The 144,179-nt window shown below is 33.3% G+C and overlaps 4 protein-coding genes and 1 long non-coding RNA gene across 5 annotated transcripts in view; 4 read left to right on the forward strand and 1 right to left on the reverse strand.

Annotated features, from left to right (window-relative positions):
* Window positions 1-1,107, forward strand: part of LOC149897455 (uncharacterized) — a 1,620-nt gene extending 513 nt beyond the window's left edge. Inside the window, exons 2-3 of the long non-coding RNA XR_016458181.1 lie at window positions 89-150; window positions 229-1,107. This is a non-coding gene — a long non-coding RNA (uncharacterized LOC149897455). The remainder of the gene's footprint in view (window positions 1-88; window positions 151-228) is intronic.
* Window positions 1,108-40,316: 39,209 nt separating this feature from the next.
* LOC149897456 (orexin/Hypocretin receptor type 1-like) lies at window positions 40,317-110,039 on the forward strand. Its single transcript, XM_090116452.1, has 7 exons — window positions 40,317-41,068; window positions 71,654-71,801; window positions 77,453-77,600; window positions 85,136-85,251; window positions 94,337-94,493; window positions 98,115-98,227; window positions 109,342-110,039. The coding sequence occupies exons 1-7, from the start codon at window positions 40,388-40,390 to the stop codon at window positions 109,668-109,670; spliced, it is 1,692 nt and encodes a 563-aa protein (XP_089972578.1). The 5' UTR covers window positions 40,317-40,387; the 3' UTR covers window positions 109,671-110,039.
* On the reverse strand, window positions 52,183-53,710 carry LOC149897457 (uncharacterized). Its single transcript, XM_090116434.1, has one exon. It carries the CDS (start codon window positions 53,315-53,317, stop codon window positions 52,484-52,486), a length of 834 nt encoding a protein of 277 aa, XP_089972560.1. The 5' UTR covers window positions 53,318-53,710; the 3' UTR covers window positions 52,183-52,483.
* On the forward strand, window positions 79,706-80,711 carry LOC149897458 (uncharacterized). The gene has a single exon (XM_090116346.1). The coding sequence runs from the start codon at window positions 79,728-79,730 to the stop codon at window positions 80,709-80,711; it is 984 nt and encodes a 327-aa protein (XP_089972472.1). The 5' UTR covers window positions 79,706-79,727.
* LOC149897459 (uncharacterized) lies at window positions 88,556-89,308 on the forward strand. Its single transcript, XM_090116477.1, has one exon. The coding sequence runs from the start codon at window positions 88,556-88,558 to the stop codon at window positions 89,306-89,308; it is 753 nt and encodes a 250-aa protein (XP_089972603.1).
* Window positions 110,040-144,179: the final 34,140 nt, after the last annotated feature.

Raw genomic sequence — 144,179 nt, forward strand, 5'->3', positions numbered from 1 at the left:
TATAGACGATGTTTGATATGTACCCCTGTTTTAAGTACATAACGAATGTGTAAGATTTTTTCATTTATAGCATAGATAATCTTTTCAGAAATCCGGAATCCAGAAGGAAAATAAACCCACTGATTGTTCACAATGTGAACCCACTCCTTCGTAAGTACCTTTATTCAGTCAAAAATGTATGTTATCAACGCTCTAAGTACTGGTTTTATCGCATGATTCCATTTTTAGCAAAAAGCAACAAAGTGCAAAGAAATAAAAAATCATGGTGAACTTAGTGGAAGTATGGTGGATGTAATATGGAACAGGAGCTCATTGGAGTAGTATTATATTTAAAAAAATACGAAAAAATTTCAAGAATTACATTTCTTAGTAGGTGGTAGATAAGTATGTTGTATAAAGAATTTGATGTTGATATTTATTTCATTTATACTTACTATACCTGTGCGGGAAATTGCTTAGTACTAAAACGGATTTATATTCATATTTACATAGTAATGTGAGTTTTCATTTCGAAAAATTTTGTGTAAGTATATTAAATTGAGTTCCTGGGTGATCTGGAAACACAATTGGGCCCGGAAGATGGCGCTGCAGTCACTCCTCCTAATCACATGAACCGATTTGGATGAATATTTGTGTGCACATTTCATTGTTGTGGGATGATTGGTTGATTCGTTTTCACATTAGCTAATACATATTATTATGTATTTTTGTTGTAAACTTAATTTAATGTTTATAATACATTATTATTGGTATAAATAAGCCAGTGTTCGTCTCACATTGCTGCACCTGCCTACCTACCCTACAAGGGCCTAACTTTGTTCTGGCTATTTTATTTTGATTATTTGTAATGAATAATTACAATTATAATAGAGTGCAAAAAATAAATACATGCGTCAATATATTTTGTGTTTTTTTTTAAACAATTTTTTTATTTAAAAAAATATCATTCCGACCGCGGCTTTGCCCGCGTGGAATTAGGTTATATCGTGAATCCTGTTTTTTCCCACAGAAGTGTTCAGTTCGGATAAAAAGTATCCTATGTGTAAATCCAGGCAATTAGCTATATTTTATCAAAATTGGTAATGTAGTCTTGACGTGATTAAGTAACAACTAACAAAACAATATACAAATTAACATCCAAAGTTTCGCATCAGTTTTACTGTATTCCACTCTTGACTTTGACTGAGAAGAATTAGGGTTTATAACTTCTTTCAGAAAAAGTACCTTTCATTTCTGGGCATGATGTAATATCTACGTCAGCATCAAATTCTATCTAAATCAATTCAGTAGTCCGCGTTATTGAGTACCATTTCATTTTTTCAGAGTAACAATATTTTTTTGTTATTTTAAAGATTATTTATAACCTGTATTATTTTGTAATAAAGTAAACATTACGAAATGATAATAATTATTAATAATGTCTAAGTAGTTGTTAAAAAGAAGATTATTTGTTTATAAGCAAGAAAATAAAACCAATAAATCAACAATTAAATAAATGTATAACAATATTATAACTGTATGACGACTCCATACATGTTTGTCCCGAGTCGGCCAGCGGCAGCGCGGCGAGTTTGCAAGAATGACATCGCGCACACCCGCGTTCGCGATAGCGAGCTATTAGACTCCGCCCGCCAAGCAGTGGATTTTTTTTTGTGTATCGTCTTAAAACATTTTCCTTACATGTGGGCTGATTTTTTTCATATGAAACTTTGATCCACAGCAAGACATTCTTTTATAATTAGTATTTCCTGCCTAGAGAATTTAACGGCCTTCCTGTCAAATATTTTATCAATAGCATACTTTTCCTTCCGATTCTTAACTTTTTCATGGCGTTTTTTAATAGCATTTAGGTACTGGATTTACTGGATTGCCGTCCTTATTTTTAGACTTTTTTCGTTTTTCTCTGTTGCATTGTTTTTAATACGTCTCGTATCTCTTGTTAACTGTTTGTAATTGTTACTTCAATTTTATATAATCTGTAAATAACTGCGATATGTTTCTCTTAACTTGCTTGCTGCTCAGCTAGCGTGAGAAGCATTTTAAGGGCGTTAATAACGGCAGAATATCCTGTAACAATATCTTCAAGGTTACATTTAATTATATATGATTTATTTACATAAAACAACTCAAAATTACTTTAGGAAACCGATTATTAAGAAAAAAACATATTACAAATATAAAATTTCAAACAAAAGTTAAAGAATACATGCTTACTCAACTCTGTTACCATGAGCTAAGTAACAGAATGATGATAACAGAGTTGTAAATTTTACATTCTAAAAGACATAAATCATAGAATAATGCATTTAGTTATTTTTTTATTTCAAATTGAGCATAATTACCCCTTAAACAACAAATTGAACGTAAAATAATAGAAAAAAACTGTTTTACTTACGTTAATAGGGAGGTAGGTAACAATGTTGATGCGGAATAAAAACACGCGGCACGTTCAACGCCATGCGGTCGACTGAAATTCAATGTACCCCTCCCCGCGACCTAACGAACGACCACAATGGCTGCAGAAACCTTGCTCAAGCTAATAGAAAGTCGAAAACAGCGCCACCTCTATTTTGAGTAATTATTTATTTAGTAACATAGTAGAGCACACGATTCTAAACACTACGTGGGACAAAGTTAAAAAAAAATTTATAAAATAAATTTTAGCACTGATCGGTATTAAAATCTACTCTTAGAAATATTTACAATATTCTGTTTATAGTAATATTTTAATTGATGTGGGTTGGTATATTGGAAATTGTAGTTATTTTATATTTTCTGTAACGAAGTGCTACTTGGGACAGGTCAAATTTGTATGGAAAACCCTTCTGTTACCAGAAAAAACCACAATGTTACTTTAAAAAATAAAATAAAAAATGAAAAAATAGGCCTTTATTTTATTAATATATTATTAGTAATGCGATTAAGTTTGTATTTGCTGTAAGTTTTGAGTGACAGTTAACTTTTTAATGGTATAGAAGTAAAAAAGTTTAGAGGGACAAGTTTACCTGCGCAAAATTTGACAATGACCCATATAGTTTGGTACCTTGTTCATTTTTAACTGAAGTCACGGTATCAGGATAATTAATTATAACATAGTAGATGCTTCTTAAGTTTTTGAAGTGAAACTTCTTTATCGGGGTTGGAAAAAAATTAAGTGTAACATTTTTTCGTTACGCGTGACATTTTTCCGTTACGCGCCATCTTTGATTCGACGTATTTCTGTAAAGTTGCATACAGTAAATTATTTTTTGAAAAAATAAGGTCTTAAAGAAGTTTCACTTCTTACGTGTGTACACTAGTGTATACGCACACATTTTTTTATAATGGTAGGTGGTACAGGCCGATTAAGAAGAGCTGGAACGTCAACACATTTACACATTGCACATGTGTAGTGTCTGTGAAGACGCGCGCGGCGTGACGTCATACTACATACGCATCATGAAAAGTCTTTCCGTCTCTCTCGTACGCAGACTAGCTTATGAGGGTGAAGAGGACAATTATTGTTTTTATTTTGCAATTGTTTATAAATACAGGGTGATGTAATTTAAACAAAGACGTTAGGTATATCTACTACTAATATTCGACGAGATACTTCGCGGCACGCGGATAAGAATATTTTTTTACTTAACCTAGGTTAAATTATGTAATCATTTTAATAAGTTTTGTAAACAAAATGTAAACGCCGTAAGTTAAAATTTTCATAAATAGCTGAATAATACAGCTTTAATTGTAATGTAGCCTTATCTCTTACGTGGTAGGGTTTCGCTTGTATTGTTTCTTGGGAGTGAGCGCACGTGGTATTTGTATTGTTTTTATCGTTATTTTGAATATGACATCAAATTTAATTATTATTTGTTACTTGAATGATTTATCAATAATATATTACAATTGATTATGAGAATAAATAATTAAGTTCATCGATTGAGTTACTTTTAAATTGTAATTTTACATATAAATTATGAGAGCTTTAATAATTATATTTATCTACAATGCACTCATTTTACAATTCAAATCTACAATAATTAAACTAGAGTCGCATTTATTTTTGAACATACTGTATAGTAAAATTGCATATGTGTGAGTACTGTGAAGATGCCAGCTTTCCTTAATCGGCCAGTAACACACGGAATTAAATGTTTTTGTTTTATTTTGAAGACATATTTTACAATTATTGTATCTCATTGTTTTTATATAAATTTTCCTCTACTAAGCTACTTATTAAAAAATAAACACTAGTTAAAAAATCCCGCCAATAATTTTCACTCCATATAATGTACGATATTGTAAACATTCCTCACTCGATTTCAACATACTAATATTACCTCAAGACACGTAAAATAAATGGAATACCTGTAAAATATACGAAATTCCTGTAACTTTGATGTGACTCGCGTACCAGATTTACATACGCAAATTAAAGCGGTACTTGATATGGTAAATTTGCGCCATGTTTTCTACATTGAGTTAATTCTATTGACAGCTGTTTGATGGGATTTTCGGGGAATGTAATCATGGTGGTGAAGATGGTTTATTTATATGGTAATTTTTTATTGAGACTGCCTTGGTATAGGGGCTGACGTGAGCGTAAAATTAAGCTACTAGGTTCGATTCCCGGTTTTTAGTCTGTATTAGAACTTTCAAAACCATGAACTTGTAGGATATTTTTCAACCTTATCTAGGTTGAAAAATATCCTTCAGTTAATTCGGTCCATAAAATACCATTTTACAACTATCTCCATTCCTTTCAACTGAAAAGATGCTTTAAGATAAGTACTGAGACTTTTCTAGGAATAGAAATGAAGAGTTTGTAAATCTGTTCCGTTGAACCCGCTTATCTGCTATTTCAAATTGAAAAAGTTCGAAAAAGATTGAATACCAACGTACTAGGATAGAATAGGTACATGAAAAATGCTCCAAAAGTGGAAAAATAAATCTTTTGTGAATAGTTATCTAGATAAACCTATGTTATAAATGAAATTTGAAAGAAGAAAGAAAGAATGCTTTTATTATTGTTCCACACAATAAAAACAACTATCTACCGAAATTTATTTATGGAAACAGGGGCCGTATTATGGCCCTCTTATTCCCAGTCAGTTTACGCCGTGAATCAAACTGACTGGCAAATTCATATAATACCATAATTAACCATGGATGGTTATTGCGATCATAATATGAATTTGCCAGTCAGTTTAATTCACGGCGTACCTAATCTGTCTGGAAATAAGAGGTCATAATACGGCCACAGCACTCAAAGTGAATGACTGTATTCTGAATTATTTTATTACCTCTGAATAGTTAAAAATTGAAAAGCCCGTCATCTTCATCCATTAAATTAGAATAAACAGACAGACTACTTATTTTATTAGTGTGGTTTTAACGTTTCGACATTTACAGTCACAATAAAACACAATTGTTATTATGAATCATAAAGTCGTTGCAAATTTGGTTTATTCAGTTCAAATTATTTGTATTACGTATGTACGTCCGTTATGTATATTTTAATTTCAGTTGAATATTATTGTACACTAGCTATCCGCCTGTGGCCTCGCCCGCGTTTTCAAAGAAAAACCCGCATAGTTCCCGTTCCCGTGGGATTTCCCGGATAAAACCTAGCCTATGTTACTCAGTGAAGATGCAGCTTTGTAATGGTCAAAGAATTTTTGAAATCGGTCCAGTAGTTAATGCATGAAAACCATACATACATACATAATTACAAACTTTTCCTCTTTATAATATTAGTATAGACTTACACACACGTACACGACACTAATTCGAAAAAGAGTTTGGCAAAAAACCATTTCAACACATAAAACTTTCACATTAAAAATACAAATCGATTTATTAATACAGAAGTTAACAAACAGACAAAAACTTAATATTTTCCGTTCACGCAACTACCAGGGTAGCATAAAATAGAGCTGTTAAAAATAGAAAGTGACATTGTAAGCAAACATTCCGCAGCCATTTAATTTGCACTTCCGCCACTACAATGTACCTTGTTAGGGTGCTTTTCCACCAGAGATGTGCGAGGATTCGTAGTTGGATGTGTATGTAAAGAACCAATCATATCGCCAATTTACCTCGCCTCGCTCAGCACAGATCTGGTGGAAACTCAGCGGTGCTAGGTTTTTGCTCAAACAAAACACGTGAGAGAAGTGTGCGAGGAATGTGCGCGAGGAATGCGTGCGAGGTATATTAATTATTTGTTCTATAATTATTTTGACAAGATATAAATTTATAAAGAATATAAAAAATTCGATCTCGAGGCGGGACTTGAACCCGCATCCTTTCACGCCAATCCGGGGCGGACGCTTGACCAACTCAGCAACCCGTGATCCCGCCAGAGTGATCGAATTTTGTATATTCTTTATAAATTTATATTTATTTACATTTGAATGCCATAAAACCAATAATATCAAATTCAATAATAATATTTCAAAGCATTCTCTCACTGCACATTTTCTTCGTTCATCTTGTACCCCCACACGTGTTCACAGCACAGCTCGCCCTCGCTTGACCCATTTCCTCGCACATTAGTGGTGGAAATGCACCCTTAACCTACGGTAACAATATGGAAATAGCACTCAATTGAATGCTATTTTTGATCATTGCAGTGAGTCGCGCGTCAATACATTATTGTGGTAATTTAAGATCACTGTCAGTTATTGTGTTCGAATAGGTTATCTACCATTGAGATTTGCAGTGTTGATATTTAAATTGTTCTTTAATTTCGTGTTAATGCAATTGTTATGTCAATAATAAATAATAAATAAATAAATATTTCAGGACAATTTTCACACACGGCACAATCTGATCCCATACTAAGCTTTCGCTTGTGTTATGGAAACCAGATGGCTGATAAACATACATATATAATTTTTAAATAAATACTTATACAGGGTGTCCCACTAACGGTATACTAAGCGTGAAGGGACTTGTTGTTTGCATACACTGATCACGTAAAAAAATACTTAAAGAAAAAAATTACGTCAAAATTTTTTTGCTAAATTTTTCCTGAAAATCCATGTTTTCTTCACTATCTTCGCGCAGCCGGCATATACCGCTTCGCTAATGTGAAAATTTTATCAATGAAAACATAATCTTATAAGAAAGCTCACGTGCGGGTGGCAAAGTTGAGCGGGTTGCTTGTTAGGGGTCGACACATAGAGCCTTAAGAATTCATCTTGTATTTGAAAAAAAATGCTTCTGGAATTTTAAAAGTAGGTATTTTTTACGTACTCAGCGTGTGCAAAACTATAACCTCCTTTGAGCTTAGTATACCAACGGTGGGACACCCTGTATAGATAAGTAGCACCCAGACACAGAGCAAACATCTATGTTCATCACACAAATATTTGCCCCGGGTGGGAATCGAACCCACTACCTCTGGCTTGGAAGGCAGGGCTACTACCAACCAAGCCAACCGGTCAGTCAATAATGTTTTTATTAGCTTCATCAGTATATTTTTATTTTTATTTAGATTCTAAATTCTTTAAACAAACAGATTAAATTCAAACTTTGTAGACTTGTCAAGGATCGGTGACAATACAATAATTTCAAAAGTAGGCCACTTTCAAGTTTTGTATACTATATGTATAAAATATTATTTATATGTATACGCTCTGATATAACACGCTTTCAATATACAGTGTCCACTTACATATAATAATAATGTCTGTTTCTCTGCGAATTCATATTTTTTTTTATTCTGTCAAGAATAAGCAACTTGTTCAATCAGTTATCATCAATAGAGACCTAATAGGTATTCACAATTTTCATAAAATCAATATTCATTATTAATAGACTTACAGGCCCATGTTGAAAAAATTATGGGTCATTTGACCCACCACCTGACCTATCTAGAATGATATAAGAACATAAAATAATAAGATTCAGCACTATGACGTCACTCGTAAGCTGTCCACCTGAGTGCAGATGAGAATTCGAAAGTTCAGGTAGAGATTTTCTCCCCTTGTCTCTATGATTTTTGTACGGCGTTGCGGAATAATGGCTTAAAAGCAGTATAGAAATAGTATGACACAGATGCCGTACAAAAATGGTGGTCCACAAAGACGGAATTTGTTTTTATTTTTCGACAGTTGCCGGGGTAAATTTGGTCATTTGATTTTGTACGGCATCTGTGTCATACTATTTCTATACTACTTTTAATCAATTATTCCGCAACGCCGTACAAAAATCATGGAGAAGCTTACTATTAATTTCTATTTTGTAAGTCTAATCCCGCCGCTTTTTTTGACTGCCTCTGGTACAGTGGTTGATGCATGAGCGTAGAACCGAGGGGTCCTGGGTTCGATTCCCGGTGGAGACGAAGAAAAAAATGTCTCGGTCGGCAGCACACAGAAGGCTGATCACCTACAGACTCGTCCCTAAAGAAAATCGATCAGTGAAACAGATGTATGGGTAATGCATCTGCCCCTTATCCCACTTCGGGCCTCAGGACTTCACTTAAGTCTAATACAACAATACCCGGATAACATTCATGTATTGTATTATCGTTTAGGGACAACTTTTCCTTAATAAACACAAATACCACAATAATATACTTTTGCCTGCAATTTATTCCAATGAACGTCGTAATCTCTGATCTAGGCGGTGCGAATGTCGGAAATAAAATGAATGATTACGTTATGCAGGAGTTAATTTTGTTGGGGTGTGCTATTTTCGTACAACATATTTTGTATTATATTGAGAAAGGAAATAGTTATTAGTACTAATAACTATGTTTAAGTTATAGGCATTTAATTGGCCTGGCGGGTAATTAATCCTTTTTAAAATGCTTTTATTAGCTTCGCCTATATATTTGTATGCAACCAATTTCTTTGGACTCCACACTTTAAACCGACAGATTTAATTCAAACTTGAATTTTAGTCTATACTTCCGTGTTCAGTTAATATTAGGTGTTAAAGATAGCCATAATCTATTCTCTCATCTATTTATTTATGTCTAATTTATTTTTCTGCCCTCAAGAGGCATTGGCAGAATATCAGCGTCAGGGTTTTTAACTCTTACATTATGCTGAGCCAAGGCCTGTCCGTAGAACACTGTGCACATTAATAAACTCTTTTACTCTGTGTGTGTGTTTTTTTTATTTTTATTGTATTGTTTAATTATTGCTTTTTATTGTATGTTTGTGTTCTATGAATAAACGTATCATCTATCAATCTATCTATCTACAATAATTTTTGTCTCAATACAAATACAAATTATATTCATAAAATACCTGTGGTTTTCCTGAGATTGATATGTCCAAAAATAAAACCGAGATATACCTATTCAATCTTGATCTTAACCAGGTGTTTCATTTGACCTTCACCCCTGATAAATATAAACATAAACTGACATATTAATTATATTTAGTATATTTACTAGCTGACTCTATACTAATATTATAAAGCTGAAGATATTGTTTGTTTGAACGCGCTAATCTCAAGAACTACTGGTCCGATTTGAAAAGTTTTTTCAGTGTTAGATAGGCGATAGCCCATTTATCGAGGAAAGCTATAGGCTGTATAATATAATTAGTAATGACGCTTAGATTAACAGGAGCAGAGCCACGCGGGTGTAACCGCAAAGCGCAGCTAGTATATTATATGTTTCACTCCAGATTTTAAATTAAATTATTTAAAAACAATAATTGAATTTAAAATTTCATTGCAATCTCTTTAGCATTGAATTGTAATAGACATACAGATAGACAGACTTTAATTTATAATGTTAGTATGGACTTATATGCAAATAACCTACCCTTTTATAAAAGTTATTGTAAATATAATCTACCGAAGACTTTGTTTGTTATTTTGTTTGTTTGTTTGAACGCGCTAATCTCGGGAACTACCGGTCCGATTTGAAAAATTATTTCGGTGTTTGATAGCTCATTTATCGAGGAAGGCTATAGGCTATATATCATCTCGCTAAGACCAACAGGAGCGGAACACTGCGGGTAAAACCGCGGAGCACAGCTAGTATTATAATAATACAATCATCCATACTAATATTATAAATGCGAAAGTAACTCTGTCTGTCTGTCTGTTACTCAATCACGCCTTAACTACTGAACCAATTTGCATGAAATTTGGTATGGAGATATTTTGATACCCGAGAAAGGACATAGGCTACCTTTTATTGCGAAATATGTACCACGGGTGAAGCCGGGGTGGACCTCTAGTAGGTATTATATAAATGAATCAAAGCATCCAGACACTCGTATGTTTAAAACATATAAAGCATATGAAAGATAATAATATGTCTCCTAAGGGTACTTTCGTGAATACACAGAATTTTACTCACATTTAAACTGGTTGTTGCCCGTGACCTTGTTTATCCTTACAAATTACGGCTTGACATTATAAATGCAAAAGTAACTGTCTCTCGTTTACGCTTTCGATCACGAAGCGCAATTTTAATGCCAATAATAATAGTTTAAAAAAACTAAAAAACACGCTTTTTATAGAAAACCGAACTAAAAAATAGAAAATTTTTATCAAATTAGTGTATTGTCATCGGTCCTCAATAAATCTACAAAGTTTGAACGAAATCTGGCCGTTTAAAGTGGGTCAAAATCGCGCCCAAAGAAGTCGGTTACAAACATACAAACATACAGGTGAAGCTAATATAAAGCGTGTAAAAAGAGCGTGTGTGCCGCGCACACGTATCAGAAGTGAAACTTCCTTAGCAAAAAGATATCAAAATCGTCACCGTACTCCATGACGTGATGGTATTACCGTGACGAGATCTTGAAATTTTACTTTAAACGCGCCTAAAGGCGCACTTCAATAAAACAAAAATAGAGAAAATTACATAGCGAGGCAGGATTTGAATTTAAGATTAAAGTTATAAGATTTCAAAATAGGTTAAGAAATACGCATTACCTTCATACAGGAGGCGCCAATACAGCCGTAATGAAAATATCAAAGTTTATTATCTCATTTCATTATGGTCATGCTGTGCAAATGAAATTTTCATTCAAGAATTTCTTTCATATCTACATTATTGCATTAACCTAGATCGAAGTTTCTCTACTAATAATATAAAGCTTAGAGTTTGTTTGTTTGTTTGTACTAATCTCAAGAACCACGGGTCTGATTTGAAAACTTATTTAACTGTTAGTTAATCGAAGAAGGCTATATGTGGCTGTAGGGTACAATTAATTTCACAGTTAGATAGTACATTTTTCGAGGAAGGCTGTATAATATCATCACGCTAAGACCAATAGGAGCAGAGCAATGCGGGTAAAACCGCGCGGCACAATTCGTATTTATTAAATTATTATTATACATATAATTCTAATGAAAAAAATATATTTCGGCTTTAAATAATTAAAATGTTATTTTTATTTATTAACCTTGGTTTGCAAAGTAAAATAATTGTTTTGTTATCGGCCTTGATTTGCATGCAGATTTCTAGTAAATTGTTCGTTTAAAAATAAAAAGTTATGCGTGTGAAAATCAAATGAAAAATTTGTGGAAAATTGGAAATGGAATGCATTGTAGGTATTTAAAACTTTACTAATAGGCATTATCATAGGTATGTTATTCAAATTAAATAAAAAACCTGAGACGTAACTTTTCATTTAATATTTTTGTGGATGAATAGTAATGTCAATATAATAATATTATATTATAAAGTTGTCACTATTTCCTATCTGAACATGCTTAGCCGTCGAATATGCCGCTATCCTTTGAATCGTGGCGCATTCGTACGACCGCGACCCAACTATACTCTCTGACTTTCTGTGATGTTATCAACTGTCTACATCAATGAGATAGTTGTGTAGAATCGCAGTACATTCTTATTACCTACATTTAATCTAATATCGAACCCCATCTAATTTCTAAAAAACAATATTATTCAAAAACTTACATTCACAAAATTATTTCCACCAGTGACTCGAAAAACTATCTGTTCATAAGATACATAATTCCCTTCCCAAAGAGCCTTTTACAAATTACTCAGTCAGACTAATCGTGTGAAAATGAGTGAAGACCCTTGTTAAAAATGTTAACAAATGAACGAACAAAATGAATGAACAATTAGGTCAAAGGGTACAAGGTCGAAACAATAAGAAATACTTAGTAAAATGCATTGTTCGGAAGTTGTGGTTTTCATTATGGCTTGAGTGAACTCATGAATGTAAAAGTTATTTCTTGGTGATATTTTTTCAGAATGTTCGTTATCGATTACAAGATTCCTATTTGGTGGGCTTTGGTTTGAGTACGTCAATACGTTTCAACCAGAAAAGATACAAACTATATTCTTTGACATAAAAGGAAAACATAAAATGTTAATCGTTTATTTTTTCTTATTTTTACTATATAAAAATAAGTCGGGTTTTCCTTCCTGACGCTATAACTCCAGAATGCACGAACCGATTTCCACGGTTTTGCATTAGAACTTGGAAAGGTCTCGGGCTCCGTGAGGTTTATAGCAAAGAAAAGGTGTCTCTGGTGGCGAAACGGAGTTCGCCCGGTTTGCTAGTCGTTTATATCTCTATAATATAAAAATGAATCCCAAAATGTGTTGGTAAGCGCATAACTTGAGAACGGCTGAACCGATTTCGATAATTCTTTTTTTATTATATTCCTTGAAGTACGAGGATGGTTCTTATGTAGAGAAAACGTAAATATGTACCACGGGCGAAACCGGGGCGGACCGCTAGTTATATTATAAAATAATGCGTCAGTCCGCCTCTCACCTATTATTCGACCAAGCCAACTAGACGCTCGGGTGGAATGCGGCCTCCCCGCCCGCTTACCGCCTCAGGTACCGCGTTCGCCTTAGTACGGTTCGCAGCATCGACGCATCTACGTTTCGCATCGCTAGTTATTTCTGTACTTTTTATTGTTAAATCGTTAAATCTTGTTGTTGACTGTTAAGTTTTTTGTTGTTATTTGTTTAAGTTTTTACCCTTTCCTTTCATTCATAGACAGCCCTCGAAATGGGGAAAATTAAGACTATTCATAGCGGAGAGCGAACAGTGATATTATTAATATTTTTATTTTTGCTATCTGTACCCGAGACATGGGCGGGTGACGTCACAGTTGAAAAGGGTCTAGTTGGCTTGGTCACGTAGTACCTTTAAACACGAAAATTATTTCATAAACCAAGTTGTTCATTGTTTTGCATGCGACGTGAAAGAAGGACAATCAAACATACTTTCGCATGTATTTTATTTCAGTGCCTGTATAATATCATATTATAGTAAGTATTCTGTTACGAACCTGAAATTAACAGGATTTTATGCAAAAGAATAGAATGCCGTAAAGGCGCGAATATGCTAATTATTCACCAAGCTAATTTGGTCCCTATAGCATCTATTAGCGATACATATCTAAACTAAAACAGCATGACAGTCAATCTGCAGTTTAAAATTCAAGCGATGGGTCACGGCAAGCACACTACATTAGCATGTATCGATGTTCAAGTCATGGTTAATGTGGAAAACGTGCAAACTGTATCTATTTATAAAGTTTTGAATATAGGTTATTCAGGTTAGGTTGCCTAGCAAAGATACTATCTTAAAAAGTGAAATTTCATGTCCCCAAGTGGGGTAAGGGGCAGGTGCATACAGTGATGTCCCATGTCCCGTAATGGGTTAAGGGGCAAATGCACTATGCATACATCTGTTAAGGGGCAAATGAATTATGTCATATGATTGTGAGCATATATTGTTGTATTTGGATACAAAAATTACTGCAATAACTAGGTACCAGATTTTGCAAACTTTATCAGGATAAAAGAGCTAATTTATACAAGATAATGCGAAGCTTTTGCAAATTAAATTTCGCTTTATTCCAAACAAAACTTTTCGAAAACATAATATTTGGAACTATGCCAAAGATTTTTCAACTAACAAGTAATTTTTACACGGAAAAAATGCTATATAATATTGGGAAAGTAAAATATACCTAAATTTTTGAATATTAATTAATCCTAAGTGTCTCTTTGAAGGCACAAATCTTAGTAAATTGCTTTGACCTTTAAATTGAAATTTTTGCAAACGTATGACAGGGTAAGCGTCTTGAATTAAGACCTTAATTTACAGTGGAAATTGAGACAGATTTCCTTCATAAAAAGTAATAAAAATGCTCGCTTGAGATAAATTAAATTAGCAAGAATAAAATATTGTATGTTACATACAAACATATAAAGGTCAAATTTAAGAAAATCATAATTTGTTTTATATTTTATAGTAGCTTTCCGCCCGCGGCTTCGCCCGCTTTGTCTATAACCTAATAAATTATATACTAAAACCTTCCTCTTAAATCACTCTATTAACTGAAAAAAAACATCAAAATCGATAGCGTAGTTTTAAAGATTTAAACATACATAGGGACAGAGAAAGCGACTTTGTTTTATACTATGTAGTGATTGTACTAGCTGTGCACCCCGGCTTCGTACTCTGTTGATTGGTCGTACTAACCCAGAAAACTTCGTGGGCTCATGCACAACACTTTGCAGATCAGCACATGATCAAAATATGTATGTTCGATCATAGTTTCCGATTCAATACAGTTCATACAGACAAGCAATTTTTTTTGTATGTTAGTAGATAGATTGAAGCAAAATATCCCTCTGTCATAGGCCTAAGTTACCAATATGAAAAATTGCTCGACGGATAGACGGGGTCAATGGCTTTTGTTAAACCCGCTACAAGACTTTACAAACAATAGAGGTAACAGAAAATAGCTTGGTGACATGGAATATTTTAAAGCTATTGAATATCTACTCGTGTTCCGACTTACAATATAAGGTATATGTTATAATTCCTACCCAAATATTTTTACCAATTCCTTCTTGGTAAAAATATTTGGGTAATTAAAAAAAATATTAAAATATTAAAAAAAACAAAGAAAAAGGTGTGATTAACATTACAGCAATTTTCGATCTTCAAAATCTGAAGTAAGTTGTGGCCAATTAAACACATTCTTTGGGCTGTGAGTAATGGACTGAAGTGAAGAAAAGAAAAGCGATGAAATTAGTTTTCCTTCATTTCTTTTTCAAAATTAATAGTATCTATAAAATAAATTTCGATTTTTGCTTGATGTTATTTAACTCCAAAACTGCACAGATCTTTAAAATTTTCTTTACATTTGAAAGCTAGTTTGTCGAGCAATATTATAGGGTAAATATTTTCATTTTTATCCCGGGTCAATCCAGCCAGAATACTGTTATTATAGATTTCACGTATATTATTATGTGTCAAGTCACGTAGACAGAAACTTTCGCCAATCAATAGAACCGAGCTTGATTTCCCTTTAATCATTACGAAAACATGGGACTATGGGTATGGGATAACGAGATAGGACGTGCTTCATGGTAAAGAAATGGAGCCTAGAATTCACTAAAAAGACTTTTGAAGTGAAACTTCTTTATCGGGGTTGGAAAAAAATTTAGTGTAACATTTTTTTGTTACGCGTGACATTTTTCCGTTACGCGCCATCTTTTTCTTATCCCTACCACGCCTGATTCGACGTATTTCTGTAAAGTTGCATATAAGTTTAGTAAATTATTTTTTGAAAAATAAGGTCATAAAGAATTTTCACTTCTTACGTGTGTACACTAGTACACGCACACATTTTTTTTGTTACGCGTGACATTTTTCCGTTACGCGCCATCTTGTTTTTATCCCTACCACGTGTGATTGACGTATTTCTGTAAAGTTGCATATAAAAAATTATTTTTTGAAAAATAAGGTCATAAGGAAGTTTCACTTCTTACGTGTGTACACTACTACACGCACACATTTTTTTTTTAAATGACGCTGGTTTATTTCAAACTAAGTTTGGTGTCAATCACCCTCATAAGAGGCCTGTGTCCCAGCAGTGGGAACGTATAGGGGCTGATGATGATGATGATGATGAGAAAGGTGGTTGACTCGTATTTTAGCATTAATTTGATGAAGGAAAGGGCTGTCAACGACAAGTTTTCATGAACCTAACTGAAAAAAAATCGCAAATGCTGAGAAGATAAATAGATTGATGAGATTTTGAAGAAATTGTTATGAAAAGACAATACCATTAACACTTCAATCCGTTTATCTTTATTTAATAGTCCTTAAAAAGGGTCTTGATTGACGAACCGTCTATAGAACGATTATTAAAATGCTGGCGAATTTTAAATTGTTATAAAATTATTTTGCTGCTTTGTTGGAACAAAGTTCCTTGTCGCGCGTTGTGAAAGACGGAAAGAATTCTTACGAAAAGTTGTCACGACACTTTTTGCTAGAGGCCGTGCGGCGTCTCCGAAAGGCGTTCTCCGTCTTTCTCTAACTTAACACTTCGTTCCATCCGGATGTCCCTTCTTGAATCGCTCAAGTTTTTTACATAGATAAGTTGATACTATTAAATATTAATATTACGAGCTCGTCAATCGCTTTAGCATCAGTATGAAAGACGGTCAAATAATCAAATATTTTTTCTGGCCCACAATAATATATTAGGATAAGTATATGGATTTTTTTTATATGTATGCCTATAAGATAACATTGAACACACAAAAAATACGAAGTTTTTATTTATTAAAGTATATACCTACCAAACTCTTATTGAATTGAATTAGTTAAAGCATTGAAAACAAACATTCGTATTATTATTTGTTTAAATCTACAACTCATATTTTCTTAAAATAGCATTCCTCGGTATTATAAAATTTCATCTGCGCTGACTAAATCAACTGTTGCTTCACAAAAATGCATCTTATCTCTTAGAATTAAGGTTCAAAGTCAAATGATAGAAGTGTGCCTTATCACTAACGTAGTAAATCGCTTATCAACTAATTCAAGTCCGTTTCATAGGTTCAGACACGTTCTAGGTTTTAGAATTATTTCTGTTTCAATAATTATGCAGAAGGTCAAGATTGTTTTATTATTATGAGTCTGTGAATTTCCTTGTCCCTTTGTGAATTGTGATATGGGGCACAACTGCACAATGCACATGTATGCATACAGTACTCCAAAAGTAATAACTAATAATGCGCATAGAAATCTTCGTCACTGTCACAGTTGACAGATATATACTACGTACATCGGCAACTGTCACATTCCCGGAGCGTCCGAAGACGATATGTATATAGAGTGGTTAAATGCATTTTCTTCGTGCATAATTTAGTCAAATTATGTGTTTTGTGCTAAAAGAGATTAATATTGATTTTTAAGTAACGATTTTGTTTCGATAATTCCTTGTAAGTAAATAGCGAGGATAACCCTACGCTTGAGAATATATCTTTGTTGGATTGATTTACTTGGAAAAATTTATAGTACTTTTTAAAGTGTATTTCTGAAGCTGGTGTAATAATGGAAGAAAAGAAGGTTAAAATAACACAATATTTATAATGTAAAAAATATGGTTATCAAACACAGATTTACATATTTTAAATCATAGAAATATAATCATGAAAATCTCAGTTCAAAAGTATTTACAGTACTGATTATTCCACAATATTATTACAATTACAAAAAAATAAACAATAAAAATCAGGGATTATCTTCATTTCTGACTTTGTAGATACATCGGAACTCTCATTATGCTCTTCTTCATTTTAAGTTTCACTACTGCTATAACCTGTGTAAATAATCAATTCATCGATTAATTCATCAATTTCAAAACAAAACCAAGAAGGGTATGTAATAGCAGCTCTATATAATTCCACACAGAGAGAACACGTGCAGTCACCACCAATATTTAAAGACGACTGACGGATTTTTTGAGTTTTTTTGACTGACAGGCTACCGTCACCTACCGCCTGAATTGTTTTTGATTGTGTATGACCGTAAATAGACTTCTATTTCTTTTGAACAAGGTGTAAAATGCAAGTGCATTGTTTAGGGCTCTTACGATTCAATCATTCGGGTGTTTTCGAAAATACGACAATTCGCGAAGATCTGCATGCGCATTATTAATTTTGGAGCACTGTACATCTGTTTCACTGATCGATTTTCTTTAGGGACAAGTAGGTCATTATCCTTCTGTGTCCTGCTCAAACTATTTTTTTCCGTCTCCACCGGGAATCGAACCCAGGACCCACTCACGCGTTAACCATTGTATCAATGAGGTGGTTATTGTTATTATAAGTACGTAGTGCAAAATAAAATAAGTTTTATAATCTATTAGGTTTCCCGCGTGGTTCGCCCACATATTAAAAATAAATTTCCAAGGGAATAAGATGTTTCACCGAAATAAAAAGCCTATATGTCACACTCTAGCCTTCTAGCTATGTACAAACAGAAAAATAATATCATAGAATAACTATAATCATTAATCATCATTGTTGAGGGCTAAGAAAGACAAACTAACAAACACTTTGCATCTATATATAATACTAGCGGTCCGCCCCGGCTTCGCCCGTGGTACATATTTACGCTTTCTCTACATAAAAACCATCCTCGTACTTCAAGGAATATAATAAAAAAAGAATTATCTAAATCGGTTCAGCCGTTCTCGAGTTATGCGCTTACCAACACATTTTGCGATTCATTTTTATATATAATTAAAAATAAATTTCCAAGGGAATAAGATGTTTCACCGAAATAAAAAGCCTATATGTCACACTCTAGCCTTCTAGCTATGTACAAACAGAAAAATAATATCATAGAATAACTATAATCATTAATCATCATTGTTGAGGGCTAAGAAAGACAAACTAACAAACACTTTGCATCTATATATAATACTAGCGGTCCGCCCCGGCTTCGCCCGTGGTACATATTTACGCTTTCTCTACATAAAAACCATCCTCGTACTTCAAGGAATATAATAAAAAAAGAATTATCTAAATCGGTTCAGCCGTTCTCGAGTTATGCGCTTACCAACACATTTTGCGATTCATTTTTATATATAAGATTAGGTAATGAATTATGTAATAAAGGGTAGTTTCACAATTTCTCGATATTTTCTGTTAACTTTATCTGCAAATAAAAATGACAAATAACGTATTGAAATACAAGTAAAAAGTGTCAAATAGGCTGTCATGGACATTTTTTATGAAACCGGCCCTTGGAATCATTAATTAACGACAAACAGGCTCTCGTCCCGGATCCACCCAGAATGCCTTCTTTTTTGTAAGTTTACAATTTTTTTTTAATTTAATGTCTTATTCCAAGTGAAGAGAGTGTACCTATATAATATTATGTTCTACTATACTATAATATGTACCTATTTATATATTCGTTACTAGCGACCCGCCCGCGGCTTCGCCCGCTTTGTTAAAACCATGATATTATTATACTAAAACCTTTCTCGAGAATCACTCTATCTGTTAAAAACCGCATCAAAATCCGTTGCGTAGTTCTAAAGATTTAAGTATACATAGGACATAGGGACAGAGAAAGTGACTTAGTTTTATACTATACTAGCGACCCGCCCCGGCTTCGCACGGGTGCAATGCTGATACTAAATACACTACAGAAAAATTGTGAACGTTGTATAGGTATAAAAATATAGCGGCCCGCTCCGGCCTCCGGCATCGCACGGGTATAAAATACAAAGCCGGGCGGCCGCAAACGCTACGTCCTGCAATTTTTAAATCTGTAATATCTTCGAAAATATTCACTTAAATCATACGGTGTAAAGGGCCATATAGATCTATATTAAATGAAAAATGTATCCATGGTATTTAATTGGTTAAGGATTAATGCTGTATTGGTTAAAATCGCTTCGAAAATTAGCCATTATTTGTCGTAAAAAGTAAATGACAAAAAAAAGTTATTGTGGGTTATCCATAAGAGATAGACATATACCATCGCGGACTTTTCTGTAGACCTTTTCAATGTGTATAATACTTAGTACATTATTTTGATAAAACTCGTAGGGTTCAGCCTGCGTTTGCAATGTAAGCGGAATAAATGTAATTTTTTACGACATCACATTAGAAACCTCAAAAATAACAGTACTTCTCCACTACTTAATGGATCTTATTATACATATAAACCTTCCTCTTGAATCACTCTATCTATTAAAAAAAAACCGCATCAAAATCCGTTGCGTAGTTTCAAAGATTTAAGCGTACAAAGGGACATAGGGACATAGGGACAGGGAAAGCGACTTTGTTTTATACTATGTAGTGATAGTGATAATAGTTTAGAATATCACAAACAAAATCATTTAAAATCTAACCGAAGACGATACAGAGCTGTCTATTACCCATTTATTGACCCAATAACCATCTCTTATAAACACGTTCCAATCTGTCCAATGCACTGCCGGAAGATAGCAATTCTCACTTAAATCCATCACTTTTAAACCAATTTTACTCATATACCATGGAAATAGAGTCCAATTTGCAATTTGCCTGCCAATTGGAGGTCATTCTGACTCTTCCTGAATCAATCTTGCTGGAAAATCTGTTTAGGTTTATTTTGAAATTATGTCAACTTGGATTGGATAAGTTTTATACGTTTTATGAGCAACGAGGGTTTTTATTGAAGTTTTATTGGCTTCATGTTACATGACATGTTAATTAAACGTAGTTTCATTTGAGTAACATTAGCTATTTGATGTAAAATACCTTCGCTAGAAGTTATAGCTCCGACATTTATTCTTCTTCTAATTAATGCTTTCGAATAAAATATGAAACTGTCAGCCTCATTAATTCAGTGACAACTAAAATTGCAGGATCTAGATTCGAGTTTTGGACAAAGGTTTCTTAAATGGTCGGTCGTTCTTGGCAATTATTTTATCTTGAAGCGACAAAGCGTAGAACAATAAGGGACGTCATTAGAAATAATTCTGCTATTATAACCGTACGATGAGCAGTGTTGGCTCAGTGGTGAGGACCTCGGATTTCAAATCGGTAAATCGTGGGTTCGAGACCAGGCGAGCGTACAGGAAATAAATTGATTTTTCACACTACTACTGCTCGAACGGTGAAGGAAAACATCGTGGGGAAACCGACGTGCCGAAGTCTATTAAAGTGATTGATAATGACTTAGCACATTTAACATATTATTAGCTTTAAGATTACTATCTGTGGACTCTATTCAATAATTGACCTAAATTATTATTTTGGCTTTTACATGGTAAAAAATTGTAAAATATGTTGCATGTGTATATGCTTCAGATAAATATAGGATCACATTTATTATAATGAACTAGCTTTCCACCCGCAGCTTCGCCCGCGCAGTCAAAGAAAAACCCGCATAGTTTCCCCCTTTCCCGTGGGATTTCCGGGATAAAACCTATCCTATTTCCCGGGATAAAAAGTAGCCTATGTCCTTTCTCGGATGTCAAAATATCTCTATACCAAATTTCATGCAAATTGGTTCAGTAGTTAAGGCGTGATTGAGTAACAGACAGACAGACAGAGTTACTTTCGCATTTATAATATTAGTATGGATGTATGGTGCTATGTTTATTTCTCTTTCACGCAAATCAGCAGATTGGCTTGGTATGAAATTTGGCACAGAGGTCAGAGAGAGATTGCCTGAAATAGCATTTGGGCTACTTATTACTCGGGTACTGAGTGAGTGACGACACGGGTTCTAGCTAGCTATCCATATGGGAAGCAATAGGTTATTTTTTAATCTTTACCAACATTATAAATCTAGAAAGTTTGTATGTCTGCTTGACCGCAATAATCTCTCCACCACGAACCACGAGTATATTAAGAAAAATTATTTCACAGTTACATAGTCCAATTATCGAGGAAGACTATCTCGCTAAGACCAATAGGAGTGTAACAATGCGGGTAAACCACGGGGCACGGCTAGTGACTACATACTATAAGACGTCCTCAATAAATCCAGACTAGTTACACAGAAAAGCGTTGTTCTCAACAATTCTAATCACGTACTCTTCATCAAAGATTAAAAATTATACCAGTTTTATCTCTGGCTCATGTAAAAACCCTTTATCTTTTGTTTCTGCCAGAGATTAATGGTCAGACATCCAGTTATGAAAAAGTACCGCTACTATATAGAATTTAAACACCAGAATAAATTAACTGTCGTTGAGATTGAAGTGTTTATGGTTTTCATTCAATCATGCTTTGTTATCGATGTTGATTACGTTGATGTAACGCGTTGACAATGTGTTTTTGTTTTGCTTAAAAATTAAATCAATAGACCTTTTTTTGCTAAATCTATAGATAACAATGAATCCCTATTTTTTTAAGTGAAAGGATCATATGAAAGAAACAGTTAAGAAATTTGCGCTAAAAATAAAAAAATGAGAGAACTAAACTAAACTTAACCACCATAATCTTAATACTATCTATTATAAAGGCGAAAGTTTGTAAGGATTTATGGATGTTTGGATGTATGGATGTATGGATGTTTGTTACTCTTTCACGTAAAAACTACTGAACCGATTACAATGAAATTTAGCACACATATAGAGGGTAACTTGGATTAACACATAGGATAGGTTTTATCCCGGAAATCCCACGGGAACGGGAACTATGCGGGTTTTCCTTTGAAAACGCGGGCGAAGCCGCGGGCGGAAATCTAGTAATAAATAATACTTTACGGGTATCTTTCGATCTTGCCAAAGAAGTTTCACTTCTGAGACGCGGCACACACGCTTTTTTATTGACGTTGATTTATTTATTTCGTTTCTGTTTGATTAAAATCGATGCAAATTTACACAAACTTTGGTTTACATAGACTATTTGCACTTCAAAATAACCTATATTTGGAAACTAAATTCCACGTTGCTAATTACAAGCTTCATGCTAAAAGGCCGGATGTGTGTTGATGTTTGAACTGCGTGTGTCATTAGTTGCATATCTATCATAGGTTGATTTTATGGTATGGACCAAGTATGGACACAAAATAGAGCACTGAAGTCAAACTTTACTGTATTTGGGTTTAGTCTATATCTTTCTATGACTATGTTAAACTAATGTCTATTTTGTGGAGGAGTGCCTTTGTCTATCTATGTGTATGTCGAAACTGATGTCTATATTTTCCCTTTACGTTTGAACTTTATTATACTCCAGTCAATTTTCTCAAAATAGACGTAAATTTTTATTGTACTTCGGTACCATTGCGTTGATAAAAACAAAATAAATTGAATAAATGAATTAAACTGGCATGTGTTATTCTAGCAAATATAAAAATAACGATGTCATTTAAATTCATACGACTTAATATCATCCAATAATTATTATAGAAATCATCAATTTCAGTATTGCTATTTTATTATACTTACCTAATTATCTCATCATTTTAATGCTATGCTAATAAATAATTAAATAGGTTTACTCGCTTTCACCCACAATTATTTTAACCAGTAAAAAGCTACTTTATTCCTAAGAATGTTTAAGTAGATAATTTGTTAAGTTTTATACAACTCGGGCCGCGGGCACAAAACTATAGTACCTAAAGATAAATGCGAAACCGTGTCAGATTAATTTCTTTTACATCGCAGTGTTTTTTTATGTTATTAATTTAAGTGTTTGCTTCTTTTGTTGTTACTATTTCTTGTTGTGGTGTTTTCTTATCTAACTTGTACGGTTTTATGTTTTATGTCTATGTATGTGTGTGTGTGTTGTGCTGTCTCTGATAAATAAATGTTGAAGTGAAACTTCTTTATCGGGGTTGGAAAAAAATTTTGTATAACAATTTTCCGTTATGCGTGATCTTGTTTTTATCCCTTACACGCGTGATTAACGTATTTCTGTAAAGTTGCAAATAGTAAATTATTTTTTGAAAAAATAAGGTCATAAAGAAGTTTCACTTCTTACGTGTGTACACTAGTACACGCACACATTTTTTTCTTTCTTTCTTTCTTTCTTTCAATGGAGTGGTTTTATGGTATGATATTTGTGTATGAATAGAAGATTGGCACATGCCACTTTTATTGTATAAAACATCACAATTCCATGGCAATATTGGCTACCTGGGCAAAGCCACGGTATATGGCTAGTGTTCAATAAAGTCTAAAATTACAACACGCCCATTAATGAAAATAAAGGGAAATTACTTTTAATATCAGGCTCGCGGATTAGGCCGATAGTGTCAACATTTGGTACTGTTATCATAATATCAAATGATTATGAAATCCAATTTCCGTAGGTGTAAAAAATGTTATTTGTATGAAGATTGCTATTTATAATCATAATCATACTAATGAAGATTACTTGGTTAATTTAATTTTATCAATTATATACATACATATGTATTGGGTTGTCCAGAGACAAAAAATAGCCTGCGTAGTTATCAAATGGCATAAAAATATTTTTTAAATAGAAGTTTTGTAATATTTCGTTTTATTTATAGTATTGGTAAAAAGTGTAGACCGGACAGCGGATCAGTAGGCAGTTTCTAAAAGTCCCATAAAAAATATTTTCTATTTAATATTCTATTATAAAAAATAATATTGAGAACGCAGGAATATTCACCAAAGCATTTAAAAATATATCGCTCTATGCATTTAATACAGTAATTGTTGAGTTAGACTGCTATAAAATAAATCAGTGAAACATATGTAAAATGCATTTGCACTAATACCCTTGGGAATTTATAATATTTTAAAGTGAAACTTTTATTACATCGTCTCAAACTGTTTGGTCTGTGTAGCGCATGTCGCGTGTATCGCGGCTGCCGAGTAGGTATACCTACTCGGCAGCCGACCGCGCGACATGCGCTACACAAAGCAGTGTTTGGAACCGTTCGAACAGTTTCACTTTTACCGTGGTTTCATAAAACCACACAACATTTTTTTTTACATATTTTACAAGTTCAATATCCATAAAACCTACGCAAAATATCGTTTTTAGATTGAGATCTATCAATGAATGTGACTTTGAATGCGTTTTAAGTGTAATAATGTGGTTAAAATATTGGTTGTATTTATTTATTTATTTATTTATTTATTTATTTATAATACTTCATTGTACAAACATGAATGGACAAAGCAGAAAAAAAAAGAACAAAATTACAAAGGCATCATTTGTACAAAAGGCGGCCTTATTGCTGAACAGCAATCTCTACCAGGCAACCTGGTAGGAAAGGAAATGTAAGAAGGTCGTGGGATAGCGCAAAATAAATGACTATAATTACAGTACATAGTATAAAACAAAGTCGCTTTCTCTGTCCCTATGTCCCTATGTATGCTTAAATCTTTAAAACTACGCAACGGATTTTGATGCGGTATTTTTAATAGATAGAGTGATTCAAGAGGAAGGTTTTAGTATATAATTTATTATGTTTCAGACAAAGCGGGCGAAGCCGCGGGCGGAAAGCTAGTACATAATATATTTAACAAACGAATCACTACAAGGTATAAAACAGTAACCGTATCTGTCTGTCCATCGCGTTTCTATGTATGTTTAGATCTTTAAAACTACGTAACGGATATACGATATAGACCGATTCTCGAGAAAGGTATACAAGGAATACAATTTGTAAATATAATTTATTGTATTTTGTATTTACCTCTTCAAGGAATATTTAAAATTTAATTTCGAGCAAAGAAGAGGGCAGAAAGCTACTTACAGATAATTCAAAATAATTTTCATTATATTATTTCCTGGTAATTTCACACATATAATATGTTCAGTGTTCACAAAGCTCAAATAGACCTACTTTTTCAGAAATCTAATCTAGCATTCGACACGCAATGGGCGGAGTCGGGGTATATAGTGCGTATTCGAGGGCGGCAGAAGTTCGAGCGATTCTATGATTAACTAGCGGTCCGCCCCGGCTTCGCCCGTGGTACATATTTATACGTTTTCTCTACATAAAAACCATCCTCGTACTTCAAGGAATATAATAAAAAAAGAATTATCGAAATCGGTTCAGCCGTTCTCGAGTTATGCGCTTACCAACACATTTTGCGATTCATTTTTATATATAAGAAGATTAATAATAGCCTAAAAAAAGAGTCACGTGCCGAGCTCAAGGGTCAGAAGTGAAACTACTTTGGCAAGATTCAAAGATACCTAGATCGTCGCCTTACTCAATGACGTGACGGTATTGCCATGACGCGACCTTGAAATTTTACTCTCAACGCGCCTTAAGAAGTTTCACTTCAATAATAACCGAATGTTAAGGTAATAGTAATATGTTCTGTAATAAAGAACGAATAATTTACGTTTGAAAGAGAGAAACATTTTGTGAGTTTGTTCCTAGTAATCTCAGTGCCAACTTTGTAAATTCTTGCAACGATAGGGTGAATAACTATTTAGTAAAAGCCCTTATATTTTTGCCGGGAAGAATAATGTTTCATACAAATACATTTATAGTTTGTTATTTATCTGAAAAGCGGAACGCGTTGTAGTTAATTACCATTTTCAATTTCAAGCTAAAACAGTGCACCACTAAACGCTTTATAAAATACTAGCGGTCCGCCCCGGCTTCGCCCGTGGTACATATTTCGCAATAAAAGGTAGCCTATGTTCTTTCTCAGGGTCTAAAGATTATCAGTGCCCAATTTCATCAAAATCGGTCCAGTAGTTTATGCGTGAAAACCATACATACATACATACATACAAACCTTTCCTCTTTATAATATTAGTATAGAAGTATAGATGTTACTGACAAACTGTACAATCTGGTATTATTCACAATACCTAGGCAATGAATGAAATGCTTAAAAATTTATGTTTGAAATAATAAATTATTCATTATATTTTGCTCAGTAAGGTATTTTATAACACAATTTTGGTGATGGTACAACAGCTAGGTATGTTACGACGATTCAAAAATGCTTCTAGAAGACGTTTAATTGAATAATTAATTAAAGTTGGAGTTTGAGTGTATAATGTATATTGCCTAGACATTCTTCATAATGTCTGAATAATAAATTACAGATTACCCGTAACACATAGAAATTTGCCAGCTTATGAATAAATTAGAGAGTACGTTAATTCCCGCTTATGTTATCTATTAATGTTTTGTTGCTTACAACAGAATTATGTTAATTAGAGATATTATTATAATCCGACTAATATTATAATCCAAGTTCATAAGGACGTCTAAAATCTGAACAAATTGAATATCCTAACTATCTGTGTATTTTCTTCACGCCTCAACCGCTGAACCGATTTGGATAAAATTTCATACAGAGATATTTCCTTATAATTTCTATTCATCTTAGGAACTATTTAACAGAAGCTTGGTATTTATTTTAGGCATGAAAAGAAATTGTACCTCAGAGCTCAACATTTCATTTCAAAACGTATTCTAATTGCCCGTATTTGACAGTTTACGTGACATTTTAATATTATCGTGTAATACTTTATTGGGCGGATAAGTTTTATCCAAGCTTTCGCCTACACCCACCTTAAAAGCCTTCTTCCACCTCAAAACCGGCAATACGTTCCCTAATGTTGTGAACTGTCATGGGCGGCGACTATCACCTACCATCAAGTGGGTCGCCTGCTCCATTGCCGGGGTTGCAAAAAAAAAAAAAGCATTGAAAAATCGGCCCTTAATTATATAAAATCGCTAACAGTCAAATCGCACAATAAAATAAACAAAGAGTTAGCTGACCAACCCCTGACCTTTGCTAATTACATGGAATGCTAATCTAGGGGAGTAATTAAGCTTTTAGAATTAATTTGGCCCACCAGTGTTGACTATTTGTCATACTCTGTGAATATTTTAGTGTTGTGATTTTATATGGCATTTGAATTGAATATATTAATATATTATAATATATAAATTAATATTATAAAGCTGAAGAGTTTGTTTGTTTGAACGCGCTAATCTCAGGAACTACTGGTCCGATTTGAAAAATTCTTTCAGTGTTAGATAGCCCATTTATCGAGGAAGGTTTTATGCTATATACATATAATCACGCTAAGATCAACAGGAGCGAAGCAATGCGGATTAAACCCCGGGGCACCGTTAGTTAAATATGAAATAAATCTTGTTACCGTTTCATGCGTTTTTAACGGTATTCAATTTCTATAAGTATATTAATTATTTGAATTCACACTTGGAAATTATGTCGTTGCCGGTTCATCTCCATAGATACTGCTTTCCGAATCGGTGGTAAATGTTAAATCGGTTATGACGATTCAAAAGTGCTTCTAGAAGAAGTCTAATAATTGAATAAATGAATGTTTGAATTTAAATTTATTTGAAGACCAAACAAGCTAAATGTGTAAGATTATAGTGAAGATTTATGCAACCTTCGCTATGTATTTAGGTAACGTATGCACGGTCACGGATGTGTTAGTTTAAAGTTATAGTTTTCCAATATACAGCAGTGTTTAAAGGTATAAAGGAAGAATAAATTTAGTATCAATCAATCAATCATCAGCCTTTCGATGTCCACTGCTGGACGTAGGCCTCTCCTAATGCACGCCACTGAGCCCGGTCGTTGGCTCTTTGTCGCCAGTTATGGCCAGCAACCTTTCGGACGTATAAAAAAAAATATAGTAAAAAAAATATAAAAATATAGTAAATATATAAATTTAGTATAGGAATAAACTTTTCTATCATCATAGAGACAAATCTTGTTGAAACAATATGGCTTATAATTTTCTTTGTAAAAAAAACTTAACTAACTTATCTTACTTCTTCATTAATATCATTAAAAGCTGTGTTAAAAGTAACTTTATCATGCTATACATATATGTATATGTTTGATACTCTAACATGCAATTAAAACAAGTCTGTTTTTAAATCTAGTTCAATCTCTTTACTAATTTTTAAATTAAAAGATGGATCTGGATAATACATAGGTTTTTTTTATCCGCTTACCAATCGAATCAATATGATGACTATATACTATGTACCTACATTAGTAAAAGATTGACAGTTTATTTAACTAAATCCTAATTACTACATTATAATTACCCAAATCCCCACTTGTTTAATGGGATACATTCACTTCAACAAACAGACATAATCCCTCAATCAAGTGTACAGTAGCTATATTAATCTTGTACATCAATACTAATTGCTTGTATGCCGATTAATCTAACGTAGGACGTATATGCAACTCTGGAGTAAAGCGCGTCACACACAAATGACCCGAAATTTTGTGGGTCGTTTGTAACAGGATGGCGGTTCTACAGGGGTCTTAGTACGCAATGACAAAAATAAAAATGATGATCAGAACGCTGATACCGGATACCTTAAGATACTGTAATATAAAATATAACAGTATCTTAAGATAAAATATTATAGTATCTTCACCGTGTGTCACGCGCTTAATGCTGTTATGTGCAACTAGCTGTGCACTGCGGTTTTACCCGCATTTTTCCGCTCCTGTTGGTATTAACGTGCTGATTTATAGCCTAAAGCCTTTCTCGACAAATGGGCTAGGTATCTAAAACCGAAATAATTTTTCAAATCAGACAAGTAGTTCCTGAGATTAGCGCGTTCAAGCAAACAAACAAACTCTTCAGCTTTATAATCTTATATCTTAATCTTAATCTTAATACTATTATAAAGGCGAAAGTTTGTAAGGATGTATGGATGTATGGATGTATGGATGTTTGTTACTCTTTCACGTAAAAACTACTGAACCGATTACAATGAAATTTAGCACACATATAGAGGGTAACTTGGACTAACACATAGGATAGTTTTTATCCCGGAAATCCCACGGGAACGGGAACTATGCGGGTTTTCCTTTGCAAACGCGGGCGAAGCCGCGGGCGGAAATCTAGTATTAGTATAGATTAGAAATAAGTATAGCTATTAAATCTCCCTATATCCCTCCCTAGTTTGTCTGGCTGAATCGCTATTTCATTTATAAAGCATTAATTTCATTTTTTTTTTTTTTTTTTAAATTAATCCATACCTATATATTAATGATATTTTAAATTACTCGAATATATAGGCTCCTCTTTAATAAACACCGGGTATCGAACCCAGCACCCCATGTTATTCCTACCCCCCATATCTAAACGAACAGATTTAACATGACAATAATTCCATCAGAAACTTCTTAAGTTAATCACGATCAAGTCTAAAACTCGTTTGATTAACTTTCAATTAATTAAAGTTTACGCTTAAGGGTTTTGCCGAGAATCTCAATATAGAACAGACTGTATGTTAAAGTTAATTATATTGATTACGGGATTCTTTGTATATATCTTCGATACTTATCTATGCTAATAAGCTGAAGAGTTTGTTTATGTGTTTGAACGCGCTAATCTCAGGAACTACGGGTCTGATTTGAAAAATGTTTTCAGTGTTAGATAGCCTTGATCGAGGAAGGCTATATCATTACGCTAAGACCAAAGGGAGCGGAGCCACGCGGGTGAAACCGTGGAGCGCAGCTGCCAGCTAGTCTATAAGATAAATATATGTTAAAAATTATATATTAAGATATATATTGTAATAATTGATATTATATTCACCACCTCTATGTAAAAATTGGGGCTACCTACCCTAAAAACATTTTTTTGCTATAAAATAAAAATAACTGTACATTATATTAGTACGTACTATCTACACAATATAATATGCCTAATGTACGTATACCTATGTGTTTTTTTGCTTCAATAGAGCGCTTATTTACTTCGTTTCTATAATATGAAGATAAATCATATAACAACCGCCAGCTTAAACTTGAGACTGAATTATTTCAAAAGTATGCTTTCAAATAATTTTCCTAAAATTCTTGTTTGATGTTGTTGAGTTTTTGAAGAATTCCTTTCACTCATGGTTTGTTGGAATCTCGTATTAATTTCATAGTACCTAATGTCCTAATTTAACAAAATGAAAATACCCTTCACAAAGTTTTAAAAGAGAGTTCATGAAGATTTTTAGAAAGTTTTTTTCTGCACTTAGTATAATAATTATTATAAATATTTAAAAAATTGTTTCGATATGCTTTTATTGATGTTCTTATTTACGCAGAAACGGCTGTACCAATGTCTTCCATACACACCACATACTAGGTACACATACACTCTTTAATTATATTGATACCATAAAGTGTTACGTACATTGATACTTTTTTTTAATAAAATATCTCATTTAAGCAACGCTAAAAAATTATAAAAGCATACGTTTTAGGAGAAAGAAAGTTTTTATTTTTCTTCAAATATTTTGAACAACACACACGGACTTATTTGTTGTCTTATTTGACCTGAATAATATAAGATAATATTATGAATTAAGTACTACTACCTTCGTTCAGTAAGAAATTTTAAACATTGTTAGGAAACATAAAAAGTGTTGAATTTGATTATTTTTTGTAGTTGTATGGCATTGAAATGTCATAAACCTAATTAAAAATATCCACCGTTACACACATTTTTGCTAGAACTATTTCATTAAGCTACCCAAGTTTCACTCACGTACTTGCATCTAATAAACGAAAGCTAATAACTTCGCTGAACCGACCTCCATTATGCTGCTAATAATGCCACGTCATTATAATTCATACTTAGGTTATGTGGCTTTTATGAACTTGAATACAATGGTCTAACATGGATGGTAGAAGGTAGGGCTTAAAATTAGCTGTTATGTCATACCTAGTAGGTAGTATTTGTATACGTAGTATATTATTATTAGTCTGTGGTAGTATCTATTTTTTTATAAATGTACTAGCGGTCCGCCCCGGCTTCGCCCGTGGTACATATGAAAAATAGATGTTGGCCGATTCTCAGACTTATCCGATATGCACAGAAAATTTCATGAGAATCGGTCCACCCGTTTCGGAGGAGTATGCAGACTAACATTGTGACACGAGAATTTTATATATAAGAAGATATATGTGCCCGCAATTTTGTTTGCATATATAGATTCAAATTGAAATTTGTGAAAGACTAATAAAGCTATGGGTATAACAAAAAAGTTCATCAAAATCCGTCCAGCAGTTATTGCGTGCAAGTTAGAAAGAATGACTGCAGCTAGCTGGCAGACTGACAAGCATTTTAGCTTGTGTAACATGTTTGAAGATCCATGGTTATATTTTATTTAGCTGTTATTATTAAAAGTATAGAATTGAAGTCTTTCACAGAACAACAATTTAGGCTTATGTAAGTTTAGGATATTATTCAAATACATACGTTGAATTAGGTATTTTTAATGTTAGAAAGCTGATCTGAATAAAAAGAACTTCTACAAATAAAACTAAACAAACATAAAATACATTGAAGTGACTCTCCCATACTGACTGATCTAAATGTAACATTATTTATGTTAGCAAAATGCAGACATTCTACACCCTATACCTCCGTTACGGCTACGCCGAAATCAATAAAACAAATCGTTTTATAGCACGCCATTCTCTTATATTTTGGCAGAGGCACATTTTGGTCACGCTATAAAAACGTTACTGGACGGAGTTTTATTTCAAACCCAATCTTAATAGCTTAGAAAGTATTATGTACACATAATGATGGGAAGACAAATATAATATCGTAGCATAATATTATACAACAAAATCGTTCGTGTATGTCTGTCTATTCAAAACTATTGCACCGATTTTCATTCGATTGTCGTAGGTTTATAAGTAAAATTTTGTTTATCTCCAACGTGAACAATCGATTTTTTTCTACTCTTTTAACGGAAACTCCGCTCTTATTCGAATAAAAATATTGTTCTTTAAAAAACTGACAAATATTTACGAATTGACTATCACGATAACCAGCCTTTATAACATTCGTTAATCCAACTGTTCTCTAAATATTAACAATTAACATTTTTTTCTTCTTTACCTTGGACAGTCTGGAAAAGATCGCTAGAAAGCGATAAGGCCGCCTTGTTGATCCATTTTGTATGATTGTAAATAATTTTATTGATGTGGTATATTAAATTGATAAATAAATAAATAAAATATTACCTACCATTTATTCTAATACTAAATACATTGCTCTTTATTTAAATACAAAGCTTTACGAACTATCCTATTCTATCATTTTGCTACCATAATGTTCAGCATTTACATCTATCAACATAATCTTAGATCGATATTATTTACATCCAATATCGACCATAATTTCACATTTATAGTACACTGCGTGTTACATATGAAGATTATTACATTTTCACTATATGTAAGAAGCAATGTATTGCATCATACATAAATCTTTCATCCTTGATTACTTTGTAATCGAGTGCATGCGTTTGATCAAACATCGGTTAAGGGATTTGACAGGTGATAAATGTATTCCTCTTTGTACTATAGGTATTTGAGATTTAATGTATCTTGTATTTTAGGGTTACCAATAAATAAGGAATGTGGCTGTCTTGTGCGTTAAACTAACAATATTAGATATTAAGGCTAATATTATACATGCAAAACTGGGTTTGTTTGTAAACATAATAATATGATTACTGTGTCGGGAGATAGTAAGGAGGCTAAAGATTGCTACAACTACTAAAGCCAGATTAAGAAACTTCTTAGCAATTCTAACCATAATTAAAATTATATTTCAAACAGACAGATAAATCTATTTACCACGTTTCATTTACCACGTTTCATTTACCACGTTTCATTTACCACGTTTCATTTACACGCCTACTGCCCGGTCGTGACCTTACAGTAAATAACTTGAGCCCTGCTACGTGATCAGGACACACCAATACTAAGATATTTTCAGGATTTGGAATGGCGTCTTGGTTTCTCGATTGTTTAAAAAAAAATGTTATTGGTGTTTTAAGTATTTGACTATTTATCTCTATATAAAGAACTATCTGCGTCCCGCGTTTTCACCCGCGTTGCTCCGCTCCTGTTGATCTTAGCATGATGACATATAGCCTACTAGAGGTCCGCCCCGGCTTCGCCCGTGGTACATATTTCGTTTTAAGTCTAATTGAATACTTACTTCCCTGGTACATGAACTATTCTCGATTAAAATTACCATTAAAAAATGATAATTTTTTTTTCCTTATAATTTCTTCATGTATGTACGTATATGTATTTTCGCATCAGACTGAAACTGAACATACATTATAAACACAATATTCTCTTTGTATTTTAATAGTTGGCAAGAGGAAACTGCTAACATGGCCGCCTCTACATAAAACAAATTTTCATTCGTCCATTGAACAAAGCAAAAATATCACATTACTTCCTTCAGCGTTTCATCAGAACATTCACAAATATATTAAAAGAATGCTTTTAGTCCAAAATAAACATCCCGCGTTTAGTTTTTGTAACAGCAGCTGAAAACCGCCATCCGGTGTATATTACAATAGATGACTTAATTGTTCCTATTTATAAATTCCCAGCTTCTCTTCTAATGTAAGATGAAATATAAAGAATTAAAAAAAAGAGCGTGTGTGCCGAGATCACGTGTCAGAAGGGAAACTTCTTTGGCGAACTTCAGTGATATCAAAATCGTCGCCTTACGTGACGTGACGGTATTGCCATGTCGCGACTTTTAAATTTTACTCCCAACGCGCCTAAAGAAGTTGCGTAGTAGGTACTTACGCAAAGACGGGGCGAGTCGCTAGTATTCGATATAAGAAAAAAAAACATTTGAAGATATTTTTCCGTAGTGATTTACCTACCATATCAATAGTCAATACAACGATACCATAAATCTATTTTACAATATTTTACGTCGATTTTATTCCTTTGATGTAAATTTAAGCGCTTTCATTTAAAATACGCAATCGAAAAGTAATTAAGTTTGGTTTCGGAATTTACCTTCGCTTAATTAGTTTCCGTATCCAAAATTGCCAGTATTTTGCCTAAGGAGAGATAATGAAGAAAAAATATAATTGAGCTAACAAATAAAATTCTTTGCTGAGTTTTTTGAAGTGAAACTTCTTTAGGTGCGTTGAAAGTAAAATTCATCGGAATAAGGCGACGATATTGGTATCTGTGAATCTGGCCATAGAAGTTTCACTTCTGACACGTGTGCTCGGCACACGTGTCAGAAACACACACGCTTTCTTTATACAGGGTGTAATCGTTAAGTGTGCACAGGCGATTTTTCCGTAAGTATTACAGATAACAAAAGACTTTAAACTGATATCGAAAGTACTTAACCTAATGAGTAAAATGGCGGTAATAAATTTTTAAAAATAAATCGAGAAATATCAAAAAAATTATCTATTAATATCTTCTTTCTTTCTTTCTTTCAAAAATATGAATATCCCATATATACATTTATTAAGAAAGATTTTAGCTTTCTTTTTCTTTTATGGTTTTCTGCTTTAATTACTTCGCTTTGAAGTGGCATTTTTTCCACGCTTTATCCGGACATTTTCACGCATTTTCCGGATATTTTCCGGGGATTTTCCGAGCATTTCCCTGGCATTTTCCGGGGATTTTCCACGCATTTCCCAGACATTTTCCGGACATTTCTCAGGCATTTTCAGGGGATTTCCAGGAATTTTCCGGATATTTTCCGGATAATTTCACGCATTTTCCGGACATTTGCCACGCATGTCCCAACATTTTCCGGACATTTCTCAGGCATTTTTCGGGGATTTTCCAGGCATTTTCCACGCTTCTCCCAGATATTTTTGCGCATTTTCCGGACATTTTCACGCATTTTCCAGGGATTTTCCAGACATTTTCCACTTTCTTCCGGACATGTGGAAACATCAACACAAACCGTGGAAAATCCCTGGAAAATGCCTGGAAAATATCCGGAAAATGCGTGAAAATGTCCGGAAAATATCCGGAATATGCGTGGAAAATTCCGGAAAAACCGTGGAGAATTCCGGAAAAACCGTGGAAAATGCCACTTCAAATTTGCGAAGTAATTAAAGCGGAAAACCAAAAAAGAAAAAGAAAGCTTTCTTTTTTTATCTTTCATATTAAATGTATATGGGATATTCATATTTCATACTTAATGTATGGGAGGGTTTAAAGATAATTTTTTTGATATTTCTCGATTTATTTTTAAAAATTTATTACGGCCATTTTACTCATTAGGTTAAGAGTCCTAATACAAAATTGCGCTGGACGAAAGCTAGTATTTTTACGTTTTAACGCGATCATCGTGTAGTCGAGTAGCAAAGGCTGAAAGCGCTCAAAGTGGAAACATTATAGGACCTTATTATCTCGTTATCGTCTACTCCACCAATTCTAATCTAATATCGTGGGCTTCCCGCCTACTACGCGCGGGAAAAACGTACTTTAGTAATTTTGTGTCTGACGGAGCAGCGCAACACGTCCTACTCCCTAAAGCGCGGAGCGCGGTCTGCCGTAACAGCGTTTGCGCTCCCGTATATAATCGAAAATTCTAGAGAACTTTAAAATATTCCATTACATTCATAAATCATATAATATGTATTTTTTTGATTGCAAATTTTTAAGCATAAATCTATCATTTAATGTGTATTTTTTATTTATTTTTTACTCTGTTGTATGTTTTAGAAATTCGACGCCAAATACACATAAAATTTCATCAAAGTAAGGCTATTTTAACTTAGATTTTCTTTGAATTTTTGAATAAAAGTACTTAAATTGCCTCGAGCATATTTTAGGATGTCTCAGTGTCTTTACTGTTGTATATTTTATATGAAAACTTCTTCTTTTAAATTCCGTGTAAACTACAAAGACACGAACGTCCCGCATGGAAAAAATTGAAACACCTCTTAGGTTATTGGCTATTAAACAAACTGGACAATGAATATCAATAAATTGTCTGGAACATATTTTAGATATTGAATGAATCTTTAATTTAAGATAATAAAACACATTGTTACTTATTTAGTTTTGTTAAACGAGCGCCTAAAGAATTAGAGCGAGCGCCCACGAGCAACTTAGTTGCCCGGCAACTATTTTGTCTCTGTCGCTGTCTCCTCGCAAAGTTTTGAACGATGCGCTCACGAAAGCGACAGCAACGCAACTTTTTCTTTAAAATTTTCTTCATTTATCAACATGGTTTTAGAAGAGACGGTTGTGGTCTGTGCTCTTGTCCCGCATAGTTCCCATTCCCGTGAGATTTCCGGGATAAAACCTATCCTATGTGTTAATCCAAGTTACTCTCTATATGTGTGCTAAATTTCATTGTAATCGGTTCAGTAGTTTATGCGTGAAAACTGAAAACCATACATACCTACAAACCTTTCCTCTTTATAATATTAGTATAGATATGTAATCGTAATTGTAAAAAGTAAATTAGTTTTTATTTAATACTTTTTAGTGTATTTTTCAACACGAATCAAACGAGCCCAAACTCGATAAAGTTGAGTCAATATATTACTAAGTTCCTATGACCACCTTCCGACTCCATCATCAAATCAGCTCTATGTCATAATAATGTTTCATCGCTATCCAATTTACATGCGTATACAAAATTTCAGCTCAATCGGTTACCTGGAAATGAATCAAAGTTACTTGCTACATTTCAATTAAGTCATCGAGACCAGACAAAAATGCTCATAAAATAAAAACTACTGGGCTTATCCGAATAAAATTTATGGGACCAATTCCACACCATTCCGCATCAAAAAAAAAAAAAAAGAATCACGTAAACCGGTTCAGAAACCTTGGAGTAATTGGTATACATACATACAAAAAATATACCGGCCGAATTGATAACCTCCTCCTTTTTTTTAAGTCGGTTAAAACTACAGTGTACGAGAATAAATACGTTGACATAAATAGGTATTATCGCTACGCCGGTTACGCGGCAACTGGCCGGCGGCCGTCGCCTGGCAACATTTTTGTCGCCGTGCGCGCACTTGCATTGAAACCAATAGATAGGGCGACAGTTGCGTCGCGGGCTTGTCTCCGAACCCGCGGACAAAAAAGTCTCCCGGGAGTTGCGTCGCTACGTACGCGCACTTTCATACTAGCCCATGGCTGGAGAGACAAAATAGTTGCGGAGACAAAATTGTTGCGGAGACAAAGTTTCTCGTGGGCGCTCGCTCTTACAGAAACAAGTCAAAATCACTCTAAAATCGATATGGCCTCTTAAGTACTTTCGATATCAGTTTAAAGTTTTTTGTTATCTGTAATACTTATGGAAAAATCGCCTGTGCACACTTAACGATTACACCCTTTATAAAAAATGAGAGTGACAGTTTTATACAGAAGAATACAATAAAGTATTAAGTAACAAATAAACATTTATTCAACATTTGATACAAACGCGAAATCACTTAAATTATTTAAGTTACACTTGACTGTTCGAAACACACTTAAATATTAACTTGAAAAGCTTTTAAAATATGCGAAAGAAAATATTCTCAAAGAAATGAATCGTGAAGTATACAAGAGATTCCTTTTGAAGATAACACGCGATTATGAAATCAAAATGGTGTCTTGAAATTTATGTTTTCTAGGATTTTGTTTAATATTTTTTTACAAAGCCTAAATGCTAAATAGGTTATTAATACTATTAATATTCTTTAAATAAAAATAAATAAATGTTATTTTAAGTTCGTTTGATTAAAATTATCAAGTGCTTTTCTTTTTCTCTTCAAAATTATAAATTGAAATTATTTGAATAAAATATTATTAGAGACAGACGAAAATAGTAGGTAGGTCTTTCGGAACCGATATTTAAATAATTTCTATATTTATCCACAGTTGCCAAAAACATATTTGAGAAGGCAATAATAGTCTTATTGGTTACATAACTGATGTTAAATCCTAATTGAAAAATACTTAAAAATACGTTTTAGACGAAAATACAATCAACCAGCCAATTAAACCAATCAATCGTTTTTGCGAGGGAGTAGCTTATAATTAACAATCCAATTTATAACTGATGTAACTCCATTGCCAAAATAAAAGTCAAAACTTTCATTCATAACAACTTCTACAGTTGTTAATAACCTACATAATGTTTTAAAATGTCACTTCTAAAGAAAAACTCGCAAAGAAACTCGATACCGATAACAGCCGATAACCAATAACATAGTATACAAATAAAAGTAGACCAATGTATTATATATTGTTTATAGACCGATAATATAGTAGACCAATTTATAAAAAAAGTATTTTCAATTAAAAAGATAAAAAAAAATATTTTTTTGGTCTGTGATATTTACCGTAATTTTGCACTCACTTATACTTTTTAGAACCCTAAAAACAAAATAGCATAAAATATCTCACGTGAATTTAAAGATTCAAACACTCGTTACAAAAAGCTAGTAAAAATTCCACTTTTACCCCAAAAAAAGGCTGAGTTCATTAACTTGACACGCAATCGCCAACAATACTGTCCCTTTTCAGTGGAAATTAATTACGCACACAATGCGTATAAAAATGACTCAGTGACCCCAATTGTTGAGTGTATACTGTATACATTTGATTTATGATTGAACAATGTTTTAGAAAAGCTTTGTGAATGAATGAAGTAGACTTTATTATACAGGCTAAAAAAGTACAAAATTTAATAACAAACACAAGTTGAACAATAGTCGACCTTATTGCTAAAGAACCACCTCTTCCAGGTCACCATAAAACATAGATAGTAACAAACAACATAAAACATACTGTATTGCCTATAAATAAACTAGCTGTGCCCCGTGGTTCTACCCGCATCGCTCCAATATTATTGAACTTAGCGTTATGATAAAGCCTTCCAAGATCTCAAGGGCTATCTATCACTGATTTTTTTTTAATCGGACCCGTAGTTCCTGATGTTAGCGCGTTCAACCAAAGAAACAGACAAACAACCTCTCCAGCTTTATTGTATAGATGAAGGAATATAAATAATAATGATAATTACATAATTGACAATGATAAATGTGTAATACACAATCTTCAAGAAACATAGATTAAGTTGTAAATTTTATAAAAATGTGTATGTTACAAAAGAACGATAGACTTGTAACCTGATGAGGAACACATGCCCTTGTGTGATAAAAATGTGGGTGTTTGGTACAACGTTATGAAATGTTTTGATTTCCAACGTTAAATATAACTTGCCAAATAATGTTTTAGGAAAGTTTTTGTGGAAAGTTTTTAATCTAAATAAATTCTTAGAAAGTCTAAATTCCCAAAAATCTTTTAAGAAATATCCATATTATCATGTTTATTTTTATTGTCTCCATTTATCGTATTATGAGAATATTTTCCTGCTATGTAAAACCCAATTTTTAAAAATAAAAGACTTACCGTCTTTGCCTTTACGTTTGCTTCAATTTTAACAAAAGTGGGCCGACGTCTGAAATTGTTGACTGTTTAAAATAAGGAAACATTCGCGCAACAATACACAGTATTTGAGCAACACTTAGCTTCAATCCTTGACTTAGTCAATGTTTGCAATGTTAAAGGGTTGTCTAAATATCAATTAAAATCTCAAAGCATAAGCTGCTGATCTTATGAAAAGCATCTCTTAATGAACGCTTCACATTAATTTGCGAAAATGCTTTCCACGCATTCAGCTGTGAAACGCGGAGTCTGACAAAATTACCGACAAATGTACCGGATTCTAAAAGCATTCATTACGGAACTTTTATCCATTCAAACTGTAACTTGTGAATTTTTTTCTAAAGCATAATTTATTCCTTCACAGATGGCGAGAACTGGAACTTACGAAGCCAAATTTGCAAGGTGTTCCAAATTCTGACGGACAACGAAATGTAATCAACACAAAATGGCGAACACAAAATCATTCTTATACTTCATAGTTATAGTCAATCTAAGCCTCAATGTAAATACTACATCAGTAGATGATAAAGTTTATCATAACGAAACGCTCATCAGAGATCTAGATAGTATAATAAGTGAGAAAATAATCAACACAGTCATTAATGATAGTTTAAAATTACGTAAGCTAGAAGACGAAAATATTAGAAAAAGAGATATTAATACAACAGACATAGAAAAAGCTATAGAAATAGCTGATGTAAATGCTGATACGAATTCTATTGAAAAATATGATTCTACTACAAGTGTATACGAAGATACGACGGTTTACTATGAATCGTACAACTACACGGACGAGCCGTGTGTGGGTGACCCTGAATACTGTAATATGACGAGAGAAGAATACTTTCTAATGCTCAATGAATATATCTACCCTCAACCGTACGAATGGGTGTTGATAGCGACCCACGCGATTGTGTTTGTGATTGGCTTGATTGGGAACGCGTTAGTGTGTATAGCAGTATACAGGAACCATTCAATGAGGACAGTGACGAACTATTTCATAGTGAATTTGGCTGTGGCGGATTTCATGGTGATCCTGATCTGCCTGCCTCCAACAGTGCTATGGGATGTGACGGAGACCTGGTTCTTTGGGACGGCAATGTGCAGAATTGTTCTGTACTTCCAGGTAAGAAAGTTTATGCTAATTTGTAGCTTTATTAAATTGCAATTGATTAGGATATTATTATGAAATTTGTATCAATAACAACGCATTAAGTGTAAATTTAGTAGATGTAGTAGTAGTAGATAAACATTCACCCTGTTTTATGAATTTAAACACACAAATTTCCTTAGTTTCTGAAGTTTTTATAAATATCAACGCAAAGTATTCAATGTACAACTAGTCGATGCAGATATTTTAAACCGGTGTTACAGTCTTAATAATTTTAATTAAATCATAAAAGGACATTGTTACACTTTCAACAAAAAAGTAACGTACAAATAAACAAAACGGAATGATTCTCAAACAATAAAGTAAGGAAATGATCTAAAACGATAAAGTTCGCAATCCAATATTAACAGTTAGGTAGCAAACAATAAAAAGCACATTACTTCCAAAAGGCATACTTATATTTAGAATCCCCCCGAATAATACGAAAGCAATCAATTAAACATAAGTAGACGATAATTGATACTATTTCTAAAACGATTGAACAACAAACCATTTTACCAAACAAATTGCTTTTAAAATAGAGATAGACTCAGTCAAAACAATGGATTTGAACAGCCATTTGTAATAGAAGTGTAATAAATATGCGTCATTGAGTTTAATTTAATCTGTTTTTGTGTCTGAATCACCTTGTTTCAGATTTAAGGGTACTAATTTATTTACGCTATCTTTTTATTTGGACGATTCAGCCTCCAGTGCAATTATGAACTTCCCAGATGTTTCTCTAAAATATAGCATTAGCATTCGTAATAACAGGAGTCCAGTATCGTAAATACATAGTAAAGATGGATGTAACTTTCTCAATTCTCTTTATTTTTAGGGTCCTCTCAATACACAAATAATTACGACTAGACAGAAAGTTTAACTTCTAATTTTATTCTGTAGATCAAAAAATTATGTTATAAAATGTGTTCAATTTTTTCGTAAACACACCTACCAAAGTTACAAATACTGAAAATACTACAAACAAAACATTCGCATAATATATTGTATCTATATTATCCCAAATATATTTTCATAGATGAATGCCATTGCAATGCAATTAAAACGTTTCGATGCTGTGAAGCAGATAGAACTTACGTTTTGTATACTATCTCAGTAACGATTTCCTTTCCTCTTCTATAGGAACTTCTAGTCGTTTCATTTTAATTGAAACTAAAAGAACATATTTTGAAGAACCCTTCTTATTGTAAAGCTGAAGAATGTGTTTGTTTGAAATCACTACTTCAGCAACGGTCCTATTTGAAAAATTATTTAGTCCATTTATCGAGGAAGGCTATAATGCTATATCATCAAGCTAAGACCAATAGGAGCGGAGCAATGCGGGTAAAACCACGGGGCACAGCTAGTATTGTAAAATAGCTGATCAAACCAGCCTCTTTATTTTAATGAAACCATCTTATCAAAGATTTTAGTTCCTAATGGACTATTCAAGAGTAAAAAGCTTTTTATTAAGAAACAAGTTTTGTTTTTACATTACATTTTACAAAATAATATTTCTTTCTTAAATTATAAAAATGTAGCTCAAAGCTTTTAGTATTATAATTGTCTCATTTTAATAATTATGATTTGTCTTCGCTTATTTTTGTTTTAAAATGGAAACTTTTACTTTTGCTATATAATAATAAACTAACTGCATTCCAAGGTTTTAACTACAGACAAAATTATGGGCAAAATCACCTAAAATCCTTTCTTTGAATTCGAAATAGAATTAAAATTAGTGGAGTAGTTTTTGAGTTTATCGCGATAGACAGACAGGATGTGGTGATCGAATTTGTTCTGTAATAAGTATAAAAAATAGAAAAAACATTTCTTACAGTATGGAAAAAAAGAACTGAAAATACATGTTAAAACATATTTATTGTTATTGCCTTCGTGCTTCAAACGGATCGTTGTTAAAACCACAGTTAAACCGAGTTTAATCAACTTTGACATTTGATTGGTTTCTACTTTATGTGTGTTGCTGCATTTTCACTTTAATTTAACATTATAATTATTAATCTTTGTAAGAACAAATCAAAGAAATGTATGTTCAGTGTTCACGCATAACTTCCGAATGGCTGCGCCAAATTGGAAACTTTTATTCGGTAGTCAGTAGTATACTGTATAAATGTCATTTGTTGTAAAGATTTGAAAATTTAACAGATAATTTTGAACGAGAGTGGATCCGGGGCGACTTGCTAGTTTACATAATGTACTCCATCTATATAATGATGTACTAATTATCGCATTACATAGCCACAACTGATTAATTTGAGACATTACGATAATAAGGACAATCCCTTGTGTACCTATAAGTACCACTATGATTATAAATATTCATCACTAGGCTTCCGCCCGCGGCTTCGCCCGCGCAGTCAAAGAAAAACCCGCATAGTTCCCGTTCCCGTGGGATTTCCGGGATTGCGTCATTTTCCCGGGATAAAAAGTAGCCTATGTCCTATCTCGGGTATCAAAATATCTCCATACCAAATTTCATGAAAATTGGTTCAGTAGTTTAGGCGCGATTGAGTAACAGACAGACAGACAGAGTTACTTTCGCATTTATAATATTAGTATGGATTATCATCATCAGCCCAGATACATTCCCGCTGCTGGGACACGGGCCTCACATGAGTATACAAGCTATAATCCACCACGCTGCGCTGGCCAAGTGCGGGTTGATAGATGTTTACGTTTTCTCTCGATAAGAACTATACTCCTACTTCGAAGAATATTATAAATGAATAATTAACAAAATCGGTTCAGCACGTTTTGCGATCCATTTTTCTTATATAGAAGTTAATAACTTATTCTTATACTAGCTTCCGCCCGCAACTCCATCCGCGCGGATGTCGGTCTTCGCGTGGATGGTTTATTTCTCCATTTTGAGTAACTCTGACGATAACATCTTATAAATATCTATTGGACTCAAATACGGCTAGGCTTATAATAATACCCAACGTGTGTTCGCTGTTCTACAGAACAACGTCTATGGATAAAACTGAAAAATTAAGATTATTTTTTTTCTTCGTATTTTTTCAGGATAAAAAGTATCCTATTTTACGCCCAGGATAATAAGGTATAATTATACCAAGTTTCATCGAAATCGAACCGTTAGTTTTCACGTGATGTCTTCACATACAGACAGACAGACAGACAGACAGACAGACAAAAATTTTTTTAATCACATATTTGGGTTTGGTATCGATCCAGTAACACCCCCTGCTATTTATTTTTTCAATATTTTCAATGTACAGAATTGACCCTTCTACAGATTTATTATATGTATAGATTCGTAACTTAGAAGACTTCTTGTTCGTTAATGATAAATATTCTTCCAATCCTTAATTAATCATTTAAAAAGCCTGCCTTATATTTAAAGTATCTAACACAAATTTCCTCAACACAATGATTGATCAGTTTTATACAAATATTTTATAACTTCGCGCCAAGCTATGTTCGACCTTGTTTTAGTTTAATGGAAATCAGACAGTTTTGACGCTTGTGTTAGAAGCTACATTTAATGCTAACATAGACATGAACTTTGTGTCGAGTCTGTAAGTTTTCCGACAGTTACAATATCATCTATGTTGTTACATTTGCTTGACAATAGAATATAGAAACTTTCGACTGAAGCATTAGATACTATTTGTTTATATGTGAGCATTTAAGGTAGCTATAGATATACAGGGTGTCCCACTGTTGGTATAGTTTTGCATACGCTGAGCACGTAAAAATACTTATAAAATTCCAGACGCAGTTTTTTTTCAAATAGATGAATTCTTAAAACTCTGTATACACCCATAACAAGCAACCCGCCCAGATTTGCTAGCAGCACGTGACCTATCGTTTAAGATTTAAGTTTTCATAGACAAAATGCTCACATTAGCGAAGCGGTATATGCCGGCTGCGCGAAGCTAGAGAAGAGAACATAGATTTTCAGGAAAAATTTAGCAAAAATTTTTTGATGTAATTTTGTTGTTTAAGTATTATTTTCGTGATCATTGTATGCAAAACTACAAGTCCCTTCGCGCTTAGTATACCAATAGTGGGACACCCTGTATAAGCAGAAAGATACAAAATAGAATAATAAATCGACACGGGTATTATTCTATTTTGTATCTTAAACCCTTATAACGCCTTTAAATATAGACAGATAAGCAGAAAAGTTTGTGATTCACCCCCTCTCTAAATAGGTTTGTAACAATTAAGATGAATCTGGCTACATTCATCAACTTAACAGCAAAGCATAATATTCGCTCGTAAACCTGTCCTGCTATCGTGAAAAAATAATTTAAAAGTCAATCTATTCTACGAACCTTTCAAGATATATATAAAATTGTAAACCAATCAAGAACAACGAAACAAAATAAAAGCAGTACCGTAAATTGCTCATATCTCCATAATATTTGTATATCAAATGCAATCTCTCATATTCCAACGCTTTCAAATTGTGTAATATCAATCAACCTTGTTCCGACCAATCTTCCCTAATAAAAATCCATATTTCATAAGCATGAATTTAATTTACCCGTCAGACATATTAGATCAAGAGCCCACGACGGCCAGACTTTCCTTTCTTTCGGAAAGTTGAAAGTTTCTCTGTATATGTCTCCTATACAGATAAGAACGACCAGCGACTATCAAGTTTGGGTTGTGGTTACTTTGGCAGGAAACAGGTAGTGAAGGTGTATAAAATAGTACCTAACTTTCATTATAGTTTAAAAGCTAAATTTTATATATGTTACTTGGGGACCTATAAAAAGACATTACCTTAAGAGCCAGACAGTTTTCATGGTTCTTACATCTAGCCAGACACATTTAAAAAATAACTAACATATCATCAAATTCACATAACTACCTAAAAGCGTAACAAATATGAAATAACCCACTAAAACATTAGTTAACTATAATTATTAAAAAAATAAAAGTATAATATATAAGTAATAAAGTTATTACTTATCTTTTACGGGGGTTTATGTTGATGAAATTTCACGTATCTCGATGACACAATAAAAAAGTCATCGGGATACGTGAAATTCCATCAACATAAGTCTAAGTAAAAGATAAGTAATAACTTTATTACTTATATATTATACTTTTATTTTTTTAATAATTATAGTTAACTAATGTTTTAGTGGGTTATTTCATATTTGTTACGCTTTTAGGTAGTTATGTGAATTTGATGATATGTTAGTTATTTTTTAAATGTGTCTGGCTAGATGTTAGAACCATGAAAACTGTCTGGCTCCTAAGGTAATGTCTTTTTATAGGTCCCCAAGTAACATATATAAAATTTAGCTTTTAAACTATAATGAAAGTTAGGTACAATTTTATACACCCTTACTACCTGTTTCCTGCCAAAGTAACCACAACCCAGACTTGATAATCGCTAGTCGTTCTTATCTGTATCGGAGACATATACAGAGAAACTTTCAACTTTCCGAAAGAAAGGAAAGTCTGGCCGTCGTGGGCTCTTATATTATATTTATGATGACGATTAAATAACCTGGGGCCTTAGACAAAGTAACAATTACAAAACGATAACGAAGTTAGAAATCGCAAAAATGTATGGGATTGACATTAGATAGACCACGTGATCTAACGCGGCGTATGTCAATCCCATACATTTTTGCGATTTCTAACTTCGTTATCGTTTTGTAATTGTTACTTTGTCTACAGGCCCTGCTCATTTAAGATACATGGAGGCAATACGAATTATGTACGTGATAAAATGGTAGGGTCGTGAAACGCACGCGTAAATTATAATTTACCTAAGATTCATCGAAGGAAAAAGTTGGTGGGAAGATATAAAGTCCGTCGTTGAAGATACTTCTGTACATTTCTGCTAACCTAGTACATGTGATGACGTAAGCTGAGCGTCCATACAAAGAGCCTTGCGTTCTACCAGGACAGCAGAACACCCAAAGAGATATATATCCTAATAATAACGTCATAGAAGTTGGCGGGAAGATATGACGTCAATTGCTAGTGCAAATTATGACGTCACTGAATATACTTCTGTACATTTCTGCTGACTTAGTACATATGATGACGTAAGCAGGGCCTCCATACAAAAATTGTTAAAGCCTCGAATTCTACCAGGATGCAATAAAAAAACCGTATGTTTTAAAATTACCTTGGTAGTTTAAGAGCGTATACGCACTATGCGGGTAGCCGCATTGCGGGTAGCCGTCCGGCTGACCGCAAGCACAATTATGTACGTAATATTCATTTCTATGCGCACTGCGATGCGGCTACCGCAGACCGCACAGTGCGCATAGAATATTACGTACATAATTGTGCTTGCGGTCAGCCGGACGGCTACCCGCAATGCGGTTACCCGCATAATGCGTATACGCTCTAAGGGTCCCCTAAATTTAGATAAACCCACGTAAACTTTGATAATCACTGTTTAAACTGTTCCCTTATTTGTTTTTTCCTCCTTATGTAAAGTTCCTATGGGATTTTAAAGGGAAAAAAGTATTTATCAATTTTATCATCAAGTTATTTTTGGCATCTACATTAGTATAAATATTAATACTGGCTATTAGCTGTTATAGATAGCCTTCTGGTATAAATTTGTTTGATTTGATTTTAGGTTAGAAATATTGTTCTATTTACTTACATCAAATACAATAATTAAGTTCACCTTCACATTAGTTCATAATTAACCACTATCTTGAACAACGATCTTGAATGTATCGATGCGTCACACTCAGCTTTCGTACATTTCGTCATTAATAAAATAAAAAATAAAAATAAAAAATAAAAAATAAAAAAGCCTTATATTTCCAGAAAAAAGAAACTTAAATAACATTTGTTTTTTGTTTTTACTAAACTTAACCTATATTTGCCTTGTTTATATTAATTTAAATATATTTGTAGTTTTTAGTGTTTTGTTCAGTATTTTGGTTCGTTTTCCAGAACCCCTCCTCGGGTGAAGGCCTCCTCCAACGTTTTCCATTTTTCCCTATTCAGGGCTTTATGTATCCAGTCGTGGCCAGCCGTCCTGACAATCTCGTCCTGCCATCTCGTAAGCGGCCTTCCTCTGCAGCGCTTGCCCAGAGGGCCGGTCCATGACGTTACTCTCCTTGTCCATCTCTGGTCCTGAAGTCGCGCTACATGTCCCGCCCACTTCCATTTGAGTTTTAGAGACTGGTTTAGTGCGTCAGTAGCTTTTGTTGTTTGTCTGATTTTAGTATGTCTTATTTTTTGTATCTTTCTTATGTTGAGCATACTGCGCTCCATGCCTCGTTGACATGTAGATATTTTCTGTCTTATACTGTTTGTAAATTTCCAGGTTTGACAGGCGTACGTTAAACATGGTAGGAGGCAAGACGTCATGACCTTAGATTTAATTTGTATCGCCATATTGCTTTTGAATATTTCTTTCAGGCTCCAATATTTATTCCAGGCGAGTTGTATCCGTCTTTCTACCTCTCGGTCGTTGTTTGTTTTGTCAAAGCTGATTTGTTTACCCAAGTAAATATATGTATCTGTATAATTTAATGTTTTGTTGTCAACTGAAATTTTGGGTTTTACTCTACTGTTTGTCATTAACATCGTTTTAGTTAGATTCATCTCTAAGCCGATTTGTTTGCTGTATTTATTTAGTGTTTGTAGCATGTACTGTAGTTGGGTACTTGATTCAGAGAGAAGAACTATATCGTCCGCGAAACGGAGATGGCACAAGTACTTTCCACCAATATACAGGGTGTAATCGTTAAGTGTGCACAGGCGATTATTCCGTAACTATTACAGATATCAAAAAACTTTAAACTGATATCGAAAGTACTTAACCTAATGAGTAAAATGGCCATAATAAATTTTTAAAAATAATACGAGAAATATCTAAAAAATTAACTTTATACCCTCCCATACATTTAGTATGAGATATGAATATCCCATGTACATGGGTTGATCCAAAAGTAATGATAATCAATATTAAACAAGGTCATTACAGTTAAAATAATTATGTATTTCTCTAGATAGTCTTCTAACTACATAATATACTTCGATATTTTTTTTCCTTAACTTAGAAAAAAAAACTTTGACTTCATCTACAAAAACCCCTCAAAATCGGCCATCACTTCGCTGTCGTCTTAAAATTTCTTGTATCGACGGTGTTTCTTGTGCCGAGGTAAGAGATAGAATTAACTAGGAGCTAGATCTTACAAACAGGGTGGGTGTTCAAGCATTTTCAATGCCGATTTTTGATTGGCAGCCATCGCAACTGACGCTTTGTGATCTGGTGCGTTGTCTTGGTGAACCAACATTCAAGACCGAAGTTTGCCATGTCTCTTTTTCTAACTAACCTACCCGCAATCTTTTAATTTGGTCTGTGTAGTAAGAGCCCTGTGTAGTAGTGGCTACCTTCTTAAAATATTCCACATTTCTTCAGCGTCCCAAAAAACTACGGCTTTAATCTATCCCACTAATTTTCACTTTGAAAATCTTCACCGTCAATTTGGAAGCTCGCATCCAGGCCATTGATTGTTTCTTGGTTTCAGCATAAACATGGTGAACCCAGGTAACGCCCATGGTCACAAATCGTGACAAAAAATTATCCTGATCTCATTAAAAATTTAGAAATTCACCCTCTAAATGTCGAATCGTTGTTTCTTCTTTTCGTCGGGAAACATTCTGGCTCGCACTGTTCACATTAAAATTAATGTTAATACTTGGAAACGTGGCCTGTAGATATAATTTTTTTGTGATAACTTAGTGATTACATGAGCAAGCATAAAACATTTATTTTATATTTTTATGTGCACAGGAAATACCCAATTATCATTACTTTTGGATCAACCTATACATTTAATATGAAAGATTTTAGCTTTTTTTTTGTTTTTTTGGTTTTCTGCTTTAATTACTTCGCAAATTTGGAGGGAAGTTCATTTAGAAACTGTAAATAGACCTCCTCATTGTATTGCACAATAAGGACGTCACTTCGAAAATCTACTATGAATACAAAATGTATGGGAAATAAATTGTATGGGAGCGTTTAATGTAACATTTTTGGTTATTTCTCGTTTTATTTTTAAAAATTTATTATGGCCATTTTACTCATTAGGTTAAGTACTTTCGATATCAGTTTAAAGTTTTTTGATATCTGCAATAGTTACGGAATAATCGCTTGTGCACACTTAACGATTACACCCTGTATAGGCCGCAGTTTCCCCAGTCAAGCTTCCTTATTATATACTCAAAGATAGCGATGAACAGTGTCGGGGACATCGGATCGCCCTGTCTTACTCCTCTTTGTATGGGAAATCTTGGGCCGATTTTTTCCAGTTTTACTCTTCCTGAACTGTTATTGTAAATGCTTTTAATTATCTGTATGTACTCAAAATTGACCCCCTGTTCTTCTAGAGCGTTCCAGATACTTGAATGTGCTACGGTATCGAAAGCTTTTTTGTAGTCTATGAAGGCAATATGTAGATTTCTTTGTTTCTCTTGGTACTTTTCAATCAGTAGGTCTATAGTATAAATGTGGTCAATGGTAGAGAAGCTTTTCCTAAAGCCTGCTTGTTCTATTGGTTGTTCGGGTTCTAAAATGACACTTATTCTTCGATTTATAATAGACGAAAAGATCTTGTATAAGCACGGCAGTAAGCTTATTGGTCTGTAGTTGGCGATGTCATATGGTGCTCCTTTTTTATAAATCAATATTATATTTGATTCAGACCATTGTGTAGGTATATTGGCTGATTTCAGTATGCGGTTAAACAATTGTGTTAGTGGTGTAGTCAATAAGGAACACGCTGTTTTTATGGCCTCATTTGTGATATGGTCTGGACCGGGGCTTTTTTCAACTTTTAGCTTGTTTATCGTATCAGCTACCTCCTTGTTATCTAATGGTTTTACTATGTTATCAGTTGTTGTCAGGCACTTTATGTTAGTGTTGCATTCTATGTTTTGATAAGCGGTCGTCTGGTTCTGGTTGCTGTAGAGGGTTTCGTAAAAGCTTGTTGCTATATGTAGAACGTCCCTACGCTTATTTGATATTTGTTCCCATTTTTTTAAACCTTCCACCCAAGTTTTGTTGGTTTTTAACTGTTTGAAAGCTCTTTTTGTGCTGCCTGTTAGTTTAAGATGTTTTTCTATAGTATTTGATCTGTAGCTTGCGTAGTCTTGTTTTATTCGTTTGCTTATAAGTTTGTATAACGCAGCAATTTCATTTTTAATAGTTCTTGTTTTATTTTTGTTTTGTTGTAGTATTCGTCTTCTTGCTATAAGTGTTCTAGTACTTTCTGATAGGATGTTATTCTTTATGTTTGTGTTTTGTCTAGCTTTTTGAAGACTCTGGGTTATGATGCTAACTATTTTGTCGTAGTGTGTTTGAATTGGAGTGTTTTCGTCAATGCATAATAAATCTGGTAGGTGGTAGGCGACGCATTCTCTATATTTCTTGATTTCTTCTTCGGTTGTCAACTTAGAGTTTGGGTAAGATGTGTAGCTGCTTCTACTCTTTGTTTGTTTTGTCCACGTAAATGTCGCTCTAATTGGTCTATGGTCTGAGGAGTAGCTGAGATTTAGAACTTCGATATTTTTTATCATGCTTGGTTTGTTAGATAAAATAAAATCGATCTCATTTTTGTGTTTAGTATTTGGCGAACGCCAAGTCCACCTGCGATTTGGTTTCTTTTTAAAAAAGGTATTTAAGATCGAGATTTTGTTTTCGAGAGCGAAGTCAATCAGTGTTTGTCCTCTTTGGTTTCTAATACCATATCCATGTTGTTTCATTATCAGATATTCTGCTGGTTTTGGTTGGCCAATTTTAGCGTTAAAATCTCCCATGATTATGTAAACTTGGTAAGACAAGTCGAGTGCTTTGTATATGTCAGCGTAAAAGTTTTCAATCTCTTCTTCTTTTGCTGATTCTGTGGGCGCGTACGCTTGTATAAGTGATAATTTGCTACCATGTAGATTTAAGTTTAATAGAGCGACTCTTTCACTGATACTTGTAAAACTTTCTATACTTTCTTTGTGGCGTTTGTTAATTAGAAAGCCCACTCCGTAGAGCCCTTGCGTAAGCCCTGTGTAGCAGAGAATGAAGTCTTCATATTCTTCGATTTTTGTCCCGGTACGTCGAATTTCAGCCAATCCAATTATATCAAATTTAACATTGTTTAGTGCTTCCTTAAGTTCAATCAGGTGACTGTAAGTCGACAGTGTTCTTACATTGTATGTTAATATGTATAGCTTTTGTAGTGTTTCAGGAATCACGGTTGTCTCTTTTTGTGTTTTGTTATTGTTACTTGCTAAGATCGTTGGAGGGTTTTGGTCGTTATCTTCCTCGGTGACCAGCCGTGTTGGAAGATGGTTTTTGTTTCTTTGTTGATTATGTTTGAGTGGTACATTTGTTTGGGAGGGGGGCGGTAATTGCTATTGGTTGTTTTTATTCACATTTTCGTTGTTTTGGTGCTGCAAAGTATTCTTGTCGTTTTTGTTAACTAAGTAGTTTAGTAAGCCTGGTCTTACGAAGCCTTCCGACACACTGTTTGATCTGCGTATTGGAGAGTTTGGATTTTTTGTTTTATTCTTTTTGGTGGTTTGTGAAATACGTGTTTGTTGCGGTTGATAGTTTTGAGGCTCAGGTGAGGTTGGTAATGCTCTTTTGTTGTTTGATTTTAAAACAACTAATTTATCGTATTTTATCGTGACTCTATTGCCTTTCTCGCGCTCTTTGTTTGCTTCCTTTTGTAGTTCCTTTCTTTTTTCTAAAATATATTTAGGATAGTCTTCTTTCAAGTAGTATTGGGTGTCTTTTAATAGATTTTTTTGCTTGAGAATGTTGATCTTTAGGCCCAGGGTAGTAAAAGTTACAAGTATGGGACGCGGTTTATCACCTATTTTTCCTAATCTTTTTACCTCCTGGATATCTCTGTATTCTAGTTTTAAAGATAGATATTCGTTGATGAATTTAATTATATTATTTTCAAGGTTTTTATACGATGACTCGCCCTCCACTATGCCAAAGAATATAATGTTTCTTGCCCTTGCTTGTTTTTCCATGAATTGAAGTCTCCTTTCTTGATTTTCTACTTTTTCTTTTAAAGTTTGGTGTTTTTCTTCCCATATGGCGAATTTTTCTTCCAATTTATTTGTTATGTTTTGTGTAACTTGTTCTGTTACCCTTTCTCCGTTTTTCTGAATTTCTATTTTTTGGTCGTTCAGTTCTTTTTGGATGTTTTGCAGTGCTTTCATAATCTCCTCCATTGTGTCTGGTTTGTTTTGGTACTCGTTACGCCCTCTCTGTGCGGTAGATTGTACTGCTACGGCAATAGCACAATTGATTTTTCTGTAGATCTTAAGTTGAAAATAGTGTGCACCTTTTTTGGTAGATGGCGTTTAATTTGATTTTAAATGTAGTTTTAATACGGAGTATATTGTTACTGTGTCGCAGTAGCGCCCTTCTTCCCGAACCTTCCTTCAAGAACTCTTACACCACTTAAAAAATCCGGTTTATGGAAACACTTAGTCTCTAGATATTTAGCAAGGACTTAGCGGCAGGTTTATTACACGTTCTCACATCGACAAGTGCACTATTCTTTGCTGGGCTCGTCTCAGTTAGGTTTATATCCAAACAATTAATTTCTCTGATCATTTCATCTTATACGGGAGGCATGTCCTTTACAGGAATCTTGTTTGTAGTTTTTTCTAACTGACTGTACAGAGCTATCAGTGCTTATTAGTTATTTTCGAATTGTTAGTGTAGTTTATACTTTACGATGTTGATTCATGACATAAGTGAGTCATCTTCTTTTGTTCTGACAGCTGTTGATACACTTGAACACTGTTAACGGTTTTTATATTGACAAAACAAAAATAATACTTTTTTGCCACTTATTATCACTGCAATGATTAATTACTTTGATTCTATGTTTATTCACAATAGTTTATGTATATTTTGCCGATAGAAACTTCACTGGTATTTTGAATAATCTTTGTATCAAGGCACGATTTAAAATTTTTATATATCACAGGAACTGTTTGACTAATTATCCATATATAACATTTCGTCATTATCTTAATCTTAATATATTATATAAATCTCGTGTCACAATGTTTGTCCTCAATGGACTCCTAAACCACTTAACCGATTATAATAAAATTCGCACACCATGTGCAGTTCGATCCAACTTGAGAGATAGGATAGTTTAAACATGAAGGTACCACGGGCGAAGCCGGGGCGGACCGCTAGTAATTATAATATGGTTACCTTTCTTGTAACAATTGATATTTATTGTCACTTTCTAAAAATCTATACTAAGTTATTTATTTATTTATAGAATATTTATTCTTGTAACTGGAGACTTTTATATGAACTTCCTAAATTATTTTTCTTTTTTTATTTATTTATTTATCAATAACAAATACATTTTACATAATTGAACATGCCAAAAACCACAAAGATTTGTCCGGCATGCAACAAATAAAAATTGTATTTAGCAATACAGATGAAAATATATTTTTTTTTCGTTTGTTTGTGTTGGATAAGCTTAAATCTATCGAACCGTTTATAAATTCACATTGTATACATTATCCTTTTTACATACAAGGAAGTCACATCGGAAGAAAATCTCTAAAAAGGACCAATTTCCGCCCCATACAATATATTATGCAATATAAACGACTCCTAAGATTATCCATAATAATTCTTCTCGTTTAGACTATTTTTGTTTACGGTCGTTAAATTATGTATTTTTGAAGTTAACAGTATAAAAAATGTATTTTGATAAAAGCGCTTCTGAAAAAAGTCTAGTTGATTTTAATTTGTAATGTTTGAGTTTTAAGTTATAACGCCGTTAGTACACCTACGCATTCGCGTGCGGCAGCGAATCTCTGCGAAACTACTGCGTAGCGAAATACCTGCGGAACGTGTACACAGCAGGGATGTAACGGAGGTAGTTTTATCGGAACCGAAATCGGAATCGGAGTTTTCAAATTTGGTTTATCGGAATCGGAATCGAAATCGGAATCGAAATCGGAGGCAGGGTCAGTTTGTTTAAGGACAAATAAAACATGATTTATAGTCAATTCTTTTCATTTTTATTTTTTTTATAAAATAAAAAACAACTGTGAAAAAAAATTGGCATAATTCCAAATGAACAGAAGATAAAATTAATGAATTTAAAGTTTAATTAAAATTAAAACCCAAAGTAGCGTGTTACATTTGGTGACATTACAATAAATGAACAATAGCAAAAGCAAATTAAATCAAAATGGACTCCAAAAGTAATGTATTGTACTTTATGAACAAAAGCTTTGATGCTTTGTAACAACTAACAAGTGAAAAAATAATTGATGATAGAGTGCACGTAGTGGGGGTCGGGGGATTCCCCGCGCGACATGTATGAACCTGTTCGGCACAGGCCGTCGCGCGCCGCCCGCTTTGTTTCGTTCGACCTCCGATAAACATCCGATACAAAAGTATCGGAACCGAAGTCGGAACCGAAAGTGTAATAATAATCGGAAGTTCCGTCTTAACGGAACCGGAATCGAAGCTCCGTTACATCTCTGGTACACAGCAATGTTTTCGCAACTTTTTCGCAATGCATCTGTGTAATGGCCATTTCGCAGTTCCTTGCGAAACAATACTGACAAGGACGCAACTATTTCATCTATCTATGTGCTAGAGTGAGACATATCATATGCGAAATCCAGCCACCCTACTGACAGATTTTTTGTTGTTTCGCTGCCGCACGCGAATGCGTCGGTGTACTAAAGGCGTAACTGCTTACAATTTTTTTATAGAATCAAACAATCACACGCATGCAATTTAGAGTTCAATTTAATCGATTTTCATTCCTATGGCAAGGTACTATAGTATAAATTTGTCTGTACATTTAAATCCCTTGAAATATTGACGGGAAATACTTTATATCCGCATTGCCTTGACAGCTTTTAGAAGCAGCTTAGCTCCCAGGGCACAGGATTACAAAGTCAATTCGAGTAAGCCATCGATCTTCAAAGTGGTAGGTATATATTTTATTGGTTGTTGTAGTTTCTTGCTTTCTCTTAAAGAACGATTTATATATTACTACCTTTCCGCCCGCGGCTTCGCCCGCGTTTTCAAAGAAAATCCTGTTCCTGTTCCCGTGGGAACCTATCCTATGTTTTAATCCATGTTACTCCTCTATGTTATGTGTGCTAAATTTTATTGTAATCGGTTCAGTAGTATTTGCGTGAAAGAGTAACAAACACACACATACACATCCTCACAAACTTTCGCATTTATAATATTATAGTAAGTAGGATAATCAAATACTTGTCAACACAAATAAAATACAAAATTCTTGCCGGTTCTTCTCCATACTGCTTTCCGAATAGGTATTAAAATTTAAATGTTAAACTGCTATGACGATTTAGATGCTCCTAGAAGTTACGTTTGAAATAAAGTATTTCAACGATAAAGTTATCGATGTTCCAGACTTAAAGTGTATTTTAAAAAAAAGATACTCAAAAACAAAAAAAAATCAATCTCTGGACTCTGTGAATGTTTGTAAAAGATATGAAGAACTTTATATTTAGAAAGACTTAACAAAGATTAAGAGCTTATGATATTTTGTACCTGTATTTTGGACATTTAAGTATTAAGCTGGCTACTCACGTACCTGCCTGTGGGGCAATATTGGAATTGCACCCTTAATTGGCTATTGTGTATAGACACATCACAATTAAGGAGCCATATCCTATGCAAGCAGGGGCAATTTAGAGAAAAGCTGAAATTGCTCCGACCGCCATGCAACCAAGATTATTCCAATATTGCCCCTGCGGCAATTACGTGAGTAGCCGGCTTTATACAGCAGATGCAAACAATAAACTAATTCATAATTTAATAGACAAACGAGATAATCAAATAATAGGCTTATTTGGTTTGATGGAATGGGATATATTTTTTTGATAATTGTTGACACGCTGTAATGTGTATATTCAGTACATATTGACTACTAGCTTTCCGCCCGCGGCTTCGCCCGCGTTTTCAAAGAAAAACCTGTTCCCGTAGGATTTCCGGGATAAAACCTATCCTATGTCCTTTCTCGGGTATCAAAATATCTCTATACAAATTTCATGCAAATTGGTTCAGTAGTTAAGGCGTGATTGAGTAACAGACAGACAGACAGAGTTACTTTCGCATTTATAATATTAGTAAGGATTGTGTTAGTAGCGACAATGATTATTTAAATATTAGTATATCACTTATTGGTTTATTATAAAAAGTACGTATAGTATTAATCTAGAATATAATTATTTTCTACTTTTTCAATCAAGAAGAGAAGTTGATTTGCTTTTTCATTGTAAGCTCTCGATTCAAATCCTATTTTAACGAGCAATCTGCCTTATTTATAATTATTCAAAGTGCGATTTTTAACCGACTTCAAAAAAGAAGGAGGTTCTCAATTCGGCCGGTCATATATTTTTTTTATATGAATAGGTAGAACAGCAAAGATACTATATATATATATATATATATATATATATATATCTTATATATAAAAATGAATCGCAAAATGTGTTGGTAAGCGCATAACTCGAGAACGGCTGAACCGATTTCGATCATTCTTTTTTTATTATATTCCTTGAAGTACGAGGATGGTTTTTATGTAGAGAAAACGTAAATATTATGTACCACGGGCGAAGCCGGGGCGGACCGCTAGTCTTATATATAAAAATGAATCGCAAAATGTGTTGGTAAGCGCATAACTCGAGAACGGCTGAACCGATTTCGATAATTCTTTTTTTATTATATTCCTTGAAGTACGAGGATGGTTCTTATGTAGAGAAAACGTAAACATGTACCACGGGCGAAGCCGGGGCGGACCGCTAGTACTATATATAAATGCGAAAGTTTGTGAGGATGTGTGTGTGTTTGTTACTCTTTCGCGCAAATACTACTGAACGGATTACAATGAAATTTAGCACACATATAGAGGGTAACTCGGATTAACAAATAGGATAGGTTTTATCCCGGAAATCCTACGGGAACGGGAACTATGCGGGTTTTTCTTTAAAAACGCGAGCGAAGCCGGGGGCGGAAAGCTTGATATAGTGATCTATCAACGCACAGCCCAAACCACTGGATGTATCGGGCTGAAATTTGGCATGCAGGTAGATGTTAGGACGTAGGCATCCGCTAAGAAAGGATTTCCCGAAATTCTTGCGGGAACGGGGAAAACCGGCGATGCACGTACGTGGGCGGAAGCTAGTATAAGATAAAATAAAACAATTTAAAGGTTTTTCAATTTGAACAACTTCTCAAATCAGGTATTTGTGAAGTTTTGGAGAAAGAAAGAGCGTCTTACGCATTTATATCGTTTTTAAAACGAGTCTCTTTTGGAAATTGTTAGCGAATTCTCTGAACTTCGTCAAAGTAATGTTCTCGACGGTTTAGTGATAAATATTAAACTTTGGGTCTTCTGAAGTGCACCAGTCGTATTTTGTTTCCAACAGCGCCCAAACCTGGCTAATATAGAGTTTAAGAACTTTTTGAAACTAGTTGGTACTCTCCAGGTAATAATGTAAGAAAGGAAACTTAAAAGGGATGTTCTTGACCGTTTTAAGATAACTTGGATAATATTATAGTCTAGAGTTTAATTAACCTGCAGTAATGTGAAAAATATGTAATGATTAGAAAGTGCTTCTAAAAAATTCTAATTGTATAAATAAATGTTTGAATTTGCAGTGATCGGGTATAATTTCCTCTTATTGTTATGGTTGACTCATGACTGGTATAACAATATCTATTGCTGCCTAGCGATAAGGCGAGCAGCCTTTGCTGTTTTGTTAAGTTTCATTTAAAAGTTTTATTAAAAATTGAAAAAGGACTTTTCATTCATTCACTAATACCAATGTAGCGATGAAAATCGTATACTTAATTCTGGAAAATGTTTTGGAAATATCAATTTTATCCTTCGTCTAATTCTGTGGACAAGGCCGTGAATGTATGTCACTCGAGTACCACAAAACTGGTATGTTCAATGGCATCACGCATCGTAGTTTATAAATTACTAGCTTTCGGCCGCGACTTCACCTACTTCGTTGAAAAGTTAACAAATTATAAAGGAACTTAAACCTTTATCGATAACCTCTATTTTAAAAACCCTATTAAAATCCGTTAGTAGTTTCCGTGTCCGTAGTTTTAAAAAGATATACGAGCCTACGTAGAAAGCGACTATTTTATAGTATGTAGTGATGAATTATTGATTACTATTTACATTGCTGATTCATACAAAAAGATGATTCCTATTAAACAAAATATTTTTATCCACGTACCACACGAGAAGCTAATTTTACATACATTTCCAATTTCCTGACTCGAGAACATTAATCGGATATTCGCGCAAAATCAAACACAAGGAAATAACATAATCTGTTTTTTCTTCACATGTAAATATTAAACTTTTCTATTTACAATTAATTAGGCGAAAATCAAGCCAAAACTCTTTACAATGGTATATTGTTTATATACTGCCTCTTAAATATTTACGCTTACAAAGTATGAAAACCGTTAAGGAATACCTCAATCGCTGTAATTAATTTGGGGACTGGTAATTAAATTTCGACTCAATTACTCGGTGATAAAGGTCAATTTCGATTGCTTTCAGCTGAGAGTACAGTCGCGTTAAGGCAATTACACGGTTCAACGACCTTAATGATTCTGTCACTACATTTGAATTTGTTTTTTTAACCGCCCTCTATAAATATACATCGTTGTTGAAGTAAAAGTGACCAAAGATTATGGAATTGTATACTGTATCGTATTGTATCGTAATGTGTTAGTGGTTTCTACCTAATTTATGTTTTCTCTGAGAGGCAGTAACATATTACATTTATGAATAGTAAATATTGTGTACTATGTATGTTGTAAATGTAATGTAGGAAGACTCATCTTTCAACATTAACCGTTATAAGCAAAGTCTCTACTACATGACCCATTCTGGAGACCTTAAAATGACTAAGCAAGTAATTATAAGTTCTAGAGTGGGGAACAGTTAAGAAAACACCGATTTAGAAATTAATTTTATTCAACACGGACTCTACTATATTCTGGAGACCTGATGATGGCTAGGGTGGAGAACATCTCACCTACAGAGATATAAAAGATGGAGTACATTATTTGACGTAATTCTATAGAACGGCCTCTACCATGTCATGGTGTATCGAATGGTAATGGTGACCAGGCAAATGTATTTAGCGTTCTCTGTATATCTCTTCATACCTAGTAGGAATATATGCATGCAACCTACACAAAATAAAAAATAAAAAATAGGGGAACGGACAAGAAATCACGTTTTTTTCGACTTGTTATGTATTTTGTAGTTAGTTCGGGGTTAATTTTTTAAATCCCTTACGTCTTTGAAATGATGACGAGAAATAAAATGTGATGAATGGTGAACGGAATTTTTAAAATCGGTCCAGTAGTTTGTTTTAATGTGTAATATAATTGAAGGTCATCAAATGTTATCTCAGTGAGAAGTGTTAGAAGTCATCGTAATTACATCTTTTCTTATATTCCGATAATTGTAATAAAAAATAAACTGTTTTAGTGTAATCTCCAAAAAAGAAATTTATCTTGTATAAATCATTAAAAAAGACGTTTTATAATATATATGTATGCTATGTATATAAGGCATTAAGAAAGACAAATTGCATTGTTATTTTGTAAGATTTTTATTGTATGTGTACAAAAAAGTTTTTTTTTAATAAAGTTTAATAAGTTTTAATAAGTTTAATAAGTTTATGAGCCTATTCATTACAATCAAACAAACAAACAAACAAAGTTTTCCTCTTTATAATATTAGTGTAGAAGAAATCATCGGTTCACCCAGTTAAAAGTGCGGAGGTAACGGAACCAACAAAAAATTCAGTTGAATTGAGAATTTCGTCCTATAATGGCGTCGGCTAAAAATGTTGCTATACGTTTATGTCGGTTTTGACTTTCCTACGATTTTATACAATAATATAAAATTATATGATTTTATACAATATAAAAAAAATTGCTGATTTTCGGCGGTATGGCGACCATTTGGAACTGTCTGAAAAGTATGGCATGGCGATTTTCGTACATGGCTACTGGACGATGATTACCTGTGCAAAAATTAGCCTGGTACAAATGGTTGAATTTTTTTTTTAAATCAACGCATTCACGTCGGTATTGTGGGCTGTAAATTACACCGGAAAAGTATGGCATGACACTACCGCCTACTTCTTTTTTATGGGCTATCGGTAAATCCTAAAATTTTTGTGTTACAAATCGTTTGCCTTCCGTAATTTATCCGACGAGTTCGACTAACGCCCACGCGACTAGTATGCCGGTACCACTGTTCTGACTATGATTTTTCTTTTTGTCATTGCGTACTAAGACCACTGTAGAACCGCCATCCGGTTACAAATGACCCAAAATTTTGTGTCAGTATCTCCCGGCTTTGGATTGTTTTGGACCCTTAAAATATACGATAGAACAGCAATTAATCTTTTTTAAAAAATATTCAAGGCACAGGGAAAGTCTGGTTACTGTTTTATAGGTATGTGTTTTCTGATAATATTTAATGTCAAAAATTATCAACACTGGATATTATTCAATGACGCCTTTCAAAAACAAAACTAATTTACAAACAGATTTTTATATCTTTACATACCTATTTTTAACTTTCATTTCATGAACTGCTCATGTAAATACCTATTACAATCTGGTTTAATTTAACAAAACATTCAATTCGGTGAATTTTAGCGTTATTTTGCAAAAAAAACCGCACGTACAGTCCCCCGTCCGAGTCGAACTGACACCGTCAAATTTCGTCGAAAATATGCAATAGAGGTGAGGTTTTATGTGGGTTTTATTATAAATTCGAGTTTTTTCTTGATAATTTAACGATAATAATGAAAATTGAAAAAACAATCAATACAAATTGTTACAAATATCATAACATATTTTTTGGTATAAATTTCATGTATAAATATGTAGCCGTTTTCCTAACAAAATGCGTTTTATGTTCAAAAAGGGGTTGATTTGTATGTATTTTTTTTATGTTTAGGCCGTTTTAAACTGAAAAGTAAACAATACACTTTGTTAATTATATCCTTGAGTATCACATATATTTTTTTTAAGACAATCGTACCAACAGTTTCCTCAACAAAATTCAATATGTATAAGGTGTTTTCCGGTTTTGACCATAGTAATCCCCTTAATTTGTTTGTATCTGCATCGTGTTTGTCAACGGACCTTGACACTTTCTGGCTATTTTGTGAACGAATTCGTGATTTAGTAGGGCATTTTATAATTTTTCACTAGAAAATACGAAGGGATATCTATTTCGGTTGCGGTATGTGGGGAAATTTCAGATGTAGGGTAGTATTGGAAAAATTTGAATACCACTTCAGGGGATCGTTTTATTGTAAGCATCGTGAAGATATTGTATTAAAATAAATGTAAACTTATTGTTTGTCTGTGGTAACAAAATATTGTCTCTGTGCAAACAAGCGCCACCTGTCCTTACACTGAATTAAAGATGTCTGTTAGCAACCATACCTGTGTTTTATTAATAAACAGGTTTGATAATAACAGCATTATTTTTATACTAGCAATGCCCTGCGGTTTCACCCGCATAGATAGCGATATCGTTGCAGTGAAAAGTCTAATATAGGTCGGACTATAGGTTTAATTTTTAATCACATGAAAATCACCTTTACCCCGTCCCGCACTACGGCCTTTTTTTTTGTTTTAGTGGGGAAATCTTTCATAGATACCCACGGCCTCCGGGGGAGGGGCCGTGGGTTATGTCGGATTCCTACCGACCAAAGCCCCACTGTGTTCCGTCAAGACGCATATTGGTAGAATTCCTCCGTGACCCCCGCACTACGGCCTGCTTGAACAGTATAGGTACCTACTATTTTCTGTAGATTGACACTTTTAAAAATTCGTTATATCTTTTGAATGGAATATCCAATTCTTTTCATTTAAAAAGTATTTTGCTGGTATTGAAACAGTCTATAATAAAACATCATTTAATGGGATAAGGATTAATGTATGTGTATGGATAGCATGGTTTGATTACTGTCGGCACTTCTATTTACTTTGAAAACGTAAAAAAGTTGTTGTAGTAACATAACTACTGAAGATGGACATATGGTATCGCGGACTTTCTTGTAGATATTGATCCATTCTATAATACCGTAGAACATTTTTGCACGCCTCATAAGCGAAGCGTTGAGGTGGGTACTACTGTCACTTCGCGCAAAACATCTGATTTTTCAAACTTAAAATGTCTTTATGTATCATACATTGCACTTGTAAGATAATACATACACACACATATTAAGAAAAAACACTATTTTTAACGTTCATGATATTTTTGATGTCATTTTTGTTATTTAAACTAGTTAAAAAACAGTTTAAAAAAGTTCTGTCTTGGACGTCCGTGTGTCTGTATGTGCGGATCCTTTTTCTTGTTAACACGATAGCGACCGAAATACTTTACTAATCGAGTCTTTTTTTTTCTCTTACGCTTGAGTATGCTCAGGAATAGAACCCTTTCATTTTTCAGGGTCTGATTCGATGTGGTTTAATTGTTATTAAATAAACAAAAATAATAATTAATAAATATTTATTAAAAAAAAATTATGAGGCGTGCACTTTTGGATTTTCCAAATTAAAGTATTATTTTGTTCTATCTTCAATAGATTCCGCAGCGCACGCGATGACAGAAGTTTTATTGAGGATTTTTTTACACCTTGGGTTACATTATTGCATTTTTGGTAAGGATCTCTAATTTTTTTGAAAATGCAATATAGCCTATGTTGCTCAGTAAAGATGCAGCTTTCTAATGGTGAAAGAATTTTTGAAATCGGTCCAGTAGTTTTTGCGTGAAAACCATACATACATACATACATACATACATACTTACAAACTTTTCCTCTTTATAATATTAGTATAGAGTAATAATATTAGTATAGATAAATCACTGGTTTCGAATATAATTTCATATTATATTTTTATCTACTGACTACCCCGTCGCTCGGGATGACCCTAATAAACGATTATAATAGGAACCTTTTTTATTATTATAGTATACTAGCTTTCCGCCCGCGGCTTCGCCCGCGTTTTCAAAGGAAACCCGCATAGTTCCCGTTCCCGGGATGGGATTTCCGGGATAAAACCTATACTATGTTTTTATCTAAGTTACCCTCTATATGTGTGCTAAATTTCATTGTAATCGGTTCAGTAATATTTGCGTGAAAGATTACTGAACCGTGTAATCTTTCGAGTTTGTGAGGATGTGTGTGACAAACTTTCGCATTTATAATACCTACTAGCGGTCCGCCCCGGCTTCGCCCGTGGTACATATTTCGCAATAAAAAGTAGCCTATGTCCTTTCTCGGGTATCAAAATATCTCCATACCAAATTTCATACAAATTGGTTCAGTAGTTTAGGCGTGATTGAGTAACAGACAGACAGACAGAGTTACTTTCGCATTTATAATATTAGTATGGATTAGTAGGATCTTTTGTAACATTCTCATAAAAGACCAGAAGCGTAGTAATACGGTCTTACAAAATTCTTTCAATATTGCAAATACCAACTATCTACGTACAAATTTTATCGAAAATGACTCACAAAAGAAATAGTTGGTTGATTTTTCCGTGCTATATCTTAAAAACGAAGTTATTTTTATTTGCGCAACACTAGAATAATTATTGTTATTATGCTTAGATAATATTTTAAGGAATGTCACGTTTTAAATAATATTCATATAACTAATCGTAAAACCGCGGCGCACAGCTAGTATTCAATAACACTTTTATCAAGTGTAGATTAATTAACTGCGTCCAGGATTTTATTTCAAGCTCGTCTGCTCTATAATATTTTGAGAAGATGAATGGCTAATAAAGTCTGTCATGCTAAATTGTAATTAAGATTGTATTATATTCATTGTGTTCTTGATTGTACAGTTAATGAAATCGTTAAATTCAGAATTGCCTTTTCCACCGCTTATAGAGCATTAAAAATATTTTTTTATATGGATAATCTGCCTAATTAACGACTACCTGCAGTAATTAGTAGTTCTAAAAACGCCATAAACATCCCTCGATATTTCTTTTAATAGAACCGATACAAATCATACTCTGCGAATGAACAAAATATAAATATAATTTATTTTATTTAAAAAATACCTTCATATAAATACTGTTTATTTATTACTCACATTAATATTATTTTAAACTCAACTCAACTTAGGGTAGACTGGGTACGATTGAAACAAAGGACGGTTGAAACAACACGAATATCTCGCAAACCGTTGGTGGGGGGGTTAGGGGTCCAAGGGGAAAATGAAGCACACAACTGTTCTAAACACGACCCACAATGTTGCGTCGATCTCCGCGCGCTTCAGCTGATTTTATAAGACCCTATTGTGTTTTTATGACCAAAAGTAAGTATTTTTGCTTGGAGATTTTTAAAATTATTGGCGTTTCTATTTAAGTGACAGTATTAAGTGTGCGTTTTTGTTTGAAGTGAATCTTGTGGAATATGACATTGTGAATAGTTTTTGTGTATCATTGTTGGTACAATTACTATAACTGTATTTTACCAAAAGTAGGAGTTGGGGACGGTTGAAACATTTTTTTTGGGTACGGTTGAAACATTGTTTTAATTATTTTTTGTTTTTTTTAGATGCCGATAGTACGTGTAAGAGAGATTTCGGGAAGACAAATAGACTTACCGAAGTACAAAGACGCATATGAGGAGGTGAAAACCGGAAAATGATTGCGATAAGTAGCAGAGAAGCACGATTATTCGCTTCTAAGGTAAAATCGAATGCGAGATGACTCTGGCGAGCAAGAAAATCAAAAAATGGGATATAATAGAGGATATAACAATAGAAGGTATAATAATAGAAGGCGAAAAATCAGAAAGTCTACTATTTACACTGACACACCAGATAAGGAAGAGATAAGAAAAGAGCAAGAATTAATATTGAAACGAATAAGAGCTAAGCAAGTGAAGAAGCGATTGGATAGAGGAAAATGGAAGAAATTTGATGGAGGAAAATGTAAAAGAAACACCATAAAAGCAAAAAAGAAAAATGTACAGAGGAGATATCATCAGAAGATGTGGAGTAGGTACTTCTGTCTTGTTTGTATGTCACCATATTGAGAGAGCAGACCTTATTGTAAAAGAGTTACTTAGTTATTGTTAGATTTAAAATAAAAAATCAATAAAACATATTTTAATACTATATTTTGTATTATTCGCATATTTTTCAACTGACCCTAATCACTGTTTCAACCGCCCCTGGTATGGGGACGGTTGAAACAAATCGGATTTATTTTTTTAATTTGATTTACTGTTTAAAATAATACATCTGGAAGTAAAACCACATTGCCTATTAGTAGACAGATACATGCTCTTTAATTTAACATATTTTTTTCATCGCTCGGGTTATAAAAAGCAAAGTTATGGTCGTTTTAAGTGAAATCGTTTCAACCGTACCCAGTCTACCCTACTGTAGTACTATTATAATTATTAATTTCTAAATTAATTATTGAAGCATTTTAATCCGCAACCACAACCGTAGCAGATACAATGCGGCGTAGCAAATACCGTAGCGTGCACGTAGCACTACAGATAAATCGTAGCAAATGCGTAGGTGACATTCTCTTTGGTAAATGCCAAATGGTGATTGTAATAGACCTTGTTAGGGTTTGGATCTTCTCTGTATTGGTTCTGATTGATCATTTAATAGCATTATTGGACTACAAAGTGGTCGGATTTAACGTTGTAATGTATGCAAAACCGCACCTTGCGGTCCAAGTTACATAATATATCTATCTATCAATTGCTTGTAAGATAGGAACGATTCACTTAACACCTAGTGTAAATATGTTTGTTTTGAACCTAGCAAATACAACTGATTGGTTTATTCGACCAATACCTATCTTACTAATATGTATTATACACATGAAAGTTTGTGAGCATAGATGAATGTATATTGTAGATATTATATTCAAGGTAATCGGGATAACCACTACCATTATAAATATTTCGATTAGTGTAACATTGTAACATTAATAAATAAGTTAATTTAAAATTACTGCAGTAGCTAGTACCTAGTAGTATGAACGTAGAAAAAAGTTCCATTATGTATTAAAACAAAAAAAAACAGAGAAAAAGTATAAGTTTGGCAGTACAAAAAGGCTAATCACCATCCAGCTCACAAAGAAAAGAAAAATGGGAGGTTACCATGATTACTTATAGTCATACATATAGTACAGCAGTATTATTCCAGTCTGGGAAAGTGACGGCGCTAGATGACCTTAATAGCGCTGCAGCTATCGTTTATCCACTCTGGAATTAAGACTGCTTTAAGAAATGGCAATAGAAGCTGATCTGTGAAACAGATACAAAATGAAACAGAGATAAAGGACATCTAACAATTCTCGTACACAATCTGTTCTTAGTTCTTATGGTCACAAAAAGCACAATATAAATCTACCCTCAAGATATTTGCTACATTTCATCCGCAAACCAGTGGGAAGTTTATAATTCTGTGCCTCCAGTGAATAAGGGAGTAAGACGAGTTATTCCCTTTGGTTTTTATTGCACCATTGGATTCAGCTCGTCAAAATACACAACATATCAAAAGGTCATATCTCTAGCTGCGTCCTAACCCATTTTTTCGAATGACCCAAACGGTATAAGTAGGGTGTGATTAACGGTATAAGTTACCTTATCCATCATTTTAGGCAATCGCAAAGGAACTATTCGTCTCGAGTCAAAAGTACCCACGAACACAAAGACGTATGTGTAGTTATACTTTTTGAATAAAGACTTAATTCATTTTGTTCCATCAGTCCTAACACTATTTTAGTATAAACGCATTTGTGTCATTTTTCTAACATGAGCATAAAGGAACAACTCTTTTAGTGTCATTGGTTCAAGTGACGACATGAGACAGTTTGGCATTAATGCCGTGTTGCTATTGGTCTATTAATTGAATACTGCTCGGAAACAACACACCATACCTATTCCTTATTATTTTTAAATCGTTTTTTTTTTTCAATAAATCTCCAACAACAAATCTTTATATTTTTTAAAAAAGGTATTTTCAGTTAACTTGGGATACTAATATATTTCTATGGAAATTAACTATTTTTTGCAATAGATATTAAAAATACAGTTAACACATTAAGTGCATTTAATGATATTATACTCTTTGTTTATATGAATACAGAACGATAATTGAATCATCTAAAAAAAGCCAACAAAAATGTTAAACTTATATTTTCTTCTTAAATAATTGGGTAAGTTTTTTTAAAAAAAACTCGTTTTTAATTTTTTTTTAAATTATCTAACTACAATAATCAAGACAATAATATTATAGTCTTTAATAGTCGCATAAAAAAAGTATTTATAACCAGGCTTGACAATAATTATGAATATTGTTTTCTCCGCATATAGCGTTTTAGCCACTGTGCTTTGGTAATTTGCCTTTTTTATAGGAAAAAAATCCGCAATATCGATACTTCTTTGGTCCTGCATTTTCGTAAACATTTTATGGATACTCTGGTACCACATATTTTGAAAAAATTGGGCTATTGTCACGTAGAGTCTCTTCAAAGTGCGTGCCACAAGTCGTATTTGCATCCAAGGCACCTTCAAATCTGTGCTTAATTTTGCATAAAATCTTTGCGGCTCATTGTATTTTCTTTATTTATCTACATTATATTGATATTATATGATATAGACATTGTTAAAATTCTATATCATGCCGTAAAAAATCGCCACTGACCACCTATAACTTTTCCTGTATTAACTGAACATACAGGAATATGGTTTTCGGTCTTCTCTTATCTCTTTATAGTGCTTGTATCCTCAATGTATATACCACCATGACATTGTGGCGTTGCCACTTTTATTATCTATATTTTACGAAACGGAACGCACTTGATCGAATTTTAAATTGATTCGACGATTAATTTTCACTAGGACAATAGTTAATATGCAAAACGCAATACGCAGTTGATACGTATTTAATACCAATACTCAATGATTGTCTCCTGCTAACCTGTACAGACTAGGCTCATTGTGGTGACTGGTGAAACATTGTATAGCATTAACAACATAGTACTGTATTATTGAAAGATCGATTAAACGTTTATTTTACAATCTACGACTTTCATTATACATGGGTAACAAAACCCCATATTATATTCGGTTTTACTCCGGACAACATCTTCAGCCACCCAATCCCCTTGCTTGAAGTCCAAATCCAGCGGAGGACAATAATCGTCATTTACTAAAATTGAAGGTTTTTCGTCCTAGTATAAAAGTTGTCTGGATCCCATTTTATACACAATCTATAGTATAATACTATAGATATCATGTGAAACGTGACTTGGAAAAAAATTATTCAAATAAATCACAAAATAAAAATTTGAAACAATCTTAAAAGTTACGAAAAGCCCAATTATACGTCAAAATGACGCACAACATCCTCTTTACAACCAAATGGCGGAATTTACCTGGATGAGCCAACTATGTATTGCTAGGTCTCGACGGCTAATAAGTTGGTTCTGGATTTTGCAGCGATTCGATGGTAAATATAGAAGAGTTCATACGTCAAATTTACGTAGATTGGACTTCTAGGGTTAAATGCATAAATACCTAAATGTTGTTTTGTTTTTATTATCTAATAACGAAAAAAAACCCGTTGATTTCATTCGTTTTTCAAGCTACGTGCATAGTTTTTCCACTAAAATGCCTCAATTGAGTCATAAAGTACACAAATTTCAAGCATAATAAGTCACATCATTTCTATAAAACCAAAACTGGCAATAATATAAGTCGTGTTGTGCGATTATGAACATAGTGCATAAGGGCATAAGTCGTTATATTGCAAAGAGTAAAAAAAAAATTATGTGAATACATTGAGTTATTCCATGAAGTACTCGTTCATAAGGCCACAACTACAAAAAAACACGAAAAAAGTATATTTATGGGGTTGTTACAATATGTGTTCCTATGTAAAAATATAGTCTAACATCATATCTTACACATACAAGCTTAAAATTTTGAATTACTAAAGATTTAGTATTGATATACAGTTTTTTGTCTCTCCTGAAAAGTGCTGTTTTTGAGTTATTCCCTTATTCACTGGAGGCACAGAATTAATGGCCGGCCTAATGGTCCAAAAAGTTCTGAAGCTGTTACAAAGGCGATGTAAAATTATTCTAAAGGACATTATGCGGAAAGAATGCACGTGTTTAAATTTCTTTCTGTTTTCTGTTTACTTAATACTAAGTAAACAAAGGTTTACTTTTTCTTTTACTTGACGTTAATTACCTTTTTATGTAACACTGGCTTACCGCCCGCGGCTTCGCCCGCTTTGTCTAAAACCTAAATTATATACTAAAACCTTCCTCTTGAATCACTCTATCTATTAAAAGAAACCGCATCAAAATCCGTTGCGTAGTTTTAAAGATTTAAGCATACAAAGGGACATAGGGACAGAGAAAGCGACTTTGTTTTATACTATGTTGTGATATTGTATGATTAAAATAGTTACGGTAAGCATAGATTCCATCGAAACTTTAGCATGCTTAGATAAAGCCCAATGTATGTATTTCAAAAGCGGCTTCGCTCACGTTGTCTTAAAATTAATAAATTATATACTAAAAACTTCCTTTTAAATGACTCTCTCTTATAAGAAAAACTGTATAAACATTTTACCGTTGATTTAAATATCTAAGCACATAATATAGGGATAGACAGATAAACTCAAACTCATTTTTTTTATTCATATTTGGACAGCGGAAGCGACTTTGTTTTATACTATGTAGTGATGTTTAAACAATATCATACTATCTGACTTTCAATTAAAACAAACCGCACTCAAATCGGTTACTTAGTTTGGGAGCTGTGATATCTCAAACACTACGCGACACATACACATTACGATATATTTATGTAGAGTGTATATTCGTTGGAGGGTAAACACATTCCATTTCCTGGATTCGTATTTAATTAAAGGCGGGAACAGGTTTAATTAATAACAATAATTGGTATGTTTATTCGCACGTATTTCAGTTTAAATGTACGTAGTTCTGTATTAAAGACAATCTCTCCTTTTACCTGTCTCCGTATCTTATCAAAGCGAATGAACAAAGGGGATCTAAGCTGTAAACAAAAAATATACGATATCTTATTTAATAAAAAGTAATTTCAAAAACCAAAAATATAATTTAACAAAAGTGCTTAGTGCTTGTCACTAAGTCAAGTGTTGGTGAATAGTACAAGTGAATAGTGTTTTAAATTACATATATCCTATTTTAATATAAACTAGCGATACCCACGAAGTTATCAGTGAGAAATTGTACGGGCTATTTAAATATAAAACCATTTCTAATCACTAATACTATCTACTTACTACTACGTGTAGGCGGATACTTATAACTTGTCAATAATGGGGCTTAGTGGTGTACTAAGCACTTAGCACTAAGCACTTAGCACTAATTTAAGAACCATTGCTTATCTTTATTATCTATTGTTGCAGTCAGTATCGGTGACAGTGTCAGTGCTGACGCTGACCTTCATCTCAGTGGACCGCTGGTACGCGATCTGCTTTCCGCTCAAATTCAAATCGACGACCAGCCGAGCGAAGACCGCCATTTTGATTATATGGGTGCTGTCGCTGTTATTCAGTAAGTTAAATATTATATTAATTAATGATATTAATTAATTAGTATCTATATACTTATTATTATGTATTATAAAGCTGAAGAGTTTGTTTGTTTGAACGCGCTAATCTCAGGAACTACTGGTCTGATTTGAAAAATTCTTTCGGTGTTAAATAGCCCATTCATTGAGGAAGGCTATAATATATCATCACGCTAAGACCAACGGGAGCGGAGATACGCGGGTGAAACCGCGGAGCGCAGCTAGTAAAAATAATGTCAATTCGTAATGGAATATAATATCAATAGGTATACGTCGTTAACAAGAAAAGTATATAACACCTTGAATATTTAAAATATATCGTCTGATTAATAGATAAATTGTCAATTCATAAAGTTATTTATATAGGTATGTAATTTATATTATAATTAGCTGGTGTAATAACACTCTGAAACAGCTAAGCCAATTAAGTTGAAACTCATCGATCAGCAATTTTACATTTTTAGACCATTACAAAGAATTTCTCAATAAATATCGAGAATACATTTTTAATTGAATACTGATTATGCGAGAAAACATCTGCAGTACAAACTTCAATTAATAGTCAGTCGAAAAATAATGAAACCACTCTACCTATTTCAATAAAGTTTTGATGGCTGTTTATTTGTGAAACTTCGCGCCAAAATTCACTTTATTACGGTTTGAGTCAAATAACTGAGATTGATGTTTAATAATCTTATTTGTCTGTTTGAATGTCACGAACTTGAATTTAAACTCAAAACTTTACAAATTCTTATGACTTGTTGAACTTTTATTACAATTTGTGTAAAAAAAATTGGTTGTCTATAAAGTCGGTTTACTGACGATAGTTGAACGTGACAACGTCCGATTGTGCTTCTTTGTCGCTCGTTCCGCACTCTCGTTTGCACATCAAGCCTTACATGGAACGCCTCAGAGCGAGGTAACGCCGCATGAGTCATGTTTTTTTCGTGCGTGCAGCCGGCTCTATCGAATTATAAGACGTTGTCACGTCAAAACAATTTCACTCATGCTGTTTGGCTTGTATTGCTATTAGTTGATTTTTTGCTCCGGTTGATCAAAAAATATGTTACCTACCTATAGGTTAGAATTTTCATAAAACGGTCCAGTGTTTTCGAATCTAAAACAGCACAAACAAGCAAATATTTTCTCTTTATAGTATCTACTAAACACATTATAAGTTATTGTATAGATTTAAAAAATATCAAGTGCGTGTCTTTTAGCAACTAAATAATTTTTATTTCACTACGCTAGACTTTTATTAATGTAGAGTTGCCTAAGTTGACAGCTTTTAGTGCTCAACTTATATTCTAGACCAACTTAGAAAATATGTAGAATGACATTTAAAAAGCTCTGTCACTTGTTGATGTTTATGATTTTGTTGGCGTAATTTCAGTGTGAAATAAATAATATTTCAAAGACTTATTATAGAAATTAATTTCAAAGATTTTATTACATTTTCAATTTCAGCTTTGTAATTTTTTGAAGTCTAGAATATCTTTTTGTAATATTTTTGATATTTCATGAAAGATTTTTCAAAGCAGGATTGTTTTAAAAAAAACCGGCCAAGTGCGAGTCGGACTCGCGCACCGAGGGTTCCGTACAAACCTGCAAGGTTTACAAAGTTCGTTCATTACGACAATCGAGTCATAACTATGGTATTTTTATTATTTTAAGTTAGAGGAAATGGGTAAGTTTAAAATTATTAAAAAAAATATATTATGTGATGTAACTAAAAATTTATGGTTTTCGTAATTTTTCCTTTATCTATGCTATAAGACGTTGCTTCGTACCAAATTTCAAGATTCTGAGTTCACGGGAAGCACCCTGTAGGTTTTGATTCCCTTGCAAGTATCGAAAATTTGCGGCATAAACGGCTGCATCTTTTGAATGCGTTGGCTTAGAAGTTTGATTTTTTCACAGCTTCAAGGGACAGTAGACCTGAGTAATTGATATAAATTTCAGCTTCATACCTCCACGCGTTCCTGAGAAAAAGGGTCTTGACAGACGGACGGACGGACGGACGGACGGACGGACGGACAGACGGACAACAAAGTGATCCTATAAGGGTTCCGTTTTTTCCTTTTGAGGTACGGAACCCTAAAAAAATGATAATATTTATTTTTATGTTTGATCGTTTGTAAAACTGTAAGCCTGATGAAAAAATCGTACATATGTTGAACCATTTAACTCTTTATAATAACAGTTATTTAAACAAGACTATTTAATAAATCCTCACTTCAATTTATTCTAAACTAGCTTACCACCCGCGGCTTCGCCCGCTTTGTCTAAAACCTAATAAATTTTATACTAAAACCTTCCTCTTGAATCACTCTATCTATTTAAAAAAACCGCATCAAAATCCTTTGCGTAGTTTTAAAGATTTACGCATACATAGGGACATAGGGCAATAGGGACAGAGAAAGCGACTTTGTTTTATAGGTACTATCTAGTGATAAAGCAAAATCCTTTGTTATACATTCTGAAATAAACTTACATAATAAATAAACAATATTTTAACGAAATATACTCCACTCACGTTTTGACGAAACTTCTTCCATATATTGTAATGTTTTTTCCATAGAAAAGCTCCACAAATCCGATGTTAAATTGAATCAAACAAATAATCGAATTATCGAGCCCACGCAAAGTAAATTCAATAAACGATACGAGATATTTTATCTGTAGTAATGCAATATGTTTGTTTATTACATTGTGTGTTCCTGGTATACAAATTGAGATAAACATACCTTTGTTGATACCGCCTCCTTGGTACAGTGGTTGACGAGCGTAGCACCGTGGAGTCCTGGGTTCAATTCCCGGTGGAGATGAAGAAAACAAAATGTTCGGTCTTGCAGGAAACAGAGGGTTGATCACCTACTTGTCCCTGAAGAAAATCGATCAGTAAATCAGATGTATAATGCATCTGCCCCTTACCCCACCAGGGGACATGGGACTTCACTTTTTTGTTGATATATTATGATATCGAAAAAGTAACGGGAAGGTAATAGATATAATAAAAGATATATATAATATATATATATATATATATATATATATATGTATATATATGTATATATAAGGTAGAAGGTAATAATATAATAGTAAATACCAATGATATTACAAGTAAATAGGTATACATTTAAACCATCTACTCACCTACCTGCAGCAGGGGCAATATTGGAATTGCACCCTTAACTGGCTCCTTAATTGTGATGTGTGTAATTAGATAGCAGGGGCAATTTAGAGAACACCTGCTTTGCTTTTTTTTTTAAAGTGGGGAAATCTTGCATAGATACCCACGGGCTCCGGGGAAGGGGCCGTGGGTTATGTCGGATTCCTACCGACCAAAACCCCACTGTGTTCCGTCAAGCCGCATCAACGACGGGGCCACGGGTATACACCTGCTTTGCCTGGTTTTAGGTTACCGACCCTACATTCGATCTAAAAACGGCACACTAAACGCACATACGATTCGACGTCAAAGCATATTCTATGATAAAAATGAAATTCAATTAACGTAAGCGAAAAAGAGACGAAGTAAATTCGGACTAAATAGCTACATTTCAACGTGCCGCTCCCGGAGCGCTAATATGAATTCAACGTTCAACATTCCGTGCCAACAGGGTTGCCTGGAAGAGATTGCTTTAAAGCAATAAGGCCGCCTTTTCGTACATATGTGCCTTCGTGATTGTTTCTTCTTTTTTTAATTATTGTACCTATTTTGTTATTCTCTGTCTGGTATATATGTACAATAAAGTATAAATAAATAAGTATAAATAAATGAATATTTATGCCAATAATTAATGATATTATGGCTATTCAAATATTGTTATAGTAGAATAATAGTACATAGTACTCTTCGTGTAAGCCTATAATATTTAGTAGAAAACCGTAAAGCATCTTTACTCCAATAAAACTAGTCCAGTTTAAAAAAAAGTCTAAAAAGATTATTCACTAGTAAAAACTATCAAAGTATAACAAACAACATTTCAATTTAATAATTTATACCTCTGAATGAAATACTTTTATAGTCTACTAGCGGTCCGCCCCGGCTTCGCCCGTGGTACATATTTACGTTTTCTCTACATAAAAACCAGCCTCGTACTTCAAGGAATATAATAGAAAAGAATTATCGAAATCGGTTCAGCCGTTCACACGTGATGCCATGACAACGCGAAACGGGTGCAGACCCGCCGCCTTTTTATAGCTCCCGCCGCGAAGCGCGTCGAACGCGGCAACTGATACACAAAAATAATCCTTATGGCTGCATGATTCTGTATTCACGCGCGATGACTTATAGCGTATTTCATGTATAACTTTGGTGTTTCTACACCGATTTACATGATTCTTTTACTATAACCTGCCCAGGAGTATGAAGAATAATTGTGCCAAATTTGGTTAAAATCCGTCGTGTAGTTTTTGTTTCTATAACGAATATACAGACAGACAGACAGACAGACAGACAAAAATTTTACTGATTGCATTTTTGGCATCAGTAGCGATCCCTTATCACCCCTTCATAGTTTTTTTTTAAATATATTTCATGTACAGAATTGGCCTCTCTACAGATTTATTATAAGTTTGATAAAACGTTACCGATTTATCAATCAGGTTCATATTATCAATATTCAATCACAATACAAGAACCACGAATTTCAATCAATCACAAGTTACAGCTTTTCAGATTTGAATATTATTTTATTGCATCAACTGTTTTATTAGATTTATAGAGTCTAATGTAAATGTTATCTTTCTAGTTTTAAATTAAAATTCACCCGTCGTTTGAAAAATCTCGGTAGAGTTGTCTTTGTATATATTTACAAGCTGTGCGTCGCGGTTTCACCCCCGTGGCTCCGCTCCTGTTGGTCTTAGCGTAATGATATAATTATAGCCTTCCTCGATAAATGGGCTGTCTAACACCGAGGGAATTTTTCAAATCGGGCCAGTAGTTCCTGAGATTAGCGCGTTCAAACAAACAAACTCTTCAGCTTTATAATATAAGTATATATCCTAAGTATGCTGAAATACAAGTGAACTTCCTATTCCATCATTCTTCTAGTCCTAAGGGACGGGAAACCGATATTGCTAAAGATATCCATCAAAAATATTTTCATGTAAAATGTTGCCAAGACGTGCACTCTGAAATAGTTAGATATTAGATTTCATGTAGAGTCAAACGTCTCTCGTGTGAAGTTAGCTCGGCTCTACTCGTCTCTAACGCTCCTTACATAGGTAATTAGCACTAAACTTTTGTTAAAATATGTGCCGTGACCCTTTTTGACTTCTTATTTATTATAAAAACACGTAGATGTATCAAGCTGAAATTTATATTAAATACTCAAATCTACGGTACCTTGTGAAAAATCAAAGTTATAAGCCAACGCAATCAAAAGATACAGCTGTTTATGCTGCAATTTCGCAGATTTCGACATTCGCAAGGGAATCAAATCCTTCAGGGTACTTCCCGTGAATACCGAGTCTTAAAATTTGGTAAAAAGCAACTTCATATAGCACCGATAAAGGAAAATTTTCTACAAGTATCAATTTAAAGTTACAACATAAAAAATACATTTATTCGGTGCGGGAATCCAACTTGCACTTGGCCTGTTTTTAATTAAATAATTTCTTATACCAGATGTCCCAGAATTCGTCGTGCTTCAAGTCCAAAGCCGCATGGAGCTACGTTTCAACGCGCACACGCAATACTTCATGCAATGCACGTCTACGTGGTCCAACGAGAGCGACCTTAAATGGCACATCATAAAGGCGCTTTTCCTTTACACGTGAGTTGGCTGTTATGGCCTTTTTAATCTAATTAAGGAATGTGATTAAAAAATGTCCGTCGAACGAGAGCAACCTTAAGTGGCACATCATAAAGGCGCTTTTCCTTTACACGTGTGTTGGTTATTATGTCATTATATGATTTGGTTTTAGGAAGTGTCATTCGAACGAGAGCGACCTGAAGTGGAATATAATAATATAATCTATACTTATAATAAATCTGTAGAGAGGCCAATTCTGTACATGAAATATATTTAAAAAAAACTTTGAAGGGGTGATAAGGGATCGCTACTGATGCCAAAAATGCAATCAGTAAAATTTTTGTCTGTCTGTCTGTCTGTCTGTCTGTCTGTATATTCGTTATAGAAACAAAAACTACACGGCGGATTTTAACCAAATTTGGCACAATTATTCTTCATACTCCTGGGCAGGTTATAGTAAAAGAATCATGTAAATCGGTGTAGAAACACCAAAGTTATACATGAAATACGCTATAAGTCATCGCACGTGAATACAGAATCATGCAGCCATAATAGACTGGGGTAGAAGCCTTTGAAAATAATGAAAAGATAAAAAAAATCGCAGTCGGATGAAACCCATTAGAAAAGGAGGGGAATATGATAAAAATGTAAGGAAAAATAAATTACGGTCAATCCGAGTTCGGGAAGCGGGAGGTGCCTGATTTAGTAAAAGCTAATTTTCAAACTGTTTGTATGCATTTCCTGGGAACATTTACTATGGTGGTGTTTATTTTTTTTTACACCATATGAAAGTAGAGATTTCAATGAATAAAAGGCACCCCAAGTTTTTGAAAAAAGCTGATATTTTGACGGGTGACTTTTCGATTGAAAATTAGGTTGTTTTTTTGGTATTAATTCAAAATAAGGCGAAAAAATAAATATTTTCAATCAAATAAATTACAGTGTATTTGGGACATAATAAAGTAAGTTTCCACCAAATTTCGTAGAAAAAAAATAAATTTTGAAGTAGATAGAAATAAAAGACCAAAAACTTGGTTTTTTGAATTTTTCACCTAAATTTTTAGGTTATGTGAAAAAATTGTGAATACAAAAGTTGTAGAACTTTTAATTACCTACAACTTTGCCATTGAACTTTTTTCTATAGGACTTGTAGTTTTGTCGGAAATCGAGAGAAACCATTTTTTTCTCTTAAAAGCTCCCCCCTCCCGCTTCCCGAACTCGGATTGACCGTAATTTATTTTTCCTTACATTTTTATCATATTCCCCTCCTTTTCTAATGGGTTTCATCCAACTGCGATTTTTTTTTTGTTTCAAAAATTATCTACTCTAGTCTATAAGGATTATTTTTGTGTATCAGTAGCCGCGTTCGACGCGCTTCGCGGCGGGAGCTATAAAAAGGCGGCGGGTCTGCACCCGTTTCGCGTTGTCATGGCATCACGTGTGAACGGCTGAACCGATTTCGATAATTCTTTTCTATTATATTCCTTGAAGTACGAGGATGGTTCTTATGTAGAGAAAACGTAAATATGTACCACGGGCGAAGCCGGGGCGGACCGCTAGTAAAAGAATAAAAGAATAAATAAAGGCGCTTTTCCTTTATACATGAGTTGGCTGTTATGTCATTTTCGAAAAAGGTATTGGTTGGTTGGGGTTTTTTTTCGTTCTTGCCACTTAAATATCTGTAATTTGTTTCCATACTTATATTAGAATGTATAAACACGAAAACATAATATAGATTTATTAAAAGCCCTATGTTTATATTTATTTTTTCTTTCGCCTATAAAAATAATTCATATTGTTTGAAGACTTTTTATGGAATCGGGCCTAAGTAAAGATTTCCTGGAATATCTCATATTGTATTACGAAGCCAATATTTTGAATACCGTGAAAATAATATTCATCCCTTTTCTTCATAAATATTATTATTTTCTGTTTTGTTTGTTCTTAGGCAAAATATTATAATCTATAATACTATATAGAAAAGATAAATACAGACGGATATATTTCACAGACAGTATTAATAATATTATTATATTATATTCTACCCGCGACATCGCTACAGTGCGCACGCAAGAAATATCGCACGTAAAAATCAAAGTGTTTATTTACTGTTCTTACGACTCAAGTCATAATAAATAAGTGTGAAAGATGCCAACAAAAAAATGTGCAAACTGTAATAAAAATATAACTCTAAAGCAGCCAGGTCTAGAGTGTAGTAGATGTAACAAATCAGTCCACGCGTCAACCGTTTGTGCAAAGTTAACCGGCAAGCAACTGGCTGCACTTCGTAATTCTGACGGTTTGGAATGGAGCTGCGATCACTGTCTCAGTAATGTGTCTAGTCGTTCTTCCTTCTTCGTAACGCCAGACGAAAGTTCAGACGACGAGGATGCCCGCTCCAGCTCGACCCTCGATCAAAAAAAACTAGTGGCGAGTATTACACGAGAAATGCAAAAAATCATCAAGGCCGAACTCGGCGATCTAACAACCGCAATGGAACATATGAACGGACAGATGACCGATCTCGAAGAATTAGTAAAAAGGCAGGAAAATACCATCAAAACATTACTTAACAAAAACACCGACCTAATTAACAAAAATAAAAATCTAGAACTACGGATTGCGGCTGCTGAACAGCATATTAATGAAATTGATCAAAAAATGCTAGCATGTACTATTGAAATTGCAGGAATTCCAGAAGCTACCAATCAAAATTTAAATAGTGTGTTGGAAGGTGTTGCCCAGAACTTACAAGTTAACATATGTGATGTACTATCATCCCGCCGCATGCCAAAACCCCAAAATCGTCCCCAACCAGGAAACATCATCGTGGAGGTGAAATCAAATGTGGTGCGTAATCAATGGCTTGCATCAGCTAAACAAAAAGAAATCACGGTTGGTGATATCTTGCCCCGATTGCCCTCAGATCAAGCGACACGTCGTGTGTTTGTCCGCGAAGCATTAACCCACCGTACAAAAACCCTCCTTTACAATGCTCAACAAAAATTAAAAGACAGTTACAAGTTTGTGTGGTGCAAGGCTGGTATTGTGTACGCTAAAAAACTTGATGATAAAAGCCGGCCATTCATAATAAGATCTTTGTCCGATATAGAATCCTTGTTATCTAAGTAAGTAGGTAATACATAGTGTCATATTATATAATATCTTGTATTCTAAGTCTAATATTAATAAGTAATAGGTATAACAAATAAAGTCTTAATTTCTTTTTCAAACATTAATGGCCAAAATAAATACATATAATCACTGTTTAGAAATATTTGATTGTTCAACAGTCAATTCATTTATTAATTGTGTACCCTTTAACCAAATAAATTTTTTATGCTTACATGTGAATATCAGGTCTTTAATAAAGAATTATACTAAACTACTAGTGCTCATAAATTCGTGTAAGTGTCCGATTGATGTTATTGTTTTAACAGAAGTAGGTATCTCTCATTCAATTTGTAATTTATATAACATACCTGGTTATAAAATGCACACTGAGCTACGATCCAAACAAAAAGGAGGTGGAATAATAGTTTATGTAAAAAATTATCTTAAATTTACTACAATACCCATCAAAAATACTAGCTTCGAATCAATTATTGGCACTTTAATGACAGCCGATAACTACTCCGTAACATTATGTGCATTTTATAGACCACCACAAACAAATAAGAACACTTTTGTGAACGAGCTATCTAATGTATTAGATAACAATAAGACATCCAATGTTATCATACTTGGGGACGCAAATATCGACTTAAAATCATACACTGCTATTAAAAACACTTATTTTGATATGTTGTCCGAGCACGGATTCTCAATGGGAATTTCAGATTATACTCGAATCGAAATGAAGTTAGACAAAATAACAAAATCTTGTATCGACCATTTATTTACACGATTAACCACTATGAATCCGTGCACGGCCGTGGTCGATACTGTTCTGGCAGATCACCGAGTTATTTTGTTAGCTTGCGAAAGTATTCGTACGCATCATATACAGCGTGATTCCATAATGTGTAATAAAATGTTTTATGATAGTAAAATATTATTTGAGGAACTAAATAACATAGATTGGTCTGTTACAAAAAATATGTCCTGCCCTACAAACATTTACAATTTTATTCGATCCAACTTTAAATCTGCTTATGATAAATCTAGTAAATATAAAAAACAAATTAATATCAAACAAGTTAAACAACCGTGGATTAAACAATATATGATAAAAATGTGTGATGAACGCGATAAATTATTTAATAAATGGAAAAAAGACTCATCAAATAAATGCCTCAGAGTAAAATATAATAAAATCCGCAATAAAATTAATAAAATATTTGAAATTAAACGAAATAAATATTATGAAAATGAAATAAAAATGAATACAAAAAATCCCCGCAAACTCTGGCAAATCATAAACTCAATATGTGGTAGGGCTGCTTTGTCAATTGATGAATTTATTACTAATGCTTTTGATACAGAAAAAGAGACGTGCGCTATCATCGCCAATAAATTTGCGAATGAATTCAGAAACGCAGTTAAAAAAATCTTACCCTCCTGTCCGAATAATCTTCTAAATGTTAAAAATTACATCAGACCAACCAACGTTAGCTTCCACTTTAAAAAAGCCAACCCTAAAACTATAAAAAAGATTATTTTGAATCTTAATAGCCGAAAGGCGCCTGGTAGCGATGGCATTAGAGTAATAGACGTTAAAAGTATCTCAAGTAAAATAGCAGCTGCCATTTCACATCTTATCAACACTAGTTTTCTGTCAGGAATATATCCTAATGAGTTGAAGCAAAGCTGCGTTCGTCCTATATACAAAAAAGGAAAACAAGCCGAAGTAACCAACTATCGACCAATATCCCTTTTGTCGTCTATAGATAAAATCATTGAGAAATTTATAAGTGATCAAATACATCTGTTCTATTCTAAAAATAACGTAATCTGTAATAATCAATATGGTTTTCAACCACGTAAAAGCACCACTTCTCTGCTATCAGATTTTTCGGACACCGTGAACATACACCTGGATAACAAAAAACATGTTTTAGCTCTTTTCATAGACTTTTCTAGGGCTTTTGACACCTTAAATCATAAGTGTCTTATAGCAAAGTTAGAGTCCTCTGGGATCAGGGGTCCAATGTTAAAATGGTGCGAAAATTACGTCAATGATCGATCTTTCTACGTAAAAATCGACGATTCTGTGAGTCGTGTGCTACCTGTTACTGAAGGAACAGCCCAAGGGTCGGTGATCGGTCCCCTCCACTTTATCACTTACGTAAATGACATGAATAACGTTCTTAAGCACTGTACTTCCTACCAATATGCGGATGATACTTGTTTGCTAGTTGCAAATCATAATGTTGAAAATGCTCTTGTTAATCTACAACAGGATTTTGACCGTATAAATAAATGGTGCCACGATAATGGACTTGTTCTTAATGCAGATAAAACCAAACTAGTACATATTCACTCTCCGTATAATAAAACATTTTTCGATGCGAACAATGTGATAATAGCTCATAATCATTATTGTTTGCATCAACATAATGTGCGCAATTGTAACTGTCCAAAAATCGAAACTGTAAGTAGTCACACGTATCTGGGACTTATAATTGACAGAAAGTTTAACTGGCAGCCACATATCAACTCTGTTTGTGATCGACTCCGAGCTATTCTAGCTAATATAAAAATTATTAAAAATAAAATGCCTTTTAAAATTTTGCTAATGCTATATAACGCCCTAGTTAATAATGTTATAAGCTACGGTATAAGTAGCTACGCACGAACCTTTAAAAGCTATTTGAAGAACATTGAATCACTACAACTAAGAATATTAAAACAAATAGTATCTCCTAAGATAAAAAAATTATGTAAAAATAGTAATGAAAATCTCTTTCACCATTGTAAGGTTTTGCCGGTAGAATCTTTGTTCCATTACACAGTATTAAAAGAACAATTCTTTAACTTTGACCTGCAGAAAAAACTTGATAACGTAATCATTACCCGTCAACAAACTAACCAACGATTAATCATTCCAAAAGTAATTAACATTTATGGTAAAAGAACAACTCGTTATTTAGTTCCTCAATTACTAAATAATCTTGATTTGAACCTAAAAAAAAGCATAAACAATAATAATATTAAATCTAAATTAAAATTGCATTTTGTAAACAACCTGTATATTGTATAATGTCGTATAAATAATTGTGTGTAACTTGTCGCGTGCACACGAGCGCGCTGTGCATTTGTCGTGGATAGATTGCTTTGCATGCCGGACAAATCTTTGTGGTTTTTGGCATGTTCAATTATGTAAAATGTATTTGTTATTGATAAATAAATAAAAAAAAAAAAAAAAAAAAAAAATATGGAATAGATTTAAAATTAATGTTAGTTGCTATATTTTGAGACAAAAAATACTGAACCAACTTTGATGTATATAGATTAAAGAATTAATATTATAAATGCGAAAGTTTGTGACGATGGATGTATGTGTATGTATGTGTGTTTGTTACTCTTTCACGCAAATACTACTGAACCGATTACAATGAAATTTAGCACACATATAAAGGGTAACTTGGATTAACACATAGGATAGCATTTATTCCGTAAAACCCACGGAACGGGAACTATTCGGGATTTCTTTGAAAACAGGGTGGAAATCTAATAGATTACCTATAGAAATATTCTAATTGAATTTCATTATCATGTAGAATAAAAAAATATAAGTAATATGGTATGCAAAATATTCTAAAAGCAACTATAGTCTCATATTAATTAAATTCATAACATTATTAGTTTTCCAAGCGAGCAAAGTTTGTATTTGAATTTCAAAGTTACCTTTGACACTGTTTTGCCATCACGTACTAGTTTTCACGGCAATACGGGTAAAATCAGGTTGTTTATTAACTATGTACATATTAACTTTCATAAAATTATATTGTTAAAAATTTAACAAGTGATAACTGCGTTAAAAACAACCGACTTCAAACTTGCACTTGCAACATTTACAAATACAGACAAAAATGCTTATAAAATAAAAACTTCTGGGCCAATCCGAATAAAATTTTTATGTGACCAATTCGACACCATCCCGCATCGAACAAAAAAAAGATTCACGTAAATCGGTTCAGAAACCTCGGAGTAATCGGTGTACATAAAAAAAAAAACATACCGGCCGAATTGATAACCTCCTCCTTTTTTTGAAGTCGGTTAAAAAGCTCTTCACACTAAAATAGTACTTTTAGTGCAAAGAAGATGGATTTTTTTAAATCAGTTTCCCAAAAAAAAAAAACAACAAACTCTGCTACTTTTTTTGTCCAAATCTGTAAAATATTGAAATGTAATGAATTCGGTCTCGTTTTTTATGCAAAAAACCTTTTCAAAACAGTTAACAATAAAATTAACATAAAATTAATAGAGATAAGTTTATTTACTTGATTCACTATTTTGTGAATTATAAATAGTATGAAGTAATCGATACACATTATTACAATAGCGTTCATAAACTAAGAAATGACAATAAATAAAATAATGATTTTCAACAGATTCCCCCTCCTGCTGATGATGATAGCCTACTGCCAGATCGTGAGGGTCCTCTGGCGATCTGACAACATCCCGGGACACACGGAGTCGCATAAACTCTGCCCAGGTCAGAATAATTGTAAGTATATTCTATGGAAAGAGGAGGCTCAGTCTCCCCGTGCCCATGTCGCAGTGAAATGAAATGACGGGCTTATAACATAACTAGCGGTCCGCCCCGGCTTCGCCCGTGGTACATATTTCGCAATAAAAGGTAGCCTATGGATAAATGTATAGTTCTTTCTCAGGGTCTAAAGATTGTCTGTGCCAAATTTCATCAAAATCGGTCCAGTAGTTTATGCGTGAAAACCATACATAATTACATAATTACAAACCTTTCCTCTTTACAATATTAGTATAGATGAATAAATCTGTTTAAATTCCGTTAAAGTCTTTTTAATAAATGAGTAATAATGAATAAATGAGTTTGAGTTTGAGTTTCCAGAAAGAGAAATACCACTTGCCACGTCCTAATATTCCTCAAGCCACATCGATACTGACTGAGCTGCTTCGCGCAGCATTTGCTTCACATTTGCTACTTGCTCTGTGCAAACCCTATTGATTTGTTATAAAAATATTTGTTTTGTGATTGTAAATAATAAGAAGTAGGTATTGGTAAAAGAATTTGTAGTTGTAAAATTTCAGTTTTATAGATAAACAATCTTTTATCTTAAAGTACAAGTTATAAGTGAAACTTTTTCTATTTATAACAATTTCAAATAAGTTCTATTAATACACTTTCGAAGCCTAAAATAATCCAAAATTAAGTTCTGAAAACTCAAAACCAAAAATAATACCTACTTTTGTTCTAAAAACATTAATAACTCTCAAGTCCGTAGTTCGTCCATTTATTTTTGTTCGTGTTAACTTTTTTATTAACCGAGAAAAGCCTGTATCTCATTTTTTATCTCCGGAAAAGAATTTAATTTACCTCGAGCGAGACACGAGACAGTGACAGATTTCAAATATGTTTCAATGATTAATTTTAGGTACGGAAAGCCTATCTAGCGAGATGAAATAAAACTTTTTTAATCAACATTAGTCGGCGTAGGACTGGTTATATCTTGCTTTATAAATTATGATGAACTAGCTACTCGCCCCGGCTCCACCCAGTTAGAAATATAATCACATCAATTTAATAATTTATACTCCTAATTTATACTCCTAAGAGTTAACACACGAACGGCAAGTTGTGAACGGCAGAGGCTACTTCAGTGTTTGATGTAAAATTTTTGGATATTTCCCGTTTTATTTTTAAAAAGTTATTATTGTCATTTTACTCATTAGGTAAAGGGCTTTCGATATCAGTTTAAAGTTTTTTGGTATCTGCAAGGCTGGTCTTATGATATTATAATATGGTGCTTCAACATGCAACTTGAGCACGCAGCTTGTGCATGCAGCACATCCATAAAAATTTTCACTTTGCTTTTTGCTAGAATTTTAGATTCGGATTGAATTCGGTTATACGAGTGAATTTGAAAAATATGTTTATTGTTCGTTCGTCGCGTATTACCAACTTTTTATTAACGAAGCCTTCAGCCACAAGCCACTATACCAAAAAGGCCGTCTCTTAAAATAAAAATAGATTACAAAAACATAGAGTAATAAAAAGATTTACGCAAATTGCGATAGGCCTCGCGTTTATAAAAATATTTTTCTGTTTTTACATCTAAATTCTAAATTCGTGGAGTTTAGCAATAAATTTTGTATTTATACACTAAACTACACGTTAGAAAGTATTTTTCTTCATTCATTCATCAAACTATTATAAAATTATCTTTCGTTATTCACTGATGGTTCATGTTAGCTTTTCAAATACAAAAACAGTAATAACCAATAGAGAAACCACGGAACTACATACAACTTATAAAATAAATATACTCCATCGTTCACAGAACTATTAAAAACAACCCATTTGAAGAGAAACTGATGATATTCCGATAACTTAAATAAAACATCTCTTCGTTCAATTTGTTTGAATTTCCCAGCAACAAGTTGGTCCGTTAAAAACTTTGTCGAAGTATTGATATAGCCTTCGCGATTGCTACAAGATACATTAAAATTTAAAAGTACTATAATATGTAGAGTTTATCAGATTTATAGGTAACTAGTGGTCCGCCTCGGCTTCGCCCGTGGTACATATTTCGCAATAAAAGGTAGCCTATGTACCTACTTTCTCGGGTATCAAAATATCTCCATACCAAATTTCATGCAAATTGGTTCAGTAGTTTAGGCGTGATTGAGTAACAGACAGACAGACAGAGTTACTTTCGCATTTATAATATTAGTATGGATAATTAATGTATTGTATTGATAATGTATTGATTATAATCGGCCGCCTCCTTGGTACAGTGGTTGACGCGTGAGCGTAGCACCGAGGGGTCCTGGGTTCCATTCCCGGTGGAGACGAATAAAAAAAATGTCTAGGTCTGGCAGGACACAGAAGGCTGATCACCTACTTGTCCCTAAAGAAAATCGATCAGTGAAACAGATGTATAATGCATCTGCCCCTTACCCCACTTGGGGACATGGGGACATTAACCTTCCTATTCTTCATGGGACTTCACTTTACCTTCCTATTCCATAATGCATCTTACACGTACATAAATTACAACTCAATACTCTCTGGACTTGCTATGATGGCTACACGGCTTTCCTTAATAAATCACTTATTCCCTGAAGGGACCATTTCCTGATAGATATGAAAGCTTTTAAACGAAACCGCAGACCCTAAAAGGTTCGGGATCTCTGGTATAATGCGTGTCTTAATACTTTGGCAGTGTAGAAATTGTTTTATGTATGTTTAAAGAATTTAATGTTTAATAAGATTAAATGCAAGAAGAATCAGAAACAATGGTTCAAAAAAATAATAGTTAGTCAATTTGTATTATTTATTTATTCACATGACATAATATAATTACTACCACTATATAATATTAACAGTATTCGACAGGGTTTTTTTTATAAATATAAAAAAAGATGTGTGGCACTCGGGGACTGCCGCGGTAAAGCTTTTGCGTAGCATGCCTTCAAGCCACACCTCCGCGCCCGTCGAAGTTGGGAGCGTGAGGTTTTTTTCGTTACGGAATTTCTGGATTCGGTCCCCGCGCTCAAGGCCCGCGATAGAAGCTATGCAATAGCTTAGAAATGAAAGGCTTTTTCATAAAAATAAATATGATATGAATTTTTTCGAGGGTAGGCGTGAAAAAGGCAACAGTTAAAAATTTTAATCTGATAAACATTCTGTTTTTAAAAATATTCAAAACCTATTTTTCAACCTAATTCTATGGAATTCTGATTATTAACACCTACCAGCACTAAATCCTATAATATTTTTTCCTCTATCTTCGCATAAATTTTCAAGTCACTTCAAACTCACTCTCACAATGGAATCAATAAGAGAAACTATGGCACAGATGTCAGAAAACTTTAATAAAAGGATGGAAGAGTTTCAAAAGGAATTGCAGAACAACACTTCTCCTGCTTCTACAAACATATCCAGTGATTTTGAACTTTTCAGAAAATTTGTTATCTCCTCGCTTAAAAACATCCATGATGAAATTGAGCTTCTCTTTAAACTTCATGACCTCCAGGAAACTCGTTCCCGTCGTAAAATGCTCCTGATTCATGGTGTGCATGAAGATAAAAAGGAAGACACTCGTGCAGTAGTAGTGAGAATGTTATCTGACAAGCTCCCGAACATTAAGATCTCTGTTGAGTCATTAAGCCGCTGTCATCGAATGGGTCGAGTTGAAGTCAATGGTTCAAATTCCAAGCCTCGTCCAATATTGGTTAAATTCAGGGATGTGCAACTGAAGGATAGCATCTGGTTCAAAAAGACTAGTTTAAAAAACTCTGGCATTACACTCTCTGAATTTTTAACTAAGAGCCGCCATGAAACTTTTATGGCTGCTCGTAAGAGATTCGGCATAAACAAGTGTTGGACAAGAGACGGTAATATTTTCATTAGTGGACAGTGCGGTGATAAGATTCGTGTGACCTCCTTATATGAGTTGGACTCGATACCGTGCACAACTTCGGACTCGGCGCAGGTGGCTTCTAATGAACTATCTATTGATCCCAAAAGTTCAAAATGTGTTGCGTCTAGGTCAAGAAGGATACTAAAACAGAATAAGTAATGAGTAAGTTTCACACTACATAATATCTCTCTGTCAAGCGATTTTAATACTTAATATAATGCCAAACACTTTATTTTCGTATCTCTTACTTTTCTGTTCAAACTAAAATTAATTACCCGCTGTTGTGTATACTAAATGTTAATGTACCAACTTATTTTTATTTTTGATTTTTGTTAATGAGTAATGAGTTTGTCATGTTGTGATTATATTTTCATTTGTCTATTGTCATGTGTCATTCATTGACTGTCAGATGTCATTTACTGTGTTGCGTTCCGTTACACATTACCAATGCGTTCAAATTCTGTATTTACATTTTTTGCTGGGGTGTAGTTAAAATAAGTCAGAAATTAAATTATTAACTTTTACCTGAAATTAATTATAATTTTGTTCATTATTATTACAGCATATTATAATAATTTTCATCTTGATTCTTAATCAAATATATTTTTTAATTTGTTTATTGTCTATTAACTTTTTATATATTAAATTTATAGTTTATTTATACATTATAAAATATAGTATAATAATATATTGATTAAATTTATTTGTATTATTTTATTTATTTATTTATCAAATATTATTATTTATTTATTTCTGCACATCGCACATACGCCACATTTTTTATTTATTTTTTCTTTGAAATTAACATGCTGAACGAAAGCGCCTCTAGTGACTTTGATTATTTGTCTTTCTCTTCTGAGGATCTTGGCAGCGGTGACAGCTTCCACAGTACTTCTTCCTTCACTCCTCTATATAATCTCCTGTCTAACTGTTTCCCTAATGATTCCAAAATATTCAACGCTGTACATATTAATGCTCAAAGTGTGCCTGCACACTATCCTGATATCTTAACATCTTTTGATTCTCTTAACATTCACGCTATACTCATCTCAGAGTCTTGGCTCAAGCCCTCCCTTCCATCCTCCTGTTATTCCCTTCCTGGCTATAATCTGATTCGCAACGATCGGATCGGTAGGGTTGGTGGTGGGGTCGCTATTTATTTGAACTCACAAATCTCCTACAAAATAATCAGCACGTCCCCCCAGCCTCCACCATCCGATGCTGCTGAGCATCTAGTTATTGAGGTAACTTTGCATCACTCTAAGCTCCTGCTTGGTGTTTTTTATAGCCCTTCCCTTACCATCAATTACTTTCATTCCTTTCAAACCATCCTCGATCACTTTATTCCCATATATGAACACTCCCTTATAATGGGTGATTTCAACACCTGTATCATCAAAAATGATTCCCGAGCCAAGACACTTTTATCTACTATCGAGTCAGCGAACTTACACCTTCTTCCTTTAAATCCTACTCATATTTTACCTAATTGCTCTCCCTCTCTCCTTGACCTCATTATTGTATCCTCTCCTAACCTCGTCCTTAAGCACGGTCAATTTGCTGCCGATGCTTTTTCCCATCATGACCTTATCTATATTTCCTACAACATCCGACCTCCTAAACGCAAAGCCCAGATTTCGATGCGACGCAACTTTGCTGGAATGGATGTGGATCATCTCTTACGTGATGCTCAAGATATAGACTGGTCCGTTATTTATTCTGAACACAATATTGACACCAAAGTTGAACTCTTCACCTCACGTGTTTCACAATTGTATGACAAGCATGCCCCACTGAGACCTGTTAAACTCAAACACCTCCCTGCACCTTGGTTAACTGATGAATTAAAGTCACTCTTACATCTGAAATCCAAAGCCAAAACTAAATTGAAACTGAAAAACAATGACGCGAACAGGGAGAAGTACACAAAGATTCGGAATCGTTGTAATACATGTTGTAGAGACGCACAAAGACGCCACATTCACTCGTCGGTCGAGAACGGCGACCCTGCTAAAGTCTGGAAGTTCTTAAAAACCTTAGGAGTTGGCTCTAAAGATCCTAAAACAGAATTTGGAAATTTTAATATTGAACTGCTTAATCAGTTTTTTGCCGAAAGTCCTCCCTTTGATAACATTACTAAAGTTACGACTCTTAATACTCTTTCTTCTATTCCAACTCCTAATTTTCCTCCGTTCTGTCTTAATCAATTTTCTAGTAGTGATGTTAAGAAGAATATTATGTCTGTGTCATCTAATGCCGTCGGGAGTGATTGCATAAGCCGTAGCATGATCCTTCCTATCCTCGATGTAGTCGTTCCTGTCATTACCCATATACTTAACCATTCCATTTCCTCTGGTACCTTCCCTTCATCTTGGAAAAAGGCTAAAATTATACCTCTGCCGAAAAAACGTAATCCTTCCTCTTTCTCTGATTTTCGTCCTATCTCCATTTTACCATTCCTGTCCAAAGTCCTCGAAAAGTTAGTCCATCGCCAATTAAACGCATTCCTCACTAAAAATAACTTATTGAATCCTCTCCAGTCCGGTTTTCGCCCAGGTCATGGTACGTCTACTGCTCTCACTAAAGTCACTGATGACATTAGATTTGGCATGGACAACAAGCAGCTCACATTGCTTACGTTACTGGATTTTAGTAACGCTTTCAGCTCTGTTGATTTCGATGTCCTTGTGAGTCTGCTTCGTTCCCTTAACATATCTCCAACTAGTATTGATTGGTTTCACAGTTATTTATATGGACGTCAGCAAAGAATTCACAGCGACGACGTCTCCTCGTCATGGTGTGATATTCGAGCTGGAGTTCCTCAAGGTGGCGTTTTGTCTCCACTTCTTTTCGCTATTTTCATTAATACTATCTCAAAATCCTTATCTTCTCTCTACCACATGTATGCCGACGATGTCCAGATCTATACCCAGTCAACTCTAGCTGAGTTACCGAACGCTATCCAAACAATGAATAGTGACTTGAGTTCAGTCGTTCAATGGAGTAACCAATTCGGCTTAAGAGTAAATCCATCTAAAACGCAAGTCATCATTGTTGGTAGCCATTCGCTAATCACGAAGGTTGACTGGGCTACGCTTCCTCCTGTTACTTTGTGTGGCACTCTACTACCCTACAGCAAGGAAGTGAAGAATCTTGGTATTTACATAGACCAAACACTGTCCTGGGATACCCAATTAAAAAACGTAAGCAGGAAACTATTTGCCTCTGCAGGTGCTTTGCGTCGCCTACGTAATGTTCTGCCCATTCCAACGAAGTTAGCGCTTGCTCATTCCCTTCTCCTTTCCCACCTTGACTATGCCGATGTTTCCTACCTTGACCTTTCCGAAGCCCAGTTGGATAGGCTTGAGAGACTTCAAAACTTCTGCATCCGATTTATCTTTGGTTTAAGAAAATTTGATCACGTTTCCGAATTCCGTAAGAGGCTACAATGGCTCCCTATCCGGCTGCGGCGTAACTCCCATATCCTTCATCTTCTGTACTGTGTGTTGTTTGATCCAAAAGCTCCAAGCTATCTTCGGGAGAAATTCAAATATTTAAACACTAGCTTCTCACGCTCCTCAACTAATTTCTTGCTTATGATCCCTGCCCATAAAACTAAATTCTTTCATAATTCTTTTGCTGTTCGTGCAGTTCAATTATGGAATTCTCTGCCCAAAAAAGTCAGACAAGCACAAAATTTAAATTCTTTTAAAATTTTATTAAAAAATCACTTCATGTCTAATTCTTAGTTTCTTTTTCCATAGCTGTCTCCTTACTTATATAATTTTTGTATTTAATCTTGATGTGTTAAGTTTATATTAATACGTGCATATATTATGTTTGTTTGCAACATAATATTATTATATAATTATATGTGTGCATTTATTTTTATGTATTTTATTATAATATTAATTTGTTTATGTATATTTGAGTAGGTATATATATTTTATGTATGTATGTATATATTTATTTATATATATAAATATGTTTATTTAATTTAGTTTAATATACTGTGCGTTATTGAATATTTTATTCTGTTTTTCTTGTTTGAGTTGCCTTGTTTTTGCTCACCCACATTTTGTTTTAATTATTTCCTTTACTGTAAAGGTTGCCTGGTAGAGATCGCTACCTAGCGATAAGGCCGCCCTTTGCTTTTTAAAATGTATTGTCTATATTGTTTTTTTTTTTGTTTTTATGTCTATAGCAATAAAGGATTTTCATTTCATTTCATTTCATTTCATTTATGATTTTACATAATATAATTATTTAAATAAAACTAATATTTTTATCCAAAAGTCTCAATCCCATTAAAAATATAAACTAGACTGTCGCTGCCATTAAAACGACAATCAAAATATTGTCTCAAGATTAAATATTCACAAAACCCTACGAGCTTTAAGTAGAAGAATAATTAAATTAAAATATTGTCGTAATTAAGAAAAATAAACACAATTTATGGACTAATTAATTGGAACATGGGAAATACATATTTGCAATTAGTTACGTATTATATCGCTTCATTTGTTTGCCTAATTTCAACACCCAATTTGATACTTGAAATTATACAAATAGCAGTAATGACATTAATGATAACATGTATGAATTTAATATGTATTTTGCAATAATGTGTTGCAACTGACTCTAATTTTAGATATGCAATTACATTACAGTATTAGGTATTAGTTTTTGTGTATGTTTGTTGAAAAATCACGCAAAAGCGTTGACTGGATCGATCAGTTAACTGACGCTCTACACATCCACTTGTTAAGGAAGATTTCCATATACTATGCGATCCAACTAAGAATTATATGACTTGACTTACTATGGTTGATAGTCAATTACTCTAAAACTTTCACTAACCATGGCCACGGTTTGTAGCCAATAAATAACGCTGTATTGACTAACATGATGGCTTACTAAGATTAGAAACCGTTTACTTAACCTATATCCTTGGTTTACCAGGGTTAGCACCGCATTACTTACCGTAATTCACCACCCTGACTTACCACGGCTAACAGCCAAATGCTTTACAGTATAATAATACTTCTACTTACCACAATTCGCAGTCAAAAATAGACCTCTATTTACTTACCTGTTGAATTACCAAATGAAGCAGCCTACAAACCCTATATACCACGTTGGCTAACCTCAGTTAGCAGCCACTTACTTACTCCATTTCTTCACCAGGGTTAGCCGCCAACCGACGCACCACACCCTCAATCCACACCAACGCGTCCACGGAGGGCCAGCTGCGCTCGCGCCGCAAAGCTGCCAAGATGTTAGTGGCCGTGGTCGTCATGTTCGCTGTCTGTTATTTCCCTGTGCATCTGCTGTCTGTTTTGAGGTAAGTTTTAATAGTAATAATAATTATTTTTATGTACATAAAGTCCTCCGCGATAGTCTGTTCTCGATTTATGATATGTTTCTCGAGAGAGGTTTTAGTTTTAAGTTATGTGGCGAAGCTACAGACGAAAAAATGTTGTGTGGTTTTATGAAACCACGGTAAAAGTGAAACTGTTCAAACGGTTCCGAACACTGCTTTGTGTAGTGCATGTCGCGTGACGGTCGGCTGCCGAGTAGGTATACCTACTCGGCAGCCGCGATACACGCGACATGCGCTACACAGACCAAAAAGTTTGAGATGATGTAATAAAAGTTTCACTTTAAAAACTAATTTATGGTACACTATCGATCTGTATAATTCTTCATTTCTTGTATTATATATCGAATATCGATTATAATAATAATTATTGAGTTATTAAATTTATTAGTACATCGAACAGCAGAAAAATAAATTAAATCCGAAAAACAGAAAAATTGCTATATAAGATGACCTAAATAAATTTCTTGATTTTTTATGACAAATAAGTAGTATATTATCCTAATAATCAAAAATATCATTATAGAAACCACGTTAATTAACCTCATCATTCTCAGAAACCACTAATTAGTAATTGCAAATAAAAGATAATAGAAACTGATAATTAAATACCGAAACTTCATTCAATAGACGTGCATTTCTAATGAAGACAATGCTATCTCATGACCTACTTATAGTCTGAGGAAGTTGAACCCAGCCCAGTTAATTCTTGAAATCTATTTCTAATATCATCATCAAATGGCGTATATATTCCAAAACTATTTTTAATTTAAAGTTTCTTGTCGGTTCATCTCCATAGATACTGCTTGCCGAGTCGGTACCTAGCAATATTGTTAAAAAATGTTATGACCATACAAAAGTGCTTATACATATAAGAAGTCTAATCTTCTTATATATAAAAATGAATCGCAAAATGTGTTGGTAAGCGCATAACTCGAGAACGGCTGAACCGATTTCGATAATTCTTTTTTTATTATATTCCTTGAAGTACGAGGATGGTTTTTATGTAGAGAAAACGTAAATATGTACCACGGGCGAAGCCGGGGCGGACCGCTAGTTGAATAAATAAATGTTTGAGTTAGAGTTTAATATTGAGTTTTAACGCATTCAAATCTATACTAATATAATAAAGCTGATTGATTTGTTTGTTTGAATGCGTTAATGTCAGGAACCACAACCGGATTTGAAAAATTTATTCACTGAAAAAAAAAGTACTAATTATTATTCAAAAGCCAAATCAACTGCTAACTTGATCCCAGCGTATGTATTATTCCAAAGAGAATTCTATCCTAACAATGCCATACTCATACGTTCATTCTATGAAAAGCTATGAAGCTATTAGCTACACTCCCATTTCAAGCTATAAAAACCAGGTTTGCTGGGGACAAAGTGCTTGCAAACTTCTATGAATAGATACGTATCGTTATGCAGAGTAATTTCTCGCCTGTGTGTTTGTATGTAACTGAATCCTATAGACTCTATTTTGAAATAAACGGACAGATTTATTTCAAACTCTGCGCACTTATTAAATTCAAATTTTGTTCCACATTTTTGTACAGGTTTAATTCAAACTTTGTTCACCTACCGAATAGATGAGAGGCTGTTATAGTAGGTACATATAATGTATTATAACTACATTGAATTAAAGCGTGTTCTTTAATTGTGCTACACTCCAATATCAACACTATAAAAAACAGGCTTTCACAGGAAAGTGCTTGCAAAACTATAAATACATATCGTTATCCAGAGTAAGTAATTGCTATTTTTCATAGTTTTCGAGCACAAAACACTGAACGAGCGTCTGGTTGAAATAACACTCATTACGGTTCGCCACGTGCCGACTGGCTTTGACAATTGAAAATTTCAATTAAGCGCCAGCACTGCGTACTTGTATGGTAGAATTTTCTGGGGTGTTATCGTTTTTTAATATGTTAAACTTTAATTTGTGCATTTAACACTCATTACTATGATACTTTTATTTGAAGTTTGAACACGGCATTACTTACTGAAATGTATGAAAATATTGCAGGCTTCATCAGATGTTCATTTATTTTAATCAAAGTTGATTAAAATGAATACATAAATTCAATTTAACAACACCTTTTAAAAGACTATTAAAGGCGCTGAAAACTAAGCTTAGTTACGATTGATTGGACTGACTGGTTGGCTTGGTTGATAGTGGCCCTGCCTTCCAAGCCAGAGGTCGTGGGTTCGATTCCCAAAATATATTTGTGGGGCAAACAAATACATATACATATTTGTCTGATGAACATAGATGTTTGCTCTGTGTCTGGGCGTTAATTATCTATATAAGTACTAGTGTACTAGTGTACCGGCTTCGCCCGTGGTACCTACATGTTTAAACTATCCTATCTCTCAAGTTGGATCGAACTGCACATGGTGTGCGAATTTTATTATAATCAGTTAAGTGGTTTAGGAGTCCATTGAGGACAAACATTGTGACACGAGATTTATTGTATTAAGATTTATAAAAAAATTATATATATGTATGTTTATCAGCCATCCATCCTCCATATCACAAGCGAAAGCTTAGTATGGGATCAGATTGTGCCGTGTGTGAAAATTGTCCTAAATATTTATTTACTTATTTAGTCCGCATAAAAATAGCTTATAATACCTTCTCGGTAAAATTTCTATGACTATGGTAAAATAATGTTGAACTTTGTTTTAAAGTTAAATCGTTGCAGCCAAAGAAAAATTTATATTATTCCGCTCTGTGATATTTCTTTAGGATAATAATAGGAACTTATGGATTTATCGCATGTCCGGATAACGAATATCACTTAAAAGAACTGGAAAGAACCATTGTAGTTCTTAACAATATGGAAAAGTTTGTTTTTAAAATCACGACACTAGTTTATAACGAGAGTTTAAACTGTTCTTGTTAAACTTATAGCACCAAAATACACAATAAATTCAATAAATATTAAAACTTTTGTTTAGTTTGTATCAATTTACTGCAAAATTGCAAAATGAATAAGCTCTTAAGTCTCCGTTTTGGAACCAATTTATGATATTCTTTTAAAAATGTTTACCTCACACAAAAGTCACTCATATGAGTTTGTTTCTCAACCATATGACTAACAAGCTTTCCGCCGGCGGCTCCGCCCGCGGTTTTAAAGAAAAACTCGCATAGTTCCCGTTCCCGTGGAATTTCCGGGATAAAACCTATCCTATATTACTCGTGGATAATGTAGCTTTGAAAGAATTTTTGAAATCGGTCCAGTAGTTTATAAGCCTATTCATTACAATCAAACAAACAAAGTTTTCCTCTTTATAATATTAGTGTAGATGATTACCATAGATAATTCATTTTATATTTCCGAGTGAACCATACGGCGTATAAACAAACAACTCAGAGACATTAAAAACTCACTCGTACGCCTATAATTTATATACTTAACCAGTAACTTACTCATTTCTTAATTAATTAATAATTTCGTGTTTTTTTTAATTTCCATTAGTCAGTTTGGAACCGAATAATATGAAACAAAACACTTCTCATACGCCATACAATTAAGCACCCTATAGTAAAGTGAATAACGTTCAATTTCTCTTCCCCAGGGTGGCATACGACGTGCAGCAAAGCGACATAATGACATGTATTTCACTGATCTCACACGTCATGTGCTACGCCAACTCAGCGGTCAACCCACTCATATACAACTTCATGAGTGGTAAGTCTAACACACGAATCTGTGATCTAACTAATAGTTATAGGGTCCATTTTCCAATATCATGGACAGTAATGGAATAGGTTATTTCTCTTGTTATATATAAATTATAAAGGTTTGTATGCATTTTTGAACTCTCATAAATTTCCAAAAATATATTTCAGACTTAAGTTCAAAATAGCCATAAACAATTTCACAGCATGTCTCATTCAATCAAAAACAACGTAATAGATAAAATAACTAGTTAATTTCAGTAGTTTTCAAGTAAAAACATTACATACAAACAATCAAATCCTTCTTCTCCCAAATCAGTCTTCTAAATTAAACGTATGTAAACCCGAGAACTTTTAAATGCTTGTATACATTTCAACAATTAATTGGAAAACTTTTAAACATATGATAATTATGTAAATTAATAAGCTTTTGCATTTGCGTAACAAATTACCACTATTGAAATATATGTAAATTCCGTATATCTGTTGCTTATAATGCAGAATAATATTTAACATAAACATACAAGTGATAACTGCGTTAAAAACAACCGACTTCAAACTTGCATTTGCAACATTTACAAATATACAGACAAAAATGCTCATAAAATAAAAACTAGTGGGCCTATCCGAATAAAATTTTTATGGGACCAATTCAACACCATCCCGCATCGAACAAAAAAAGAATCACGTAAATCGGTTCAGAAACCTCGGAGTAATCGGTGTACATACATAAAAAAAAACATACCGGCCGAATTGATAACCTCCTCCTTTTTTTTGAAGTCGGTTAAAAACGAGAATCTCTAATTTCAATGATAAAAGAAAATATATTTTCTCCTTGATTATATTGTATGCAGTTGATGAGAAATGTTTGGAAACTATTCCTGAAATAAATTGGAAAATAGTAATCTCTAAAATAGAAAGCTCTCTCTCTCTTCGTATAGTGACAAAAAAAATGTGTGCGTGTACTAGTGTACACACGTAAGAAGTGAAACTTCTTTATCATCTTATTTTTCAAAAAATAATTTACTATATGCAACTTTATAGAAATACGTCGAATCACCCGTGGTAGGGATAAGAAAAAGATGGCGCGTAACGGAAAAATGTCACGCGTAACGAAAAAATGTTACACTATTTTTTTTTCAACCCACCCAACCCATTAAAATAATAATTTAGTGTCTTGTATTGTTTTTCTCATAATCATAACTATTCATATTTTATCTTCGTATTTTACCTCAGTTCTCACGTTATTCTTTCATTTATACAGATACTTAATATTTTGCACGAATGAGTCGATATTTATACAACATTTACATTGAAATAAAGAAATAAATCTTGTGCATTTCTAGCAGATACATTCTTGTATAAAGAAAAATAGAAATATTTCCGTGTACTTTTAGATTTTTTCTTGTACATAAAGAAAAAAGAAACGATCCGATATAACAACATTGAATTCTTATACGTAAAGAAAACATAAAGAGGAATCGTTCCGATATAGCTTTGAAGAATAATAAGCTTGTAAGTAAAAAGATACAAATGCCAAAAAAGCGTGTGTGTCGAGCACACGTGTCAGAAGTGAAACTTCTTCGCTCTCTTCTTCAAAATCGTCGCCTTACATGACGTGATGGTATTGCCATGACGCCACCTTTATACTCCCAACGAGCTTAAAAAGTTTCATTTCAAAATTCGATTAGAAAAACAGATGTGCATTTACCCCACAAGGGGACAAACTTGCATAAAGGTTAGATCGTAGGCGAAATGAATTTAAAATTCTATGCTTGTCTTGTGTGGGCAGAAGGCCGGTTATGTTGGTTCTTTAGTAATTAAAAAGCTTTTAAGAACACGTTTTATGGGTTTTTCCTATTAATAGTGACTTTAATTTGTTTTTTTAGGGTTCTGTATACGAGATATTACATTATAGAAAAATAACAATTTATGTATAAAAATAAACTTTTCTAAACATTCTATATCTAAATAAAGCACTGAAACAAAACCATTGAGGAATATATACCTATAATATACCTAATATATAGAAATACCTTAAAAAGGTATTATACGAATATAATACCTATTTAAGGTATTTCTTTCTGATACATAAAATTCATTTGTCGTGGTGTTTGTAGTTAAACTCCTCCGAAACGGCTGGACCGATTCTCATGAAATTTTGTATGCATATCGGGTAGGAGTAAACATCATACTAAATCTCATACCCCTAAGTTATAAGAGTAATGAAGAAGAACACTTTCCGTGACAGCTGTCTATCAGTTACTAAAAAATATTTAGTTGGTTTTTGCATTGACTGAGAACAACTTTTCACAGCAAAACGTGGCTGTTGTAAGTATATTAAATATTTTGAACAAACACTTTATTATTTTATTATTGTTCATACAATATTTTTAAAATTGTTAGCACCAAATCCACTTAAGGGCAAAAGATTTTTATCTATATTATTACCACGCTAACGAGACAATATTATACACTAGCTTTCCTCCCGCGGCTTCGCCCGCTTTGTCTAAAATTTAACACATTTTAAGCTATCTATTAAAAAAACCGCATCAAAATCGGAAGCGTAGTTTTAAAGATCTAAACATAAGCAGGGACAGATAGCGGGAAGCAACTTTGTTGTATAGTAAAAATATTATATAATATAGTGACATTATTATATTAAAAATATTATATTACACAAGTAAATAATATATTTTTCTTAATGCAAATATCAATTCCATATTGCTTGCTCATTATAAAATTGTTTGACGTCCAGCATACTCCGAGGCACTATTGAAGAAATTTTCTATAAAGGATACTATTTTCTCTTTGTTACCCGATTGGATAATGGGACAGTATCAACGTATAATATTGTATTATATCCTATCCTACTAATATTATAAATGCGAAAGTTTGTTAGGATGTGTATGTGTGTGTTTGTGACTCTTTCTCGCAAATACTACTGAACCGATTACAATTAAATTTAGCATACATATTAACTAACTTGGGTAACTTAACACATAGGATAGGTTTTATCCCGAAAATCACATGGGAACGGGAACTATGCGGTATATAACCTCTTTAAATACGCGGGCGAAGCCGCGGGCGGAAAGCTAATTATTATATAAATATTAAATAAGCTTATAGTCTTGACCGACAATTACTATGATTTCGCCATTTGTGTCCTTGTTTTCTTTAAAAAGTAGTGAATCTATTTCTTATGCACGTATCCTCAGGCATAGATTAAACCCCGGCGACGGGCTGCCGCTGATGGGGTCACGGATGAATTCTAATCATACCCGTGGCCCTGTCGCTGATGCGGCTTGACGGAACACAGTGGGGTTTTGGTCGGTAGGAATCCGACATAACCCACGGCCTCTTCCCCGGAGGCCGTGGGTATCTATGCAAGATTTCCCCACTAAAAAAAAAAAAAAAAGGCATAGATTAAACGAAATGGTTAGGGAGCCAGGTGCAAATTTGGTTAACTATTTCCTCTCAAGAGATAATTCGTCAGACGCATGAGAGTATAGTATTATAAAGCCTCGTGAACGTCAGCTGGCGCTAGGTTGGGGGGGTGAGCGGTTGTACCCTCCCACGCACATAGGAAAAAAAATACATTCATTCATTCATTTCCTCTCAGCTAAAAATTTGTCAAATTGTAGCTAACCCAATATCTCAACGAAAAAAAATAGTCAGCTGGTTACAACATGGTGTATTATACGTCAGCTGGTGTCTTGAACATGAAAGTTAAATTTAAAGAAAAATTTATTTTCCGTTATTTCCTCTCAAACAAAAATTTACCTGATGATAGCTTATATGTAACTGTGGATAAATATATATGTCAGCTGGCTGTATCTTGGTGGAAAAACCGTCAGCTGATACGGGAGGCTACAACCGCTCTTCCCCCCAACCGAGCTCCAGCTGACGTTCACGAGGCTTCATAATACTATACTTTGATGCATTTTACTAATTACCGCTTGAGAGGAACTTGGTCATAAAATCTGCTGCTGGCTCCCGGACCAAAAATAGAAACCAAAAAAATCATCGAAATGAATTCGCGTACAAGCATACAATTTTTGCTCAAAATATTAATGTTTAAAGAATAGACAAATGTTATATCGTCTCACATACTTTTTTCCAAGTATTAATTATAAAGTTTATTTAGCTTATAAAAACACTGCCCTACATACTAAGGTAAACCGTATCGTACCTACCATTGTATCTCAACAGGAACACACAGACAAACACATCATGAAACTTTCATCCCACTAATGTACCCTTATCTTAAGAACGTAATCTGAAGCTATATTAACAAAATAAGAACAATAGAATATTTACAAAGACGTCTTCACAAAGCTACAAAGGGAAGAAAAGTACAAGCGGTCTGATTAACTATTTATTTTCACTGTTCGCGACACTGTGATATTTGAAGGGTATTTTTGCTAATTATCTTGCAGTAAAATTACAGAACACACTGTATAATTAACGCGCATTTTATAAGACTATGACTATTATAATATAAGAGAATATTAGCAGAAACGTTTTTATACGAATGTAGTTTTTATGAAGTCCTGTGTAGGTTAAAGTGATTTTCCTATCACCTACACTATGTTTATTGTTTAGCTCTCTAACTTAGTCTGAGACGTTTAAGGTGGATGTTCCGACCGTCCCTCCATACATTTTTGATTACCTCTAAACACTTAACACAGACACTATTTCTTTAAAACTAATCATTTTATCACTTCTCTATAATGAAATGTGTGCGCGTTCGACCTTTTTAATCAATAATTTACAATATTTACTTAGAAAAACAACAGTAAAATACCGGAAAAATTTGACACTTCTACAGTAGTGTGCGTGACTTTTGCCAAGCGAAACACGACATAAAGCACGACATCTAGCGCATAGACTATATACTTATTACAGATCTAGCGCGTCAATGTCTAAACGAAAGGCGATGTTTAGACATTGACGCGCTAGATGTCGTGCATTCGCGTTCGTTATCTTATACATAATGAGCATAATTCTAATAAATCAAAGTTCTGTGTAAAAATTAAGTAATTTCATTTCCAATCGTTCAAAGAAAATAACAATAAAATAAAATAAAACTAATGACCTTAGAAACTATGTTTTTTTTTGTAAACAATTTATTACTCATTATTGTTCGTCCGTCGTAGGTCTGTAAACTGTATTGTACACTGAAGGTAAATGGTACTGTAGGTACTTTAGTTCGGCGTCGTCATCGGCTTGATATAAAATTACATTCTTGATTTCATTGACACGCGCTATGATTTGCGCGCGGAATTTCTTGTGTTGTGAATTTATTTTTGTATGCTATGCATTTTAATTGATTCAAATTGCAATGTTTCTCTAGTATGCATTTGAGACTATATTGTAAATTGTAATAATTGATCGTGGGTATAGTAATTAATTATTCTAATAACGCAATTAGTAATACATATATGTATTTTCGGTGGGATTCAAAACAAAAAATTGGCCCGTGATTTTTATGAAATTTCACCACATTCCAAATCACATCAATCATAGTTCATACACATGTATGACGAAAGTGATTAGTATTGTGGCTAACATTGACTCATCAGTTCATCACTGAAACCAGTGATAAATCAGTACCTATATCATATTGTGTTTGAATATTTTTAAACAATGATATAAGTATACAATTATTATAAATCGGTAAACTATCAAAGTAATCACAAACTTGCAAACATTGGTAAAATGTCCAGTAGTTTATGAGCCTATTCATTACAATCAAACAAACAAACAAAGTTTTCCTCTTTATAATATTAGTGTAGACAAACACTATGAATACGATCACGAATGCAAATTCGGGGATTTTCTAATTATTGCTAAATAATAATTGAATTCGTTTTGAAATACTCTATAATTTTTAGTGTATAAATAGACATTTATAATGTGGTGCTCATTTTTTTGTACTGCTAACGCTATTGTAGGTACCTATTTTCGTTGTTTTATTTCAAGTGAACACGGCCATACAATTTTGTCACGAGCCGCCTATGATTGTAGGTAGGTACTTTTGTTAGGCTCCTTCGTCGTCCGCGTCGCGTCGGCTCGAAAGTTCTTGATTTCATTGTCACGCGCTATGATTTGCGCGCGGATTTTCTTGTGTTGTGAATTTATTTTTGTATTATTATTATTTTTTATTTTTTTTTTATTTTATTGATTCAAATAAAATATTTCACTAGTATGCATTTGAGACTATATTGTATTATGTATAATTTATCGTAGGTATAGTTATTCTTATAACGCAGTTATATTTTCGGTGGGACAATTTGACCCGTGATTTTTCTGAAATATCACCACTTTGCAAATCACATCAATCATACACACGTATGACGAAAGTATAGTGGCTAACATTGACTCATCAGTTCATCACTGAAACCAGTGATAAATCAGTATATCATATTTTATTGTGTTTGAATATTTTTTAAACAACGATATACCTATACAATATTATTATAAATCGGTAAACTACCAAAGTACCTACTTCCGAATTTTCAGACAGACAAACAAGTAGTTTGAACACGCAGTTTTCTTATACTAGTAGCAAAAATCAAAACCATAATATTATGTTTACCTACTATATTTTACTAAAAGTCGAGTGCGTCGAAATCGTAAATAATAGGTAATATAATGTTTTTCACCTTCCTGGTTATTTTCCCATAGTAAATAGTGTTTTAGGTTTGTTGTTGTAGGTAGGAATAATAATAATTATTCTTACTTGTTCGTTATGAAATGTATATTGAAATAATTTACTTTTACAAATCATTAGTGATATTAGTTTTGAGTGAAAATGCTTGGATCAGCATAATATTATATGGTACTTCAAATACATGTTTTGATAAAAAAACAATAGGGTCATAAAATAAAACTGCGTTTTATTGTAATCAATGTTGACAGTTTTAAATTCCAAAATTATTGATCAATAAAATAGTTTACACCAACATATATAACTTTTATTTTTATAACCATCGTTCATAATATAAACCGTAGCAGGTGGCGTTTTGAAGTTCTGTCTACTCATACAGAAAAATGGAAAACTTGCTTGCTTTACTTTGGCAACTCGAAGCGTGGTCGTCCGTCGTAGGTACTTTTGTTTTGTTACTCAGGAGGATAACCTCAGACTGTAGACACTGTAGTGATGTCAAGACAAATGTGCGAAAGACTGTAAATTCAGACGCTAATTTAGAAGACGGGCTACCCATTGGGGCTGTTGAAATTGTCTGGAGATCCTTTTGGAACTCATCCATTCTGTGGTTAAACACTTCAAACATCTGATCAATAGACTGTGTGATGGATTCCATATTAGTTTTAGTGCAGTGGCAGTGTAAATGTTGTTGTTGAGGTTATGTAAATTTAACACTTTAGTTAACTACCAAGATATAAAGAAATGAGGATAGGACACAATAACTATTGGTTGAGGTATTTATAAACTCATAATATACTTTTAAAAAAATCACGTTTTAATAAATTTCTAGAATTAAATTAGAACAGCTGATTCAAAATAGCCTAAAAAATCTTAATAATAATAATTACGCTTCACAGCAAGAAGAAATGTACCATAATTATGTACCCGCACAAAGTCGATATTGTGTTGCCTACCGTTCGACTCAATGGCTAGGGTTGTAACTACCTTTAATAATTATTACCAAACTAATAAACCGAGTGATGCGAAATAACCATAATTCTTTGAGAGTTTGATAAAATGATCAGGCAGGTATTTTCTTTAATCCTCTGAATTCTCGGTTACTAAATTGTATCGTTGAAATTATTCTTAATCGCGTAAATTTAATAAATAATCATATGGAAAACACTTTTCATTTGTTTTTTTACTTTCACGCCCAACTACTATACAATAATTACGTTGTTTCGGTATTTTGACGAGAAAACGCAGGAAACATCCGTTGTATCATTTTAGATAGATTGTATATTTTGTATCTGTAGAATTGAAATCAAAGCTATGTATATGTTGTCTCCATTCTTTTCTTATCGGATTGTTGATCCCAATGCGAATGCGTCACTAAAATTTTATAAAAGACAATTAAGAACATCAAAAATAAAGTGATACGTAAATATTTCACAGTGCAATATATTATGTAATTAATAATAATTATATATTTATGAAAAAATAATTACATCAGATTTAATAATCGCAATTGTTTTGAATGTATATATGAATAAATGATTACATCATAATAGTAATAATCACAATTGTTTTATTTCCCATTTGTTGCAACCCTAGCATATTTTCATGTAGCAGCAGAAGTACCTACACTGGCGGCGCGGCGGCATCGTGCGACATCAAAGGCATTGCCTTACTAGGTAAGTTTATAATGATTAACTCTTTAATAATTATTTTTGACTTTACTCATTTCTTTTATTATATAATTTACGTTTTACTTTTACAGAATCCGATTCAATGGATTATGAAGACGAGTCACACAACGCCATACGATAGTGATGATGAATGAACATTTCAATAAATGCATGCGTGTTTTTTTATGTTGTTTTGTAATTGTTAATTGTTTCTTAAATAAAGAAATAAACTAAATATTTAAATGATGATTTGTTATTTGCAACACAATTTTATATTTGAGATTCTTTACAAATGTATATTTAGTTTTGTATCATCAAATTTATAAATTTTATTCCATAGTTTTCAAAATTAAATGTAAATGACCATAAAAACATTAATAAAGTAAATCATTGATGTAAGGTCAGGGAACGTAATACATATATACATCTGACCATGTAGAAGCTAAGTCTTGTTGACTGCTGAAGTCTGTAAAGTTTTGTTGTCTGCTGAAGTCTGTACGCAATGATAATGTCTGCCGTTTCGAAAATAAGTTTTTAAGACCCTAATAAATAAAATATATGAATGGCAGATCTGGTCAAATACTTTCAAAATTGTATTTTTTTCAGCACTTTCATAAGTGTCTGCCAGAATGTTATCCGCGTGATAATGGTCTGCCATTGTTATTTTCCGATAGTAATAATAATCTATTTTCAAATATCAAAATGGCAGACGTGGTCAAATGGTTTCAAAGTTCGCCAAAAATTTCCACCTGTCTTACCTAAGCGCGCGCCCCGTCCACCACTCTGGGCTTAGTGACTCCTCATCTCATGTATAGTAGGTATAGGGGAATCAACACACAAAAATCCAGGTCTGGTCAAATACATACAGGTAGCTTTGCGCTAGCTCTCTAGCTATTACTTCTTATGGAGAGAAAACGTAAACATGTGCCACGGGCGAAGCCGGGGCGGACCGCTAGTAAATAATAAAATAATAAATAGTGTATTAGATTTGTTATTGTATCTTGTATACCTACGAATAATTATTCTTACGTCTTGTTGGGAAATGTTCAAATACCTACCTATTGAAATAATTTACTGTTACAAATCATTAGTGTTATTAGTTTTGAGTGAATAGGCATGGATCAGAAATTCAGAATATAATATGCTACTAACTACTCAAATACATACATGTTTACACAACAAACACCACTGACCTCTATAACTATAAGTTATAGAGGTCAGTGACCGTCAGTGACAAACACTATGGATACCTACGCTCGCGAATGCAAATTCGGTGATTTACTAATTATTGATACCTAGTCATTGAATTCGTTTTGAAATAGCCTGTACTTTGTAATTTTTAGTGTTATAGACATTTATAAAATGTGGTGCTCATTTTTTTGTAATAAATCATCCCGAACGCTATTGTATTTTCGTTGTTTTATTTCAAGTGAACACCTATACAATTTTGTCACGAGCCGCCTCTGGCCTCTGGGTGAAATAAACAAGTCAAATGATTTTTGTTCTAATTGTATTTTGGTAGTAGTTTGTTTAGAATTTACATTACCATTGTTTAATTTTTACCTACTATATTTTACTAAAAGTCGAGTGCGTCGAAATCGTAAATATCTTTTTCACCTTCCTGGTTTTTTTCCATAGTAAATAGTGTTTTAGATTTGTTGTTGTATGAATAATTATTCTTAGCATAATATTATATCATAGGTATATGCTACTTCAAATACATGTTTTGATAAAAAAAACAATAGTGTAATGTAATAAAATAAAACTGCGTTTTATTGTAATCAATTTTGACATTATTTATTTCCCAAAATTACAACAAAATAGTTTACGCCAACAAATATAACTTTTATTTTTATAACAATCCTACTTGTTTTACATTCACGCCATCTAGACTTAAATCTTTATCATTTTTGTATACGTCTGTGTGTGTAAACGACCCTGTATGCAATGACAGATGTTATAATGCATTTTTTTACCGAATTGGGTGGATTTTAAGGCAATGATATGACATATTTCAATAAAATATAATATTCAGTAACCGCCATGACTATTCCTACGACCTTAATCTTTTCCAATTACGCAAAAACTCAAATAAACTAGAAATGTAGAATTCAGCGCCATCTAGCGGGACATTGGCTGGGAACAGATCGTAGGAATCACCTTAAAGCTTTATGTAGAGCAGCCTGCTAAAGCAATTGCTGCGCAAAGCAGCAGTGTAGACGTGGCTTGGCTGAGGAAAATGACAGCAGATGTGGATTGCTCGCTCTGTTGGATTTTAATTCAATTTATAAGGGAGATTCTTTAATTTATTAACAAAATTTGAGTCGTTTTTATGAATAATAATGTTATTCGTAATCCAAACAATATCTTTATAAGACATTGCATAATATTTTCTCTGTTTAACATCATCTATTTTATTTACTCTTCTCTTTCTATTTTATCTGTACTTCTGTTTTTTCGCTCTAAAATACGTCACAGAAATATTTTGCTTGCAGGTTTCCCAGGGTTTTCAGGTTAGTGTATCTACTCGCCATTGGTTTGAATACTTTAAATATTATTTTCATCGGGAACCGCATGCATTTAATATTTTTGTTACACGTATTTGTGTCATTTTTATTTATCCGCATGATCTCCGAACCACGTTATTCCCCAATCTTTATTTCGACTTCACATTTTATTCGCACTTTAATTTCTTCCAAATCTAAACTGTGTGCGTCACCTACACCTTTGAGTTCTCTTTTGTTGGTAAAAAGATCCAAATGTAACTATTCCTTTTTGTTACAGGCAAGTTCAGGCGGGAATTCCACCGATCCTATTTCAAATGCCTGTGTTGCTGTTTTGGAGCACCCCCTGAACAGAATGGAACCTCCTTCGCTCCAATAGGCAGCTCCCGCGCCGGCACCACCAGAACAATCGTTCGACGTAACGACTCTTGCGCCAGCTACAGACTCACACACCTCTCCCCATCCAACCACAACATACACAGAGACATCAGGAACACAAACAACACCTCCTTCATCGAACACATGAATGGAAACCGACGGCTCAAAGTTCGTGATGATTCCATCAGCGAGTCTGCAAGGTTCACACTGACAACTGACGTCAGAGATTGACAGTTAGGTAAGGACTACGGGTACAGACAGGGCACTTACGCAAGGCGATCCAACAGTGACGGACAGAGACGAGCCCAATGCGACTGTTTTAAAGACATTGGACAAAGAAGCAGACCTGATACAAGTGATAATGAAAGGTACAGTGACACATATACCGATTACCGCGGTGAAAACGAAGTCACCGAAATGTATACCGATGAAAACGGGTATAAATTTAAGTTTAATCGTAGTTTAAATAACTGTCATAGGAATAGGAAGATTAACACTTTGTTTTAATGTACATATTGGTGTGTATGATAGTTTTATTTGTATACGTAGTATATTATTATTAGTCTGTGGTTTTATCGATAAACGTAGTGTAAGTAGTGTTGTAAGATATTATGTAAGCAGTCTTTAGAGATATAAAGAGGACTTTTACAGAAAATAAACAGAAAGATATGCAGTATTAACTCTTTATTTCATATTATGAGATAATTATATGGCATAATAAAAACTACAGTATTATGGCATCCATTAAGCATGAATAAACTATAAATATTATATTACAGTATTAATTACATTGCCTATTTAATATTAATGAATACTTCATTGAGTCTCTGATGGAATATGATACTTTATAAAATGTTAATTTGAAATGACATAATAGAAGTTATTTTGCAACGCCAAAAGCCGGCTACGAACGTACCTGCCGTAGGGGCAATATTGGAACAATATCAATTGCACGGCGTTCTTCTCTAAATTGCTCCTACTTGCCTATATAATACACATCACAATCAAGGGTGCGGATTCAATATTGCCCCTGCTGCGGATATGTGAGTACCCCGCATAAGTCAGTACAAATCGGTGAAAATCCTCATATCATCAAAGGAAAAGTGAAATTAATGTTTTTATAGATGTCTATAAACATTAGATATTGCCATATATTATAGACAACGACTTCAGTAATAAGAAAAGGCGCCAAGTTTAATATAAAAATTCCGCATTTATTAAGGAATAAATGTTTAGTGAAACCCTTTTTGACATGGTTGAGTTTCCTTTTATGCTTGTTACTAGGTTATATAAATAACTAGTGGTCCGCCCCGGCTTCGCCCGTGGTACATATTTCGCAATAAAAGGTAGCCTATGTCCTTTCTCGGGTATCAAAATATCTCCATACCAAATTTCATGCAAATTGGTTCAGTAGTTTAGGCGTGATTGAGTAACAGACAGACAGACAGAGTTACTTTCGCATTTATAATATTAGTATGGATTTACTTTACAAAAGACTTTTCTATCCTTTATAAGATTGCTAATCAATCGAATTAGCAATGATTTCCTCTTTATTTATAAAAATTAAAAACTTTGCCTTTTAAAAGTTGTTCTACTTCAGGGAAAGCCTTTACCTCGGCACAATAGTTTTTTCTTTAAAACTGCTTAAGTGTTTAAAAGCAAACTTTGTCCGCGGCAGCGAAGTACGAGGTGGTCTCGGTAATAAGTTGGGAAACAGGAAACACAATTTAAAGGGAATGAGAATACCTAGTAATGTGTTAATTACATTAAATCATAAGTGAAAAATTTTTACTTAGTCAATCAAAAAAATCAAAATCCATCAAGAGACACAGTTGAGAGCACATCATGCGTTTATCGCTAAGACAGCGATCTCTTCCAGACAACCTGGTGGTCAAGGAGAAACATTTTATAATATGAAACACTCAAATTATAGCTATGTATACTTGCTTTAATTGCTATGGTTCACTTATGCAAGCCCTTTCATGTAGTTGCACGTGATTTACTTTGACCTTGTTTTACAACGTTATACAAACTCAATTACATAAGATATATAAAGAGAAATTATTCAAGAGGAAAGGTCTAGAATATTTTTGAATTTCAATTCTAATTATGTTCAATGTATCTTTAGTTTAATTTTTCTCATAATCCTCCCTTCTTAAGTTAGGTACCTAACGTATGGTAGGAGAATCTTTCCTATTTTTTCGTTGATTCTATATTACATATATCTCTTTTGACCAAAATGATCACGACTCTCACTCGTCTTTCTATTATAAAGAATAGCCAGATGTGAAGCAGTCCATTCACTCATTACGTTTTATGAAAAATAACTAATGTGTAATGTTGAAACATTCAAATAAAAAAAATCTTATGTAAATACCTAAGTAATTTTATATATTACTAGCGGTCCGCCCCGGCTTCGCCCGTGGTACATGTTTACGTTTTCTCTACATAAGAACCATCCTCGTACTTCAAGGAATATAATAAAAAAAGAATTATCGAAATCGGTTCAGCCGTTCTCGAGTTATGCGCTTACTAACACATTTTGCGATTCATTTTTATATATAAGAAGACTAGCGGTCCGCCCCGGCTTCGCCCGTGGTACATATTTACGTTTTCTCTACATAAAAACCATCCTCGTACTTCAAGGAATATAATAAAAAAAGAATTATCGAAATCGGTTCAGCCGTTCTCGAGTTATGCGCTTACTAACACATTTTGCGATTCATTTTTATATATAAGATTTTGTCTTACACAGTACAGGCGTTTCATTTCATACAACTAATAACGCTCTAATTAGGAAAATAGTAATAAGATACCTTTAATTATCTCGTTATTTTATCGTATGACACACTAATCATTCATGAAATCGGATACTCAATGTTATAATTGCAATGTTGGTAAACATGCGCAGGCGCATACGCAGGAAACTACTTGTTTATAAACTGATCCATGATCGATACGCGTGCATTTATTTTCGGATTACTCAATATTATAATGGTTTGTGTGTATAAAAACGAATGGAACGGTTTTGCTAAAATTTGGGAAATGGATAGTTCCAAATATTACCTGATTAGTATGAGTTTATACTTAATAATTAATGACTAATTGATTTGCAAAAAAAATTTTTCAATGACATAAAAGGACATTATTTTATCAATTAAAAACTATGGCAGTTATGAAAATAAGCCAATTGTATACGAGTTTACCATTGTTCCTTTAAATTAAAAAACACTACTTACCTATTCTTTAAATTTTTCCTTGACAAATAAAAAAATGGTCTAGGAAAAACTAGTCTACGTTTGCGTGTAACTATAAATCTACTATCATAAAAAAGCTGGTATAATACCTATGATTATCTTTTATATAAAAATGAATCGCAAAATGTGTTGGTAAGCGCATAACTCGAGAACGGCTGAACCGATTTCGATAATTCTTTTTTTATTATATTCCTTGAAGTACGTAGGTTCTTATGTAGAGAAAACGTAAACATGTACCACGGGCGAAGCCGGGGCGGACCGCTAGAATTATTATAAACATATAAATGATACCACTATAACATAAAAATAAACTTTTTATATCAATATAATTCGAAAATGATTTTCAATAGACGATGAAAGTCCCCAGCGATACATCATTATAATAATTTTACAAGAGCACTTGACAGGCAATCCATTGGATTAGCTTACATCTCGATATTTGCTATTTTAATCATCTCAGAAATATTTAACCGACTTTAAAAAGTGAAGAATTAAATATGTATTTATTTTATTTTTTAAGGTTTTTTGGGCATAAATTGAAGTAATACTACATAACTTAAAATTTATTGAGTGGCGGCATTGTGAGTTTGAACTTAATACATTCAAAATAATATACAATTATTAAGCCTAATAATATTCAGTAAATACGTGTTTAATTGTAATATAATATGTAATACACTATGAATTTCAATAATAATTTCAAACCATTATGATTTTTTTTAGTATAATCCATATACTAATATTATAAATGCGAAAGTTACTCTGTCTGTCTGTCTGTTACTCAATCACGCCTAAACTACTGAACCAATTTGCATGAAATTTGGTATAGAGATATTTTGATACCCGAGAAAGGACATAGAAAGGTTTTATCCCGGAAATCCTACGGGAACGGGTTTTTCTTTGAAAACGCGGGCGAAGCCGCGGGCGGAAAGCTAGTTAATAATAAAATTTTCATCCAACGCGACTGTAGTTTCCTTTGAAAACTCGAATTTAGCAACACACACGTACAAAAAACATAAAACTGTGCATTAAGTAGAGTAGCTTTTTGCACGTGCACGCGTTTCGATGTTGGATAAGATTTCGTAATCCAAATGGAAGCTTTTATAATTCTAATAATAATTTAAAATTTTATTATTTTACTAATACTATAAACTGAATCTTTAGGTATGGGTGTTCGTATCAATAAGAAATTCGGTACAGGGAGAGATGTATTCGGGTACAAATTTGATTATTATTATAGTAGAAACTGCTGGCTAGATTTGGATACAATTTTATTAATTGGATAACCAATACTTCCCGTATTGGTTATAGTTATACAAAGCAACTAATGTATTGTTTTCCTACTTTTGCTACAAACGAGAAAGTTCATAATAACTGTCTTTTTAAAACACAATAGTCACACTGTTTTGACGAGTTTTGAAGAGTCTACGAGATAATTTCAAGGACAAATACAAAGTTATTCCAACGCTCCATAGTATATGAAAATGTGTTCTATCATCTATACCTACTCATCATAATATTATAAAGCTGAAGAGTTTTGTTTGAACGCGCTAATCTCAGGAATTACTGGTCCGATTTGAAAAAACCTTTCGGTGTTAGATAGCCCATTTATCGAGGAAGGCTATAGGCTATATATTATCGCTAAGACCAACAGACGCGGAGCCACGCGGGTGAAACCGCGGGCACAGCTAGTCTAAAATAAAACCTGAAACATCACACCAAATTTTTGGATGAAATTAAGCAAATCCTTAGAACCATTAAACATTACTAGACAGACGCTCAGCCATAGCATACAAGACACAAAGCTCTTAATTAAAGTGTTTTAGTGTCAGCACAGATAATTAAATATTGTACCAAGTGTCAGTATGAAAATACTACTTTATAAGGAGATTTTAACAACCTTTCTTTGTACAACTTTCCTCCTGTTTTAGTGTGCATAAAGCCTTTGAAATTATTTCTTATTACACGAATTAAGGAACATTGTAATTAGAATACCTACACATAGTTGTATGAATGTAAAGTAGATTTTTCTTTGTCGAGATACAACAATCAGATGACATAGATCTCGCTTAACATTTAAAATACTTATTTGAGAGTAATTGTAGTTATTACTTATTTATTATAAAAAAACTGTAAAAAAAGTTAGAAAAGCATGTAGGTATGCTCTTCTAACATTTAAAGGTCGAAAAAAAGTAAATAGTTCTCAGTTCGTAACTTATCTAATAGTGTAAAAAGTATCATTTATAAAGCATTTGAATACTATTAAACTAAATATTAATTAATAACGTTTTAATATCCTCATTTTATTCAAATATAAATAAAAAACAACCAAAACAACTCCATCACCATAACAAGCTTCCGAGTAAATAGCCCCATTATTCTCCAGTCTATTTTTGCTCATTCCATTAAATATAACTTGCGAACAAATGCAATTTTATATCTGTCAACAGGACATTTGTCCCGTGACACGCTACGTGACACGTTGTAAATAACATGCTGAAATGTCCATCCATTTCGTGTGTACAGTCTTGTTTCGTATGATAGTGTTTGAGATGGTTTCGTTCAATGCGACATTTGTTTTGTTTGAGATTTCGTTTCAGCTTCTGAAGACTGAATCGTACTATTGAATGCAAGTTTCAGTCAACTGTTTTAGTCGTTTTATTAACAGCCTAGCGGCTAGCCTTTTGATTGAATGGTGCGTGAACGAAGCTAATCTGAGGAATTACTGGTCTGATTTGAAAAATTCTTTCGGTGTTTTATAGTCCCTTTATCGAGGAAGGCTATGAGGCCACGTATCTATATACGGAAGGCTATGTATCATCACGCTAAGACCAACCGGAGCGGAGCAATGCCGGTAAAACCGCGGGGCACAGCTAGTTTTATTTTACGCCAATTATAATTGGCGTAAAATAAAACACAATATTATATAACTATTATATTTAATTTCTAGAAGCACTTTTGATTCGTCATAATATGGATTTACATTTAGCATTGGCAATAGAATTCAGAAAATGTTATCTTGTAAAATATTTCAATACTTAATAATTTAAACTTTTCTTGTTCTGTTTTTTATCAAACTTATAACATAAGGAAGAAAGTTACAAGGAGACAAAGAAGTGATCAGCATTGATTAAAAAAGTTTACATTATCCTTCAGTTTTGTTACAAAACGCTCATCTAGAAACTTTAAATAGTGCTTTTCCATATCTTTTACTATAATTAGTCATCCAGTCTAAGTATTCTTCATAATGAATAATGAATCCTATGTATATTTTTATCAAATAAGATTTATTAATCGTTGTAGGTTTACAGTACATCATTTAGTACAGTCTCGTCAATAGGAAATGCTTGAAGTTCAATGTACTTCTTTGATGGATGTTATGTCTGAGCTTTTTAGATATCTACATGTGAACTATCAAATCAATTAGCTGCAAATACGAAATGTGATTTTCACCAATTTGTATTGAGCCAGGTTATACCTCATAGAAACTTCAAAAGACCTCATGTATACCATAGTTAAATCAAATATGTATAATAATAATAATCAAAGTTTACTGTACGAATAAGATTAGATATAATTCTAAATATTATATTTTAATTAACTTTGTAAATACGTGTATTGTAAATAAAACTGTAAGATAATTAATTTTTAAATTTGTATAAAGAGCATTTTATCATAGATTCTATAAGATTTCCTGTCTATTTATTATAAAACAATTGTATGTGACTTAATGAATAAATTATTGATGTTGATACATTTTTTGTGTTTTATTTGTCTAATATACTTAACACTAAATATATACTAAGTCTAGTCTCTAGTGACTTAATATAATAAGCTTCTTCTTACTGGAGTGGAATATCTATGACTAAAATTAAAAATAAACCTTTTTAAATATACCCGAAGCCGCAGGCCGTATGCTCGTCCTACTAACGCAAAAGTCTGTATTTTTGTTTGTTTGTTTCTTACTCCTTCGTGCAAAAACATCTAAACCAATTTTCATGAAATTTAGCACACACATAGATTTATTTGGATTAAAATATAGGATAGTTTTTATCCCGAAAATCCCACAGGAACGGGAACAATGCGGGTTTTCCTTTGACTGCGTGGGCAAAGCTGCGGGCGAAAAACTAATATAAGCTATATTATGATAAATGAAGTAAACATAGTATTTCATATTTAATTGCAATCATATATGAAATTGGTCTAATATTTAGTTAGAATATCTGAGCAAAATAGCGACCCGAAGCGGGCATTTGGGTCAAAACATTCAACTAATTAGTCGTTCTGTGATCCTTAATATTAATATTTAAAATCTGGATAGAGGACACATTTCATTTGTAATAATTAATGTAACTATATTTGAGTAGAAACACTTACCTAGTTTTTAAATAAAGCGAAGGCGAAAGCGAAACGACCTACACCATGGTTTTAATACATTTTAGAACCAGGTTTTCTAGATAGTCCGTGTTTTGTAAATAGTTTTTATTTTTCTATTTATATACCAGATTTAATTTCCAATCGTATAAAAGGCCGTAAAGCTTCAAATACTTAAGTTTAAAGCCTAAAATCAGTAAAAAGTGGAGTTAAAACTTGGCCGTTTATGGAGCCCCTCCATAAAAAAGGTTAACTGGGATCGTAATCCCGATGTCGTTCCGGATTTGGTGACACTTCGGGGTTGATGACGTTTTGATAGGTGACGGTTTGGTGACGCCTTAACAACCGAGGAACGATGACGTCATCGGAGAGAAGTTTTGTGGTAAAACCGTCTAGAAATTTTAACTTCCTTACTAGATACAAGGTATACATATAATAAGGGCCGCTTTTTCAATGCTTGGATAAAACTTATTCGTCGCATAATGTATAAAACTACCATTTTAAAAACGTATTCTAATTGCCCGTATTTGACTGTTTACGTGACATTTTAATATTATCGTGTAAACGTATATCGTGTATCGTGTATTATTGGACGGATAAGCTTTATCCAAGGTTTTATCCAAGCATTTAAAAATCGGCCCTAAGAATGACTGTATAGTAAGCATAAAATAGGTTTTTTGGTATACAGTAATAGGTTTGGTTCTTATAAGAAATCTAATCTAACCAAATGTATAAATAAAAACTATACAGATTACAGCAGTTTGATGTTTCCTGTTGCAGAAGCTCAAATGTAATCGAAATACCTTCACAATAAAAATCTTATTGAAGATTCAAAAATATCTCCGTTTAATTAAGGATTCGCACCCATGACTTCTATCCTACAAAAAATCTACCTCTATACTATTTTAAATTAGTAGATAGTATTATTACCAACTTTTATAGCTAGCTAATTTCCGACATTTTGTCATAGAAGTTAAATGTCGAAGGTCACCTACGAGTGTATTATGTTACAAACTGCTGTATCATGTAACGGAAGTTCCATTAAAATCGGTTCAGTTGTTTCAAAATTGACCGATTCTAAATGCATACACTTAAAAAAGAGCGTGTGTGCCGAGCATACGTGTCAGAAGTGAAACTTCTTTGGCAAGATTCGAAGGTGCCAAAATCGTCGCCTTATTCCATGACGCGACCTTGAAATTTTATCCTCAACGCGCATAAAGAAGTTTCACTTCAAAAAAAATTGTGTGGTTTTATGAAACCACGGTAAAAGTGAAACTGTTCGAACGGTTCCGAACACTGCTTTGTGTAGCGCATGTCGCGTGACGGTCGGCTGCCGAGTAGGTATACCTACTCGGCAGCCGCAATACACGCGACATGCGCTACACAGACCAAAAAGTTTGAGACGATGTAATAAAAGTTTCACTTTAAAATACACAATCATAAAAATAATAGCTAGGTTTTATATGTATTGGTATGTTATGCACATTGCACATTATGTTACGTCATGTTTATAAGAAATCTAGTTTGTCTCTATGGTATTTTCTTTCTCAGTGGTCGTCACACAGTTGTTTCATTTATATCCGAAACTATACGAGGTGGCTAAATATAGTACTTTTTCTAATATTGTAAAAACAAATTTAACTTAAAAAAATCTTTTTTTTAATAAGCACTGGTTGGTTTCTACAAAGTTTTCATATCTTTTAGCATGATTGCATCACAAAGCCCACACTTGCATAAAGTAATTTTCATTAAGTCAATAATACTTTCTATCAATAAAAACTTATCTAAGTTAATACTTAAAGAGTAAGTAATAATTGGAAAACTTCGGCTTGAGTGCTTAAGCTAGGAACCACTTAGTTTTACAATATCAATGTTACGCTTAACTTAAGCTGTATCATCCCTAGATATTATCATAGGGCTGTCACTCGATTTTATGTTTATTTATTTATTATGAATTAACTCAAAACTATAGCATTTTTTCACCTTTTGCACTTGGAAACAAAACTACAAAAGTTTGGTAACCTTTTGTTTAGTTGTGAGACCTAGGGAAGAAATTTGGTTAATTTGAAATACGTATAATATAGTGTAACGGCAATCAAAATAATAGGTACTATTTATTTTGAATTATATGAAACAATACTTGTGGTTAATTTACTATATAAGTAAGAAAAACGTTTATAGAGTGACTCAGGTTGAAACGAAATGAATTTATTCGCAAGAAAATGGTTTTGAGAAAACAATATGATCTTCATTGGCATGTCATCAACATGATCAATTCGCAGTTATTTATAAAAGGTAAGTACTTTTTATTGTTTATTAAAAAGTAAAAATGAAATTGTGTTTTATTTTCCCCGTTTTCCTGTTATCATCACTATGACATTAGGTTTACAGGCTGCTAAGACCATAGAGCATAAATGGAAGCCTTGATCAATCTTACAGTACACGATATTTTCTGACACATGTGAGTACATATATGATATCTTCTAAAGAGTAATAAATGTACTTAGATAAGCACTACCCTATTAATAATAATCTATTATAGGTTAGTTTATATAAAAGTGCATGGTGAAAAAGGCGGGTTCGAATCCCGATTGTTTTTTTTTCTATTCTTTGATTTTTTTTCTATTTATCAGATATTTTACTTCAAGATACTTTTGACTTACCTTTGTTTTACTTTGATTGACATCAAAAGTTCGTCTACTAGGAACGTAGTAATTTCTATGAAAAAAGAATTTACATGCTTTCTACAATAGAGTACATTGAAAAACAACTTATAACCCTATTACCATATCAAAATCAGGATCTACGATAAGGCATGTCATGTTTTATACATTGTTAAAAAGAAAACACAATATTCAATTCACGAAAAATACGGGCTTATAAACATTTATATTCGGACTTTTAGAATGTTCATAGACATTTATTGTGGCGAGATAAGAAGGGTGGGTCCATTAGGGTCCAAAACACCCTGAATTGTATTATAGACTACAAGCCCGCATAGGACAAAAATATGGGTCAAATGAACCACCATGGGACATATCTAGAACGATAGCAGAGCAAAAAATAATAAGATTCATCACTATGCCGTCACTTGTAAGCTGTCCAACTGAGTGCAGATGAGAATAGGCATGACGAAAGATTTTGAAATCCTCTTCCATAATGTGTGTATACGTTTACTATACAAGAAAAACCCTATATTTCGGTAATATACTTAAATTTAACGAAGATAAAAGCCATTTTTCAAAAAATATTTATTAACTGTGCCAAAACAGCTCGCAGGTGTCATGGCGTAGGCGTGACGTCAAACTTTGGTAAATACGTAATTATTTGTACGCATTGCGAAGAAAATTAAAAAAGTCTTTATTTAATATGTGTTATAGAAACGAATTTCAAAGTTTATGAGTGGTGTGCAGAATTGCAGTATGAATCCACATAAAAATAATGCTCTAAAATGTGTTAGTAATTATTTCAAGCGAGAAATAATAAGAAATGATTGTATAAAGTTGGTGCGGAGAACCCCGAATCACGTATTCGTGAATTCGCAATTGTATTTCTGTTCTGGGCCCTTAGACAAAGTAACAACTACAAAACGATAACGAAGTTAGAAATCGCAAAAATGTATGGGATTGACATTAGATAGACCACGTGATCTAACGCGGCTTATGTCAATCCCATACATTTTTGCGATTTCTAACTTCGTTATCGTTTTGTAATTGTTACTTTGTCTACAGGCCCTGAGTCGATAAAGCATACGTGAAACAATAGAAAATAAATAAAAATGCGTATTCTCAACATATTCATAACAACAAAACACATCTGACGCGAGTTGTTTACTTAAGCGTGACGTCACGCGTGTTTTAGTCAAAATGGCTATCTGCAGAATTTCAATGTTTTATTTTATCGATAATCTCATTAATCTTAATGGTTTTAAGATTTCTAAGTCACTATATTGAATTTATTTATTGTACATTTTCCCTTAAATACACTAATACGATCATTTATGGATACTGTCGTCATGCCTATTGAAAAGTACAGATAGACTCGGTAAATTTTGGTCATATATTTTTGTACGGCATTCTTAACCATCGATAGATCCATTAAAAATAATAAGAAACCGCTCAGTGCCGTACAAAAATGTGGGTCCACCAAGTCGGAATTTTTATTTAATTTCCGAGAGTTACCGGGGGTAAATTTGGTCATTTGACCATGTACGGCATCTGTGTCATACTATTGCTATACTGCTTTTAATCCATTATTCCGCAACGCCGTACAAAAATCATGGGGACAAGGGGAAAAAATCGAGAGTTGTAATCCCCTCTCTTTCCCCACTCCAGGGGGTCATTTGACACAACACGAAATAAATTTATTTTTAAAGTATTTTATGCATAGATAATATTTTTTCATGTGCCGTACATTTTCGTTGGTTCAAAGGGGAAAAATCTGAAAAATAAAAAAAATCCATATAACGAAATATTTGCTTTATATTTTTATAATAAAATATAAATATACATTAATATTAAGAAGCTCGAGGTGGTTAATTATCACCTTGGAAAGTCGGAGTCAGGTGGAATGGACTCCGTTAAATTGATGAACTAATAAAAAAGCTATGAACGAAAAGATGTGAATTATATGCAATCAGTCCATGAATACAGGTAAAGTCACAAGCAAATGCTAGTAATATATACATATTCAAAATGTACAAGTAAAGCGCTTTCAAATGATACCAAACACTGCATATTTATCTTAACTTTATTTTTTTACTCTGTATGTTTTGTCCGCTAGAGGGCGCCACATTAGATTTTGTGAAACCCCATATAGCCTTTAGCTAGCTGGTCGTTGGTTATCCAGTGAACAATTCAGACGCCTCTAATGATATGTCATTTGTCGAATTCTGATAAGTAGTTTAGAAGTTACGAGGGAATAGATGAACATACATACATGACCTGTAAACAACCATAACCCTCCTTTTGCTTTGCCGTAGTTGGGTAAAAATATGTTAATGCCGTACTGTATCAAATGGCCATAAAGTACTCTTAAAATTGTAGCTTTCGTCGCTTTCATCAGCCTAAAAGATGTGGTCTGCACAAAAATGTACGGCATCGTTTTTTCCTAATTTATCTATGTTAATACTATTTAAAACAACGGATAAAGTGTAGAAAACTATTATATTTCATTAATCTACGATGTTTAAACTTTAACAAAATTTCTGGTTTTGCATTTCTCTATAACTTTTTTTAGAACGGTTTCTTTTGAACGGCAATACTATACAACAATTGAATTTTACAATATCATGTTAAAAAAAAAAGTTCCCGTACAGGGTCAAATGACCTTACAGCTCTTTATATCAAGAATTCGATGAAATTAAGATGATTATTGGTATACATTTAAAAGAACAATTATTTTTTGACGGCATTGCTTTTAATAGTACTTTTGAGTGCTAGATAATGTTTTGGAACCGAAGCCGTACTTAGTCAAATGACCCCCTGGAGTGGGGAAAGAGAGGGGATTGCATCTCTCGATTTTTTCCCCTTGTCCCCATGATTTTTGTACGGCGTTGCGGAATAATGAATTAAAAGCAGTATAGCAATAGTATGACACAGATGCCGTACATGGTCAAATGACCAAATTTACCCCCGGTAACTCTCGGAAATTAAATAAAAATTCCGACTTGGTGGACCCACATTTTTGTACGGCACTGAGCGGTTTCTTATTATTTTTAATGGATCTATCGATGGTTAAGAATGCCGTACAAAAATATATGACCAAAATTTACCGAGTCTACCTGTACTTTTCAATTCTCATCTGCACTCAGTTGGACAGCTTACAAGTGACGGCATAGTGATGAATCTTATTATTTTTTGCTCTGCTATCGTTCTAGATATGTCCCATGGTGGTTCATTTGACCCATATTTTTGTCCTATGCGGGCTTGTAGTCTATTACTTGTTGAATAAATTTGTACTTTTGTGTAGAGAACGACTGCAATCGTTTCCTTAGTATTTTGGGCGTAGTGGTTCAAAGTTTATTATGAGAAAATGTGGGTTCGATTCCCTTCTTCTTTGTGACGAATATTTACTTATTGTGTGTTAATAACGAAGTATTATTTATATTTTTAAGAATTAATAATATTATACTCAGATTATGCTACTTATAATATACCTATATGATAAAAATATCATTGTTATTGTTAACTGTGTTGACGATGTCGTTGAATATTCGCTATTTCGGATAAAATTTTTTTTTCATAAATGTGTTAGTTCATGAAAGTTCGTGTTTAACCAACTATTAATAAAAGAGGTATTGTCAGTATAAAGTTTGTATGAAAGTGTAAAAAATCTCACAGAAAATTTTAACCAGTGTAACACACACAGGTTACGTATGTAATAACATCGTAAAAGCTAACAACACGAAAAATCACTGAAGTCAGGGATATTATATATAAAAGATTTGTTAACTAAGGATGAAATAGATCAGCAAATGATAGCTATCAAAAGTGCGTCTTTTCCTGTCATAAAATAACACTTAAAACGTAGGTTGATCGTATTAGCTCTGATAAGAAAGAGATTACAGAAAAGCTTAGGGGTTTTGTATTAGGAGTAGGTATCTTTTCGTCATTGTGGTTTTATGCTATACTTCTTACTCCTACTAATATTATAAATGCGAAAGTTTATGAGGATGTGTGTGTGTTTGTTACTTTCACGCAAATAGTACTGAACCAATTACAATGAAATTTAGCACACATATAGAGGGTAACTTGGATTAGCACAAGGATAGGTTTTATCCCGGAAATCTCACGGGAACTGGAACTATGCGGGTTTTCCTTTAAAAACGCGTCCGATGCCGCGAGCGGAAATCTATAGTATTCTATATTCTAAAAATAAACATGTATTTTGAATGAGTACAAATACTATTGTATTATTTCAACCCCTATTTATGTAAGTAATGATTAAAAAAATTGGATTAACCGAGATATTATAAGCGAGAATATTTATTATAAGTGAATATGTCTGTAATCTGTAGTTCTGTTTTAATTACATAAAATAATCCTACTTTTAATTTGTGCCTTTGCAGTTTTCTTTTGCTTCGAGGTTGTCTAGAAGAAATCGTTGCGAAAAAAACACCTGTAATTTTATTCATGACGTCATGTATTTATTTGTATATTAAGTGTTAAATTTTAATTATTAAAAAAATTAACTATTAAATACCTATAAGTAGGACTATATGTTTATGCAATTATTGTATTTGTATATCTGTCGCTAAAAGAAATGCTTATTCTAACGAATAAAAAGGCCATGCGAATTTTACGCGAAGAACTTACAAAACATAGTTTAAGGCCAACGTAAAGTATCATTCAGCCGAAGCAAATAGTGAGAAATAAAAGCGATTTTTTGTATTTAAAAATAAAAAATACGCTGGGAAAGTCCGCAACAGCACAATACCGATTCATAGCAAACTTTTGAATACGTAGTGTCGTATAGCCAATGTAGAGTTAATGATTTATAGACAGGGTTAAATATTAAATTTATTATTTTGGGATGAAAAATGTTTTATTTTAATTTTATAGTTCATACTTATCGAGCGATGTAAACATATTAAGTAGGTAACTCTGTGATAAATAATACTTATACATTAGTCTTAACTTACACAGTAATAACGATGGCACATGCTCCAAAAATATGAACATTAAACGCATAGAATGCATAGATGAACGAACTTAAAATATTTTTTGAAGATATAGTTAAGACTTTTAGGGTATAATTTGATACGACGGATCACACGTTAATACTTAATATTATGTACGCTTACTTGCAAAAGCTGAATTATATTATAAGTAACAAAATACAATACCATACTTTCTTCTATTACAAAACTAAGAAATATACATTTTTCTATAAGATAAATTGGCATATTTTTTAAAATAAGTCACAGCGTCTGTCTAAACATTCTTACCTCTTCACCGTAGATTAGTGGTTGGAGTCATATCCGGAGTCTGATATCTCGACCATCTGGCGTATTGCACGCCTATTGCCGATATGGGAAAATGGTAGAAACATTATAGTGTAAGAGACAAGTTATTATAATAGTACTTAATCACAAATTGCTAATTATTTATTATATAGATATAATATATTAATAATTAAATAGATAAGTATATGTAACTGAATCGCCTATACTATGCGATAAATAATAAGTAGTAATTTATATATGTACATATAAATATAAACAACGAGTCATGTACACAATATGATTTTAGAAAAAACAAAAACAAGAAAAATTTACCTACTTAGTTGTCACATTTGATTCCAAATGATAGATTTTGCAGTTGCTTTTTACAAAGAAAGTATAGAACGGCTGAACGAATTTTAATGATTTTTTTTTATTCGTTGCATTTATCTCCACTTGGAAAATTACTGTATCAGACTATGAGAGTCGAGCAGCCAGTTATTATTATTATGAGTCAATTTATTTTAAAGCGACAGTCTATGTCTATATATTCTCAATCCCCTGGAACTTACAAAAAATATGTGTTTTAACAGTTTTTTGATACACAAAATGTGCTTGACCCGGAACGTAGTCCGGCGAGGTTTTTCTATTTTCCTTCACTTTGATAAATAAATTTTGTTGACCGTACATTAGAGTGGATATGCAATTTTTTGATGACAGCCTCGTGATTTGGGTTCTATAGATTCAATGAAATAATTTTGTTCATTTTGTTATGGTGTGTAGTTAATATGAAGATGATGGCCTTTCATACGAGGAAATGGTATATTTTGAAAATTGAAATTAACTTTAAAAAAATTTCTTCTCACAAAAACAAGTAAAATATAGGGATAGAGATGAGATTATAAAATTTAATGTTTTATTCCTGTTTTATTTCATGCCGATCTTCTTTTGGCCCAATTCGTGTCGAAGCATGCTCGAATCCTAGAAAAAGTTTTTTTTTTTTACTTTAATTGGTTCTTTATATTTTGATCTATGATTTATAGAATTTGTAATATAAGAATACAATAATAATATGATGGTACTTATGATAGAGGTTTTATCGTTTTTAGTTATAAACATCATAGCTTATATGTATTTGAATGACAGCAAAGCTATAAAAACATTAAATGTAAACTAAACTGAGAAGTAACCTTTGATATTATTGAGATGCGATCTTTCTCTATATTTATTTTCTATCCGCTTCTTTTACATTTCATATTTAAATGTAAGAGTTATATTGTACTTGCTAAATAAATATTTTCCTGTTCTATTTTTAATATTGAATATGTAGATATATACGAAATGAAAGATCAAAAACTATTTAAATATTCCTATCTACTAGCTTTTCGCCCGCAGCTTCGCCCGCGTTGTAAAATGAAAACTCGCATAGTTCCCGTTCCCGTGATATTTCCAGTATTAAAACTACCAATTTTGTTGATGTCAATAATGTAAGATGTGTTATGTCACATGTGATGTGTGATGTCACGTGTGTTATGTGTGATGTCACGTGTGTGATGTGTATGTCACGTGTGTGATGTGTGATGTCACGTGTTATGTGTGTTGTCACGTGTGATGTGTGATGTCACGTGTGATGTGTGTTGTCACGTGTGATGTGTGATGTTACGTGTGATGTGTGTTGTCATGTGTGATGTGTGATGTCACGTGTGATGCCACGTATGATGTGTATTGTCACGTGTTATGTGTGTTGTCACGTGTGATCGGAGTTGTCACGTGTGTGATGTGTCATGTCACGTATGTGACAACACTTACCTATGTAATTTGTTCATTTTTGGATAGGAGTGATAGGTAATATAATATATATTAATTATTTATTAAGGGCTGATTTTTCAATGCTTGGATAAAACTTATCCGTCCAATAAACTATTACACGATAATATTAAAATGTCACGTAAACTGTCAAATACGGGCAATTAGAATAAGTTTTTAAAATGGTAGTTTTATACATTATTCGACGAATAAGTTTTATCCAAGCATTGAAAAATCAGCCCTTAGTTAATTATTTATTTATAATGTAATTAATAGTTTGTATTGTTACTTATTGTTGTAGGTATTAGATAAATGAGTGAAACATTCCGCCGGCTCTCAAGTTATTAGCTATGTACTTACGTATCATAAAGCTGTTTGATAAATGTGTTCGAGCACATTTTACAGCGGCTATTAAAGATTCATTAGTCGATGCTTATCACGGAGGTTTAAAGGTTTAATACTAGTTACTGCATGCGAATTCTCTTTTTATTTTATTTAGGTATAATATAAAAAATACAAGTAAACCTTATACAAATTAATTAGATAGGTACAAATATTTTTCATAAAAGGTCACTTATTGCTGCACAGCAATCTCTGCCAGGCAACCTGGAAGAAAAACGTACTGTAAATGTACTGCAATATATAAAAATGGTACTTTGAGATGAAATTAAAAAAAATCGTTAAATCTTATAAGTACCTAAGTATTTCGTGTGCAGGAAATTAGAATCAAATCATAAAATTTTGATCAAAAATAAATTACCGGAAGCTGTCACTGAAAAAATATTATTATAAGTAGAGCCATTTTAATAGGCAACATTTGACAGTTCAACAAAATTCAACAACGTAACCTAGTAACGACAACATAGAATAACATGATATTTCGTTTTGTTAGAACTGCACATTTGCTTAACTTTTTTCAATTACGATTACATATTTATTATAATAATGACCGATATAAGTAATTTTAGGATTTGATTTTACTGATAAACCATTCTAAACATAATAAACAATTTCTGATTTAAAGAACTGACGTCGCTACAATTTTGTGTCAATAAACCTTTTTTCTTTTTAAATACCAGAGACGTTACTCTAAAAATCGAAATCAGACATCTAGAATCGAATGCATTGATTACTTGGGAATAAAAATTATCATAAATTATTGACATGTGTTTCAAGTTCGATTGACAAATGTTTCAAGTCCGTATCGATTAATTCACTTTAATCGATGTTTTTATGCAGGTTACCACCCTATGAAGATAAAATTGATAGACGTCAAATGTTGCCTATTAAATTGGCTCCACCTAGAGTATTTAGAATTAAAATTTCATTTTCGTTTTATATTTTACAACACAGCGAGGGGTAATCAAAGTCAAAAAGTCAAATTAAATATTTATGAATAGATTTATATAAAATGCCGGGGATGATTTTCCGTAAAATTTAACCATTTACCCAAATATTAGGTAATATTACTAAACTCGCTTGAAACGAACTTTTTTCATGCTTTTTTCTAAAGATAATACTAACGACACAACACATTTTTTGATATTTTTTTGGATGTTGCCCAAACTCTTAAGTTAAATTATCACATTTTTGTTTGTTTTCTAAATTTAATAACACAATTCTCTCTCTATTGCAAAGCCATAAAAAATATCAAAAATAAAAGTTGACGTGAAAAATATATCCATAAGGAAAAGAATATAATAGTTAACTTAATATCGGGAAAGTCTCAAAGAAGAAATTCGATGGTAAAACATTCGAAACGATAGCTTTTAGGTATGACGCAATCATTCAACCTTAAAGGTTGTTCACACAAACAGCGTTTAACTGCCTTTCAATAATATAATCAGATCTTTCTTTTAAATATTTTATCTAATTTAACAATGGTAGTCTTTAAACACAGTGTTTTTAAACACACTGCCAACATTGGATCAGCCATTTTGGAAGCTGAAGATCGAACAAACATGCAGATGGATGGAATAATTTTAAATTCAACTAGCGGTCCGCCCCAGCTTCGCGCGTGGTACCTACATGTTTAAACTATCCTATCTCTCAAGTTAGATTGAACTGCACATGGTGTGCGAATTTTATTATAATCGGTTAAGTGGTTTAGGAGTTCATTGAGGACAAACATTGTGACACGAGATTTATATATATATTAAAGATAGTCAGTATCATATTATATTTGTGAAGTATAGTCAGTATGTATAGTCAGTTCTAGAATAATTATCATATAAAGAAAGTTTACACATACCTACCTACATGCTGTATATTTCATGAATTTGACATCCTGGTATTTTAAAATTGTTAACAGGTATACGAAGCTTCAGCTGCGACCGCGCGGTGAACTATAGTCATTCAGTCGACACCGCTTCAAGCCGTCTACTGGGCGGTTGATAACGACAGCTCGAGCAGTCAACGACCGACTGCATAAGCAGTTCGTGTACGTCGCTCAGCCGTTAACTGTTCGAGCTGCCCGTGTACGGCGGTCCTAAATGCAAGACTTTCTATTTACTTTTCATTCCAGTCTTTTCAAGACTATTTTCGTTAAAAATATAACACACATTTATAAGAACTGTATTTAAAAATAAGATCGCAGTGTGAACACCTCTTTATGTACACCAAATCCATTTTCTATGGAAAGTCTTTATTTCGATACAAGTCTGATAGTTTTTGGCTTGCGTGAATTCGAATAAAAATAAACATTGGGCATAGAAAAGATTTACAGCGTTCCTGAACGTTATTGACATTGCATAGATAAAGCTGCCATTCACTGACTTTTTTATGTAATAATGAATAAAAAATGCTATTTGTCTTTGTTGTTTTACTTTACTTCCTACTTCTTGCTTAACTAAGACAGTTAATTTTTCCCAAAGCACATAATACTATATTTGTTTTTACTTCTATAGATTTTTTCAGCTACTCTAATAAATGATTTATCAATAGTATTGCCTATTTTTACTCATGTTAAACGAAATAGATTTCTGATTTGTGATATCCATTTCTTGAATTAAAAATGCGAAAAACATATTATGGTTAACTTGAGACTTGGCTGGATGCGACATATTATGCGTTATATTAGTTTTTCCTTAAAAATATTACTACCCAAAGTAAGTAAAACTGGTAATTAGGTACTTACTACTTAGTTTGAATTTAATTCCGTTATTTAATTTATAAGACCTATAATATTACTAGCTTTCCGCCCCGGCTTCGCCCGTGGTACCTACATGTTTAAACTATCCTATCTCTCAAGTTGGATCGAACTGCACATGGTGTGCGAATTTTATTATAATTGGTTAAGTGGTTTAGGAGTCCATTGAGGACAAACATTGTGACACGAGATTTATATAATTATATTAAGATATTGAAAATAACGTCATCGGCTCAGATCTCAAGTTAATTCGTACAGGATGTGCAAAAAGCGTAAAAAAGGGTGGAACCAGGCGAACAACTAGTTAAAGTTTTAAATCAAACAGTCTTAACATATTATCGCCAAAGACAGCCACGTTTTTAGAGAAAGTGAAAAATAGTTGCAACGTGTCCTACGTGATATCTAAAAAGCTAGAATTTTTTGTAAAATACTAAATTTATCTGAAGCTAAGATATCTGAAACATGTCTGTGTTTCTACGTAAAAATCCTTTTAGATATCTAAGAAAAGTCTAAGAATATGATATCTACACGTCTACTCGATTTTAATGTATATGGGACATTTTTTTTAAATGTGCAAATTACGCGAACCTTTGGTTTTCTACGTGTAGAAACCTACAGAACAACATTTGGAAAAAGTAAAAGTAAAAAAGAGCGTGTGTGCCTAGCACACGTGTCAGAAGTGAAAAAAATTGTGCGACTTTTTAAGTGAAACTTCTTTATACGCGTTGAGAGTAAAATTTCAAGGTCGCGTTATGGCAATACCGTCACGTCATGGAGTATAGTGACGGGTTTGGAACTTTGAATTTTGCCAAAGAAGTTTCACTTCTGACACGTGTACTCGGCATACACGCCTTTTTTTTCTATGTGCTACAATAAAATAATGTTTCATATTATTGTTCATATTATAATGGTTCAATTATAAATAACAATTTCAAAAACTACGAAATAACACGAAAAACACAAAGTTGTCCCAAGCAGTAAATAACTTAATCTTACACCCCGAGGCTCTCATCTATCATGAAGGGCTGTTCAAATTAATTAACTAATTTATAAACAATGATAATTAAACAGAAAATCAGATAAATCAAGTTCTGTTAGACGCTCTTTAACATTACGCTAATTGAATTTGATTGTGTTTCATTATTGTGACATTTTGATATTGCTTTTTGCGCTGGGTTCACCCGGAAAGACTTTTAAACAGCTTTTCAAAATTGATTAAGCATCTATAAATATAATATAATGATAAAGGTAACAAAAAATATTAGTACAAGATACCAGGACCGCCGGATCTCACCTTTTCTGACGGATGAAATGTGAACGATTGAGTAGTGTTAATAGTATGTGCTACTAAGTACTATCGTACGCCCACCCGCTAGCTTGGTCATTGGGCCAATTTCCAGATCATACAATAATACTTCACGTATTTACTCATGTCTGATTTTCACGATCACAAGGTTCTTATCCCGCCTCGATATCGTTATTTTACTATACTTTAAAGATTTCTCATTTATAAAGCATTTGAATGCTATAAAACTAAAAGCAAAGCAAATGTTGTATGGACACGAAACAGCTGATAAACACACATGTTTTTGTAAATGAATACTTTCAAACTACGCCGAGACATTAGGAAAACTCGTGTGTTTTTCACAGTACTTTTCCGGTATAGTAAAGTTGTAGAATCGAAATCGGGGTGAATCACCTCGCCGCCTACTTTGCAGCTTTTTTCAATAGCATGTTATAATTTTTTTTTAGTAAAATTTGTAAAAATGTTAATTTGAGAATACAAAATAGATTTTTGGTAAGTATATTGTAAAATATGTCAACTAGGATGACGCCGGGCCCGGGGCGAAGTAACCTATAATATACCTAATTCATTATAGGTAGGTAATTCAAATAAATCAAAAACCACAAAATACATACCTATTTATATCTTCATCATTTTGCTACAGCAAAAGGGCGTAAATAAACAATACATAAATTCCAATATAAAAATAATATCAGAGTTCAATTGCTAGGAGGGTCGTATTTCACCCCGACTTGACTTGGAACCACTCAGACGATATATATTATATAATATGTATCTACAGACATTTTAAATTCAATGCATATGGATAAAATATTAAAATAAGGAGTTTCTTGATAAATAATTATTACGTAGAAAATACAAGGAACGTACGAATTTATGTGTTTATTCAAATGAATTGTACAATGCACAGGCATCTTACTTTGATGGTTACGTCGAAGACAAAATATAAAAAAAAATATAATAAGGACGAGTGAATATACCTAATACAGCAAATATTTGAAATTGAAAGACAACAGAAGAAAAAATAACTTACCAATTATTATTATTCTATTATCAGAGATGAATAGTTGTATACAGGGTGTCCCACTGTTGGTATACTAAGCTCAATGGAGGTTATAGTTTTGCATACGCTGAGTACGTAAAAAATACTTATAAAATTCCAGACGCATTTTGTTTTCAAATAGATGAATTCTTAAAACTCTATGTGTACACCCATAACAAGCAACCCGCCCAACTTTGCCACCAGCACGTGAGCTATCGTTTAAGATTATGTTTTCATAGACAAAATGCTCTCATTAGAGAAGCGGTATACCGTATATGCCGGCTGCGCGAAGCTAGAGAAGAAAACATGGATTTTCAGGAAAAATTAAGCAAAAAAATTTTGACGTAATTTTGTTGTTTCAGTATTTTTTACGTGATCAGTGTATGCAAAACTACAAGGCCCTTCGCGCTTAGTATACCAATAGTGGGACACCCTGTATATCTTTGTTAAAACTTTATCAACACATTAATTTTAATTAACAAATTCTATATACTTACATATTACAATCTCTGCACTGCATCCTCTTATAATCGCACAAACAATTTTGTCTGAAGAATTTATCCAGGCGCCACCCGAGAGAAGCAGCGGGATGCACATAGTAGCATAATTATTATTATACACAAACAAACACATTTCAAACTACGTTCAACTGTTTATAAGTAGGATAATGACTGTGATAAAGCTAGACAAAGCAAGGCATTGCGGCTTGTTACGAATTCAGCCTTTGACACAAGTTTTACCACCTGCCATGCTAATCTCGCCTTTAACACAAAGGGTTAGAGTTCAGCTTGATAATTAGTACGTTTCTTTGCTTTTTAGATTTTGCGAGATATTCGTCAGCTTATAGTTCGTGTGTTATTTTCGGATTCAAATTGCGGTTTTGGGAAAAATAGGAAGGAAGATTTTTTTCAGGGTTTACAAGGAAAAATTCTTTAACACATACCTATTATTTGACTGATAATGATATGATATTATTTTATGATCGGAAATCGAACCTGGAACCTCTTCGCCTGCAAAAGTCATCAAGATTTCCAAGTGAAGCCACGACCTGAAACTAGTATAAAATAAATATTAATTTATTCAGCACATACATTTCGCATAAAATAAATGTTCAGACAATATATGTATAACTATTTTTGATTGCAGATTTTAACGAAGAATAAATATCTAAAAATACTTTTACCACCTTTATAAAAGGGGTGTTACTTGTAGCAACACATGAATTAGACTTATGTATTAATGTGAAGTCCCGCGTCCCCTTAGTGGGGTAAGGGGCAGATGCATTATACATCTGTTTCGCTGATCGATTTTCTTTTTAGGGACAAGTAGGTGATCAGCCTTCCGTGTCTTACCAGACCAAGACATTTTTTTTTTCTTCGTCTCCACCGGGAATCGAACCCAGGACCCCTCGGTGCTACGCCCACGTGGCAACCACTGTACCAAGGAGGCGGTCTTTATGTATTAAAAGTGATACTAAGTGATACTAATTATGTTTGGTTGAAATAAAACAGGTAGAAGGCAAGCAGAAGGTTGTTTGCTCTATCATGCTCAAACAACTGTTTTTTTCCGGATAAAATTTTGCAGAGTTTAGATTATTTAGATATATAACGTAAACTTCTAGTCCTATATAAAAAAAGTTTTATATAAAACAATGAATAATATTAACTAAGAGTCTGAAAATAGGTCATATCACTAGGATATATAAATCAATGTCATCTTACAAATAGAATTTCTTTCACGCCTTGGTCATTTCATATCATGTTAACGTCTTGGTAATTTAAAAAAAGAGATGAATAAACCTTATTTTTTCGATTTATTTATTCATTCGTTCATATATATAGTATAACAAGTAAGTATTACAGATTTGTAGGTAACATTCAGTATAACATTATATTTGAGATATTCATCGCAATCACTCTCACCCGCATTTCACTACACATATACTTTCGGAAAATCTGAATTGTTATAATTATTATCACTATCACTACATAGTATAAAACAAAGTCGCTTTCTCTGTCCCTATGTCCTTAATCCTTATGTCCCTTTGTACGCTTAAATCTTGGAACTGCGCAACGGATTTTGATGCGGTTTTTTAATAGATAGAGTGATTCAAGAGGAAGGTTTATATGTATAATAACATCCATCAAATAGTGTAGAAGTACTGTTATTTTTGAGGTTTCTAATGTGATGTCGTAAAAAATTACATTTTTCCGCTTACATTGCAAACGCAGGCTGAACCCTACGAGTTTTATCAAAATAATGTACCTACTACATTGAGATAATATTAATATGGAGTCGATACCGCCTACACCACTTATGTTCCACTCAACATACGTCATGTGGCGTAACTGCACTCAGTCGCTTGCTCGCTCATTGGCGCGAACGTCACGCTCATTTTTTATTTGTTTTAAAGTGAAACGCATCAAATATGCCTACGTGTGTATTACGATATTGCACAAATAATACAAATAATACGGAAAAGTGCAAAGGAATAACTTTTCAATCAGTAAGTAACTAGATAATAATTTTTAAAACTTAGTTAGAACAAAATTTTTGGCGGGCGACATTTTGCGTCATTTGTCATAGATTAAAAATTTAAGATATGACATTGGGCATGAAATAAGTGTTGTTAGTAATATTTGCTGGCGTATATTTTTATAGTATAAAATAATAATTTTACATATTTAGAAAAGCATAGACTGGTTGTTAATTGAAAAAAGGTGAAATCATGAAATATGAAAATCAATTACTTAATCACCAATGTTTTTTTTGTTAATTGATTTTAATCAATTTTAATTGATATTGTATAAGCTACTGACTTGAACGTATAATTGAATTATTATTTATTTATCTGCACTAATATTATAAAGAGGAAAACTTTGTTTGTTTGTTTGATTGTAATAAATAGGCTCATAAACTATTGGACCGATTTTGATGAAATTTGGCACAGACAATCTTTAGACCCTGAGAAAAAACATAGGCTACTTTTTATTGCGAAATATGTACCACGGGCGAAGCCGGGGCGGACCGCTAGTTCAGAGATTAATATTTTTTCTATTCAAGGTTTCCATGTCTGGGCCGTGAAGAAAGGGAAAAATGGGTAAAATTTGTCCAAAACAACCGCAGTGAAGAAACCTGGTTACCATCCGATAGAACTTGCGTCTGTTCATTGCATTTTCGCGATGAGGATAAATATACCACAAAAGCGGGAAGGCGTATTCTAAAGAAGTCTGCTGTTCTTTGTATTGATGTTAGTAATAATAATAAAATTTTACGGATTTGTATAACAAATAAAATATTATTTTAGCCATCACTAACCTTATTATTAGTATATTTATTTTAGCCGAAGGTGTGCTACAATAGTACTGGAACAATACAAGCAATTTCTGAGCCGGGAACATGTTCTGAGGATGATGAACTAAATATAAATAAACACAATTTTTACACGGCTTTTATTTTTTTTCTAAAAAAGGCTCAATTTGTAAGGAATGAAACTTCCCATAGCCCTGACTGAACCTCCTCATCCTATATTATATGCCAGATATTGTTAGCCCCGCGTAGTAAAGTCAGTTTATATCTAAAATAAATATTAAGTAAGTACAAAGAAAATTTCAAGTCAACGTGCATGTAAGGAGTGGCACCCAATAAAATAGACAGAAAGAAACAAAGTGTCGCCTCTATAGCGGTGAGTCAGTGACATCGCATAATCTATGACTGTCTAGCCGTCATTCGCGCGCCCCGCGCCGCCATCTTGGCGCACAGATTTTGTTCGTGGTGTCTGCTCCATAATAGTATTATCTCAATGACCTACTAAGTATTATACACATTGAAAAGGTCTACAGAAAAGTACGCGGTGGTATATATGTCTATCTCTTATGGATAACCCACAATAACTTTTTTTTGTCATTTACTTTTTACGACAAATAATGGCTAATTTTCGAAGCGATTTAACCAATACAGCATTAATCCTTAACCAATTAAATACCTTGAATACATTGTTCATTTAATATAGATCTATATAGCCCTTTACACCGTATGATTTAAGTGAATATTTTCGAAGATATTACAGATTTTAAAATTACGGGACGTAGCGTTTGCGGCGGCTACGGCCGGCCGCCCGGCTATAATATTGCACGCCTCATAAGCGAAGCGTTGAGGTGGGTACTACTGTCACTTCGCGCAAAACATCTGATTTTTCAAACTTAAAATGTCTTTATGTAGGTATCATACATTGCACTTGTAAGATAATACATACACACACATATTAAGAAAAAACACTATTTTTAACGTTCATGATATTTTTGATGTCATTTTTGTTATTTAAACTAGTTAAAAAACAGTTTAAAAAAGTTCTGTCTTGGACGTCCGTGTGTCTGTATGTGCGGATCCTTTTTCTTGTTAACACGATAGCGACCAAAATACTTTACTAATCGAGTCTTTTTTTTTCTCTTACGCTTGAGTATGCTCAGGAATAGAACCCTTTCATTTTTCAGGGTCTGATTCGATGTGGTTTAATTGTTATTAAATAAACAAAAATAATAATTAATAAATATTTATTAAAAAAAAATTATGAGGCGTGCACTTTTGGATTTTCCAAATTATATTAATTTATACCCCTGCGAAGCCGGAGCGGGCCGCTATGTTTTTATATACAACGTTCACAGTTTTTCTGTAGTGTATTTAGTATCAGCATTGCACCCGGGCGAAGCCGGGGCGGGTCGCTAGTAATTTATACAACAACAACGATAACACAATATTATTATGTTTCCATTATTGTATTCATTGTGACAATATTGTATGGAAACGACCTCCAAAATTGATTGACAACGACTACATTAGTAAAAATTGCAATAAATAGAAGTTAAGTAAATAATAATTAGGACTACACCTTTTATATCCGAGTGAAGCCACGGGCTCTAGCAACACGAGCTATTACAATACTTCTTCTTCTTCTTCTTTTTAGCAAATGGCAACTCCCGATCCCAGTGAGGACGGATTCTGCAGCTATTACAATAAATAGATTGACTTTGAGTTTGACAATAGCCGGTTTACACGGGATTAGTAACTAAATGCTTAGTGCTTGTCACTAATGCTAAATCGCAATGTGTAACAAGTGTTAGATAAGTGAAATCGATACCCAACCGCGAAGATGTTTTTTTTTTAATATGAAAGAAGGCAAACGACCATGTGGATCGCCTGATGGAATGAAAAGTTCCATTCCCTGCAGCACCACATCCGCAACCGAGTCAGCATACTTGCTTCCAAGTGTAGGATGCAAAAAATTCCCGCATCCCATCCCAATCTGCAATGTTGCTTGCTGACCATGTAAACAGCTCGACAAGTTAGTGACAAGTTGTACGATGAGTTAAAATCTAATGGCAGGTCACTAATACGTTCTACAAGCTACAATGAATCAGTTACTTCTCACTTGTTGGGGCTTTGCATCGACCACACAACCACTTTGTTATGTGAGTAGCACTAAACACAAAATACCTATCTAATACCGTGTAAACCATCCATTACATGAATTCAAATATCTTCAAGTAAAATTTAGATTACGTAAACACAGCGCAATAAATAATTCAGATCTTTTTATTGTCTTTTAAACGCAAGTTCTGTCGTACGTAGGCTTCCTAGGTGTCCGGCTTTAGCCGGACATGTTAGGCTTTTTGCAGTCGCGTCCGGCCAAATATGTACGTGTTTGGCCTGTCCGGCTTTTGTCAGGCTTTTTGTCAGAGTGGCGATTCGTACGACGATGGGCGGACGAGCGCCCGACCTGAACGGACAAGGGCGAGCGGAGAGCAAACTATCTTCCTATATAGAATATCCCCACTTTTCACCACGTATAAATACTTTTTTCAACAGCCCAGCTGTAAAAACATTATGTTTGGCAATAAAAAAAACATGTTCGGCTTTTAGGCTAAAATGTCCGGCCTTATATAGTGCGCAGTCCGGCCTTTGCATTTTATGGCCTGGCAACCCTAGTCGTACGATGCGTTGACAATTTCGCACACGTCCGCCATCTTGGCTAATTTGCTTTTCATGGCATGTAGCAGACATTTTGTTTAGCTGTGACAATATTATTTGGGCTCTTTTGTGAAAATGAGATAATTGATGATACTTCGTACGTGGTGGAATATTTGAACAATATACGCTGTATGTGTTAGTATGAAAATGTGAAAGTATTGACGTCGCAAAAATTCTGACGGAAATTACTTAGTTATTATGATCTAGGATCAGGAATTAAAAACTAAACTGCTTCAAACAAAGGAAACACCTTTTATAGTCTAGTACAAATAGCTAATTTGAGTTTTGAAACAGAAAATAAATAAAGTAGAATGAAACCAATTGTAAAAGAAGAGAATATAACAAAAAAGAGAGGGAAAATTAATTGCAGCCTATCTAAGATAAAAACGAGTTTCCTCAATTTCCGGCAAAACTATCTACAGGTCCTACGGAAAAGTGCTAAGGCGAAGTCGTTTTTATGCAATGAAGAACACTATAGTGTGTTTGCAGCCTATATAACAATGCAGATCTGTAGCGTGTATAGCTTATGGCTGCCACACATGCTACGTTTTTTCAATCCTGTACCGTAAAGTTTCGTCGCGATGATCCGCGACAGAATTTCCGTCTAGTGTGGCAAAGGCCTAAATCTTTAAAACTACGCAACGGATTTTGAAGCGATTTTTTTTTAATAGATCTAGACTGATTCTTGTGGAAGGTTTAGTATATGTTAATAATTTATTAAGTTTTAGACAAAGCAGGCGAAGCTGCGGGCGGAAAGCTAGTGTCTTAAATATAATATAATATTATCTATATAGACATTTAAGACACTTCACCAGAACATAATTACGTGAGTCGTATCTTCAGAATGACGGTAAAGTGACACGAATAGCTCATAACGTGACGAAAGTCGTCCAAAGCCGCCTCCGAGCCATTTGTAAGGTCACTATAAGTGCCACATAAAACATTGTCCCCTACTAGTTGGAGATTGATTATCGTTATTCGTTAGTGTTTAGATTGAGCTGTGTTGTTTTATGTTGGGAAGGGTTGTTTAAATTAACATAAATGGTATGTAAAATGAAGTTACCGTATATAAATTCCATATTTTATTATTTTTAATAAACTATATCTATTCTTACATCTACTACTGCTGTTTTATATTCGATTATTTTCCTACTTTTAGGTGTTGCATTGAAAATTAGCTTCATCATGGAACATTAATTAAAAAGGACCTAGACATTTTAAATCTCGGGATTTTTTCTTTTTCTTTTCACTATATTTCTTTCCCTTTTTTGTGTAGATGCAATAACACACATTAATAATAATAATAAAACCTTATTTATTCCATATCTCTCAAATTTACATTTCAAATGATTATTAGTATTGTTAGTATGTTGTTATTCTAGTTAGTTAATGTTAGTATGATTTACTTATTTAATGAGGTATGGATCTCGTTAGAGTAAAGGTCTCCTCCATTTTCTTCCACAAGTTTCTATCTATTCCCTTATTTATCCAATTCTTTCCCGCAATCTCTATAACATCATCAGCCCACCTTTTGAGTGGACGTCCAACTTTTCTTTTCCCCAATACTGGTCCTTTCCATTTGGTCGTTAGCCATGTCCACCTTTTGTCGGTATAACGAGAGATGTGACCTGCCCATTGCCACTTAAGCTTCAACGCGTGTGTTAGTGCGTCTACAATTTTTGTTTTTTGTCGTATTGTTTCATTTGTTATTTTGTTTTTGATATTTATGTTTAGGATACTTCTTTCCATTGCCCTTTGTGTTGTACTTATTCTTTGCTTAATTTTGCTTGTGTAGGTCCATGTTTGGCATCCATATAGTAGGCTAGGTAAGATACAGGTATCCATTATAGTTCTCTTTATCTTCATACTATAGTTTCCTTTGAGTATTTCTTTATGTGACCAAAACTTTTTCCATGTAATATTTATTCTTCTCTCTACCTCTTCTTCGTTATTAGTTCTACTGAATGATATTTGTTTTCCTAGATATATATAATTATTGACATATTCTATACTGCCTCCATTTATGATGATAGGTGTTTTAAAGCTATTGGTAAGGATTTTAGTTTTACTTCTATTTAGTAGTAGGCCTACTTTACCACTTTCTTGATCTAGCTCCCGCAGCATGTCTTCTAGTTGTTTGGCCGTTTCAGAGAACACGATGATGTCATCTGCGAACCTGAGATGATTCAGATATCTTCCGTCAACTCTAATGCCGTATTTTGCCCACTGTAGGTTAGTAAATATGCTTTCCAACACGGCTATGAAAAGTTTAGGCGACAAAGGGTCGCCTTGTCTGACTCCCCTTTCTATTCTAATAGGATCACCTCTTTTTTCTAGTTTTACTTTACTTGTACTGTTGGAGTAAATGCATTTTATAATATTTATGTATTTATCATCCACGTTTGATGATTTTAGTGCGTTCCAAATTGAATTATGGCTAATAATGTCGAAAGCTTTACTATAGTCAATGCAGGCTATGTACAGAGGCTTATTATATTCTTCATATTTTTCAATTAGTTGTTCCACAGTATGGATATGGTCGATTGTACTAAAACCTGAACAAAAGCCCGCCTGTTCTACTGGTTGTGTGTCGTTAATTTTTTTAGAAATTCGTTTTAGTATGATAGAAGAAAAGAGTTTATATATACTCGCTAGTAAGCTAATTGGTCTATAGTTAGTTATTTCCAGTGGATTCCCCTTTTTATATATCAAAATTATGTCAGATGAACACCATTGTTCCGGTACTGTTTCAGTGTCAAGTATCATATTGAAGAGTTGTGTTAAGTGTTTAAGTAAAATGGGGGCTCCTAATTTAAGAGATTCGTTCGTCAACCCGTCTGGTCCAGGGCTCTTCTCGTTCTTAAGCTTTTTTATTTGTGAGTATACTTCTTCTTCTCTTATTGGTTCAATTGAGTGTTTATTGTTGTCCGCACTACTGTATTTTTTGTATTTTGTCTCGTTTTCCTTTTTGCTATATAGCTCTCTGTAAAATTCTGTCGCATGGTCTATCACGTCTTTTCTTGTCTTTGTTTCGCATGTTTGGTATTGCAGTTTCTGTATCCATTTCTTTTGTAGGGTCAATTCTTTATAAGCTCTCTTAGCACTTCTATATGTATTTAGATTCCTTGATATAATTTCTTCTCTATGTTTATTATAGTCTAATTTGATTGATTTATTCGTAGTTTTAAATAGTTGAGTAAGTTCTTTTTTCTGTTGTTTGGTTTTATTTTTAGTATGTATTAATTCAGAGCGTTTTTTAATTAGTTGTAGGGTATGTTCCGTAAGTATTCTATTTTGTTTCTTTTGAATAGGGTTACTGTACAAGCTGCTTTTTATGTGTTTCTCCAATAAATCGTAATATATTTGGACATTTTCTGAAAGTTTAATATTTGTGTCTTTTAGGTTGTCTCTCAGGCGGTTTTTGTATAATTCTATTTCGTTTTCTGTTTTAGGACTTTTAATAATGTTTTTGAAGTTTCTATAAATATATAGAATAACACACATTATAGGACATCAATCATCATAATATACCTACTAACATGTATTGTTTTAATTTTATGCGAGTTTGGATAGTAGGAGCAAAGTGACCTACAAGTAAATTTATTACACTCGAAAATAAACAAAAGGCTCATGTACACGCCTTTCAATTGTTATTCATATAAACATATTGAGTTCATTTGTTTTACAAAAAAAATACAACGGAATTTCAGTATACAGTAGTCCGTTTATAATAACATGAAAGGGAATTGATAAATAGGTCAATTATTAACCGGACGTACTATATATCAAACATTTTTTGGTCAATAAGAATTTTATAATGATAAATTAAAAAACTGGGCAAGTGCGAGTCTGACTTGTGCACGAAAGGTTCCGACTTCCGTACTATCAAGTAAAAAAATACAAAAAATACACTTTTTTATAAGGGTACCTGAGGTACCCTGGTACAGCCTGGAGACAGACAGACAGCGGACGCTTAATAATAGGGTTTCCGTTTTACTCTATAGGTACGGAACCCTAAAAATGGGTTCCCCAATACTCTTCATTAAAATAAAGAAATACTTCCGTATCTAACTTTTAATATAAACTCATTAAAACAATAATTATTTCCGTTCTAAGTACTCGTTGAAAGCATTTTTATGATATTTTTAATTTTTACGATCATAATTGAATTTTTATATTGAATGGAGATAATGCTCCGCTTATTATGTTAATAAAATTTGCTCTGATTTTATTCACTACGGATAATTTTATTGGATGGTTATGGATATAATGTTCTATAAAGGACATTTCCATTTTTTGACTATTTACAATTGAGACGTATAACTACATCTACAAAATCTACATCGGAAAATTATTCGCTTTGCTTACAAATTTTGATGTAGAGATTAACATTAAAATAAAAAAAATTCTATAATGCTCTTAGTGTGATGATATACATAAGTATATCAGCCTTCCTCGATAAATGGGCTATCTAACACCGAAATAATTTTTCAAATTGGACCAGTAGTTCCTGAGATTAGCGCGTTGAAACAAACAAACTCTTCAGCATTATAATATAGTATAGATATGAAAACATTAAATAAACACTCGACCCAACAGCCTCCTAATTTGAAGCAGTATAAAGAATTCCATCAAGTTTATAAAAACGAAATCTTAAATAACTTTTTTATCTTCAAAGGCGGCAGAATTTGAGGTAAAGTAAATAATACTCTAAGTGTGATATTACAAACTAGCTGCGACCCGCGATTTTACCCGCTTGTGTTTTTCCTTTTAATCCTAATGTCCCTGATCCTTATGAAATATGAGAGTAACTCCTTTTTACATCGACTATCTGTCCGTGAAAATCCCGTCAAAATCGGTCCAGTCGTTTCAGAAATTAGCACGGTTCTAGAGGAATAAACAGACGGACAGACAGACGGACAGAAATTGAAAAAAATACTATATTGGTAATTGGTATAATATTATGTAGGTACCTACCATATATAATAACAGTGAAAAGCGATTTTTTGTAAGATTACAACCAGACACTCCAATTTTATCATTGGTATGTATAGATATTTCTTGTTAACTTTACCGCACCCTAATCTATCTGTTATTACCAACGCTTCAAAAAAGCAAATAAATAAAAACATCAGACATTAAAAGGTTTTTGCGATGGACTGTCGAAACGAAATGGTTTCTCTTGAATTCTAGTTTCTTGTTATATTCTTGAATACATAGGTAGGTTAGGTGATAGGTCTGAATATGTCATATAAGGCGTATTATAAATGTAGATTTTAACTACTTTAAAATGAGCTAAGCCACTCGATTAGATACTAGGCTAAGGGCCGATTTTTCAATCCTTGGTTAAAATTTAACCGTCCAATAAAGTATTACACGAACATTTTAAAATGTCACCTGTAAACTGTCAAATACGGACAATTAGAATACACTTTTGAAATGGTAGTTTAATATGTTATTCGATGAATAAGTTTGAACCAAGGATTGAAAAATCAGCCCTAAAACCTATCTCTAGAACAGTGTGCTAAGCGTGGTTTTATAATGACCAGGGGTTCATAATTTAACATGCTTTTATTAGCTTCATGTTTTGTATGTAACTAGCTTACCACCCGTGGCTTCGCCCGATTTATCTAAAACCTAATAAATTATATACTAAAACCTTCCTCTTGAATCACTCGTTCTATTAAAAAAAAACCGCATCAAAATCCGTTGCGTAGTTTAAGATTTAAGCATAAGCATTAAGGCACATAGGGACTGAGAAAGCGACTTTGTTTTATACTATGTAGTGATGAAAGTGAAGTGATGATGTATGTGTATGTTATCGATTTCTTTAGATCC

The sequence above is a fragment of the Colias eurytheme genome, chromosome 25 (genome assembly GCF_061535395.1).
Source record: "Colias eurytheme isolate Ceu_HAF_F1 chromosome 25, ilColEury1 Martin Lab GWU primary, whole genome shotgun sequence".
In the NCBI taxonomy this organism is placed as follows: Eukaryota; Metazoa; Arthropoda; class Insecta; order Lepidoptera; family Pieridae; genus Colias; species Colias eurytheme.

Bases quoted from the DNA above. Each gene is read 5' to 3' on its own strand.
- LOC149897456 (XM_090116452.1), top strand. From the start codon at position 40,388: ATGGCGAACACAAAATCATTCTTATACTTCATAGTTATAGTCAATCTA. The intron at 94,494-98,114 runs GTAAGTTTTAAT...TCTCTTCCCCAG, and splicing joins CATCTGCTGTCTGTTTTGAG to GGTGGCATACGACGTGCAGC. The intron at 98,228-109,341 runs GTAAGTCTAACA...TTTTTGTTACAG, and splicing joins CATATACAACTTCATGAGTG to GCAAGTTCAGGCGGGAATTC.
- LOC149897457 (XM_090116434.1), bottom strand. From the start codon at position 53,317: ATGGAGGAGATTATGAAAGCACTGCAAAACATCCAAAAAGAACTGAAC.
- LOC149897458 (XM_090116346.1), top strand. From the start codon at position 79,728: ATGCCAACAAAAAAATGTGCAAACTGTAATAAAAATATAACTCTAAAG.
- LOC149897459 (XM_090116477.1), top strand. From the start codon at position 88,556: ATGGAATCAATAAGAGAAACTATGGCACAGATGTCAGAAAACTTTAAT.